Source organism: Hemiscyllium ocellatum, chromosome 16, assembly GCF_020745735.1.
Source record: "Hemiscyllium ocellatum isolate sHemOce1 chromosome 16, sHemOce1.pat.X.cur, whole genome shotgun sequence".
Classification (NCBI taxonomy): Eukaryota; Metazoa; Chordata; class Chondrichthyes; order Orectolobiformes; family Hemiscylliidae; genus Hemiscyllium; species Hemiscyllium ocellatum.
In genome coordinates this window covers 78,625,453-78,752,541 of record NC_083416.1, presented here as the reverse complement: position 1 = coordinate 78,752,541, position 127,089 = coordinate 78,625,453, and the positions used below count along the sequence as shown (strand labels likewise).

Genomic DNA, 127,089 nt, shown 5'->3' with positions numbered 1-127,089 from the left:
TGGGTGGATAAGGTAAAGGCGAACCCGCCATGGTCCCACTCTTTGGTTCTGGATCAGTGGTGCTGGAAGAGCACAGCAGTTCAGGCAGCATCCAAGGAGCAGCAAAGTCGACGTTTCGGGCAAAAGCCCTTCATCAGGAATAAAGAGGAACGGTTGATGATTTAAGCTGAGGGTCAGTCAGTGTGGGAATTGAACCCATGTTGTTAGTGTCACTAACTTGCAAACCCGCCAACGGGGAGCTAACCCATCCTCTATTCTGACCTATCACCACCCCCTCCATTTATCTCTTAGCCCCCTATCCCCACCCCAGTCCTGATGAAGGGCTTATGCCCAAAACGTGGACTGTCCTGCTCCTGGGATGCTTCCTGACCCGCTGTGCTTTTCCAGCGCCACACTTTTGACTCTGATCTCCAGAATCTGCACTCCTCACTTTCCCCAAACATTCCCGACGATTGTATGGGGGGGGAGACAGGAAGTTGGAGTTGATTTGATTAGATTAGATTACTTACAGTGTGGAAACAGGCCCTTCGGCCCAACAAGTCCACACTGACCCGCCGAAGCGCAACCCACCCATACCCCTACATTTACCCCTTACCTAACACTACAGGCAATTTAGTTGATCAGTGGGACAGACTCAAAGAGACAAAATGATAACCTCTCGTACCTAACTCCTGTGTTCTGTTTTCTAACCTCTGGAATTCCTTCATTAAACTCCTCCCATCTCCTAAACGATTCAGGGTGAGCCTGTAAATTGGATGCTATATTGGTTTTAAGGCAACAGGCCTGGGTTGGTGGTGTACTGGAGGGTTGTTTTTCTGACTGGAGGCCTGTAACCAGTGGTGTTCCACAGGTACTGGGTCTACTTTTGTTTGTCATTTACATAAATGATTTGAATGTGAATATAGGAGACATGGTAAGTAAGTTTGCGGATGACACCAAATTAGGGGGCGAAAGTGAGGACTTCAGATGCTGGAGATTTGAGTCGAGAGTGTGATGCTGGAAAAGCACAGCCAGTCAGGCAGCATCCGAGGAGCAGGAAAATCAACATTTCGGACAAAAGCCCTTCATCAGGAATGAGGCTGGGAGCCTGGGAAGGGATTGTGTCTGAGGAGAAGGTAGCTGAGAGTGCAATAGGTGGATGAAGGTGGGAGTAAAGGTGATAGGTCAGAGAGGAGGGTGGAGCAGATAGGTGGGAAGGACGATTGGCAGGTGCGACAGGTCATGTGGGTGGTTCTGAGCTGGAAGGTTGGAACTGGGGTTAGGTGGAGGGAGGGGAAATGAAGAAACTGGTGAAATCCACATTGATGCCCTGGCTTGAAGTGTTCCAAGGTGGAAGATGAGGTGTTCTTCCTCAGAAGTAGGGCCTCGCGTAGTGTTGTTGAATAGAGAAACCCGGGGTTCAGGTATATAATTCCTTGAAGTTTGCCACACGTGTAGACAGGGTGGTTAAGAAGGCATTCAGAACATGCCTTCATTACTCAGTCGAGAGTGTGGTGCTGGAAAAGCACAACAGGTCAGGCAGCATTTGAGGAACAGGAGAATAAGCCCATCTTCAGGAATGAGGCTTTTGGGCTGGGGTGGGTGTGGGGGAAGCTGAGAGATAAATTGGGGAGGGTAATGGGGGGGAAGGTAACTGAGAAAGTGTAGATGGAGGTGGGGGAGAAGGTGATAGGTCGGGGTGTGGAGCAGATAGATGGGAAAGGTGATGGACAGATCAGGAGGGCAGTGCCGAGTGGGAGGCTTGGGACTGGGATAATGTGGGGGGGAGGGGAAATGAGGAAACTGTTGAAATCCATATTCGTCGTGTGTGGTTGCAGGATCCCAAGGTGAAATATGAGGCATTCTTTCTCGAGTGGTAATGTTTGGCAATGGAGGAGGCCCATGACCTGTGTGTCCTTGACGGAGGGGGGAGGGGGGGAGTTGAAGTATTCAGCACAGGCCAGTGGGGTTGACGGATGTGGGTGTCCCAGAGGCGTCATCTGAAAAGATCCGCAAGATGGCATCCTGTCTCCCCGATGTAGAGGAGACCACACTGGGTGCAACAGATACAGTAGATGACATTGGTAGAGGTACGGATAAACTTCTGTCGAATATGGAAGGATCCTTTGGGGCCTTGGATGGAGGTGAGGGGGAAGGTGTGGGTGCAGGTTTTGCAATTCCTGTTGTGGCAGGGAAAGGTGTCCGGAGTGGGGTGTGGGCTGATGGGAGGCGTGGACCTGACGAGGGAGTTGCGGAAGGGATGGTCTCCCTGGAATGCTGAAAGGGATGGGGAGGCAAATATATCTCTGGTGGTGGGGTCTGTTTGGAGGTGGCAGAAGATGATGCGATGTATGCAGACGTTGGTGGGGTGGAAGGTGAGGATTAGCGAAGTTCCATTGGGAGGGGTGGGGTTTGAGGGTGTTGGTGGTGCGGGAAGTGGAGGAGATGCACTGGAGGGCATCGTCAACCATGTGGGAAGTGAAATTTCAAGAAGGAGGCCATCATGGATTTTCTAAGGTGGAATGGGTCATCCTGGGAACAGATGTGACAGAGACGGAGGATTTGGCAATAAGGGCTGGCATTTTTACAAGAGGTGGGTTGGAGGAAGTGTAATCTAGGTAGCTGTGGGGGTCAGTGGGCTTGTAGTATATGTCTGTGGTTAGTCTGTCACTGGAGATGGTGATGGAGAGGTCCAGGAAGGGGAAGGAGGTTGCTGAGATGGTCCAAGTGAATTTGAAGTTGTGGTGGAAGGTGTTGATGAACTGTTCAACCCCCTCGTCGGAGCACAAGGTGGCACTGATACAGTCACCGATGTAGTGGAGGAAAAGGTAGGGGAGGTGCCAGTGTATTGGCAGAAGATGGACTGTTCCACATACCTGACAAACAGGCAGGCTTAGCTGGGTCCCATGCAGGTGCCCATGGCTACATCTTGGGTTTGGAGGAAGTGGGAGAATTGGAAGGAGAAGTTGTTGAGGGTGAACACCAGTTCAGCCAGGCAGATGAGGGTGTCAGTGGAAGGGTACTGGTTGGGACGAGTGCCACCACAGAACACACCAGATGGCCGCCTCCTTTTAAGATCGCAATTTCCCCTCCCACATGGTTGATGATGCCCTCCAGCGCATCTCATCCACTTCCAGCACCTCCGCCCTCGAACCCCATCCCTCCAACCAAAACAAGGACAGAACCCCCCCGGTCCTCCCCTTTACCCCCACCTCTATCCACCTACTGCACTCTCAGCTACCGTCCCCCCAGCTCCATCCCCCTTCCATTTGTCACTCCACCCACTAGGCTACCAGCCTCATTATTGGTGAAGGACTTTTGCCCGACACTTTGATTTTCCTGCTCCTCGGATGCTGCCTGACCTGCTGTGCTTTTCCAGCACCACACTTGTCACTTGAAAAATTTCAGGCCATCATTTAAGACAGAGGTGAGGAGAAATAATTTTCTCACAGCCGGTTATAAGCATTTGGAACTCTCTCCCTCATATGGTGGCACAGTGGTTAGCACTACTGCCTCACAGTGCCAGAGACCCGGGTTCAATTCCCGCCTCAGGCGACTGACTGTGTGGAGTTTGCACATTCTCCCCGTGTCTGCATGGGTTTCCTCCGGGTGCTCCGGTTTCCTCCCACAGTCCAAAGATGTGTGGGTCAGGTGAATTGGCCATGCTAAATTGCCCGTAGTGTTAGGGGCAGGGTAAATGTAGGGGAAAGGGTCTGGGTGGGTTGTGCTTCGGCGGGTTGGTGAGGACTTGTTGGGCCGATGGGCCTGTTTCCACACTGTGAGTAATCTAATCTAATCTAAGATGGTGGAAACAGATTGTATATTTTTCAGGAGGCAGGAGATTGATTCTTTACAGGCAAAGGAGTGTGCAAAACTGTTGGGAATGGTGGGGGATGTGGAAAAATCGGATCATTACTGAACTGAATGGTGGGCCGAAACTGCTGCTCCAAATCATATATTGGTATTTGATGAAAGCACTTATTAAGATGGCTCCAAAACAAAAACATGCATTTATAACACACGGTTGTTGCATTAAGCTCTGCCAAGGCATTTCACAGGAACGTATTCAGATAGAAATTGACTTTGAGCCAAAAGAAAATAAATTAATACAAAACCTTGGTCAAAGAGCTATGTTTTAAAGTATTTCCAGACAAACTAGGAGAGGGTGGAGGCTCCTCAGCTCTTCAAGTGGCTGCTCCCCCTTTTAATAAATGTCACGGCTGTCTTCAAAGAAACAGAAATATTTCAGCTGTATTTTATAAGCATTTATTATTTGGAGGCAGCACAGTGGTTAGCACTGCTGCCTCACAGCGCCAGGGTCCTGGGTTCGATTCCTTCCTCGGGCAACTGTCTGTGTGGAGTTTCCTTCCACAATCCAAAGGCGTACAGGTCTGGTGAATTAGGTAAAAACAATGACTGCAGATGTTGGATCAGTGGTGCTGGAAGAGCACAGCAGTTCAGGCAGCATCCAAAGTGCAGCGAAATCGATGTTTCAGGCAAAAGCCCTGATTCCAGATGAAGGGCTTTTGCCCGAAACGTCGATTTCGCTGCACTTTGGATGCTGCCTGAACTGCTGTGCTCTTCCAGCACCGCTGAGGTCAGGTGAATTGGCCATGCTAAATTGCCCATAGTGATAGGTGCTTTAGTCAGGCCTAAATATAGGCTAGGGGAATGGGTTTGGGTGGGTTACTCCTCAGAGTGTTGGTGTAGACTTTATGGGCTGAAGGGCCTGTTTCCATACTGTAGGGAATCTAATCTTAAAATGTGGAGAGGGGATGACCCAGAGTTTGGGGCCCTGGCAATTGAGGCTACAGCAAGGCAAAGACAGAGGAGAAAGTGGACAGAGATCTCAGAAGGTGGAGCAGGATTGGGGAGGTTACCAAGGGAAGGGTAGGATTTAACGATTGCACATTTTCAAACAATGCTTTTGAGCTGTGAGAGTCATTGTGCAACAACGTAAACAGGAACAAAACCAGACATTGCTGGAAAATCTCAGCAAGTCTGGCAGTACCTGTGGAGAGAAAGCAGAGTTAATATTTTAGGTCTCGTGCCCCTTCTTCAGAGCACGGATTTCCAGCATCCACCGTTTTTTGTGTGTGTGGATAAACAGGAGTTAGTGTCAATGAGGATGTCAGCCACAGTACTTTCGATTATCTGAGATTCACACAAAATGACAGAGCCAGAGAAGGTTGAGAACCATCAAACTTGGAGATAACGAAGACGCGGATGAGCATTTTAACAAGATCCCAAAGAGCTGACATAGCACTTTTGAAGTGTGTTATGATTCCAGCTGAAACGAGCACAGAGAACAGTGGAGAAACTCGGCAGGTCTAGCAGCATCTGTGGAGAGAGAAGCAGAGTTAATGTTCTAAGAGCGGTATGACTCTTCTTCAGAATTGAAAGGTGTTGGAAAATAAATTTTGACGGAGGCAGAGGCCCATTTCGAAAGACAAAGGCATTGTTAATGGTGGTGAAAGAGAAAAAGAGATGTAAAGAAGGTTAAATTAAGCTATGAAAGGAAGAGAATTTTACATAGAATCCTTACAGTGTGGAAATAGGCCTTTTGGCCCAACAAGTCCACACCGACCCTCCGAAGAGTATCCCAACCCTATTCCCTTTATCCTATTACTCCACATTTCCCCTGACTAATGCACCTAGCCTACACATCTCTGAACAGTATGGGCAGTTTAGTATGGCCAGTTCACCTTACCTACATATCTTTGGATCGTGGGAGGAAACCACAGCAACCGGAGGAAAGCCACGCAGACATGTGGAGAATGTGCAAACTCCACACAGTTGCCAAAGGCTGGAATCAAACCCAGGTCCCTGGCGCTGTGAGGCAATAGTGCTAACCACTGAACCACCATGCTGCCCATTTTTGGTCCACCCTCCTAATTGCAAAGTAAACAAGACAAGGCGGCAGGGGAGATATCGTAAGATAAGTGGAGAACTGACATAATGCAGTCAGTTTCTGACATTATTCAATGTTTGAGAGCTCAAGGCTTTAAACTGCCAAAGTGGAAAATGAAGTATTGTTCCTTGAGCTCGTGTTGTGCTTCATTGAAACATGAAATGTGAGAATGAGAGCGAGATGGTTTGGTGGAATGGCAATCACCTGGAAAGTCGGGGGTCAATCCTGCAGTCAGAGTGGACATGTTCCACAAAACAGCCACCCAGCTTGCGCTCAGTCTCACCAGTGTAAAGGAGACCACATTGTGAGCAGCAAATATGGTAGACCGGATTGAAAAAAGTATAGGAGTTGGGGTATCATGTTGTGGCTATACAGGACATTGGTTAGGCCACTTTTTGAATATTGTATGGATTTCTGGTCTCCTTCATATCGGAAGGATGTTGTGAAATTTGAAAGGGTTCAAAAAAGTTTACAAGGATGTTGCCAGGTTGGAGGATTTGAGGTTTTGGGAGAGGCTGAATAGGCTGGGGCAACTTTCCATGGAATGTCAGAGGCTGAGGGGCAACTTTATACAGGTTTATAAAATCATGAGGGGAATGGATTGGGTGAATAGTCAAGGTCTTTTCCCTGGGATGGGGGAGTCCTGAACTAGAGGGCATATGTGTAAGGTGAGGGGAAAGATATAAAATGGACTTAAGGGGCAACTTTTTCACTACAAAGGGTGATGTGTGTTTGGAGTAAGCAGCCAGAGGAAGTGGTGGAGGCTGGTACAATTAGAGCATGTAAAAGGCATTTGGATGGGTATATGAATAGGAAAGGTTTAGAGAGATATCCGCCAAGAGCTGGCAAATGAGACTAGATTAGGTTAGGATATCTGGTTAGCATAGATGAGTTGGACCAAAAGGTCTGTTTCCATGCTGTACATCTCTATGACTCTGTGATTCTAAGTACAGGGAAATGCCTCTTCCTCTGGACACTGTGTCTTGGCCTTGCACAATGAGCAGGGAGAAGGAGAATGGACAAGTGCTACACCTTCTGTGATTACAGAAGGTGCTGAGGGGGAAGTGAGGAAACATTAGGAATGATGGAGGAGTGAACCAGGATGTCACAGAGGAATTTAGATTAGATTACTTACAGTGTGGAAACAGACCCTTTGGCCCAACAAGTCCACACCGACAAGCAACCCACCCACACCCATTCCTCTACATTTACCCCTTCACCTAATCCTATGGGCAATTTAGCATGGCCAATTCATCTAACCTGCACATTTTTGGACTGTGGGAGGAAACCCACGCAGACATGGGGAGAATGTGCAAACTCCACACAGACAGTCGCCTGAGGCAGGAATTGAACCTGGATCTCTGGCATTGTGAGGCAATAGTGCTAACCACTGAACCACCATGCTGCCCATTTTTGGTCCACCCTCCTAATTGCAAAGTAAACAAGACAAGGCGGCGGGGGAGATTTCGTAAGATAAGTGGAGAACTGACATAATGCAGTCAGTTTCTGAAGTTATTCAATGTTTGAGAGCTCAAGGCTTTGAGCTGCCAAAGTGGAAAATGAAGCATTGTTCCTTGAGCTCGTGTTGTGCTTCATTGAAACATGAAATGTGAGTATGAGAGCGAGATGGTTTAGTGGAATGGCAATCACCTGGAAGGTCAGGGGTCAATCCTGCAGTCAGAGTGGACATGTTCCACAAAACAGCCACCCAGCTTGCGCTCAGTCTCACCAGTGTAAAGGAGACCACATTGTGAGCAGCAAATATGGTAGACCAGATTGAAAGAAGTATAGGAGTTGATTGTAGGATTGAGTATAGGAGTTGGGATATCATGTTGTGGCTGTACAGGACATTGGTTAGGCCACTTTTCGAATATTGTATGGATGTTACTGCTGGACAATTTAGTTTCGGAACTAAATCTGGTTTGATAGATTAGAAATGTATTTTTATTTAAGGCCTCTTCTGCAATACTGCATCCAGTTCAGGTCACCCTGTTATAGGAAGGATATTAACAAGCTGGAGAGAGTTCAGAAAAGATTTACTGGGATGTTACTGGGTATGGAAGGTTTGCGTTATAAAGAAAGGCTAGGTAAGTTGGGATTTCTTTCACTGGAGAGAAGGAGGTTGAGAGTAGACGTTAGAGAAGTTTATAAAATAATGAGAGTAATAGATAGAGTTAGTGGTAGTTGTACTTTCCCTCGGAAAGTAGATTTCAAGATGAGGGGGCACATTTATAAGGTAAAAGCAGAGAGATTTTTAAAAATATGAGGGGCAAATGTTTTGCACAGAGGATGGTGGGAATGTGGATTGAACTTCCTGAGGAAGTGATGGATGTGGGTATATTTACAATGTTTAAAAGACTGAAAATGTGTTGCTGGTTAAAGCACAGCAGGTTAGGCAGCATCTCAGGAATAGGACATTTGGATAAGTATATGAATAAGAAAGTTTTGGAGGGATGCGGGCCAGGAGCAGGCAGGTGGGATGAGTTTAGTTTGGGATAATGCTGACCATATGCTGCCTTTGTCCTAGGAGGTGAAAGTGGTCGTGGGTCTGGAAGGTGCTGCCTCAGGATCGTCGGTGAATTTCTGTCATCGGACATACTGCTGTTCCTGAGGGTCAGTGGTGGCGGGAGTGGAATCTTATGAAAGTGATAACCAAATTTCTTTTTAGGATTTTACTTGAGGTGTAAATATTTACAAGGACATCAAAGTGAAATGCCCTGCTCTTCCTCAGATGAATAGTAGGGGATCCTTTCCAATTACCTGAGAAAGCAGAGCCTCAGTCTAACGTCCCATCTGAAAGGCAGTGCAGCACTCCCTCCATGCTGTGTCGGGATGTCAGCCCAGATGTTGTGCATGAGTCTCTGGGGTGGAACTTGAATGTATTATTGATTCTGAGCTGTGGTGAGAATGCAAGAAGGAATGAAATGAAAGGAGAAATGAAACTCAGAAGGAGGGGTATTCAGTCATGCTGGAATCAGACTGATAGTGGAATTCTATTAGAAAACATATATTTGTACAAGTGCAGCCTGCTCACTTGTCCTCTAGTGACGCTGTCATGTTTGGTCTCTAGTATCCGGTTATTTTGAAGCCTGCTAGGGTTCAACAGCCAAGACTAACAGAGGGAACTTTGGGGAATGGAATCCAAGAACAAACAGCTTCATTCAATCCCTTTCCAGCACCATGAGTGCGCTGTCTGTGTGTCGACATTGACAAAATAATGGTTTTCTCAAGGAAATTAGTTTCAGACTGATGCAGAGTTTCTGTGTAAATCAGTGACAGTAGATCAGCAGCAGGTAAATCTGCTATAATTAGAATGCAGTACAACGGCTTTACATGTTGTAATAAATCATCCCGAGATGAGTTGGTGAGCTCAATTGGCTCGACAGCTGGTTTGCGATGCAGAGCGATGCCAGCAGTGTGGGTTCGATTCCTGATACCACCACCTCAACCTTGTCCCTCACCTGAGTTGGGTGACCTTCAGGTTAAAGCCACCACTAGTCTGAATAGCCAAGGTCTTTCTCCAAACATAGGGGAGTCCAAAGCCAGACGGCATAGGTTTAAAATTAAATTGGAAAGACTTAGAAAGGACCAGAGGAGTAACATTTTCACGTAACGAGCTACCAGAGGAAGTGGTGGAGGCTGGTACAATTACAGCATTTAAAAGGGTGGGTATATGAATAGGAAGGGTTTAGAGGGATACGGGCAGTGTGCTGGCAAATGGGACTCAGTCAGGTTGGGATGTCTGGTCAGCACAGATGACTTGGACCAAATGGTCTGTTTCCATATGACGTAAGAGTGTGCAACAGTGGTATCTTTACCTTTAAAGCAGGATTATGGAACAAATTTGACATGGAAACATGGGGGAGAATTCTTGCTCAAAAAGCTAAGTTTAATGCAGTGTCTTAAAGGGGAGGTAGAGACAGGTGGACAATTCCTGGGACTTGGTCCCTGGCAGTGAATGGCAGAAAGTTGAGGGTGTGGATAAGACCATAATTTGAGGAGCTCTGATATTTCAGTAGGGCTGGAGGATCTTGGAAGAATAAGGAGCGACCAAGCCATTGGTGGGTAATTGAAAGCAGTAAGGAAAATTATAGCTTGGTTACACTTGGGTAAAGCAATAGTCTCCATCAGCCAACACCCAGCACAACCTGGTGCTACCTCCCTGGCATGAGAGTCTGAAACAGACCCAGAATTTGTCTATTTACCCTATCTATGCCCCTCATAATTTTGTAAATCTCTATAAGGTCACCTCTCAGCCTCCGACGCTCCAGGGAAAACAACCCCAACCTATTCAGCCTCTCCCTGTAGCTCAAATCCTCCAACCCTGGCAACATCCTTGTAAATCTTTTCTGAATCCTTACATCTTTCCGATAGGAAGGAGGCCAGAATTGCACACATTATTCCAACAGTGGTCTCACCAATGTCCTGTATAGCCGCAACATGACCTCCCAACTCCTGTACTCAATACTCTGACCAATAAAGGATATTTGATTCAAAAGGAACATTATTTATTCGAGGCGGGTAAAAGCTAGACCCAGCCCTGGACAGACAATTCTGCAGACTGCTATTTTAAAGATTTAACCTATTTTTCTAAAGAACCTGTTCAGAGATGTTATTACACACCTCTGGAGCAGCTGGGACATGGACCCAGGCCTATCAGTGCAGGGGTAGAGACACTATCATTGTGACATAAGAGGGCACTTCTAGTTCTGCTTTCGAAAGGGCTCAGGTGATGAGTTCCCACTGCCTGTTAACAAGGATAATCACACTCAACGAGATCCATGCAGAAATTGATTAGTGATTCCCCATGGGCCTTGTAGGGGCTATCATGGATTATAATAGTGGATAATAATAGAAAAATATTACATACAATTCATTCAGCTAGAACTGTGTTGAAAATATACCTTGTTAAGCAGAGAAAACTGCAGCAATAATTATACTGTCACAATATGTTTGCTATAAATAAAACTACAATATTTTCTGATAATCTAGGAAGTAGTTATTATTTGAAGCATTAATCCTTTCAAAGGCTAAATTTTATAACATTTTATAAGAATCACATCTTAGTAAATTTAGAGCAAAACAAATGGATTTGATAGACTTACCCCAACCAGTTGGAAAGGAAACTAACTCATGGCTTCTTGTCAAAGTTCATGTTAATTTGCAAACTGCAAACCCTCTCTCTTCTGACCACTGGGTGTGTAGTAAATCATTCCCAGATGTTGCTTTATCACACTGAATCATAGACCAGCTCTTGGGCTTGTTACCCAGACAACCAGAGCCAATGGCAGGTCCCAGAGGACCCATGGACTTAACTGGGAGATACTAACTTCCAGACAGAAAAGGGTGAAGAATGTGCAGTCACAACTTTATAAAAAAAACCCTCATTTAGAATCAATATTTTGTTAACTATTTTACAGAAATTACACCTGAAACCCATAAATGAACTAGGTTGTAATTTTATTACTGAAATCTCCAATTATTTTATGTACCGTACTTTTACAGATTTCAACATGTTGATTTACAGGTCTATAAAATCTGTGACAATTTTTTGCAGGGTGTCAAATCTGCAAATTATAAATAAAATTCTGTTTTTCAACATACCGGGGTGAAATTTGGATTCATAATCAATCCGAGAAAGAACTTGCATTTCTGTAGCACCTTTTATAACGCCCCACAGCACTGCACAGCCAATGAAGTGGAGGAGTCACCATGCATCCAGTGGCTGTGCTGTTATTAGCGACAGAGAGAGGACAGGTACCGGTTTAAGCTGAGGGTCATCACACCTCAGGCGAGGAGTGGGTCTGAAAGAGGTTGATCCTTCATGGTAACGTTAGCTAAGTCAGGAATTGAAGCCATGCTATTGGCATCATCCCATGTTACAAATCAACATCCAGCCAACTGAGCGAATCAAACCACAAACATGCTGTAATCCCAGCTGACAGTAAGACTGGCGAAATCTTGTATGACTCGCCTTCAGATTTTCTGATGAAGAGACACACTAGACTTGAAATGTTTCTTGTCCACAGATACTGCCACATCTGCTGAGTTTCTTCAGCATTCTGTGTGGCAAAATCATTAAAACTTTCAAACCCAGCGAAATCCCAGGAAAGCCAGCTGTACCAAGGCCAAGGTTCATATTTCGTTCCTGAGTTGCAGTTGTCAAAAGTGAACTCAGTTTCTCCACCTGGGATCTGACCCAGTCACTGAATAGAGAAGCATCAATTCCGCATCCATGAATTTTTGATCTCTTTGAGATAAAGACTGACATGTGTCTCGAGGGGCTGAATAGCCTCAGCCTAATTTTATCTGGTCATATGTACCAGGAACATTTTGGATAATGTTTTGTACCAGTACACTGTCTTCAATTGGCTTAAATTCATAACCATGCAAACAAATCCCTTTCCTGAACAACTCCTAGTTCCTTGCCTTTAATGATCTCTGTTTTTGGCTTGAATGTTTGATCAACTCTCTCCTGTTTGTAGATTGTGCTTCAATGATGATACTATGTGTAAATAGTGTGACAGGACAGAAACATTAGGTCATGCCTAGATTCCATAGAAACTCAAAAAGAACACTCTAACATGAAGGGGAGAGAGAGGGAGGGAGAGAGAGAGAGAGAGAGAGACAGACAGACAGACAGAGACAGAGAAAGCATTTATATAGTGACTTTCACAACCTCTTTGGTCCCAAATAAATACATTGAAATGAGAAGAAATTTCTTTAGCCAGAGAGTGGAACTTGTTACCATTGAAAGTAGTCAAGGCCAAAACATTGTATGATTTCTAGAAGGAGTTAGATATAGCACTTGGGGCTAAAGGGGGATCAAAAGATCTGGGGGAATGGACTATTGATTGGATGATCAGCCACAATCAAAATGAATGTCAGAACAGGCTGGAAGGGCCAAATGGCCTACTCCTGCTCCTATTCTTTAGGTTATGAAGTGATTCAATGCCAAAATTGCAGTAGCCAAATTGTGCACAGCCAGCTCACACAAGCAGCGTTGTGGTAATGGTCAAATCATTTGTTTTGATGATGTTGTTGAAGGATTAAAAATGGCCAAAATTCAGAGAATAACCCCACATGATATTTCTCTGAATCGGGCCATGGCATCGTTTGCAAAGGATTACAGTTTAACATCTCACCTGAAAGAAAGTATCTCTGAGAAAATAGCACTCTCTTAGCGCTGCCTAAGGCATAGAGATGTACAACACGGAAACAGACCCTTTGATCCAATTCGTCTGCACCGATCAGATATCCCAATCTGATCGAGATCCAGTTACCAGTATTTGGCCCACATCCCTCTAAACCATTCCTGTTCATGTACCCATCCAGAGACCTTTTAAATGTTGTCATTGTACCAGCCTCCACCACTTCCTCTGGCAGCTCGTTCCATACACGCACCACCCTCTGCATGAAAATATTGCCCCACAGGTCTCTTTAAATCTTTCCCCTCTCATCTTAAACCTATGCCTTCTAGTTTTGGACTCCGCTACCCTGGGAAAAAGATTTTGTCTATTCACCCTATCCATGCCCCTTCATGATTTTATAAACCTCTATAAAGTCACCCCTCAGCCTACAACGCTTCAGGGAAAACAGCCCCAGCCTATTCAGCCTCTCCCTGAAGCTCAAACCCTCCAACCCTGGCAACATCCTTGTAATTTTTTTCTGAATCCTTTCAGGTTTCACAACATTCTTCCAATTAGCAGTAAGACCAGAATTGAACGTAGTGTTCTAGAAGTGGCCTCACCAGCGTCCTGCACAGCTGCAATATAACATCCCAATTCCTACACCCAAGGCACTGACCAATAAAGGCAAGCATGCCAAATGCTTCTTCACCACCCGGTCTACCTGTGATTCCACTTCAAGGAAATTGGCATCCTGCACTGTTGGGTCTCTTTGTTCGCCAACTGTATAAGTTCTGCCCTGGTTTGCCTTTACAAAATGCAACACTTCACACTTATCTAAATTAAACTTCATGATTAGATTCCCTACAGTGTGGAAACAGGAAGCCCAAACCGACCCTCCGAAGAGTAACCCACCCAGTCCCCTCTGACTAATGTACCTAACACTATGGGCAATTTAGCATGTCCAATTCACCTGGCCTGCACATCTTTGTGACTGTGGGAAGAAACCAGAACACTCAGAAGAAACCCCACACAGACAGCTGCCCAAGGCTGGAATCGAACCTGGGGCCCTGGTGCTGTGAGGCAGCCGTGCTAACCACTGTGCCGCTCATCTGCCATCCTCAGCCCACTGGTCCATCTGATCCATAATCTGAGATAATCTTCTTCACTGTCTGCTACACCACCAATTTTGGTGTCATTTACAAATCTACTATTCACACCTAAATATAAATGACAAAAAGCAATGGACCCAGCATCAATCCTTGCGGCACACTGCTGGTAACAGGCCTCCAGTGTGGAAAACAACCGTCCACCACCATCCTGTGTCTCTGGCCCTCGAGCCAATTTTGTATCCAATTGGCTAGCTCCCCCTGGATTCCTCGTGATCTAATCTTGCTAACTAGCCTGTCATGCGGAATCTGATCGAACACCTTGCTGAAGTCCATATAGGCTTCCTATATATGCCTTCATCAATCTTCTTTGTCATATCTTCAAAAAACTCAATCAAGTTAGTGAGATGCCATTTCCCATACACAAAGTCACATTGACTCTCCAAATTAGTCGTTGCCTTTCCAAATACATGTAAATCCTATCCCTCCAACAGTGGACCCACACTGATGTCAGGCTCACTGATCTATAGTTCCCTGGCATTTCCTTATCACCTTTCTTAAATAGTGGCAACCTTCAGCCTTCCAGTACTTGACCTATGGCTGTCAATGATTCAAATATCAGCAAGGGTCCCAGCAATCTCTTCCCTCCTTCCCACAGAGTTCTGGGATACACCTAATCAGGTTCCAGGTATTTATTTACCTTTATGTGTTTTAAGATGTCCAACCCCTCCCCTTCTGTAACATACACACTTTTCTAGACATCACTATTTATTCCACCAAATACCTTAGCTTCCATGTCCTTCTCCACAATAAATACTGATGTGAAATATTGGTTTCCCCCATCACCTATAGTTCCACACGTAAACAGCCATTTTTGTTTTTTCTTAATATATTTGTTGAACCTGTTTGGATTCTCCTTAACTCTGTTTGCCAAAGCTATGTCATATCCTCTTTCTGCTCTCCTGATTTCCCTCTTAAATATATTCCTGTTGCCCTTATACTCCTCTAGGGGTTCACTCAATCCCAGCTGTCTATACCTGACATATGCCTCCTTCCTTTTCTTGATCAGAGCCTCAATCTTTCTAGTCATCCAGCATTCCCTACACCTCCCAGGAACATATTGTCTCTGAACTCCAGGTATCTCAATTTTGAAAGCTTCTCTTTTCCAACTGCCCCTTTGGCTGTGGATACCCTCTCCCAGTCAACTTTTAAAAGTTCATGCCTCACATAATCAAAGTTTTGAATGCAATTTAGATGTTGACTTTTGGATCAGGTCTATCCTTTTCCATAACTATTTTAAAACTAATAGGATTTTGATTGCTGGCCCCAGAGTGCTCGCCCACCACCACCTCATTCACTTGCCCTGCCTTATTTCCCAAGAGAAGGTCAAGTTTTGCTGTTTCTCTAGTTGGTATATCCACATATTGAATAAGAAACTTTTTTTGAACATGCTTAACAAATTCTTCTCCTGGTTTGTGCGAAGATTTGTAGCTCGGGTGCTCGTTGTTGTGGTTCTGTTCGCTGAGCTGGAAGTTTTTGTTGCAAACAGAAAACAGGAGGCGGAACCTATCAACAAAGACGGCATACTTAAACTACTGGACTTGTGCCTCACTACACACTTTACATTCAACAACCAGATATACGAACAAATCAACGGAACACCCATGGGATCACCAATCTCGGGACTCATAGCAGAGGCAGTTATGCAAAGGTTAGAACAAACAGCCCTACCACAAATTCAACCCAAACTCTGGGTCAGATATGTCGATGACACGTTTGTAATCATCAAAAACACAGAAATAGAAAAAACACACCGGATCATCAACGCCACACTCACAGGAATCCGATTCACGAGAGAAGAAGAAAAGGATAGCCAACTCCCATTCCTAGACGTGATAGTACAGAGAACACCGAACGGAGAATTCACCACAAGGGTACACAGGAAAACAACACACATAGACCAAGTCCTAAACTATGAAAGTAACCACCCCAACACACACAAACGAAGCTGCATCAGGACACTATTCAAAAGGACCACAACACACTGCAGTACACCAGAACTGCAAAAAGAGGAAGAGGAACACCTATACAAGGTATTCGCCAAAAACGGATACCCGCGCAACTTTATCAACAGATGCCTAAGAGACAGACCACGGAACGAGGACATGCCACAACCAAAAGGACTAGCCACACTACCATACATCAGGACCGTTTCAGAACTGACAGCCAGACTACTGCGACCCTTAGGACTCATAATGGCACACAAACCAACAGCCACGCTCAGACAACAACTCACTAGAACAAAGGACCCGATATCCAACATGAGCAAAACTAATGTAGTTTACAAAATACCATGCAAGGACTGCACAAAACACTATATAGGACAAACAGGAAGACAGCTAACAATCCGCATACATGAACATCAACTAGCCACGAAACGACACGACCAGCTATCCCTAGTAGCCACACACGCAGACAACAAGCAACATGAATTCGACTGGGAAAACACTACTATCATAGGGCAAGCCAGACAGAGAACAGCCAGGGAATTCCTAGAGGCATGGCATTCATCCACAAACTCCATCAACAAACACATTGACCTGGACCCAATATACCAACCACTACAGCGGACAGCTGAAACTGACACCCGGAAGCGGCAAGGACAGACCACTATAAATACCGGAAGAAACGTCAAAGAAGCGCTTCGCAGGAGGCTCCAAAGCACTGATGATGTCGCCTAGCCAGGGGATGAAACGTTTGCAACAAAAACTTCCAGCTCGGCGAACAGAACCACAACAAATTCTTCTCCTTTTAAGTCCTTTACACTATGGCAGTCCCTGTCTGTGTGGAAAGTTAAAATCCCCTACCATTACAGTTCTATTATACTTACAGATAATTGAGATCTCCTTACACATTTGTATCTCAATTTCCCGCTGATATTGGGGAGCCTTTTGTACAATCCAATAGTTTGGGCACACAAGGCTACATAGTTTCTTTAATAATAAATTAGAAGTTTGTTACACAATGGACGCAAACAAAACAGACCAAGCTATCCAGATACAGAACACTATTGTAAAAACTGTAAAACATTCAGCCGAAGGAAAGTTCCAAAGTATTCTCCAACACTAGCATTTTACAGAGATTCAAATCCAGATAAATTGCACCTCTACTTAAATTTTTGAGTTCAGTTTAATTAATTCTTCCCACTTTCTGTCCTGTGAACTGTACTCACACAACCAAGAGCTTAGACTTTCTCAGTTTTTAAGAGCCTGCAGATTTTCAACAAAATACTCCTTATTTGGAAATTTCCCAAACTCAACTTTTCCATTGAAATGGTACATTAGCCACTCTCCAGTCTTCCACACCTCACCCATGGGTGTTGATGATACAAATATCTCTGCCAGGGGTCCCACACTTGCTTCTCATAATGTTCTGGAATATATTTGATCAGGTCCCAGGGATTTATCTACCTTTGTGCATTTTAAGACCTCCAGAACCTCTTCTCCTGTAATGTGGATTCTTTTTATGACATCATTATTGATTTAGTCAATTTCCCTAGCTCCCATGTCTTTCTCCAGTAAATACTGACATAAAATATTTGTTTAGGATCTCACCAATCTCCTGTGATTCTATAGATGGCCTTGTTGATCTTTAAGGGGCCCTATTCTCTCCCTAGTTGCTCCTTTGCCCTTAATATACTTGTAGCATCTCTTTGGATTCCCCTTAACCTTAGCTGTCAAAGCTATCTTATGTCCCCTTTTTGCCTTCCTGATTTCCCTCTTAAGTGTATTCCTACACCTCCTGTACTCCTCAAGCTGTCTGTATCTGATATATGCCTCCTTTTTCTTAACCAGACCTCAATATCTCTAGTCATTCAGTGTTCCCTACTTCTGCCAGCCTTGCCCTTCACACTAACAGGAACATGCTGTCCCTGAACTCTTGTGACCTCACTTTTGAAAGCCTTCCACTTGTCAGATGTCCCTATACTTGGGGACTACCTCTCCTAAATCAACTTTTGATAGTTCCTGTCTAATACCATCAACATTGGCTATGCCCCAATTTAGAACTTTCATTTGTGGATCAAGCCTATCTTTTTCCATAACTATTTAAAAATACACAGAAGCTCGGTCACTGGTCTCAAAGTGGGCAGCACGGTGGCACAGTGGTTAGCACTGCTACCTCACAGTGCCAGAGACCCGGGTTCAATTCCCACCTCAGGCGACTGTGTGGAGTTTGCACATTCTCCCCGTGTCTGCATGGGTTTCCTCCAGGTGCTCTGGTTTCCTCCCACAGTTCCAAAAATATGCAGGTTAGGTGAATTGGCCATGCTAAATTGCCCGTAGTGTTAGGTGAAGTGGTAAATGTGGGGGAATGGGTCTGGGTGGTTTGTGCTTCGGAGGGTCGATGTGGACTTGTTGGGCTGAAGGGCCTGTTTCCACACTGTAACTAATCTAATCTAAAGTGCTCTCCCACTAACACCTCAGTTATTTGCCTTGTCTTATTTGATCCAATCTTGGAAAGGAATAAACCAGAGAGGAAGTGGTCCATGTGATGTTGCTGCCCTGAGGGAGTTGTGAGTATGTGCATTAATTTACTGTCCCCAGTAGTACCCACCTAAAGCTCCCTTCATCTCCTCCTCATCAACATCACCCTCCCCTTCTTGGGGGTATCATCCTCAGACGTGGACACAGCAATCACATGAATGATGGTGACACCCAGCTCTCGATCTCTCTGGATTCTTGGCATTATCAGAATGAATAACCGATATCTACGCTCTGCTGAGATATAATTTCCTCCAGTTAAACATTGTAAAGACTGTAACTTTAGGAGCTTATTTTGTCCTTTGTTTTGAAGAGAGGTTTTTAGGCAGAGGCGCTGAGCATTCTATCAGCCACTTGAGTAAACAACTGGAAGGGCTTTAGGGTTTTTTAAAATTTGTAACAAGGGTGTGGAGACACACAAACCTAGGTTTTTACAGGTTTTGCTTTAGTTAGGTAGGAGATGTGAACTGAAGATTGTGGAAGGAAATACCCTCTCTCTCTCTCACTCTCTGGCTATCTCCTTGCTAATAGAATTGCAATCTGTTCTTTTGAATTTGCCTTTGCCAAGGGAGTGTTTATGGGATATTACTATATTCAAACAGTTAATTAGTAATAGTTACTATATCTATTATTTTGCTAAGCATTCCAATACAGTTGCAGCTAAGCCAATTCTTTTCTTTTATTCTTTCTTTTGTTGCACTTTAACTGTTATATATGGATAAATTCTTTTGTTTAATATTGAGTAGTTTGACCAGTTGCATTGCATCTTGAACCCAGCATCTTACATTTATTTTTAAAATAAGAGAATGTTAGGGTCTAGGCTACCTCCTGAATTATTTTGAGGGGGTCTAGTCTGGTCCATAACAAGACTAACGCAATTGTCTGGACCCCCCTCTACAGCCCACTCTGAATTCTTGCCACTGAAGACATTTCTGCTCCCTGCTCACTGTCTCAGCTGGACTCAGACTGTGTACAATCGCACAGTGATAATCAGTGCTGAGCTGAGTTTCTGACCTAACATCCCCTTGACCACAAAGAGCACCAATGTCTATCTCCACAATATTGCCCATCTCCATATCCAGGCCAGTTGAGATGTCACTCTCCTGTTTGTGGTGATGCCAATGTGGAACTTCACCCGACAAAGGGGCAGCGCTCTGAAAGCTTGTGATTTCAAATAAACCTGTTGGACTATAACCTGGTGTCGTGTGACTTCTGACACTCTCCTGTTTGACCACATTCTATAAGGTCAGGTCACCCAAATTCCGACTGCTTACTTGTGACAGTGTCTCGGAGATCAATCTTTTATTGCTGGACATTCTATTCCAAGTCCTTTTTAACGGAAAGGGCCATGTCAAAATAAGTTGGTTCAAGTTGTCATCTTGAAAATTCTCAGACCAAGGCTTATTTTATGCTTGAGTGTTTTTTCCAAATTGATACGATGTTCATGTCGTGCTGATGGAATATTTTTGATCAATCTGCTTCTCACCTCAATTGCAGTCTTCTACAAGGTGATTTTGTGTCCTGTGGTTCATACTAGATTAGATGTGGGCAGCACGGTGGTTAGCACTGCTGCCTCACAGCGCCTGAGACCTGGGTTCAATTCCCGACTCAGGCGACTGACTGTGTGGAGTTTGCATGTTCTCCCCGTGTCTGCGTGGGTTTCCTCCGAGTGCTCCGGTTTCCTCCCACAGTCTAAAGATGTGCGGGTCAGGTGAATTGGCCATGCTAAATTGCCCGTAGTGTTAGGTAAGGGGTAAATGTAGGGGTATGGGTGGGTTGCGCTTCGGCGGGTCGGTGTGGACTTGTTGGGCCGAAGGGCCTGTTTCCACACTGTAAGTAATCTAATCTAATACTAGGGACAGGCAATAAACTGGGATATATTTCCCTCCCCACCCCTATCCACTTTCTGCAAAAACCGTTCCCTCCGTGACTACCTGGTCAGGTCCATGCCCCCCAACAACCCACCCTCCCATCCTGGCACCTTCCTCTGCCACTGCAGGAATTGAAAACCTGTGCCCACACCTCCATCCAAGGCCCCAAAATAGCCTTCCACATCCACCAAAGTTTCACCTGCACTTCCAGACGTGCCATTTATTGTGTCCGTTGCTCCCAACACGGTCTCCTTTACATTGGGGAGACTGGATGCCTTCTCGCACAGTGCTTTAGGGAATATCTCCGGGCCACCCGCACCAATCAACCCCACCACCCAGTGGCAGAACATTTCAACTCCCCATCCCATTCTGCCGATGACATGCAGGTCCTGGGCCTCCTCCACTGACACTCCCTCACTGCCCGACACCTGGAGGAAGAATGCCTCATCTTCCACTCGGAACATTTCAACCCCAGGGCATCAATGTGGATTTCATCAGTTTCCTCATTTACCCTCCCCCCCCCCCCACCTTACCCCAGTTCCAACCTGCCAGCTCAGTACCATCCTCATGACCTGTCCCACCTGCCAATCTTTCTTCCCACCTATCCACTCCACCCTATCACTTTTATCCCCACCTCCATCCACCTATTGCATTCTCAGCTACATTCTCCCCAACCCCAGCCCCCCTCCCATTTATCTCTCCACCCCAGAGGCTCCCAGCCTCCCTGATGAAGGGGTCCTACTGGAAACATCGCTCCTCGGATGCTGCCTGACCTGCTGTGCTTTTCCAGCACCACGCTAATCTCGACTCTGATCTCCAGCACCTGCAGTCCTCACTTTCACCTAATAAATGCTGGCCAGCTAGTGATGTCCACATTCCACAAGAGAATGAGAAAAAGCTTATTTTTATATCTTGTAGAACTGAAAACATTTCACAGAATCACAGAATTGTTAGAAGAAGGCTTTTCAGCTCATTGTGCCTGCATTAACTCTTCAAATAAGCATCAATCTCTTCCATTTCCCCCCCATACCCTTGCACATTATTTCTATCCAAATAATCATCCAACATCCTCTTGAATACCTCAAATGACCCTGTCTCCACTATATTCACAGACAGTGCATTCCAGACCATATTTGCTGAGTGAAAACATTTTTCCTCCTTCCACTCTTGCTTCGTTTGTGGATCATTTTAAATCTTTGCCTTCTGTCTTGTTCCTTTGTGCCAAAGATGCAGGCCACTTAACCTTTCAGGCCCGTGCCATCCCTCTGTAAGGATAATCTAACTCAGGCTTCATTGCTTGATCCTTTCCCCAAATGCTTCAATAATTTTATTTCTCATGTATCCATTTCCCTTTCTCAAAGTCATTATGGGTTTACCCCTTTGTTTCTGGTTCGGGCTCCCAAATTTAAGTTAAAGGAATATTCTTCTAAACTGCTCTCAGTCTTTTGGTAATGATATTTCATTCATGTACCTGGCTGCTGTGCCTAATGGCAGAGTGGTAGGCATGATTTGTATGGACTTCAGCAAGGCATTCAACAAGGTTCCCCGTGGGAAACTGGTTAGCAAGGTTAGATCTCACGGAATACAGGGAGAACTAGCCATTTGGATACAGAACTGGCTCGAAGGTAGAAGACAGAGGGTGGTGGTGGAGGGTTGTTTTTCAGTCTGGAGGCCTGTGACCAGTGGAGTGCCACAAGGATCAGTGCTGGGTCTACTGCTTTTCATCATTTATAGAAATGATTTGGATGTGAGCATAAGAGATATAGTTAGTAAGTTTGCAGATGACACCAAAATTGGAGGTGTAGTGGACAGCGAAGAAGGTTACTTCAGATTACAACAGGATCTTGATCAGATGGGCCAATGGACTGAGAAGTGGCAGATGGAGTTTAATTCTGATAAATGTGAGGTGCTGCATTTTGGGAAAGCAAATCTTAGCAGGACTTATACTCTTAATGGTAAGGTCCTAGGGAGTGCTGCTGAACAAAGAGACGTTGGAGTGCAGGTTCATAGGTCCTTGAAAGTGGAGTCGCAGGTAGATAGGATAGTGAAGAAGGCGTTAGGTGTACTTTCCTTTATTGGTCAAAGTATCGAGTACAGGAGTTGGGAGGTCATGTTGTGGCTGGACAGGGCATTGGCTAGGCCACTGTTGGAATGTTGCGTGCAATTCTGGTCTCCTTCTTATGAGAAAGATGTGTGAAACTTGAAAGAGTTTGGAAAAGATTTACAAGGACATTGCTGTGGTTGGAGGATTTGAGCTATAGGGAGAGGTCGAATAGGCTGGGGCTGTTTTCTCTGGAGCATCAGAGGCTGAGGGGTGACTTTAAAGAGGTTTATAAAATTATGAGGGGCTTGATAGGATAAATAGACAGAGTCTTTTCCCTGTGCTGGGGGAGTCCAGAACTAGAGGGCATAGGTTTAGGGTGAGAGGGGAAAGATATAAAAGGGACCCAAGGGGCAACTTTTTCACAGAGTGTGGTACATGTATGGAATGAGCTGCCAGAGGAAGTGGTGGAGGCTAGTACAATTGCAGAATTTAAAAGGCATCTGGACAGGTATATGAATAGAAATGTTTTGGAGGGATATGGGCTGGGTGCTGGCTGGTGGGACTAGATTGGGTTGGGATATCTGGTCGGTATGAACGAGTTGGACTGAAAGGTCTGTTTCCATGCTGTACATCTCTATGTCTCTAATTGACATGTAAATTTGTCTCCCAAACAATACTTGCAGGACCACTTTGAAGTGTTGAGACTGTGTGAGAATGGTAAAGTGTGACAACTGTTGTGTGACCACAATTTTCCATAAAAAGATCAGTAGCCCTTACCAGAGGATCCTTAAGCATCCATTCGAACCAGACAAGGAGAATTCTTTTATTTGAAAGGTAGCATCTCCTGCTACATCATTCCATATTGGACCAGCTGCTGCCGAATGAGCTGCACTGTGGTTCAGTGGTTAGCACTGCTGCCTCACTAAACTAGTCCCACCTGCCTGCTCCTAGCCCAGATCTCTCCAACCTTTCCTATTCATAAACTTATCCAAATGTCTTTCAAACATTGTAGCTGTACCAATATCCATCACTTCCTCTGGAAGTTCATTCCACATATGAACCACCCTCTGTAAAAAAAAAAATTTTGTCCCTTTCTATCATTTTTATACTTTCTCTAAACTCATCTTAAGAAAGTGCCACTTAGCTTTGAAATCCCCCAGCCTAAGGAAAAGACAATTACCATTAACCCTTTCTATACAGCTCATTAGTTTATGAATTTCTATAATGTTGCCTCTAAGCTTCCTACGCTACAGTGAATAAATTCCCAGCCTACATTTCAAACTCAAAACCTCCCATACCCGGCATCATCCTGGTAAATTTCTTCTGAAACCCCCTCCAGTTTAATAACGTGCTTCCTATAACCTGGTGACCATTACACTCAACACAAGCTTTGGGGAAAAACCTGGGAGTGTGGGACTCTGTGCAGAGCTCATACAAAAAGCTGGCAAAAGCAAGTTGAGCTTCCTGCACTGTATGAAGCTACATTTCCAGGGTGAGGTGGAGGTTTTGGCAAACTGAAAATGGAAATCCGCCATTACAAACAAAAACCCATAGCATTCACCTCAGTGGAAAGGGGGCAGAGAGACTTTTGTGAAAATTGTTTATCAGAAACACTCTCGTAACTGACTGGTCAATGACTGTTCTCTCAGGTGCTGATGGTCTGTTGTCTGCAGTATTTCTGATCTACTCTGCATTCCTTCGGAGATCTACAGCAATGATTTCAAGGTTATCAGAGTCGAGGAAGCTGCGCTGCAGATCTGTGCAATAAATGTTGTGTGAATTTAACCTCCAGGTGAGAAAGGTGCAGATCAAGGATCCTTGGACCATTGGCCACAAACAGTCCATGACTCACATGCCAATAATTAAACAGAGAAATTTAATCTGTTAAGCTTTTCTATGCACAAAGAACAGATGCAAATGTAAGGAGGTCAAATTCTACACAGAGAATACACATGGATTGTTATCACAAGCATCTTTAAACAAATCCCTCTCCCAAAACGACTCATCTCAAGCGTCAGAAAAATTTGCAGCGGTTTCAAAATGAAAATTCTTGCAAATCACTCCCAGATGCAGATTTAAGAGGCAGGAGCTGATCAGGCTCTGTGAACACTTTTTAATCGTTTAAAATTGGGATAACGTCATCTGCTGCTATTTCACTGATGTGGATGCAGAAGGCATTAAAAAAAAAATCTTTCGACAGTCGCTCAGAAACTGCTGTCAACAAGTGACCAAACTCATGGAATGTACGGACGGCAACACCACTCCAGCCTCAGTACTTCGGTCTCTTCACCTCGACACTGTCAAACAGAACAGAGTCGGATTAATCTTCCATCTCTCAGCAACTGAAACAACGCAAGCTCTTGAACTCCAAAAACATAAGATCTTTTGGGAGCACAAGGGACCTCAAACAACAAGGAGCAGGAATTAAAGAAAAAAAAACACCAGAGAGGAATTGAGGATCAGTGGAACCATAAAAATAGACAATTAAGTTATTAAATCAGTCAGGCTTTATAAAATCAGAACATATGATAGCTGAGAGAAACACCATGAGATAAAACCGTACCAGTGAGTATTGATTATTCAACGGTTGGGAGTAGACTAGGCAGCTCAACTGCATGAACACCCAGGCACATCAGCCCCAGAACAACTGTAAAAGCTTCTAAATATTTAACTTGCATTTAAGAGGAAGCTAGATAAACACAATGGAGAAAGGAATCAAAGATATTGTAGATGGGGTGAAGAGGGTTGGTTTGGGGTATGCATGGAGCAGAAGTACTGGCTGAGTTGGGCTAATTGACCCATTCGTGTACTGTACATTCTCTCCAAGCCTGAGACTATCATCTTGTTACTTTTACAGAACATCTTTTCATATCAAATTAAAAATATTCAACAATTATGACTCGTGTAGCATTTTTGTGCCAAAAATCATTAGCAAACAGAAATGCAACAATAACATTGATTTAAAAATGTTGTTTAGAAGACGAATGTCAGCCAAGACATGATGAGAATTCCTTCTCCAAATAATGTTGAGAGATTTTCAACTACAACCTCAAACAGCACGTGGAATTACACTTAAAATTCATTGGTAAATCCAATTGCATAACAATCCCTCTAAAACGCAACAAAATATCAGTGTACATTACATCCTCCATTCCTGGGATGGTGTTCAAACGCATGCGTTTCTGGGAGTCAGGGTGAAATTAAAAACAATTACACCTGTCTTTCGCTTTTTCAATTTGGTTTCAGCTTTGACACTGACCATGTAGCAACATTGTCTGGGAATCAGAAAGTCTAGGGTTCAAATCCCACTCCAGAAACTTGAGTGTGATAATCTAGGTTGACATTTCAGACAGACTAACTTTCAGATGAAACGTTAAACAAAGTCTGTTCTCTCAAACTGATGAGAAAGGATTTCATCGTTTTCCTGAAACAAAAGGAGGGGACAGTGTAGAATGCCCTGATTATTATCGATTCTTCAACCAACATGACTGAACCAGATCACCATGCTCGTATGCCATGAAAACGCTGCCTTCTTTGTTTCCTGCGTTATAATAGTGAATGCACTTCAGAAGTATTTAATTGATTGTAAAGTGTTGAGTATCTTGGAACTGTGAAAGATAATAACCTGGTTAGTTCTGTCTACCCTTATCAATGAACTCATTAGTTTACCAGGAATAAAGCTGCAACAGTTGTACCAGACCATAGTGCTGCAATTTCATTAGACAGAGATGACTGTTGCTGGTTTAACCTAAGATTCACCAGCCTTCAGGCAAAGGGCAAGGTTAAGGAGGAGATATCTTTCATGGTAACTCATCACTCAGAACTTTTAAATTAAGTGTCTTGACAACCAATTGAAGCCTGTTTTAGTCATGTTTGCACAATTATTTAAAATAACTTTGCAACCTACATTAGGCAAAAGGAACAAACTAGCGTATTTTGTAAGTTGACCTGAGTTTTGATGTAGTTTTCTCAACTTTGCCATTTTTACAGTCTTTTGATATCACACATATATCACCGACCTCATTAAACCAAGCAGTCATTTTGCCCTGCCATTCAATGTAGCCAGAACTGAAAATGTGTTGCTGGAAAAGCACAGCAGGTCGTTTTGTTTCCTGAAGAAGGGCTCATGCCCGAAACGTCGACTCTCCTGTTCCTTGGATGTTGCCTGACCTGCTGCGCTTTTCCAGCAACACATTTTCAGCTCTGATCTCCAGCATCTGAAGTCCTCACTTTTTTCTCAATGTAGCCAGAACTCCATTTCAGAACACCAGTAACCATAAAGTAGCCACCAGCCAGCAACAGATGCTCAATTAAAGTAGTACCTCAGTTATGCTGTAACTGAAAGAAATTATTAGTTGGTTAATAAAGGATGGAATTTTATTAATTCCAACTAAATAATTTCATGTAAAATACTGTTCGTGCAGATTGGAAAAAACATGACACCTCAAAAGTCTTCCGATGGTTGACACACTGATGAATAGAGCTGCGTTAGGATAACATTCTAAAACATTCCATTGTCTTCAGGTTTAAGGCAATGTGAGACATGGACAGATTAAACAGAGATATTTTACAACCTAGGGTCTGGTTGTAGGACTATGTTATCCCAGCTTTTGGGGGTAGTTTTGTTCACAGGTTCCCAGCAAGCGTGACTGATTTTATCTCGGGACTGATACCTCTGCCCATGAGTTGGGTTCCTGTTAGTAAGAAAACTAGATATATTTCCTGTCAACTTGCTTGGTTCTGGATTGGCTATCCAGTTAAAAGTTTGTTCTGAGCTTCTTTGGATCTTTTGTTAGTCAGTTAAATTGTCATTAGTTGTTAGATAAGTGTGCAATGTTTTATTTTGTCTATACTTGATAATCCTGGGTATTATCCATTAACTGGGAATCCCAGCCTCACCAGAAGGTACACCCCTGTTGAATTTGAAGCATCTGAAGTAAACAATTAAAAGGGTTAATTTGAGAGTCTGAATGAGGCACATATAACCAATCTAAATGATCCAAACATCCTTTCACACCTAAAAGGATAGTCACATTTCACTAAACATTTGTTAATGGGAATGCATTGCACATGGAGTCACAGAGAGCACAAACATCTGAGGGCAAATATTCAGATTCTGCAGAGATTGCCAGAGGAGCATTAAGGCTCAGTAACCTCTTATCACGATCCAGCCACTGTTGTTGGGCATGATTCCACTCATTGTTTGGGATATACCAAGAACACCAGTGGGGACAGCATGGGGTGCAGTGGAATTAATGATCAATTGCACTGCCAAAGAGGCAGCACAGATGCGGGGAGGGAGGGAGGGAGGGGAGGGGGGTGAGTGGTGAAGAGGGTGGCAGTGGGGGAGCAGCCTCGGACTCCAACCTGAAATCTGTATGGCTTTAGCTGATGGCCAACTGCTGTTTAATGGACTGCAACAGGAAATCAGGCTTGGCTGTAATGTGGCTTAAGGGGCTAACAACATTCACACACACAAGACCAACCGGGCAAAGTACAAAAGGCACACCAATGTCAGAGAAGTCAGAAACCAGCAAGAGTTAGCTGCTTAAAGGGATCAAATGACAAAAAATGGAACATCTTATGACTGAAATTACCACTTACCCATCCGCCTCCAACTTTTTTCTTTTTTCAATGATCTAAAGGTGAAGCAATGAGACATTTATAGCCGTTAATTTATATTTGTAAAGTTCTTTAATGATATTGTGTACTGTCAATCAATGGGAGACAAAACAATAGTGAACTGATCTGATGCCTATGGATCCTGTGTGACTTCACCTTTTGGATCAGCCTGACTGTAAACCTGTGCCCACATCTCCTCCCTCACCTCCATCCAAGGCCCTAAAGGAGCCTTCCACATCCATCAAAGTTTTACCTGCACATCCACTAACATCATTTATTGTATCTGTTGCTCCCAATGCGGTCTCTTCTAGACTAGGCGCCTCCTAGCAGAACATCTCCGGGACACCCGCACCAATCAACCACACCACCCCGTGGCCCAACATTTCAACTCCCCCTCCCACTCTGCCGAGGACATGGAGGTCCTGGGCCTCCTTCACCGCTGCTCCCTCATCACCAGATGCCCAGAGGAAGAACGCGGCACGGTGGGCGGCACGGTGGCACAGTGGTTAGCACTGCTGCCTCACAACGCCTGAGACCCGTGTTCAATTCCCGACTCAGGCGACTGACTGTGTGGAGTTTGCACGTTCTCCCCGTGTCTGCGTGGGTTTCCTCCGGGTGCTCCGGTTTCCTCCCACAGTCCAAAGATATGCGAGTCAGGTGAATTGGCCTTGCTAAATTGCCCATAGTGTTAGTAAGGGGTAAATCTAGAGGTATGGGTGGGTTGCGCTTCAGCGGGTCGGTGTGGACTTGTTGGGCCGAAGGGCCTGTTTCCACACTGTAAGTCTAATCTAATCAAAAACGCCTCATCTTCCACCTCGGAACACTTCAACCCCAGGGCATCAATGTGGACTTCAACAGTTTCCTCATTTCCCCTTCCCCCACCTCACCCTAGTTCCAAACTTCCAGCTCAGCACTATCCCCATGACTTGTCTGGACTTGTCCTACCTGCCTGTCTTCTTTTCCACCTATCCACTTCTCCCTGACCTATCACCTTCATCCCCTCCCCCACTCACCCATTGTACTCTATGCTACTTTCTCCCCCCCCCCCCAGCTTATCTCTCCACGCTTCAGGCTCACTGCCTTTATTCCTGATGAAGGGCTTTTGCCTGAAACGTCAATTTCGCTACACTTTGGATGCTGCCTGAACTGCTGTGCTCTTCCAGCACCACAAATCCAGAATCTGGTTTCCAGCATCTGCAGTCATTATTTTTATCTTGTCAAAGGCCTTGTTAAAGTCCATGTAGGTAACATCCACAAGCCTGCTCTCATCAATCGTCTTCATCATTTCTCAAAATACATGATCAAATTTATGAGACATGACCTTCCTCGCACAAAGTCATGCTGCCTATTGCTAAGAAATCCATGTCTTTCCAAATGTGAGAAAGTGAGGAATGCAGATGCTGGAGATCAGAGCTGAATAATGCATTGCTGGAAAAGCACAGCAGGTCAGGCAGCATCCAAGGAGCAGGAGAATCGACGTTTCGGGCATAAGCCCTTCTTCAGGAATCCTGAAGAAGGGCTTACGCTCGAAACGTCGATTCTCCTGTGTCTTTCCAAATGTGAACAACTCCAATCCCTAAGAATCTTCTTCAACGATTTCCCCACCACTGACATAAGGCTCACTAGCCTGTAATTTCCAGGATTACACCTGTTGCCTTCTTAAACAAAGGAACAATGTTAGCTACTCTCCAGTTCTTTGGTACATCTACAGTAACTAAGCAGGACACAAAGATTTTGTACAAGACCCCAATAATTTCCTCACCTTCCTCCCACAGCATTCTGGGATAGATCCCACCAGGTCCTGGGGATTTGTTCACCTGAACGCTTTTCCAAACACCCAATACCACCTGATGAAGGGCTCTGGCCCGAAACGTCGAATTTCCTGTTCCTTGGATGCTGCCTAACCTGCTGTGCTTTAACCAGCAACACATTTTCAACCCAATACCACCACCTGTTTTTATACTGACTTGCCCTAGATTATCAACATAACCCCTCCCCCCCCCCCCACCCCGAGACTCACCATCCACCACATATTTCTTCTTAGTGAGTCCTAATGCAACGAATTCATTAAGGACCTTAGCCACTTCACCCAGCTCCATGCATTAGTTCCCCCTTTTGTCCTTGAATAAACCTGCTCTTTCCCTAGCTACCCTTTTGCTCCTTATATATGTATAAAATGCCTTCTGATTTTTCTTAATCCTGTTTGCCAAAGGCACTTCATGGCTCCCACTAGCTCTCCTAATTCCTGTTTGAATTCTTTCCTGCTCCCTTTATATCATACAAATAGGAAGGGAATGGAGGGATAATAACTGCATAGAGGCAAACATGTTTAGTTTAGAAAGGCATCATGTGTGGTGCAGGCTTGGTGGGTCAAAGGGCCTGTCCCTGTGCTGTAATTATAATTATAGTTATAATTAACTATAATTAACTGCTGTAACTATATAATTATCATTTTAATAACACAAACAAAAGAAACCTGATAATGATTAGTGGACTTGTAAGGAAGTCAGACTCTTAACTTACAAGGGCATAATATCATATAAAATATGGTTCTTTGTTTTACAAATAATTTTAGCAGAAACACAGAAGTTGGTGGAAAAGCTCAGCAGATGCAGCAATTCCTGTGGAGGGAAATCAGAGTTAATGTTTCAGGTTCAGTGATCCTTCCTCAGAATAGTTACTCGACCCAAAATGTTCAGTCTGATTTCTCTCCACAGATGCTGCTAAAACTGCTTTTGTTTTTGACTTACAGCATCTGCAGTTCTTTCGGTCTTCTGTTATGAAATCTATTTAACAAAATACGGGCCTATAAAAATGGAATGAGTATACAGTAACTTTATCAACCCACGACTGCACCTTTCAACATGATTAACTTTGTTACACCAACCAGTGTACTCCAGTGGATTAACTGGGAGACAGCTGCCAACCCAATAACCACCAAATCTTCCAGAAACCAGATTCATACCTGTAACAAGGGTCCATTAACCCATTGCACCATCTAAGCCTTCCTACGTACCAAATTACTGATCTTTTGCAATTTTACTAACATATTTTAGACAGTTTTCACTCCAGAGCCAACAATAAAGCAACTGTGAACAGATAAACAGCATCTCTGCCTGTGTTTGGCTGACCATGGAGTTTTCATTTGAGATTGAAGAGAATACGTACCGCACTGATCTTCTTCCACTGACGGTCCAGTTCTGCTTTCTCATTTGTTTCCTTGAAGCGTCGGGTTTTGCGCCCCTCAGACATTTTGATACCGTACTGGAAGGCAGCTCTGCAAAGGGCGAGATAGTGAGAGTGAGAGGAATTAGCATGTCTCCTTACTGATAGTACCAACTTGAATTGACAGGGGAGGCTTCAACTGTGGCTCAGTTGGTAGCTCTTTCTTTAGTTACACCATTGTGGGTTTAATTCCCCCTACTCCAGACATCAGGTCACAAAGTCCAGCCAGACACTCTACTGCAGGACTCAGAGTGCTGCTCTGTCAGATGTGGCAGTTTCCGGATGGGAAACTAATTAATGTCCTGCATGGCATCTCATGTTAAAAAAAGAAAGTGCTGGGCACTCCAGGAAGAATAGCAGGTGAATGTTCAGATCCTGCTTTTTGGTGCAAGATTGCTGAGTGCAGAAATTGGAGGTGGTGTTTGCTACCGTACAATAGTGACTACATTTCAAAAGTATTTTGTTGATTGTAAAACATAAAGGGGCATGGTGAAGTGGTGATAGATGCGAAGGAATCAAATAATTACATCATGGCCATTCTGTCCCTCCAAGACAACAATTAGGCTTATCCTTTTCCTTTTATCCATGGGAATTCCCTCTTTTCAGGGGGTTTGCCCCAGATCCATATTCAAAACCAGTTGTAAGAGTCCATCCAGACTCAGGCACTGCATTCCTGATCTTCACCACCTGCTGCAGGGTTCTCTACACGTAGTCCTTGCCTTTTCTCGCCATTCATCCTAAATCAGTGCCTTCAGTTTCTCATCCCCTCTGCCAACGGAAACAATTTCTTCCTGTCTTCTCTACTCCGATCTTGAGCACCTCTTATCAATTCCCCCTCAAGCCTCTCTTTCAGATGTTGACGATGCAGGATTCAGTGCTGCCCACTGGACATTATGAGAAAGTAACTGGACCCTTAAGTGGTTGGAGATGGTCAATGCCTGGCATTAGGGTGGCAACAATGCTACTGGCTACTTATCAGTCCATGTCTGAATGCTGTCCAGATTTTAGAAGAATGTAATAAATAGTATGAAACACAATCTCAAAAGGAAATGAATTTTCGCAGGTCTGTCATTGACACATAGTCTGATGCTTTGACTGTCTTCAACTGTGTTCTGCTCAATAATTCAGGGGGGTTTCATAACAGATGACTGCCTGCCTTTAGCAATTGGTAAGATGAACCCTCTGCACTTACTTGGGCAATGCTTCTTTGTTGTTCATGTATTCACTGTACTCCTCCTGTGTATCGAAATCCCAGCGCCCAAGTGGCCCTTTCTTATTACCCTACAGAAGAAAGCAAATAGAAATTAAGAGCTGTCCTTGGTATTTCCAGAGAATTTATTCTGTAAGCACACTAGCCAGTAGAGAAGGCAGGTAGAACGGGGAATGGTGTGCATTGCTTCTTGATTTGCACCAAGAAGTCAACCTCAGTTCGGAGCTGGGCAGGGGTATATTCAGGCAACAATGTTGAGGAATGAGGGCAGGATGGAGAATGGCAATGGGCAGGGGCCTAAACAACCAATTGAATCCTGCAGGAAACACACTCAAAGAAAACCTACCACTAAATTGATTCATTTTTGATCTATTCATTCATGGAGTGTGGGCGTCACTGCCTCGGCCAGCATTTAATGCCCGGAGGCTATGGATCTGGAGTCACATGGTAAGGATGGCAGCTTTCCTCCTGTAAAGGCTTTTCTGACAATCAACAATGATTTACGGTCAACAAAGATTTAAAATGTCACCATCTGCCATGGTAGGATTTGAACTTGGGTCGCCAGATCATTATCTGGGTGTCTGGATTAGTCGGCTATTGATCATTCCACTAGGCCACTGCATCCCCATTAATGTCTTTTGGAAAAGAGCAAATGAGTTTTAATCAGACGAGAAGTTGAACTTACATAGTGCCTTGAACACAACGTGCCCGAGTCACTGAGGCATTTTACAATCTTAAAGGCACTATACGTACACACAAGTAGTTATTGCTGTATTGATGCTCTCACAATGGCACCATCTTCTAAAAAAAACAACTGTTCATGCGATATGGGCATCATTACCCATTGCAGAGTTAAGAGTCAACAACACTACCGTGACTTTGGAATTAAATGAAGGCCACACCTCGCGAGACCAGGTCAGGATAGCAGATTTTCTTTCCTAAAGGACATTGACATGGAAGTCCTACTATGCAGCACTATTGCAGAAAGTGGTGAATAACTGGATACACACCATTCACACAGCTATTCTAGTGCAGAACTTTTGCTTCTCACTTCTTACCTGATCCATTTTACTGTAATCAACCTCTTCATCACTGTCGACAGCCATATCATCCAGCCTGTAACAGGACAGAAATGTGAAAAAATACTAAACCAACGTGCAACTGGTACAACAACCTCAAGTGAGTGGGAATTCTGTCACTTTGTGAGGAAGCGCTTAATACTACACAAGTGGCACAGTGTGCATTACTTTATTGTTTGATAAATTTATCCGACTCTAGTACCTCTTAAATCCAATGATTGAAGTTCCCAATTCAGAAAGAGGCTTTGCCTTTGTCAGCTCTTTGAAACAGCTATCCAAATTGCCCTACAAACCCTGACACTCCACCCTGCCGTGACCCACAGCCCTGTAAATTTGTCCCCTTTCAAGTGTTTGACCAACTCTCCTTTGAAAGTTATTACTGAATCTGCTTCTACTATCTTTCACAACTTGAGTACTTTCAACGGCAACAAGTTGTGGTATTAATTTTTTTCCCCTCGTCTCCAATCTTTAGTTTTGTCAACTCTTACCTGTGTTGTTTGGATTACCAACCCACCCTCTAGCAGAATGTTTCATATTCCTTCTACCAAAACTGCTAATACATCATTATTTGGCACTGCACATGTTGTGGTTTCCTTCAGAATTCTGAAGAACATTGGTCTACACGTTTATGTCAGGAATGTCTAACACTTACGTGGCTGGGTAACACTCTGCATAGCTGTCAGACGTTCCAAAGAAATCTCCAAGGCGCTTCTTCTCATCTTGTCTCTTTGTCTTGATACTCAATTAAGGAAACACTGATCCTTGTAGCTTTGTCTGAACGCAGCTGTGGGCAGGGGTTGTCCTAGAGTATTATCACGAGACTGTTAATCCAGAGACCCAGGTAATGCTCCGGGGACCCAATTGTCAGGAAAACCCTATCGAGTTCATAACGTCCTTTAGGGAAGGAAACTGCCGTCCTTACCAGGTCTAGGCTACGTGTGACTCCAGACCCACAGCAATGTGGTTGATTCTCAACTGCCCTCTGAACAATTAGGGATGGGGAATAAATGCTGACCGAGCCAGCGATGCCCACAAACCATGAACGAATAAATAAAAGCTAGATCCTTACAGTAAAATTCTACAGGGAAATAACTCTATACTTTAAGCTCAATATAATTTCTTTCAATATAAAGATTTAAAGAAAAAGCATTTTCACATTTAATATTCCTACCAATCTAATTTTTAAAACAGATTGGAAATCACTACTGCCCCATAGTCCAATCAAGATGTAAACGAGAAATGCTATTCACCCACTGCAGCTTTTGAGGTGGTCAGAGGGTAGACAGAATATACAATTTTAAAATCAGGCAAAAAACCTGTAAGAAGCAACAAAATTGTTAACTAGCCTTCTGCAAAGTTCGGGGTTCAGGTGTCAGTATTGGAAATGCAGATCTCTAAGAGGAAATTCGAACACTTCCAGAGTCGATTCTCTTTGCGTTTCGAGACTATGTGTTTAAGAGCTAGCTTAGGTTCTAGGGGACATTGACACACAGTGCGGGAGCATTAAGGGACGGTGGGGGGAGGTCTTGGCTTGTTAATTGGTTGGCTGGCTTCTGGACAGGAAAATTTCCAGAGAGGAAAAGTTGAAACTGGTGTTTGTGCTACATCACAGATTTATGATAAAAACCTGGTACAGTATATCTCTTTTGCTGCTTAATTCCACATGTGGATAGTGATCTAATAAATGGAGATATTGCCAGCAAGGCAAACATATTTTGCCCATCCCTATACAAGCGAGTGGTTAGGTTACTTAACAAGACAGTTAAGAGTCAAGTGTACTGCACAGATTTTGGAGTCACATACAGATCAGAGTGGTAAGTACAGTATTCTTCCTTCCTAGAGAGCTGGATGGGTATTGGCAGTTTCATGATCACCATGATTGATCCTAGCCTTTCACTCAAGACGTATTTAATTAATTTCCCAGTTGGCATGCTGGGACCTGAACCTATATTCCCAGATTATGAGGATCACACCTTTGGACTGTCAGTGCAGTGATTGGCAGTTACAAAGTGGGTATAAAGTGAACAGTGATTTTGCAAACTTAAATCCAGCAACCAGAGAAGATTACAATCATTTAAAGCATTTTGCTGAAAGTCATCCATCATTTTGTGCTAACCTAACAATGAAATTCCAAATGAACATGTTAAGTGTTCATATCCTCATGTCTGAAATCTCACTCCAGGTTGACACACCCAAAAGAGGAATACAGTGACAATGCTCCTCTGTTGGAGCTGCCACCTTTCCAATGAGGTGCTAAAACCCAGCCCTTTCTCCAACAGATGTTAAAGGCCTCATGGTACAAGCTTCTCATTGAGAAGAGCTCTCCCCAGCATCCTGGTAAAAACCTCTCCCTCAAATATATCTCCTTTTTCTTTATTTAACTTCAAGATCTGTATAAACATAGGTCTCTCTGCACAGAAAGGATATGATTCTGCTCCCTGCCATCCTCCAGCTCCTGCAAATTTCTCATTGATGGATTTAATCAGATCCTTTGCTGACCCAGGGCCTGGATGAAACAAAATAAAAGGCATCAATTATGTCATGATACATTTTTCAAGACTGTTTTCTTCCAGTATAATATTTTTAATATGGTGTACGCAGCAACAGTTACCCTGACAACACAAGATATGACAAAGATAGATCTCATTCCCTCTTAAGGTGATTCATTTGTTTGCTTAAGTTAAAACCCTGCAAAATTGTACAAGGGTAAAATAATTAGTGCTGAAAATAGAACATTTAATTTTCAGGCAGTGTTATGGACTAGGCCAGATCACTCAAAACATTCTTAACCAGGCAGCCCTAGACCTAACTTCGCAATTTGTTTTAGTAAGTGTACAGTGAAAGTTACCTGGAGTAAGATAGCTAGGTTGATTACTAGATTTTAAAACAGACAAAAAAATGTATTTACAAAATTACACAATGTAACACAAAAAAACAGAATAAGGAACTTCTACAGAACTCAACCTATCCAGCTAGACCTAATTATGCTGTTCCGAATACACACAACAGTACCAATAAGCAAACTCCGTTTAAAACTCAGTATAAATGGAACACAGGTTTACAGGCTGAAGTTGAAGGGCAGAAAGAGAGAGAGTTTACACAGCTCCCTGTTGAACTTCCAGTCCAGGAGTGAACTAAAACTGCTCAGCTCAGCTAAAGAGCTGACCACTCCCCTCTCTTCATACAGGTCATTTCTAAAGCATGACCACTTTGGCCTGAAGTCTCATCAGTTTACATATAAACAGAAGGCCTATCACAATCCTGCCTCAGGTGACTGTGGAGAGGTTGCATGTTCTCCCAGTGTCTGATTGGGTTTCCTCTGGGTGCTCCAGTTTCCTCCCAAAGACCAAAGATATACAGATTAGGTGGATTGGTCATGCTAAATTGCCCGTAATCAGGGGTAAATATAGGGTAGAGGAAGAGGTCTGGGTGGGTTACTCTTTGGAGAGTTGGTGTGGACTTGCTGGGCTGAATGGCCCATTTCCATACTGTAGGGAATCTAATCTAACACAGAACAAGTAAGAGCACAGGAACAGGAAGAGGCCCTTCAGCTCACCAAGACTGTGCTGTTACGTAACACTTTTCTAAACTGAAAGCCTTTTAGACTTAATGCCTTTTAAATGCTGTAATTGTACCAGCCTCCACCACGACCTCTGGCAGCTCATTCCTTACTCGCACCACCCTCTGCGTCAAAACGTTGCCCCTTAGTTCCCCTATCCGCTAAGTCTGACCGCAAATTCAACCCAAACTCAGGGTCAGATATGTGGATGACATCTTTGTAATCATTAAAACACAGAAATAGAGAACGCACACCGGATCATCAACGCCACACTCACAGGAATCCGATTCTCGAGAGAGGAAGAAAAGGACAACCAACTCCCATCCCTAGACGTGATGGTACAGAGAACACCTAATGGAGAATTCACCACAAAGGTATACAGGAAAGCCACACACACAGACCAAATCCTAAACTATGAAAGCAACCACTCCAACACACAAAAGAAGTTGCATCAAGACACTGTTCAAAAGGGCCACAACACACTGCAGTACACCAGAACAGCAAAAAGAGGAAGAAGAACACCTATACAATGTATTCGCCAAAAATGGATACCTGCGCAATTTCACCAACAGATGCCTAAGGGAAAGACAACGGAACGAGGACATGCCGCAACCCAAAGGACTAGCCACACTACCATACATCAGGAGCATTTCCGAACTGACAGCCAGACTGCTGCGACCACTAGGACTTATAACAGCACACAAACCAACAGCCATTCTCAGACAACAACTCACCAGAATGAAGGACCTGATACCCAGCATGAGCAAAACCAACGTGTACAAAATCCCATGCAAGGACTGCACAAAACACTACATAGGACAAACAGGAAGACAGCTAACGATCCGCATTCATGAACACCAACTAGCCACGAAACGACACGACCAGCTATCCTTAGTAGTCACACACACAGATGACAAACAACATGAATTCGACTGGGACAACACTGCTATTATAGGACAAGCCAAACAGAGAACAGCCAGAAAATTCCTAGAGGCATGGCACTCATCCACAGATTCAATCAATAAGCACATTGACCTGGACCCAATATACCAACCACTGCAGCGGACAGCTGGAATTGACAACCGAAGCGGCATAGACAAACCACTATAAATGCCGGAGGAAAGATCACAGAAGCGCTTCACAGGAGGCTCCCAAGCACTGAGGATGTCACCTAGACAGGGGATGAAACATCTGCAACACAAATTCCCAGCTTGGCGAACAGAACCACAACAACGAGCACCCGAGCTACAAATATTCTCCCAAACTTTGAACATATGAAAGAACTGATACCAACATGCTCATTCTAAAAAATGAGAGACTTAATAAACAATCCAGGTCTTTTTGAATGTATAATTTCAGTTACATCACAGTGGAAACTTTTGCTATAAATTCTGTGTCTTACAATCTTATTCTCTACAATCACCTGATGAAGGAACAGTGCTCCGAAAGCTAGTGTTTCCAAATAAATCTGTTGGACTAAAACCCTGGTGTTCTGTGACTTTTATTCACACATATGTCAAGATGCCACTTAAAATGTTGCTATTGTAACTGCTTCTACCAACTCTTCTGGCAGCACACTTGGGCTGAAGGGCCTATTCCTGTGCTGAGCTGTTATTTTGTGACAATGAGGAATGGGTAATGCATGGAAATCTCACCACTGTGCCTACGTCCCGAGAACAAAATATGTCAGCTGCTCAGAGCTGAGAGGTGAAGGTGCATCTCCCCGAATAGCTGGGAATGCTAGTGGGAGGGGAACAAACACTCGGTGTCAAAAACGTGCCTCTCGCATCTCCTTTAAACATTTCGCCTTTTACATTAAATCTATGTCTCCGAGACACTTCTACCCTGGGAGACAGAATGTATCGTCAGGATCTATCCATGCCTCTCATAATTCAGCAAACCTCTATCAGGTTGCCCCATTGCCTCCAATATGCAAATGAAAACAAACCAAGTTTGTCCAATCTCTTCTCATAGTTAATACCCTCCTGTAACCCCAGAATAGGGAAGGACCACAGCTCTCATTCCCTAACAAAACAGTCTTTTAATCTGATAACCTGTCAGCTTCTTGGCCATTTTTACTGAGAGCAGGAATTTTATTTTCAGATCTGAAAATAAAAAATTTAAACTCTCAATTCTTCAGTGTGGGGGAGTGTCTTTTTACTCCATGCTTCTCTCTAGCCACACTGCTGTTCCCTCTGACCAACTTTCTGTGCTTGCATGGCCACAGGAATCTTTATCAAACTTGTTAAAATCCACGTTGCAAAGAACATCAGTCAGGAACAGAGGGGCCATTCATTTGACGTTCAGACGCTGCTAGGTTTGAACCCAAAGACTGCCTGGTCTTAGATGAAAGGAATCCTGTGCAATATCAAATGCCAAGAAAAATGTTGCTGGGGCCATTTCATGAAATGAAATATGAATTAGGTAATTATGTTATTAATTTATATTGCAAAAAGACACACCCACGGTTAAGTGCATACAAATTTATAACAAAACAAAAATGTTAATAGCTTCTAACCAGCAAAACATGTCATAAGGGCTGGCATAGTTTCAATGTCAGAAGTCACATGACACCAGGTTACAATTCAACAGTTTTATTTGAAATCAGAAGCTCCCAGAGCACTGCTCCTTCATCAGACGATGTTGTGTGACTTCTGTCTTTGGTCCACCCAATCCAATACTGGCACCTCCACATTGTAGTTTCAACGGGGTTGGATAACCTCTTTTTGTGTTATACTATGATTCTAAACTGTGATTCAATGATGGAAAAGGTGCAACAGCATGAAATAATAAGGGGAAAAGGGGAAGAGAAAAACAATTGAGACATTCATAAAGTAACCTAAATGTCAAGGCAAAAATGGAGCTGTAGCTCCATGAACTAATCCCAACAGGCCTAATGTGATAAATCATCCTCTCAAAAACAATACTCACCGGTCTCCATGTCTGCCGGCTGTTAAAAAACAAAACGGAAACAAATTAGGATTATGAGTCAGAATTACTGATAGTACACACACACACACACTATCGAACTAACAACAACTGCAGAGTCAAAATCACAAAATCCCTGTTAAGCATGAGAAAAATATTATATTTTAAAAAAGCCCCTGCCCCCATTCTGCCTAAGTGTTTGCCACTTGAAAATTATTCTACATATTCCTAAACCACTGCAAGGATTCAACTGAGGCAACAGTACAATAGTTTGGAAGGGTCACAAGACTGAAAAATTAAGTCAGCTTTCTCTCCACAGATGCTGCCGAGTTTTTCCAGCAATTTGATTTCCGTTTGTGTTTGTTATTTTATTCAGAAACTTTCAACACAACATCCAGTGAGCCACCTGTATATTACATTACATCAGCTTTACCCGTTTATATTTCTCTTATGCAACTTTTGTTTTCAATGAAATATTTCCAGACAGACATAAAAATTTTAAAACTGGTCAATTTTCTCAATTCCTGCAGTCAACTGAGGATTTGCTGTGCCTGGTCAGAAACTGATGCAAGATTCACAATGCAACTGAGACCTGAATGACAATGGCATCAAATTAGGTCCTGCACTGACTCATCTTAATGAATTGCAAACATTAAATAAGGAATCTACACTTGGACATTATTATACACAGAAATACATTGCAAATATGATCCACACACTTACAGGACAATATTTAGTCTTAATTTTAAACCTCCAAATTAAAGCAAGGTATGTACACTGCATGGGTTATTTTCCGAATGGCTGCACTCTCGACAGCAATAGCACAAACACTTATTTATTGGGTCAGCTTAGATTGCCAATTGCTTTCATTTGATTTCCCTCCATATGCTTTCATTCTTGTATAACCCAGCAAGTATTGCTAGATCATTATCATGGGAAAATCAATTTCAGATAAGCATCAAATCTAGATTAACACACCAAAATGGAGAGCCCTGTCATTCAAATGAGAAGCTAAACTAAGACCATGTCATCCTGATCTTAATGGAATGATAAAGAAACCCATTTTACAAAAGGGCAGTGGAGTTCACCCTAGTACCTTGGCCAATATTCATTGTACATTTACCAGTATTAGAAAGAGATTATCTAGTCAAAGACATTGCTGTCTGGGAGAGGTAGCAGTGTGTAAACTGGTTTCTATGTTTCATGCATTACGATAGTGAGTACAATTCAAAAACAACTATTTGCTGTAAAGGGCTTTGAGATGCCCTGTGTTTATAAATGTCGCGTCTAACTCCGCCCCCACTTCGATCTCTGTCCCCGCCCCTAACCCCGCCCCCAGCCCCAGCTCCAGCTCCAGTCCCACACCAGGTCCTAGCTCCCAGCCTTGCCGGATTTTCACCATCCCTCCAGATCTCCCCCTCTCTGAGGATGAAAGATCAGTCCTCAGCAGGGGCCTCACCTTCATTCCCCTATGCCCTCGGATTAATGAGTTCAACACGCGGCGAGATATTGAACAATTCTTCCGCCGCCTTCGCCTCCGTGCCTACTTCCACAACCAAGACTCCCGCCCACCCTCTGACGACCCCTTCTCCCGCCTCCAACACACCCCATCCACCTGGACACCCCGTGCTGGCCTCCTACCCGCCCTCGACCTCTTTATAGCCAACTGCCGCCGTGACATTAACCGACTCAACCTGTCCACCCCTCTCACCCACTCCAACCTCTCACCCTCAGAACGTGCAGCCCTCCACTCCCTCCGCTCCAATCCCAACCTCACCATCAAACCCGCAGACAAGGGAGGCGCGGTGGTAGTTTGGCGCACTGACCTGTATACCGCTGAGGCCAAACGCCAACTCGCGGCGCCTCCTCTTATCGCCCCCTTGACCACGACCCCACCTCCCACCACCAAACCATCATCTCCCAGACCATCCAGGACCTCATCACCTCAGGGGATCTCCCATCCACCGCCTCCAACCTCATAGTCCCACAACCCCGCACCGCCCGTTTCTACCTCCTGCCCAAAATCCACAAACCTGCCTGCCCCGGCCGACCCATTGTCTCAGCCTGCTCCTGCCCCACCGAACTCATCTCCCAATACCTCGACACGGTCCTGTCCCCTTTAGTCCAAGAACTCCCCACCTACGTTCGGGACACCACCCACGCCCTCCACCTCCTCCAGGATTTTCGCTTCCCCGGTCCCCAACGCCTTATTTTCACTATGGACATCCAGTCCCTGTACACCTCCATCCCCCATCACGAAGGACTCAAAGCCCTCCGCTTCTTCCTTTCCCGCCGCACCAACCAGTACCCTTCCACTGACACCCTCCTCCGACTGACTGAACTGGTCCTCACCCTGAATAACTTCTCTTTTCAATCCTCCCACTTCCTCCAAACTAAAGGAGTTGCCATGGGCACCCGCATGGGCCCCAGCTATGCCTGCCTCTTCGTAGGATATGTGGAACAGTCCATCTTCCGCAACTACACTGGCACCACCCCCCACCTTTTCCTCCGCTACATCGATGACTGTATCGGCGCTGCCTCGTGCTCCCACGAGGAGGTTGAACAGTTCATCAACTTTACTAACACCTTCCATCCCGACCTGAAATTCACCTGGACTGTCTCAGACTCCTCCCTCCCCTTCCTAGACCTTTCCATTTCTATCTCGGGCGACCGACTCAACACAGACATCTATTATAAACCGACTGACTCCCACAGCTACCTGGACTACACCTCCTCCCACCCTGCCCCCTGTAAAAACGCCATCCCATATTCCCAATTCCTTCGTCTCCGCCGCATCTGCTCCCAGGAGGACCAATTCCAACACCGCACAGCCCAGATGGCCTCCTTCTTCAAGGACCGCAGATTCCCCCCCAGACGTGATCGACGATGCCCTCCACCGCATCTCCTCCACTTGCCGCTCCTCCGCCCTTGAGCCCCGCTCCTCCAACCGCCACCAAGACAGAACCCCACTGGTTCTCACCTACCACCCCACCAACCTCCGCATACAACGTATCATCCGCCGCCATTTCCGCCACCTCCAAACAGACCCCACCACCAAGGATATATTTCCCTCCCCTCCCCTATCAGCGTTCCGCAAGGACCACTCCCTTCGTGACTCCCTCATCAGATCCACCAACCCAACCTCCACCCACCAACCCAGGCACCTTCCCCTGCAACCGCAGGAAATGTAAAACTTGCGCCCACACCTCCACACTCACTTCCCTCCAAGGCCCCAAGGGATCCTTCCATATCCGCCACAAGTTCACCTGTACCTCCACACACATCATCTATTGCATCCGCTGCACCCGATGTGGCCTCCTCTATATTGGTGAGACAGGCCGCTTACTTGCGGAACGCTTCAGAGAACACCTCCGGGCCGCCCGAACCAACCAACCCAATCACCCCGTGGCTCAACACTTTAACTCTCCCTCCCACTCCACCGAGGACATGCAGGTCCTTGGACTCCTCCACCGGCAGAACACAACTACACGACGGCTGGAGGAGGAGCGCCTCATCTTCCGCCTGGGAACCCTCCAACCACAAGGTATGAATTCAGATTTCTCCAGTTTCCTCATCTCCCCTCCCCCCACCTTGTCTCAGTCGGTTCCCTCAACTCAGCACCGCCCTCCTAACCTGCAATCCTCTTCCTGACCTCTCCGCCCCCACCCCACTCCGGCCTATCACCCTCACCTTGACCTCCTTCCACCTATCCCACCTCCATCGCCCCTCCCCCTAGTCCCTCCTCCCTACCTTTTATCTTAGCCTGCTTGGCTCTCTCTCTCTTATTCCTGATGAAGGGCTTATGCTCGAAACGTCGAATTCTCTATTCCTGAGATGCTGCCTGGCCTGCTGTGCTTTGACCAGCAACACATTTGCAGCTGTGATCTCCAGCATCTGCAGACCTCATTTTTTACTTGAATAAAGTTAAGACATACATGAGGTTCCTTCTTTCAAATTCTACTTAAGTTGCATATCCTTCCACAGGCTTATTCCAGTCTATCACTACCAGCTGAAGTCTCTGCTTATGGTCACTGCTCTTCGGATTCCAATGTCAGATGGACTCGAATGGATCCCCAGCTTCCACCACCACTCGTACTCTATGTGGGACAGCCTCTACCTATCTCACCTCTCTACTGCCAAAAATAATTCTACCTCTTCAATTCAATACCCAAGAAGGGACAACAGTAAAGCAAATCTTTTCCTCTATTCTATCTAAGGTGCTTACTTGCAAGGTTAACTCAGCTTCTCTCTGCAAAGAGGTTAATATTGCAGGCTGTTGCTGTCTCACAGGGCAAACGTGAGGACTGCAGATGCTGGAAAGCAGAGTTTAGATCACAGTGTTGATGGAAAAGCACAGCAGGTCAGGCAGCATCTGAGGAGCAGGACAAGCGACGTTCTGGGCAAAAGCCCGTCATCAAGAATAGGGGCAAGACGCCTCCAGGGGGTGGGTGGGGGTGTGTGTGTGTGTGTGTGTGTGTGTGTGTGTGTGTGTGTGTGTGTGTGTGTGTGTGTGTGTACGCGCATGCGTGTGTGTTGCTGTCTCACTACTTCTGACAACACATCAATGAAATGCTGTTTCTTTCCCCACATTTCGTTGCAATGTTTTGCTGGTGCTGAACTTGCCAGTAATTCTATAGCACAGGCTCAATACTTGACCAGAAGATGTCAATGAGTGAATACTTATATGAAAATGGATAAATGTTCTGGGATTTTGTATCAGCTGGGGGGAATCAGTATATACACAGAGTATTTCCTTAGGAGGCAAAGTAGCAGGGTACAGTCTACGACAGGAGAGAGTGTACAACGGCTGAAGGAGATTATAGACTGTTGCAGACTCCATAGAGGCTTTTCCTCTTTCCAAGTTTTATATTTTTATGGTTCTCTTCCATTCACAATTATGCCATTCCTTTCTTGCGAGTTCACATGGTGACTCATTGCCATTTACAGCTTAGAAGGAGACCATTCGGTCAATTGTGTCAATGCTGGTCAACAAAGACGTGACCAAATTAATCTAATTTTCCAACTCTTGGTCCATAGCCAAACACTGCTTGAATTTAAATATGGCTTAAATGTTTCAAGTGTTTCTGACTCAACAAGTGACCTTTATTATACTTTGTTTACTAAAAAAGGCAAATCAAACCAATCAACAGCTCTGTTTCTTTACATAGCTGAGACTGAAGGTGATTAATTTTGACCTCAAACTTTACTACACAGATGCTGCTGTTAGGAAAACACAGATAATCTGCTTTACAGAATTTGCTAAATGTTTCTGGTTTGACAGATACAGAAAAGCCCATTAACTTTCATCACAGCTCTGTAACAAAAATGACTTTTTCCTCAATAAGCTTCTGTCAAGGGCTCAAATGACGGACTGAATGGTTCCTTCACTTCGGAGCACTATCGTGAAGTTGTGCAGTGACGTGGGCATTGATCTTTGCATGGGGAAGCAGGACCAGGGCAAGAAATTAGAGACCCTGGTATTTCTCCGGTTTCTGACTCCTTCATCCCCCTGCGTCAACCATTACCATTAATCCTCCCACTTTACATCAAACAACAGTGGGAATAGGAGTCAAAATATTGTTGTGGTTCTGTTCGCCGAGCTGGAAGTTTTTGTTGCAACAAAAACTTCCAGCTCGGCGAACAGAACCACAACAACGAGCACCCAAGCTACAAATCTTCACACAAACCTTGAGTCAAAATATTTCCCAGCCCTTTTCCTGAAGGCTGCTTAAGATTTTCTCAGGGACTGATCTTTGATGTTTGGGAGCAAAGTTTTCATCCTCACTAATTCAGCGATGCAGTGACACATCACCTTGTGCGATGATACGATGCATTTGGATTCTCAGATGCAGATTCAATATTCTCAATAATTAGTAAGCCTCCAATAAACAAAGTTGCAACACACAAAGAAAGTGTTAATTTCTTAAGACACCATAATATTTAAATTAACACAAGTCAACAGGCATAAGTTAGCAAAGGTATTTTTAAAGCAAAATCCACGACAGTTTAACAGGAAAAAGCTATCACCATAACATATCTTCCACAGACTGGCAATGTCACACCCAACATGTAATGACACAATTGGGAGATTCTGAACAGGCAGTTATGTCGACTTTTGCACTACATCTCAGATCGCAATCTCAAGATTTAAACTAATCAGCTGGCAATTTCTTTTTACAATAACATCTGCTATGTTTTCTCCCCTAAATATTTATCAGCCTAAGCTAGAGATTCCACATTAATTTGCAAGGCATTCATTTCACCAGTAATTTTCAGATTTCCTGACTCCCAGTTAGTTGAGTATTCTTGTGTTGACAGGTTTTGCATTCATCTCCTCACCTCTATTTTGCAGTCTCTTGACCTCTTCCATCTCCTCTTGGAAATTTCTTAGCTTCTTGAGCTTTCTCCCCTCCCCCACTCCGTTGCAGCCTCATTCTTTCTTCAACTCTGCCTTTCAACCTCTATTTCTGCCCCCTTGCAGCCAATCTTTTTTTTCTGTCCTTGCAGCCTCTCTCCTTCCCCACACTCAGAGCACCCCCCCCCTCCCGAATCCCCAACCTTTGCAGCGCAGTCCTCTATTCCTTGACTTTGCAGGGCGTGCCTCCATCTACCTTTTGCTCCCCACCTCAGTTGCTTCCTCTACCAATCTTTCACTCCCCGATGACAGGAGACTCAACCTCTGTCTTTCTCTCTCTCATTTCTTCCCCTGCAGCCAGCCCTTGTAACCTCCCATTGTTTCTCTGGGCATAGTAACTCAAGACTCTTGCCCCGAACCCCGTCTCCTTCCTGCTGCTCCTCCAATCACAGGCTTTTTCGGAACAGTGTTTTCATATGTTCAGTAGCAAGAGGGTGGGTTACAGTGGTGAACAGATAGCCCCAGAGCATTCTCTTCCCTTGCTGTTATTCTAAAACGGGAGAAGTACAGAGATTCTGGAAAGATCAAACCCCATCACCTAAAAGATACCAAACGAAGGTCCAGAGATATGTGGAGGATCAACACTTTGGCTGCTGGTCTTGAGCAAAGAGATAGTGATGATGAGTGGCCACTCGACTGTATTACAACCTTCCAACTCAGCATCTTCCACCTCGGGATCCTCCAACCCCATAGCTGCAATGTGGATTTCACCAGTTTCCTCATTTCTCCGGCCCCCACCTTATCCCAGATCCAACCTTCCAACTCAGCACCGCCCTCATGACCTGTCCATCTTCCTTCCCACCTATCTGCTCCACCCTCCTCTCCGACCTACCATTACCCCCACCTCGCGCACTCAGCTACCTTCCCCCCAGCCCCACCCCCCTCTCATTTATCTCATCACCCCCTCGGGTCACAGCCTCATTCCCGATGAAGGTCTTTTACCCAAAACATCGACTCTCCTGCTCCTCAGATGCTGCCTGACCTGCTGAGCTTTTCCAGCACCACACTCTTCACTCTATTCTCCAGCATCTGCAGTCCTCACATTCATCTGTATTACAACCTCTACTGCTTCTGAAAATGGTTTTTGTGATGGAGTTAACACTGAGTTATCTGAGCTCACCTCATCGTCCACTCTTGGCTTCTCAAAGTAGTTGTGTCTGGACTTTTTCTCTTCGTCTCTTTCTCTTTCCCTTTCACGCTCCCGTTCTCTCTCCCTTTCTCTTTCTCGCTCCCGTTCTCGCTCCCGTTCTCTCTCCTTTTCACGGTACTTTTCACGTTCCTTTTCTCGCACAACCTTTGCAGTTGTTGGCACGTAGTCACCAATGTCATCGAAGATGCTGAAAGCAAATACAAAAAAGGTTCACATGGGAATTCACAATGTTTTGCAAAAAGTCAAGTCTCTCTTTATCAAGAACAATTTTTATATTACTATGCAAAACACAGTGCTCTCAGAGATTTGGGACAAAGTGGGTTGAGTGTCAGAGAACAAGACAGCGAGAGAGAAAGCTTTGATTTAGGATACCATCTGAAGAATCTCATCAAGGTAGTGCTCCCTCAATACTGCAACGGGAACGTCAGCTTAGACATTGCGTTCAAGCATCTGGAGTGAAACTTGAATCCATGACCTTGACTCAGAGGCGAGATTATGACCAACAATTTGGCAGCATTAACTGACGGATTGGTTGTTCAGTATAGAGACTGTAGTTAGTTCTAGACAGAATTAAGATTGTGTGTTCTGGTCTGTCAAGCAATCACTTCAAATTACATTTAACCTGACAACATTCTTGGATTTAGAAAATATGGTGTATATCAGTGATTTTCCATCCTTCAATTTCAGACATTTAGAGCTGTAAGTAATGCATGCTCTTCATGTACAGTCACTTATTTCATTTGTGAGCTGTTGTTGCAACACGGAGTGAAATCTCGCTCTGTTTTGATTTCTCGCTGGACTTCTCTCTCTCTCTTTTGTCCTGGTTTGCATCCGTCATCTAAATTTGTCTGACATGAAAATCATTCTTTAACAACTGACTTGATTATTTGAAGAACGAACAAGTGCTTGTCACTAAAACAAACACCCACGTATGAAGACTGCCCCAAGTCAACGGTCAGCTACACAGCATTGGGTTAGGTCAACCTTGACTGTGTTCCCAAACTAAACTAGTCTCACTGCCTGCCTTTGGCCAATATCCCTCCAAACCTTTCCTATTCACATACTTATCCAAGTATCTTTTCAACGTTGTAACTGTTCCTGCATCCACTATTTCCTCTGGCATTTCATTCCACACACTAACCACTCCGTAAAAAAAAAAAATTCCCCTCATGTCCTTTTTAAATCTTTTCCTCTCACCTTAAAAATCTGCCCCCTAGTTTTGAACTCCACCACTTTAGGGGAAAAGACCTTCGCTATTTATCTTATCGATGTCCCTCAATTTTATATATTGCTATAAGGTCACTTACGCTCCAATTAAAAAATTTCCAGCTTATTTTTATAACTCGAACACTCTATTCAAGGCAACATCTCGATAAATTGTTTCTAAACCCTGTCCAATTTAATAATATCCTTCCAATAACTGGGTGACCAGAATTGCACACAATACTCTAGAAGAGGTCTCACCGGCATCCTGAACAATCTCAACATGACACTCCAACCCCTATACTCAAAGGTCTGAGCAATGAAGGCAAACGTGCTAAACGCCCTCTTAACCACTCTGGCTACTTGTGACACAAATTTCAAATTGAAGAGGAGTAGGGAATTTGTCCTTATTATTTTGGTCAATGTCCTTCCTTTAGCCATCACCAAAACAAAAACACATTATATGGTCACTCACTGAATCGTTGTTTTTGATTGCTGAAGTTAGGAAGAAGCACTGAAAGGTTATAGCACAGAAAGGGGCCATTCAACCCATCATGTCAGCAATGGCTGAATAAACTAGTCTTATTTAGTTCCAGCATTACACCCCTGCTTCTGTATTCAAAATTTTGCCAGTGGTGGAAAGTATCCTTAATGCCTCCTTTACTATGTTATATTTCTGCCACCTTCAGGGACCTGTGCACATATGCTCCAAGGTCCATCCATTTCTCTACCTCTCTCAATATCCTACCATTTATTACCTCCTTGTTGCTTGCATAACAAGAGTGACTGCACTTCCAGAGCAAGATGTTGTATCAGCTTTGAGTTGGTGAGGAGCACTCTCACCTCAGAATCAGAATATGGTGGGTTTTAGTCCCAACCCAGAAATACTCGAATACTGGGAGCTAAGCAGATGCTTATCTTTAGTAGAGGGCATATTGCACTCTGAGCTGTATCTTTCAAATGAGTCAAAAGAGGCTCAGACCTTCTGCTCAGGTGGACTGCAAAAAAATCTATTCAGAAGAAAAACATGGGAGTTCTTCTTGGTGCCCAATATTTATCCCTTAATTCTTACAAAATAAATTAGCGGGTCATCATCACACAACTCTTTGTGAGAGTTGCTGCTATGCGCAAATAGCTGTGCTTCCTAAACCATGACGACACTTCGAAGATACTGCACTGACTATAAAACGTATTGGAGAAAGTAAGGACTGCACTTGTTGGAGAGTCAGAGTCAAAACATATGGCACTGGAAAAGCACACCACATTCCTGATGAAGGGCTTAAACCTGAAATGTCGACTCTCCTGCTCCTCAGATACTGTCTGATCTGCTGTGCTTTTCCAGTGCCACACTTCTCGACTACAAAACATATTGGACATTCTGATCCATTGCTGTTTGTAATCAGTTGTTTGGAACTTTAAAATATCTGTCCTACAGCTGCAAAAGATCTCTCTCTCTCTCTCTCATGCTGTGCCTCCTGCCTCCTAAATAAAAGCTATCCACATAAAAAAGTACCCAAGTTACCTTATATCAGCCTCAGGTGGTCTCTTGTCATCGCCTCCTAATTTACCTGAGAAAAGAAAGAAGGGATTAAAAAAGCAATTTATTACAAAGTCAATTAATCACGGAGACAGCTAATGGAATAGAAATACTTTTGTTTCATATCTACAAAATTTAGGACCACTGTACTGCAGAGGTAGCACATATCTAGGATAAAGTTTGAACCTAAGCTACCAGGTTAGAATAGTTCCTCAATTTTTGCACTGTTGAAACTGATTGTCACCAGTTATGAATGCAAATTAAAGCTTTCCTGCTGCCACTCAATATTCAATTATTCAGTGTTGTTGAAGGGTGTCCATTAATGGGCATAATTTATCAAGTGTGAAAATATTTTGGCCTAACGCTCTTGTACTGTGCATAACAACTAATGACAGGCTTTTGTTTTTTTGTTTAAAAAGACATGACTTCTGCCTCAAGCGCACATTTTATACCAAGAACACTACGGCGAAGCACTGAGGAAACTCAGGTGAAGGATCAAGGCTAACAAATCAAGACAGATTAACAGGACCACACAGTGTGACAAGTGAATTAAAAAAGTATTTTTTAATAAAATGAACAGTATTTAAAGTACTTTATAATGTTTAAAAGCAGCATGAAAAATAATATCTATGCATTTACTTTAACCTCAAAGTCTTTTCAAGAGAGCTAAACATATCTGAATCTATTGAGAGATGATGATGTTGTGTTAATCTTGCTGGAGAAGTAATTCAGAGGCTCAGGCTAATGCTTTGAGGGACACAGGCAGCACAACATAACTAAATACAATTAATAATTCTGAAATTTAAAACCAGTGCCAGTAATGACAAACATGAAGCTATCAACAATTGTTGTAGAAACCTTTCAGATTCGATAATTTTTTTTTTAGAAAAGGAAACCTGCCATCCTCACCTGGTCAGATCCCCAGACCGCCAACAAAATGGCTGAGCAAACCACACAGTTCAAGGGGCAAATATGGAGGGGCAGCCAATGCTCACATTTCTCAAATTAAAAAATGTGCTTAGATTTCTGATGACACCTATATTTAAGTTATGTAGCTAATGTCACTAAAACAAACACCCACGTAAATAGCAGAAGCAGTGATTGGAATCACAGAAATAAATAATGTAAGAGCACATTCAGTTTGTTGCTCTTTGAAAGAGCACTCATATCGAGTCACCCCCTCATAGATTTTGTCCTTAGCCCTGTGAGGTTGACAACTAACTGCTCAATGCCTTTTTAGGAATTAATTATTGCATCTACCGGCTTTTCAGGTAAAACATTCCTGATCCTGACAAATCTCGGGCATCTTTTTATTTTTGTGCTTTTTAAAATTGTGGACTGAAAGGAGAGAGAACTATTATAAATCCAAAGTTTTAAAGGGTGGCTGCATGTTTTGAAAAGCAAGTAACTTGACACTTACAGCACGTACGGGAGCCTGGGTGGCTCAGTTGGTAGGGCAAGAGACAATTAACAAGAGGAACCAGGTTCAGGCTCCTATTCAGATGATTTTTTTTTATTGTCTTCAAGCAGGGGAAAAGACAAAGTTGACAAAGGTAACCTATTTCAACTTGTTGGAGATTCTACAACTATGGGCGTTCTCCAGGAATTAGGTTACCTTTTGCTTGTAGAAGTGCTTCCTACCATCATTCCTCAATAGGGTGGGAGATGTTTGGAACTCTCTTCCATAACCAGTGGTTGATACTACATCAGTTGATAATTTAAAATATGAGATAGATAAATCCTTTGCTCAACAAAACTTTAAGGGATATGGGACAATGGCAGGCATATAGAGTTAGGCCACAGATCAGCCATGATCTCACTGAATGGTGGAACAGGCTCAAGGGGCTGAATCACTTACGCCTGCTCCAGTGTTGCGAAGCATCAATCACACAGCTTTTTGAACGAGCAATAATTGAAATTTAGGTTGGAGACACTTAAAAAGCTTTAACTTTTGTGACAACTCCAGGAATAATGAGGCTTAGCTTCCAGAGCACTACCAGAGTGTCGTGTAAAAAGATTCCTGCTCACGTCTCTTCGCCAATGATTTTAAATCTAGGACCTCTAGTCATTAACCCACCAGCCAAAGGGAACAATATTTCTTTACTTATCAAAATCCTTTCCTCCATCCTGAAAACCAGTTCTGCCATCTTCACTGTTCCAAGGAGAACAGGTCTAGCTTTTCCAAGTTCTCCTTGTAAGTGAAGACTCTCATCCCTGGTAATATCCTGGGAAACCTCTTCTGTACACCAAGGCCTTTAGATCTTTCCCGAAATGCTGTGCTCAGTAAAACGCAGGCTTCGAAAGCCTGCAGCAGGAACTTGCATTTTGTGAGATTGTTACCTTTATCTTTCTTCTTCAGCTTCTTGTTACGAGTACCCTGACGCAGGTAGGACAGGATCTGAGTCAGCTTATTGATCACAATGTCATTTGTGGTCAAGGTTGTCTGTGCCTGAACAGAAAGAACAGACGGATCACAACAAGGTGAATAAGTTACATCAAAAATACAAAGTAAGCAAAAATCAACACAGGACACAACTCCCATGAGGGACAAATTTCCCAGCATCAGCACAACTGGCAGCTAGCAAGATATTTCTCTGCACCTTACAGACTGAATAGAATTTTACTACAACTTCTCGTTGGGTTTGCAGAAATTTTGTAGAAATACAAGCTGCTAATGCTAGCAAGATATTTCTCTGCACCTTACAGACTGAATAGAATTTTACTACAACTTCTCGTTGGGTTTGCAGAAATTTTGTAGAAATACAAGCTGCTAATGACATTTAAAGCATCTGAAATTTTTGTGAAGTAGTGGTTTTAAACTTAAACTCAATTACTAGGGTATGAAGATGAAGCTGGATAAAATGAACTGGGAAAATAAGGGATAAGTCAGAAGAAATGCAGTGGTAGACATTCTGCACATATTTAATAACACTTAGCAAAGATACACTCCAGTGGGAATGGAAGGCTCTAGGAGCAGGATACACAATCCATGGCTGAGGAAATTAATCTGAAAGTAAAAATGTACAATTCTGTGATGATTCATGGTAGGTCAGAAGATTGGACAGAATTTAAAAACTTGCAAAGGATGATGAAAAATGTAACAAGGAAGGAGAAATTAGACCACATTAGAAAATTAGCTAGAAATGTAAAAATAGTTGGTAAGAATTTCTATAAGTAGTTAAAAATGAAGAGTTATGAGAGAAAATACTGATTCTGCAGAGAGTGAAGCTGGGAAATTAATAACAGAAATAAGGAGGTGGTTAATATGTTGAACATATGTTTTGTTTCTTTCTTCACTGTAGAAGACAGAAATGGTGGTGAAATATGTCTAAATCAAGAGAAGAAAGGGAGGAAGGAACCTAAATCAACCACAATCACCAGTAAAAGGGGCATTGAGAAAACATTAAAACTAAGGGCCGACAAGTCATTAGGACCCAATGGATGTCTTTCTGGGGTGTTAAAACAACTGGCTGCTGAGGCAGCAGATCCTTTGGTTTTAATTTTCCAAAATTCTCTTGAACCAGAAAATGTTCTGAAAGATTGGAACATAGTAAATTTAACTCCTTTATTCAAGGAAGGAGATAGAAAAATCGTAAACTACGGGACAGATCAGTTAGTTTAACATAAATAAAATGAAAAATACCAAATTCTCCTGAAGCAATTATAGCAGGGCACTTAGAAAATTCTAATACAAAGTACCAAATACATCTCCATTAATTCTACTCTGTTACCACGACTTAGTTTCACAATCCTGGTACTGCATTTCATGTCAGTTAATAGGGGGTACCGGGTGGCCCTTAAACATGAATGTGTGATTGAGACAGAAGTTTTGTATCATTCTCCCAAAGTCCGCCACTAATGTAAACCTGTGCAAGGCCTCAATGCTCCTTTAAGATCTGGTAAGACAAGTTATAAAGATCTGCTATTGTATGGCTGATCTTCACCTCCATTGTAGGACAGTCAGCTTTGCTCCTGATTAATGTTGTAGGTACATCTGTGTCTGCATACTCGTCATCCAGATCCACAACATATGCCATGCGCCCTGGCAAAAACAGCTCATTTCGTTCTTGGGGCTTCATTTTAAACAGGATACGGTATGCGTTACGCCCTGGAAAGGAACAACAGACTGAGTTGATAACTTTAAATGCTGCTTTTGGAACTGAATCAAACATTGCTGGTAAAAATGTTCAATACTGGTGTTGGTATGCAATGAACAGACTGTGATACTATGGGGACTATGCTCAATTAGTACTGCAAATGGCCAGCATAAAGAATATACTGATTCTGATGCAGATTGAGGTGCTGTGCCTATTGCAGAAATATCACAGTCACCCAGAGACTCGGGTTCGATTCCATCCTCGGCAATTGTGTGGAGTTTACATGTTCTCGCTGTGTCTGTGTGGGTTTCCTCCCACAGTTCAAAGATGTGCAGGTTATGTAGATTGGTCATGCTAAATTTCCCATTGTGTCCAGGGATGTGCAGGCTCGGTAGATTAGTCGTGGGAAATGCAGGGTTACAGGGATAGGGTAGGGGAGTGGGTCTGGGTAGGATGTACTTTGAAGGGTCGGTGTGGACTTGATGGGCTGAATGGCCTGCTTCCACACTGTAGGGATTCTATGACTCTTATGGATTCTAAGAATGCCAGAGAAAAGATCACAGAAGCGCTTCATAGGAGGCTCCCAAGCACTGAGGATGTCACCTAGACAGGGGACGAAATGTCTGCAACACAACTTCCCAGCTCGGTGAACAGAACCACAACGAGCACCTGAGCTACAAATCTTCGCACAAACTTTGAACACCTACGGGCGAGAGATGCTAAGACAAGCCAGGAAATGGGAATCCTGTGCCAACCGCCTATGAAATGCCAGAGAAAAGATCACAGAAGCACTTCACAGGAGGCTCCCAAGCACTGAGGATGTCACCTAGACAGGGGACGAAACGTCTGCAACACAAATTCTTAGCTTGGCGAACAGAACCACAACATTCTAAGAAAACCTCAAAGGGAAGTTTTTTAAGTATCAGCCTAATTTCTTCATTACATCACTCATGGCGTTCTATTAATAATGAATGATTGCTGTTATGAAGGGGATATGGTCAATTCCGATATTCAGTCAGATTGAGGCCAAACTGTATCTTACCCAGAGAACCCTTCAATACCTGCGTCTAACAAAAATCTATCGAACTGAGTTTTGAATTTTTTTCTCAACTCCCCAACCTCATCAACTTTTTTTTGAGGAAGAGGGGACTAGATCATAGTGCAGTGGGTGACATAATGGCAAGGATAGGTGATTGGCTTGCTAACAGGAAGCAGAGAGTAGGAATAATTGGATCCTTTACAGGCTGGCAGGTGTCAAGTATGATGTGCCACAAGGGTCAGTGCAGGGACCTTAGCTCTTTACAAATTTTATAAAGGATTTTGATGAAGGAATTGAAGGTATGTTAGCTACATTTGCTGACGACACAAAGATAGGTAGAAATGTAAATTGTGGAGATGATATAACAAGCTTACAGAATTTTGGGGATAGGTTAAATGAATAGGCAAAGAACTGTCAAATAAAGTACAATGTGGAAAACTATGAAGTTGTCCATTTTGGCAGAAATATAACAGAAGCATATTATCCAAATGATGAGGGGCTACAGAGCTCGGAGGTAGAGACTGATCTGTATGTACTAATGCATCACAGCAAATAATCAGGAAAGTCAATAGAATCTTACGTCTTATTGCAAGGGGAATTGAATACAAGAATTGGGAGGTTACACTTTAGTCATACAGAACACTGGTGAGACTGCATCTTGATTCTTGTGTATAGTACCAGTCATTATGGAAGGATGTTCATGTTGTGGGAGCAGTTCATAGAAGGTATACACGACCTATATCTGGAACAGGTAGATTGCACTATGAGGAAAGGCCTGATCACTATCTTTTGGAATTTAGAAGGATCAGAGGTGACTTGTTTGAAACATAAACGATTGTGAGGGGATTTGACTGAGTGCATGCTGAAAGGATGTTTCCTCTTGTGGAAGGATCCAGAACTAGAGGTCATATAGGTTGGACAGGCTGAGCTTGTTTCACGTGGAGTTCACAGGACTGAGGAGTGACTTGTTTGAAGTGTTTAAGATCCTGAATGATCTTGACAAGACAGGATGTAGATAAGATGTTTCGTCTTATAAGTGGGTCCAGAACTCGGGTGGGAGTGGATTCTAAAATTAGGTATCGCCATTTAAGAACAGAGATAATGAGAAATATTTTACATGAGAGTTGAAGAGACTTTGGAACTCTTGAGTTCTCCAAATACAAATAACCTCCCTTCCAATGCCCCGCTTTCCCCTCCCCACCCTCTTTCCAGTCCCTCTCCCTCCCAACCAGATTCATTCCTCCCATTAACCAACCAGGCTGTAGCCTCTACCTGTGTTCACCTACCCCTACCTCACCACTCCGTCCCTCTCTTGAACCCAAAACCCTTCCCCTCCCTCCATTTGTCCCCTTACACAAACCACCGTCCTGAAGAAGGGTTATCTCCAAAATGTTGACTTCTCCACCTCCTGATGCTGCCTGGTTTGTTGTGTTCTTCCAGCCTCCTGCTTGCCTACTTTGGATTCAAGCATCTGCAGGGTTTTTTTGTCTCTCATTAGGCAGTGGAGGCAAGGTCAGGACATTTTTTTAAACTCAGTGGTGATAGTTTCTTGTTAGACAAGGGGAATGAAGAGTCATTGGGGGCAGACACAAACAGATCAGCCATGGTCTTATTGAATGGCACTGCGGGCTCAAGGGGTGAAATGGTCTATTTCTGCTCCCACATCAGGAGCACTGATAACACATATGTGCTATGGTGTCCAAAGCTATTGCTACTTACCTAAACGAGTCTTAAATTCAATTTTGTTTTCTGGATCTTCATCTTTTCTAAAAGAATTAGAAATGCATATTAATTAGCATCCATATTGAAAATGACCTGGGCAATTTCCAGAGAGGATTATTTCACTTTAACATTCAAACATCTTCCCAGTTCCCAGATAGGCATTATTGAAAACATTCAAAGTCTCTCTCTCTTTGGTCTGGTCATGTATATAACTGATTATCAACTAAAAGTTATAGATAGCACCAAATAAACCGCGTAGGCAATTCCTGGTACATAGAGTCAGAGGAACCGAAGGAGACCATTAATCTCAAATGTTAATTCTAATCTCTCTCCCTCTCTGCACCTTCTCTGCAGCTGTAACCCTGTATTCTGCACTTAGTTCTGCATCAAGATAGCATTTTGTATGGTATGATCTGCCTGTCTAACACCCAAAACAACATTTTTCACCGTACCTCAGTACATGTGATAAAAATAAAATCAATCAATAAATCAAATCTGTTCCAAAATTCAATCAGGGTTTGTGAAACCTGCATATTAATCTACACTTGTTGGTTCTCAAAATTCTATCACTGTTAATGAGGGCAGGCAATGGTGCAGTGGTATTATGTGGTTGACTCTTAACTGCTCTCTGAGCAATTAGGGATGGGCAATAAACGCTGGTTTGGCCAGCGACGCCCTCATTCAGGGAATGAATTTAAAAAAAAAGCTGAAATTTTCTATTGGCCCTATGCCTTAAAATCTTTTGAAGAGGAGAGAGTTCCAGATTTCCTATACCCTTTCTATGAAGGTGTGCTGTCTGACATCAATCCCCAATAAAAACAGGAAGTGCTGGAGAAACTCAACAGGTTTGACAGAACTTGAAGTGAACCTGTGTATCAAAGATGAGACATTGGACTCAAAATATTGTCTGTTTCTCTCTCCACTGCTGCGGCTAGACCTGAAGAGTTTCTTCAGCACTTTATTATTTTTATTTCAGATTTCCAGCACGCTGCGTATTTTACTATCAGTCCTGAATTTCTTGACTCTAATATTATCCTAGATTTGCGCAAAGGAACACTTTATTTCCTTACTCTTCTTAGACCCAATAGACTCAAGTCCAGTCTGTTCAACCTTTCCTCAAAAGGCAATCTGCCCATTCCATTAGTCTGGTAAAACTTCTCTGAACCATACTATACAAGAATGGTAACTACCAACAAGAAAATAAACTTGCAGAGCTATAGGGAGAGCGGGAAATGGAATTGGCTGGATTGGTCTCCCAAGAGTCAGCATACTCTACATTTGCAATCACTGACCTCAGCCAATCTTACCTTGTTCAGTATCTTCTTGCTGTATAACCTAAGTTTGCACAATCAAAATGCTGGTCCTCACGCTAAATCCTATTAAACTTTTCCCTTCACTACTGCTGTGACGTTATTTCAAATCACTTACTTCACTTCCTTCTGTACTTTCTCAATCATGTCTTCCTCTTCCCTCTCTTTGCTGGTGATTTCAGCACGGACCTAATAAAAACATCAAACATAATTAGTTCGCTTGACCTGCAATTTTGCTGAATTCAATCTGCTAACTAAAATCAAACAATAGCCAGATACAGACATATTGGTGAATGACTGCAGTAATCCCTACTCTTCTGACAGCTGAAGATACCTGGCACTACCAAACCAGAGATTCCCTCACCTAATTAAAAACTAGTGAGATGGCAGAAGTTCATTACAGTAACAAAGTTAAATAAAAACCAAAAGAACTGTACTTGCCATAAATCAGAGGCAAAAACTGCTGGAAAAGCTCAGCATGTCTTGCAGCATTTGTGGAGAGAAATCAGAGTTAACGTTTCCAGTCGAGTGACCCTTTCTCAGAACTTCTGAAGGAGGTCACTTGGACCTGAAACGTTAACTCTGAATTCTCTCCACAGATGCTGCTAGACCTGCTGAGCTTTTCCAGCAGTTTCTATTTTTGAAATAGAGTTAAATGGTTCTTAAGATAGCTTTTCAAGCCTTAAATCCTAATTTCTTCTTTGTTCCCCATTCCTTTCACTTCGTATTTTCCAATTTTTGTTTTTCTTTTAGTTGTTGCATCCCACTATCAACCCTGAATAAGGGGTCCACCTGGGTATAAGGTAGCCTTGACTCAGCCAATAAGTGATTTGTCAGGACTGAGGTCAGTGATGGCATAAGGTTTGACACATGCCCTTAGGGCATTGCTGCCAGTTCATGCTGCTGCTCCAATGGGCAGCCAAACTCACAGAAACATGGCACTGAACAAAAAAAAGTTAAAATAATCAAAACCACAGATGAAAGTTTGCAAATGTCTGATGCTGCAAGAGTCTTCTTGCAATGAGATGATCAATAAGAGCAAAGATTTACATATGATGGAGAGGGGACAAAAACCAAGACTGTGAACTCTTCCCCAATTAACATTCTACATCATTTACTTTGCCAGGAGGCATCATCCTAGCCAGAAGTGCACCACTAAATCTTGTGGCAGCTCACAGAAACAGGAATAAAATACAACCATCTAGCACCTTTTGACAACTTGGCTGTCTCAAAGCATCTTACAGCTAATTAATTACTTTTTAATAGTTGTCACTACTGTTGAAGTGAAAGGCAGAAGTCAATTTCCAGATAGCAAGCTTCCTCGGGGTTTATGACCAGATAATCTATTATTTTTAGGTAATGATGGATAGATAATGGAGAGGACTGCCCTATTGCTTTTCAGTTTATGGGATCTACTATGTTCACTTGAGAGCGTAAAAGATGCCTAGGTTTAAATCATTTTCAGCTGAAAAATGGACTCTCTGAGAGTGCAGCATTTCTTCAGCACTGCACTGAAGACTCAGTCAAGGTTATATGAAGTCTCTGCAGTGGAACTTGAACATTCAGTCTTCCGTTGAGGCACGGCAGACACTTAAGGAAAAATGACTCAAATCATATGCATTTTCAGAGAAACTGATGGTAGAACTGCAAATCAATGTCAGTTGTATCCAAGTAACCTGGAAGGTGGCTCAATCCTGGCTTCACCTCTGACTTTAGCCAGCATTTTTCACTTTAAGAGAAAAGGTGCTGACCTTCTGCAGTAGGGCAAAGTCCAACCCTTTCACCAAGTGAGTGTGCTCCATGTCACCACCCAAGAACTTGGATTCCTGAATCAGTTGGCGTCGCTTCTCTGCAGCAGACTTATCCCTGTAAGAGAAAGAAACAAAGAAATGAACCACAGGAAACTCTTGATGATTTTCAGAACAAATGAGGATGCATGTTTGTTGAAAGCACTTTTAAACCAAGAAAATAATCTTATAAATAGCTGTGGCTTTCCAAAAGTAAATGACAATTTTATAACATCACCACTGTGATGTCCAAACTTTGGCCCCAGAAAGACTCAGAGTCAACAGAAGAAATTACGTTTTGAATTGTTCTGAGTGGCACTAAGTTTCACCAGCTTTTTCCACACACCGAGGAAGTTGCCATCCCAATGGGATGCTCTCAGGCATTAGCAGCCTCTTCTCAGGGAGAGAAAAATGAGAAATCGTCGCAGCACTTGAAATGGGTTCACAGCAACATGGTTTTCCGATTACGGTCATTATATATCAGTACATTCCTCTGTCTAGTCAGCATTTACTGAGCAGTTTCCAGCCCTCCTCGGACCTGCAGCTCGATTTAAATTAGTCAGTGCTGAGTACTAACTGTCTACCTTTCCCACTTATGATGGGACATAGAAGGGCTGAAGTACAAAAGAAACAAGTGAATATTAACAAGGCATTAGCTACACAGAATGATTCTTGTATTTAGTACATCGTAACAGGATGGGGAAACATGTCGTCGAAGGACAATTAGTTCTGAAATGTCAAACAACTGTGAGCCATCATCTTAATGAAAGGTGGAGCAGGTTTGAGGGATGAAGTGGCCTAGTTCTGTTTCTAATTCATAGGTTTGTAAATGTCAACTTTTGAAATTTTTGTTATTTCAAACATATAACTATTGTGGCTTACTGGCTGATGTAAAAACTTGCTTTTAAAATCGCATAGGTCAATATGCTCCGTAAAGTTTTGCTACTGTACATGGTTGGTTTTATTCAATGCATAATATTGCTGCTGGAAAGTGGGACTAATGTAAGTCGGAGTATATTTTGATAGTACAGAATTGACGTGCTGAGTGTCTGACTCTAGGATACACTTACGCCTCTGCAGTTGGTCCAACTGCCCTATAGTTTGCTGTTGTGCTGATAAGCTCTGTTTCTTCATAATCTTTGTTCACACCATCTCGCCTCTCTCTTGCTCGATCACGGTACTTTTCTGCTAGCTCACGCTCTCTCTCCAACTCTTGCTGTCGCAGCTTTGCGTAATAACTGAAAGTGAATCAGAGGAAAGTTCAGCTGAGTGACAGAACACAGAGACTTCTAGCTCTTTCACACCGGTCCAAATCAGGTTCAGCACATTTGGGGGTGAGAAGCGCCTTCCCCCTCTGTCCGTTCCTTACCTACCATGGTTCCAAACTAAGTGTGTTCTGACTGCCTCCCATCTCATTCCATGTCGAGGAGGAGTCACATTATAAAACAGCCCTTAATTGGAAATGAACACTTGGACACTCGCTCAGTTGAAGCTTGCAGAACACACTGGAGGCACATCAGAAATAGATTTAGACTTCATCTGTGTCTTATGGAAATTAAATTCTGATCTGAACTGCAGTTGCCTGAAACAGCAGTTGTAGCAGCTTTCAATTGTGGTTTTGAATTTGGAAAAGAACTGATACTTGGAAGAAATAAAAAAAACTTACCATCTGTTCACCACCCACCCAGTTAATTCTCTCGGCGGTGTTTACTTATCAAATAAGGTTTACCAGCTTTATCTCCAATACAGCTTTTTGTTTCAAAACACTTCCATTCATGTGTTAACATAAAATGCCATGGTACAGAGAAAATCCAAGAAAAAGCTGTTCTATTTGATGACTCTATCCTCTGAAAACTCACTTACCATTTCCTGGCTCCTCTGCATTTTCCTATCTCCAAAAAGACCACCTTGCATGCAGTCTGCCTCCTCTACATGTAACCTTAATACACCCAAATTAAAATTTATTGCCTATTGTTTTGGTTCCCTTATTCGAGGAGGAACGTAGTTGTATTGGAGGCTCTAGATTCAGAGGAGGTGCACTACATTGACTCCAGACATGATGGGTTTGTCTTATGAAGACAGATTGATGTGGAAGTGTTGGACTAGGGTGGACAAAGTTTTAAAAAAAAAATCACACAACACCTGGTGATAGTCCAACATGTTGATTTGAAAGTACAAGATTTTGAAACGCTGCTCCTTTGTCAGGTAGTTAGGGGGGGCAGGATAGAGAATTTATTGTAAAAGATCAAAGTGTCATACAACTAATGCAATGTATTGCACTAGTCTGCTGTTAAGTCTTTAAACATTCAGAATGGGGATGCAGGTTTCGATTGATTAATATGTAAAACCCAGAATTTCTTTCAAGTCACAGCACTGAGATAACTAAAAGTTTTATCAGTATATAAAAAAAAGGTGACATCTCAGCTCAGACAATGCATTAAAGGTATGAGGTAAGAGTCCGTCTGTATCCCAATCTAGAGTCAGACTGGTTCTAGTTCCAAAGAGACTGAGCAGTTTAAGCCTATACTCTTTGGGGTTTAAATAAATGAGGAGAGATCTAACTGAGGTATACAAGATGCTAAAGGGGATTGACAAAGTAAACATGGAAAGGATGTTTCCTCAAGTGGGCAATATAGAATAAGAGGTCATTGTTTTAGGCTAAGTGGGAGCAGATTTAAAACAGAGATGAAGAGAAATTACTTCTCTCAAGGGACAATTCACTATTCCAGAGTGTGTGGATGCTGGGACAAATTTGAGGCGATAGACAGACTTTTAATTAGTAATAGGTCAAAGGGTCATGGATAGGTGAGCAGGAAAGTGGAGTTGAGAGTGAAATGAGATCAGCCATTAAATGACAGAGCAGGCTCATGGGGCTCAACTGCACATTCCTCTCTGATGTTCTTAGCATCTAAGTTGTAGGTCTGAGTACTATATTCTTTCATGTGATGTGGGTGTAACTGCCAAAACCTGTTGCCCTGTATTTGTTACTTATCTCTAATTATCCTTGAGAAGGTGTTGGTGAGTTGCCTTCTTAAGTTTTGCAGTCCCTGGGGTGACATGTACATGCTATGAGGAAGGGAGTTCATGGATTTTAACCCAGCGACAGTTAAGGATGGTGATAAAGCTCCAAATCAGAATGTTGAGTAACCCGGCAGGAATTTTGCTGGTGCTGGTGTTTATATTCATCTTCTGCCCTTATCGTTCTAGATGTTGGAGGGTGCTCTCAAAGAAGCCTTGATGAGTTAGTGCTGTACATCCTGTTGATGGGGGGATTTGCATCGGTGGCAAAGGGATATGAATGCTTAGGACTCAAGAATATGGTGTGCCACTGCCTTCTGCCAGGTAATTATAGGCAATAAATCCCGGACAGCCAGCAACGCCCACATCTTGTGAAAGAATACATTTTTACAAACGCTATAATCTTCCCTACTCTTGATTTCCTGTATACTGGCCTTTCATCCTTCATCTATGTTGCTCAATTACATGTAGATGGTGGGAAATCACAATCAGTATATGGAGATGAGAATCTTTCCAAATAACTTCAACCACTGAAAAGGGAAGATGAGAGGGAGGGTGGCTGAGAGAGCAGGGAGGGACAGATAATGACCATGTTGTTACTTGAAGGCAGTCTTATCCAGCGTACCTTTTCTTTTTCCTCCTGCGAGCAGCTGGATCATCCTCCTCATTGTATTCCCTTGGCATCCTGTGACAAAACATGACCAAACATTAAATTACAAACAGAATGCCCAGACTATTCATCAGAGATTCATTAAAGACCAGAGTGAAAGAGTCAGAAAGAGATCATGCATAATTTTACAGTGAATTCACATTAGCCTGTTCTGGTGTGTATTCTCCATATGAAGGCTCTCTCATTTCTCTCTACCACAGCCCTACAACATATTCTTCTGCCCTTTCCTGCCTTGTTGGATTCCTCTTGAATGCATCTAACGCTATTCACCAAAACCAGTTGTTAAGGCAGTGAGTTTCATTTTAATCATTACTCACAAAAAGAGGTTTCTCCCAAATTCATTAATAATGAAATGGCTGCATTTCTACCTGCTTTTACTTGGAGCACTTATACTCTGAATCTGCTTAAGGTTCAGGTTCATGAAGCTTTTCTTCATGAAATAAAGACTAAAGCTGTGGTTATAATTTAGTTGAGGTCCACTACATTGTCTTCTACATTTGCCAGTGATTACTCCTTGGGATCCTCACAATGCTTGCCTTGACCATTTAACATTAGCTGCTGCTAGGTTTGTACTAACATTTAGGTGCTTCCAGAGCAAACTGGATTGGATTGACAAGTTACGAAAAAAAAAATCAGCAGAAAAGCAAATTTCTAAGACATCCGTCCCAAGATTGGATCTCTTTTCACGAAACGGAGGCAAGAGAGCCTCGTATATTGCACATGCGTTTTGCATAGCAGACAACCCAAATATTCTGCATGAATACTAAAGCCGAAAAGATGAATGGTTCCTACACTTGTGAGGTCCAAATATGAGGGATTTGTACTGGATGCCCTGTTTCTCCTTTCTCCCCACAAGATGCTAGAAATCCCTTACAGCAGGTATCCCATCAGCAACAGCCTGTCACAGCTTGGGAACCTTTAACTTGAGGAGATAAACATGGGAGTTAGTTGGGTTAAATATTCAGCCCCTTCAGTCTACTCTCCAATAAGATGTAGAGGTGCCAGTGATAGACTGGGGTGGACAAAGTCAGAAGTCACACAACACCTGACAAAGGAACAGCACTCTGAAAGCTTGGTGATTTCAAATAAACCTCTTGGACTATAACCTGGTGTCATGTAACTTCTGACTTAATTCATTTAGATCACAGATGATTTGATTGTGGTTCCATCTCCACTTTCCTGCCTGCCCCCATAACCCTCGACTCCCTAGCCTCTAGCTCTCAGTCAAAACGCTGACTAACTCATTTGTGAACATATTCAATAACACCAATACTTCCTGAGGAAGAGAAATTCACAAACTAAATATCCTCATTCTATTTTAAAAGGAAATGATGATTAAAATTATCAAAAGGATTGTAAAAGATGATTGCATTAATCACCTTGTATGGAGAAGATAAGCTGCGGTTTTGTTTTAACCCAATCCTGTGGCTCGCCAAGGCTGCCTTACTCCCCAGCCAGAGTCTCGGCCTCATATACTTAACAAGTCTTCCACCCACCAATCTATCCGTCCCCACCTGGCACTGTCACACAAGGAGGGTAAAAACTGACAGGACAAACAGTTACTGACCTTATTTGAAGTTACTTATAAATGTATTTTAATTATAAAATCAAAAGCAAACAAAAGTTTCGTCAAATCGTTGACTCTGCCATTGGACTTACTCATGTTGGCGGGTTTTCGAAGGTGGAGCTGAGGATGGTGTTGACCGTGGAGTCATCAATAACTTTCGGAAGTCTTCATTGGTCAGCTTGGATCTAGTGAAAGTAACATTATCATTTTAACAACAGTGTGACAATATCCCTTGGTGTGGTCACATCAGCAAGTATATCACTGGACCTTATCCTAACTAGAAAACCCAATATACAAACACATGTATATCAAAATTCAAGAACTGAAGAGAGGGGGTGTAATGATCTTAATATTTAAGTCTTCATTCAAGTGCACAACCCAATATTATCTGGATTAATCTTGGAAGACTAGTTATCAGTTAATACAACCACGACACCACATCTAATATTTCTTTAGTTGTGGTTCTGTTTAGTTCATTTCAAATCATTGCTCTCATATCCTGATAACAAATGAGCAGAGTGAGTAGAATAATGGGGTTGCAAAAGTAAAGTCTAGTCCAAAGGACAAAGTTAATCAAACGAAGAGGCACTCAGTTGAGTGTACAGAGGAACCTTGATTATTCAGCATTTGATTAACCGAATTTCGGATTATCTGAACAAGATCGCAAGGTCCCAACGCATGACTAACTATGTTACCCGGCATTCGATTAACCAAACGAAATACTCCCTGCCCATGTCCTTTGGATAATGGAGGTTCCTCTGTATTTCTCTACCATGCTGAGTTATTGCAATGGTGCAGCTCTTCCTTGAGGCATTTTTCCCCACCTGATTGATAGTCTGGAAGCAGAAAGCTGAAAGAACTTCAACCTCAGTATGGAGGCATCAGACCAAAGAACATCCAACAAACTGCTATGAAACTTCTGCTCACATTCTGACAAATTCTACCACAGTGACTTAGACGATCCACAGACGTCTAAATAAAGCAACCACAAGCTTCTAAAAAAAAGTCAAATTGCCATACATCTAACGCGAATGTATTCTTTAAAAAAATTCAAGGTTAAACATCTTCAATGAAAACAAGTAATTTTCTTCTATGGACCACACACTTATCAACGAAACATTTTATTTGAAATTGCCATTTGGTTCTGATACATAGTTTTGGAAGACAAACAGACTAATAGGGCAAGTATGTTACCAGCGTCTGCCTTCAGTGACAGCATTAATAACTGGCTAAGAACTGGGTCAAGAAGGGTTTTTCAAATTTTATTCCCAACTACAGGTGATAGATCACTATGGTTAAAAATGGTCACTATGATCCATGAAGTAGATGCATGTAATTGCTGCTACACAGGAATCTGCAGTGAGCATTCAAAGGTTTGAAAATTTCATTCATTTCGGGGGGATAAATTGGATCAGGAAGCCAAATTCTCAAAGATTTGTTTTTCAAAAGAGGGTTGGGCTTGCTTTATTTTTTGTATAAACCTAAATTTTCTAATCAACTTGTTCAGAAACGTTATAATACACACCTGGATCAACTTGGACTTGAATCCAGGCCTCGCTGGTCTGGGACAAGGACACTACCTCCGCACCACAAGGACTCAGGCATCACAAAGACTATTATTGTGAGTGGGTAAATTATCGCACACGATATTTATTGCGCTAGTTCAGGGCTCAAAAAGAAAAGCCACAACTCGTTCGTTTCCATTCCTTCTTGCACAACATGGAGCAACGTAAATCAGCAATGCTTCCACTGTCAGAGCACGCTCAAGGCATTCATTGCTCCAGCTAACAGAATTACAGCCTTTTTCAAACATGGTGAAAGTTTGATGATTTGGAATGCATTGCCTTCTAAGCAGATCCAAAATCAGAAGAGAATGGCATAATTATTTGAAGGGAAAATACTGAAAGGGCATGGGATAAATTGGACAGCTCTTTCAAAGAACTGATCGAGGTAAGTGGATGAAATGACTGAGACCTCCTTTTGGTGATACTCACTGATTCAGCGACCGAGTATCTTCCATCTCGTGCGAATCTGGCGCCAAAGGATTTGAAAACGGTTCATCTGTGAAAAAGAAAGGCAGATAGGTTTTGAAAAACAATCCTGACTGATGCTGCTTAAAGAGAAGCTAAATCCAAACCTATGCTGGAAAAAAAGTTAAAGACTCCCAATAAGCTAGACTGATTGCAGATACCTTCTGTACAAACTTGAGACGGGCTAAGACTGCGAAAAACACCCTCTTCTTCACGTGAGGCGGCCTATCATGTCTGGCAGAAAAAGATCGACGCAACCTTATCCGACCTTCCAACTCCTTTATCTCCTTCGGCACTGACCCTCCGACAGTGCGGCGCTCCCTCGGCACTGACCCTCCGACAGTGCGGCGCTCCCTCAGTACTGACCCTCCGACAGTGCGGCACTCCCTCAGTACTGACCCTCCGACAGTGCGGCACTCCCTCGGCACTGACCCTCCGACAGTGCGGCGCTCCCTCAGTACTGACCCTCTGACATTGTCCACTCCCTCAGTACTGACCCTCTGACAGTGTCCACTCCCTCGGCACTGACCCTCCGACAGTGCGGCGCTTCCTCAGTACTGACCCTCCGACAGTGCGGCACTCCCTCAGTACTGACCCTCTGACAGTGTCCACTCCCTCAGTACTGACCCTCCGACAGTGCGGCACTCCCTCAGTACTGACCCTCTGACAGTGTCCACTCCCTCGGCACTGACCCTCCGACAGTGCGGCGCTCCCTCAGTACTGACCCTCTGACAGTGTCCACTCCCTCAGTACTGACCCGCTGACAGTGTCCACTCCCTCGGCACTGACCCTCCGACAGTGCGGCGCTCCCTCAGCACTGACCCTCCGACAGTGCGGCGCTCCCTCAGTGCTGTATTGTAAGTGTCATCTTGGATTTTGCCTCCAAGTCTCTGGAGTGGGATTTGAATCCGCGAGCCGCTTACTCAGAGGGCTCGGGTTAGCGAGGAACCGAGGGTGAGGCGTACACCCCGGCACCAGGCCTCAGCGGGCCGCCCCGGTCTGAGCTCTAACTCCAGCCCAAGGCCTCGGGCCTTATCAACCCTCACCATCCCCCAAAGGGAAGCCGAGCAGCGCCGGTCACTTACTGTCTCTCTCCGGCATCTTGGATCCGTCCCCAAACCTCTCGATCACAACTTTCAGAAATCGAGCCCACCAGAGAATCACCAAACACTCGGAGTCCTCCCAACTCCAGAGACCTATCCCACAACCCCCCAGCCAAGGTTGGCTCTGCCTCCCACCTGCCGTGATTGGTCAGGTTGAGCATCAATCCCCCACATCTGATTGGTAAATCCGACATCAGTCATCCCGTGACTGACCTTCCTTTCCTGTAGCTTCTATTGGTTACGGCGCAGGGCAGTTCTCCATTACTATTGGCTATTATCCACGTCAATCTATACGTCATGCCCGCCTTCTTTTATGGATTGGTCGCCGTCGCGGATTCCCGATGCTGATTGGTGAGATCCTTCAGTCAATCAAGTCGGTGGTCGTTTTGGATTGGTGGTTAGTACCGCGGGGCGGGAGAGGTGGTGAGGTTTATCCAAGATGGCGGCGGCGACGGCGGTTGTGCGGGGCATTGGTTCAAAACTGAGCCAGAACCTGAGGGAGCTCCGCATCCATTTGTGTCAGAGCTCGGCTGCCAGCAAGGGGACCAGGTTAGTGCCGGGAGATGAGAGGGAGAAGGGCGTTATCCGGGCGCATGAGTCTTTCAATTTAAAATTGAAAGGTCAATCCGTTTAAATCAATTGTTTTCCTTCGGGCGGGCGGGGTCACGTGTCTGTGGGACACTGTCCTTGAATTTTTCTTTGCCTTGATGTGGAATCAACTTTTAAAATGGGTTTCGGTTCGGTAAAATGTAAATCCCAGAACATCATCTTTAAATCACATTCTCGAAATAGCGTAGGGTTTTGTTTTTAATAAAGTGTCATCTCAGCTCAAGACAGTGCATAGAGGGTTTGAGGTTAGAGTCTGTCTGTATCCCAGTCTTGAGTCAGACTGGTTCTTTTTTCCAAAGTAGGGATTTATAAAATGTTATATGGGTTGGCTGCCTGAAGGCTGTGTACTTTTTGAGCAACAGTAGAAGATTAGTGGGTGGCACGGTGGTTAGCACTGCTGCCTCACAGCGCCAGAGACCCGGGTTCAATTCCCGCCTCAGGCGACTGACTGTGTGGAGTTTGCACGTTCTCCCCGTGTCTGTGTGGGTTTCCCCCGGGTGCTCCGGTTTCCTCCCACAGTCCAAAGATGTGCGGGTCAGGTGAATTGGCCATGCCACATTGCACGTAGTGTTAGGTAAGGGGTAAATGTAGGGGAATGGGTCTGGGTGGGTTGCGCTTCGGTGGGTCGGTGTGGACTTGTTGGGCTGAAGGGCCTGTTTCCACACTGTAAGTAATCTAATCTAATCTAATATCTGTAAATACAACACTGCAAATGCAAATTCACCCCATAGACTTGGATGGATGCGTCTCTGCGTGTAGGAGGGAGTGTGTTTTGTGATTTTTTTTTAAGGTCATGTATATATCTTAGGAACAGAAATAGATCATTCAACTCCTTGAATCTGATCCAACATTCCTCACATCAGTTGATTTTCCAACCTGTCAGGAATGTACTTATAGGAGAAAGTGAGGACTGCAGATGCTGGAGACCAGAGTTGAAAAATGTGCTGGAAAAACACACCAGGCCAGGCAGCATCCGAGGAGCAGGAGAATCGACGTTTTGGGCATAAGCCCTTCTTCAAGAATGTACTTGGGTCAACCTTAAATGTACACAGGGACTCGACTCCAAAGCTCTCTGTGACAAGGAAGTTCCAGCCTCGGAGAGAAATCCCTCCTTATCTTTGTCTTAAATTGGGGGCCCTCTCCTCTGAGACTGTGCCCTGTGGTCCTAGACATTCCCATTAGGGCAAACATCCTCAGCATTTACTCTCTCAAGCCTCTTAAGAATCTGATATGAGAGAAAGTGTGGCTATTGAAAGATTGTCATGGATTGCTCGGTGTCTAGAGTACTCAGGTCCCCCATGATCCTGACTAGAGGGGCTGAGTGGCCTATTCTTGATCCTAATGCATATGTGTGTTCATGGGTATGAAGGGCACAGGGACTGTGTAAGTGCACAGCCAAGTGAACTGTGTGCAAATTGGCTGCTGCATTTCCTACATCAGAACAAATACTCCTGTGGCTAAGTGTTTTGTGTTGCTGCTGGTCAAGAAAAGTGCCACAAATGTATACCTCCATTTTTTTTTTGGGGGTGAGGTGCTGGTTATTGGGATAGCAAAAGAGACATGATTTGGGGAGCTTTGTGGGTATGGGAATGAGTTTGGAGATGTGTGAAGAGGCATGGGGTCTGCAGTGTGAGTTTAATGATCCCATCTTAACTGATCTCCCCCAACAACTGGGCAAATGGATAATGTAAAAGGCAACAGCCCATGATATATCAGAAACAAATTGCTGGAAAAGCTCAGCATCTGAGGAGAGAAATCAGTTAAAGTTTTGGGTCCAATGATCCTCAACTGTTGGTTGGTAGGAAAATGTTGGTTTGTATGTAGAAGATTTGGGTTGGGGTAGGGGAATGGTTAGTGGCTAATAATGAATTGTGTGTATAACAGATATTGGTAACAAGGCCTGGTGTTGGGGGATTGGGGTAAGGACATGAGAAAGCTGAAGCCTAAAGTTGCTGTACATGATATTGAGTCCAAAAGGCTGCAGGTCCCCAAGTGCAAAATGAGATGTTGTTCCAGCTTGCACCGAGCTTCACTGGAGCACTGCAGCAAGCCTGACACAAGAGATGTTGGATTCTGGATTAGTGGTGCTGGAAGAGCACATCAGTTCAGGCAGCATCCGAGGAGCAGTAAAATTGACGTTTCTGGTAAAAGTCATTTTACTGCTCGGACGCTGCCTGAACTGCTGTGCTCTTCCAGCACCACTAATCCAGAATTTGGTTTCCAGCATCTGCAGTCATTGTTTTTACCCACAAGAGATGTTTGCTAGGGAGCATGGTAGTGTGTTTAGGGTCTTTTTTTTTAAACTGACGGAATGTTGGTATTCTGCAAAATAATCATACAGTCTACATTTGTTTTCTCTGATGTAGAGGAAACAACATTGTGAGCGGCGAATGCAGTAGACTAGGTTCTGTGAAGTGCAGGTAAATCACTGCTTTACCTGGAAGGTGAGTTTGGGCCTTTGGATACTGAGAAGGGAGGAGGTAAACAGACAGGTATTATACCTTGTGCAGGGAAAGATGCTGTGGGGATGTTGGGAATGAATGAAATGTGGACCAGAGTGGCCCTACAGAAAGCTGACAAAGGAGGGGAGGGGGTGACTTGTAGTGGCAACTCATTGAAGGTGGCAAAAATTGCAGCTAATAATCCTCTGGATGTTATTACTGGTGGGATGGTAAGTAAGGGCAACCCTATCACTGTTGCAGGAGCAAAAAGATGGGTGTGAGTGCTCAAGTGCGGGAGATGGGTCGGATCCAGCTGAGGACTGTGTCGATGGTGCCGGGGAATCCTTTGGTTGAGGAAGAAAGTGGACATTTTGGAGGCTCCCTTGCAAAATTGAAACAGATGTGAAGAAGATGGAGGACCTGGGAGAATGGGACAGTCTTTACAGAATGGAGTAGAAGCAGGGTGTGAGGATATTTAGTCAAGGTAACTGTAGGGTCTGTGGGTTTGTAGTGGATATCGATGACCGTCCTATCCCCAGAAATAGAAACACATGTTGAGGAAGGAAGGAGTTCGAGATGGACCAGGTGAAAGTGAGGGTGGGATGGGGATATAAACTTTTCCAATTCCAGATGAGGGAAGCAATAGCGATGATATTGATTTACTGCAGAAAGAGTTGTGGGTAAGGGCTGGAATAGGAACAAGTAATGTTCCACATACATCACTCAAAGTGGCGGAGGCGGTGGTGGGTGGGGGCGGTTCAGGCCTCTTCTCCATGAAGAAGCAGCAAGCCGTAAGATCATCCCTGGTGGGGGGTGGATATGCAAAGGCATTGCATGTCTATGATAAAGAGGTGGTGGCTGGAGTCCGCAAACTGGAAATTCTGAAACTGGCATAAAGCGTTTGAGGAATCGCAGATGAAAATGGCAGGGACTGGATCAGAGGATAAAAGACTAAGTCAAGGTCAGAAGAGAGGAATTTTGTGTGGCAGAAACGATGGGTCTGCTGGGATAGTTCTGTTTGTGGGTTTTGGGAGGGAGGTAGAAGTGAGCTGTGCTAGTTTGGGAAACTCAGCTTAGAGGCAGTGGTGAGGGGCGCAGGAGTAGGTGGGTGCTCACCAGATGAAATGAGGTTGGTGACTGTAGTTGACACAGTGGCTGATTATAACCCGACAGTGAGGAGAAAGTGAGGTCTGCAGATGCTGGAGATCAGAGCTGAAAATGTGTTGCTGGAAAAGCACAGCAGGTCAGGCAGCATCCAAGGAACAGGAAATTCGACGTTTCGGGCACAAGCCCTTCATCAGCCCTTTTCAGCAACACATTTTCAGCTATAACCCTACAGTGGTAGGGTTATGGTCCACGGGGAGAATGGAGGTATCTGAGAGCTGGCACTCAGCCTCTGCAATGTAAAGGTCAGCCTGGCAGACAACAGCTGGGCTACCCTTTATCAGCAGGCTTAATCACAAAGTCAGGGTTGGACCTGAGGCCACAGAGTGCAGTTAGTTCCCAGGAGGATATATCTCCTTGTTGACCTTCCACTCTGATAACACTTAAAACAGATTTCCTGCTTATCTATCTTCTGTTCTGTTTGTGGGATCTTGTTATTTTTAAATAAGCTACTGCAATTATACAACTGTTATGATCTGGAATATACTGAAAGGACAGTGGCAAGCAATCCTTTTCAAAAGAGAGGATAAAATTTGGCAGGGCCATGGGGTAAGAGCTAGGAAGTGACACTCTAGCTCATTTTAAAGAGTAGGCACAGACACAATCAAGTGTGTTGTGCTACACAATTCTACAGCAGTCTCAGCACTTGAAGTGACTGGCTCCCTGTGATGCATTTGTATTTTCTTTTGAAGTATGGTTTGATTTTATCTGTTATGATCCCAACTAATTTAATATTGGACAAGTCAGGGTGAGACTTGGCTTGACAGTTCATAAACCTTTTTTGTTAATTAGAGGTCAGTCACTGAAAATATTCATGAGGCTGCCAGTGTACTTTTAACAAAAGAACATAAACTTTTATTATAAAGGGCAAACATAAATTGTACTACATTAAGCAAAAACAACTGGAACAGTTTATAAGCAAACATCACAAAGATTCAACTTTTTCCCTTAATGCCACTCTCCATGAAGCTTAAAACAAACTGCTAACTCAGCTCTCTGAGTTAACATGAGTTCTCTAAACTCATGTCTTCAGTAGCCTTGTAAGGTGTCTTTCTTTGTGACATTCCCTGTAGCGCTCTGCTTCTGGAACTTTTTTTTCGTCCCTCTGTTCTTGACTCCGAAGCACCTCGGGGCTTTATCCCCTCAGCAGTGACTGCTTAGAAACCGCTAACAACATCTTTGCTGTTATGGTTCTCTGCCCCCTCCATGAACCTGTTTCTGCCTCCCCTCTCCCGTTGTAGCAAATCTCAAGCCAACAATTGCTGAAGCTGTGGTTTGCTGAATGAATGTAATTTATTGGAGATCTTGTGACTCATGAATACTGCTTTGAACATTCACAGGTCAAAACGTAATTCTCAACATTGTTTTAGAAAAGTCAGATTTAATAACTGAAAAAGTGAAGCATGTTTTCCTCTATTTTAGAATCCAAGTTCTCAAATGATATTATGTTCATTTGTGTATCTGGAACTCTCAGATTAGCATGTTTAATTCTTTTGTACAATAGTAGCCTGCTTTTGAAAGGAGATCCTTAATACATTTGGCGTAATTCTCAAAGTCAATAAGTGTGGTGCTAGAAAAGCACAGTCCTCACTTTCTTATAATTCTCAGTGCTTTATTTGTTTGGTTTTCCATTGTATTGTGTCGATAAGGTTGGCAGCCATTCCACTTCAGTAATGACAGGCCAACAACGAAGAGATCATCTCTTTTCTTGCGATATTAGCTAAGGAAGGACTCTTGCCCAGGCACTGCAGAATTGCCAGCTTTTCTAATTGGTGCTGTTTTACCAGAACTGACAGATGGAGCCTCCAGTTAATATAGGAATGTTGAATGCAGCAGCTTTTACAATGCAGACCTTGAGTTTCAGCCAAGATTATTAGCTCAGTTTTGGTGTGATGGGCTTAATCCAAAGGTTTGCAGACAAGCTGGTGCACTATTTGGAGTCATGAATTTACGTAACTCATTTCTGATTGTAACTAACCTTTCACCAGTTGCCTTCTCGTGAAGTGAGTGCTAGTAATTTTTGAACCTATCTCCTTGTGGTTTTCAATGCATGGGGGGAAAACGCTGTGTGCTCTTGAGCACAATGTTGGTGTTATGGTATTTTAAACCCCCTCAAAACAAAGTTTCAAGGTAGATATAAAATTGACAAAGCTGCCAGAGGTGATGGGGGTGGGGGAGTGGCAAATTTTCTTTAAAATACTACCTCCAATGGCAAGAGAATGAAGGAGTTGATCCGATAGTAATGTTCAAAAGAAAATGAAGGAAACAGCAGGGGCCAAGATTAGTTGGATAATTCTAATTTCATAGCATGAGTATTGTGGATCCAATGTGTTCTGTGTTATATAACCATGATTCCATAAAACTCTTAAGTTACTGATGGTGTTTTGGTTCATGCAGGGATTTCATCGAACAGCACTACGTGACATTGAAGAAAGCAAATCCAGAATTCCCTATTCTAATCCGTGAATGTTCTGGTGTACAGTCTAAAGCGTGGGCTCGATATGGTAAGGAACCATACAGAATGGGGGAATGTGAAAAGATGTGGCTTTAGAGTACTTTTCTGTATCTGACTTTAATGAAACTAATCAAATAGGTCCTTCACAGAGCCAGTATAGATACGATGGGCCAAAAGGTCACCACTATAAGCTTCTGTAAATAATTCCTCCAGGCTGACCAGTCCGACATGTAATGGGTTTGGATAAATTAGTCCAGCCTGAAGTAGAACCTAACCCAGAGTGGTCCTGTATTGACCAAGTGTCTACCTTGGAGACCTTGCTGTGGAAGAAAAATATACTCTATATGATGAGTAGTTTTGGGGGTGGGGATAATTTATTGAAATTAATATGAAGATTGCAGTATTTACTGAACCTAATTGTTCTATCCTTTATATGTAGTGAATATATTAAAACTTGCAGTTGTCAAAGTGTTCTATTCTCTGGCAGTAATAACCCTCAACCTTCAATATTTTTGCCTGCATATTGTAGTTAACACCATCACTATCTCCTTACCTTCCAACAACATTCCAAAATTGCTAAATAATTGGGACAAAGTGAAGAAAGGAAATAACTGCAGAAAAGGTGCTCTTCAGGATGATGGCCTGTAATTATTGCAGTGCCACAGAGATGATTGCTGGAGCCACAATGATTTACACTATATACTCATGAAATGGATGATGATAATGAATGTACTAAAGCCACATCTGTGAATGGCACAAAATTATCTGAGAAGGCAAGTGGTGAGTCTATCGATCTGCAGAGTGATTATAGATAGGTTAAATTAGTGGATTTAAAAACTTGACAAATGAAGTAAAATGTGGAGTTATGGTCTTTGGCAGGAAGAATCGGAGAGTGGAACATTTTCTAAGTGGAGAAAGATTGCAGAAAGCTCCAGCAGAGGGGGATTTGGGAATCCTTGTGTATAGATCACAAAAAGTGAGCAGGTAGGTTCAATGGGTTATAGGAAAGGCAAATGGAATGTTGTCTTATTTTACAAGGGAATAGATTATAAAAGCAGAAAGGATTGAAATTATACAAGGCAGTAGGTAAACAGCTGGAATACTGAACAATTTTGGGTCCACTTTCTAAGGAAAGGTACTGGCATTGGAGGCAGTTCTAAGTATGGCGACATTGAGTAGGATGGGCCTCATGTTGGAATTTAGAACATGAGGTGACCTTATTGAAGCATAGGAGATTCTTAGGGGTGTGACCAAGTAGACAGAGGTTGGTTCTCCTTCTAGTAGAGTCTAGGACCAGCGGGCATACTCTGAGAATAAGGGATCACCCATTTAAAATCGAGGTGGGAGGAATGTCTTCTGAGGGTACTGAATCTGATGAAATCTTTACCACAGACTGCTGTTGAGGCTGGGTCACTTAATATACAAAATGTATTTAATCTGCAAAGGTTTTAGGGAAGAGGCAGCTAGGTGGATTGAGGCTTATCAAATAAGCCATAATTACATTGAATGGGGGAAGCAGGCCTGAAGGGCTGAATGACCTACTCCTGGTCTTATTCCAGTCCATGTTGCTACAGTATTACTCTGGGGTTATAGATTATTATCCAGTAACATTACTGCAATCATCTTCTCCTGCCCCAACTAACATCACTAACAAAAAATGTCTCAAGTATCTCATTACATTTTTGTAATATTGTGCACTAATTGTTTGCTGTATTTTCTATGTTTGAAACAAAGATGCTGTTTAAAAGTAGGCTGGTTGTAAAGCAGATTGTTACATTGAGATCATAAAAAGTGCTTTAAAAATAAGTTGTTATCCCCTGTTGTCCCTTTTTTTTCTGCTGTTTCGAATCTCTAAACACAGGAAGACATCCTGCAGGTACAAGGTGAATCAAAAGCTGTAGTGTTATTGCTATTTCCCCCAAGTACAATGCTTTACTGAAACTGCTTGACTGAACACAAATTCTACAGTAAATGAGATAATTGCATTGAGATGCTTATGATGCCTGTTTCCTTTTATTTCTCTCCCATTAGAGTTTGGAAGAGAGAGAAATGTACCATTGGATAATTTAAACTCTGAGCAGGTGGCAGAGGCACTGGAGTCTCTGATTACCAAGCCATGAACTGTGGAGCAATCAGACTGTGAAGGAAAAACTTAATAAAAAGTAGTGGCATGGGAATATTTCTATTCCACTGTTTTGCCTGGTTTCCCTGTGGAATGATATGAAAACTGTAAAATTAATCTAAATTAAAATGCATTTGAGTCCTGTGTTCTTTAATTGTATTCCAACAGCCACCGGCTGTAACATGTTCATAAGTGGGCAGAAGCTAGATAAAATATTAAACTTGTCCCCACTGGCGTGGCAATATACACCACACATGCTTTCATGGTTATGGTTTCACATTATTGGAGCCAGCTACAAACAAATGTGAGTTACACTGGGATTTCTCAATCTCATTTCACTTGATTACCTAATGGGTTAGTTGCCTACAGTGATTTGAAACTTAACTTATTTCACTTCTTAAAAACCTAAATATTACATATTCCAAAGTGTGAAAGTATAGAGCAACTCAAAACTATTCCTGCCTTAGAAGTTAATGTTGCAGCTCACTTATCTTGCCTGGAGAAAATGGAAGAACAGCAACCACTACCTATCCAGCAGAGATGGGTTGAATGCTAATATGCTAGAACCATTGTTGTAAAAATCCACACCTTTTCCAGTGACAGCTTAATTATTCTTAAATCCACACAATCTCAATTGCTAGATCCAGTTATTGTCCTGGTTTTCAAATTCCATCATAGCCTCATCCTCCCTAGAACTCTGATTCCTGCATTCCTCCACCTTTGGCCTTTTGTCTATTCCTGATTTTCTCTTCCCTATTTACAGTTATACCTTCAGTTGCACATAATTAGGATGGACATTCCAGTGCACTGCTGTTCCATTTCCCCCAAAGAAAAACAGAACTTTCCTCTGGTAACCTGGGGCAGTATTTACCCTTCAAGCAAACTATTATGCTAAAATTAATTCTATGTTGATTGCTGTTTTCCTAATTTACCAACAGTTGACTACACTTAAAGTAATGCATTAGGACATACAAATAGACAATCTTTTGATTTTTGTTTTGTCTTTCACTATATCTGCATTGAAGGGCCCAGGGACATTTTGTTCTGTGAAAAATTATTACATTAAATTTGCATTCCTGTTAGAGCTGAACAATGAAAATATTTGAACAAGAGGAGGCCTAATTTCTAACACTTGCCAAAAGGGGGGGAAAAAAAAACCCTAATAAATTCAAGAACTTTCTCACATCAAAGATCGTGATAGCTGGAGTTAAAACACTTGGAAACAAATACTTACTTTATTAACATTAAAAAAACCTGTCATTATTTTACAGCAATGTTCTAAAAATACACAAATGGCCTCCTGTTTTTTTTGAAAGAGTATTTTATCTCTTCAGTTTGGAGGCGAGGTTAAAAAAATCTTAGATTTAGTTCAAGAGCTATAGAAACATTGCTAAAATAGTCAAGAAACCAAAATCTTTCATCTTGTGCTCAGCAGGACTGGGAAACAGGAAGCAAAACTTGAAAAAAGCTGCAGCAGAACGTGTTAGCTGTCAATCCTTAGCTGAAAAACACAGACAAGGCAGATCAACTCTGATTAGACATGGCAGGTTAAACAGGCATTAGGAGTCTCTATGACCCTTTCCTCAAAGAAGATGGTGCAATGTACACACAAACTACTTTTGCCTATTAAGATTGGCAGTTATGAAGTCATGGTGGACTCAAATCATAAATACTTTTCTCTGTGATCAGCCATGATGTCAATGAATGACAGAATAGGCTCAAAGGACTTACAGATTTTGCCAGACCTATTGAGCTTTTCTAGAACTTTTAGCAATTAGTTAGAGCTATATAAATGCAGCTTTTGTCGTCAGTATTATTGTTAAAAAATGACAACCATAAGTAGTACACTACCCACAGCAGCCTCAATTGTAGGAGGATGCTCGTAGAGAAATGGTACAATGTCTCTGTGTTGCAGTCAAGGGTAGAGGTCAGAGAGGAGGTTACTTTGCATCATATAGTGCTGTACCAGATGTGGATGTGCTTGGGAGTTTAACACCAGGTTACTGAAATGAAAGCATTCCATTCTCTGACAAAAATGTACAATAGAAAAGTGCAGATGTCTGCTAAAGGCTCAAGGCAGGCCTGGCACAGGCATCAACAAGCCTACATGTATCAATGTCAGTTTGAGTAACAGTGCTTGGCCATGGTAAAGATTAGCCAGTGACCCAAACCCTGCATATACTGAATGTCTTCAGGTCATCGGAGGAGGCAGAGAACAAGGAGAGTGACCTCTGCCAGCAAGACAGGTAAAGCATTTCTGCACTCTTCCAGCAAATGGGCTTCATTACTATTCTGACCAACAAGCAGCTTGGGATGACATTAAACATCCTGGAGAGAGAAAGGAAATAATTAGTCACAGGCAACAGAACACAATGTTTATTGAGACTGAAGTTTATGCACCTTCTATGAGATTGCGATTGCATAACTAGCTTCCATGGATATACCTGTAAGGTTTTTAAAATTGCTGGCATTTGATAAACCCCTTCAACCTCTCACTTAGAAGAACACTTTCGTGTTGTCTCTGAGGAACTGAATGAAGAATGTTCAGTATCAGTTCAGTAGAATGGTACCAGGGGTCAGTCCAGCAATGAAATGCAGCCTCAAACAGATGGGATGAAAGGCTTCTTCAGCAGCTGCTGGGGTGACAAGTCGTTTATCACCATCTGGCAGTTTTGACTGCAAGCAAATCAGCCACCCATTCCCACTGCCCTGCCAGCACTTCCCTCAAAACTGCAGCCTTTCTTTTTACAGATACGAATAGAGATTTTGCTGAAAGTTCCTAATGTTGTCTCACAATGGTTTATAACTCTTCAAACACTTTTCCTTGATCTGCTGCAATGAAACACTGAACAAAATGGAATTGCTCAGTTGTGTCAGTGGTGTTTACAGCCTTTAAATTGTAAAGTAATTTGAGACATCCCAAGATGTACTTTCAAACTGCAGTCACCACTGTGGCAGAGGAGAGGTGGCATTAAATTTGTCCACAGTGAGCAAGTCTCAACTTGAGAGAAGCTATTTTTCCCAATATCAGTCTATAACTGGGGGAGGGAGTGGAAAGGAGGGAGGTGTAAGTGTGTGCATTTTAAAGGGAGAGGATTACAGTTGGAGGAAGAATCACTGCAGGCAGGAATGGGTTTCAAGAGTTGAAGAGATCAAGCATCTACAAACATCAGTATGGTACTGAGCAGATCATCTTTTCTGTGTTATTGATGTCAGCTAAAAGATAAATACTGGGGCACAACTCTGGGGAGAACACCAAAACTCTCCTTCAATATGGTACCATACAATTCTTTATCAATGGAACATAATGTGGGTAAGTAGGAGGTAGGAAGAAGAGCAGTGTCAACTTTTCTAAATGAAGGAAGGCTTTGGAAATCTGAAGCACAATTGGACTTAGTTATCTTAATTCAGGACTCTCTTAAAGTTAACATGCCGGTTCAGTTGGCAGTTAGGAAGGCAAGTGTGATGTTCACATTCATTTCAAGAGCACTAGAATACAAGAGCAGGGGTGTACTGCTGATACTGTATAAAGCTCTAGTCAGATTGTATTTGGAATATGAGAGCAGTTTTGGGCCCTATGTTTAAGGAAAGATGTGCTTGTGCTGGGGGAGGTGCAGAGGAGATTTACGAGAATGATCCTGAAAAATCAAACACTTGGGGTAAGAGGAGCAGTTGTGGACACTGATGGGGGGGGGAAGAAGGGATCTGATCAAAACTTACTGTATACTGACATAGATACAATGGACATGGAGAAGATATTTCAATCAACAGGAAAGACTAGGTCCCGTTGGCAGAGCTTCAGAGTGAAGGGATGCCCTTTAGAACTGAGGAGGAGGAAGAATGTCTTCAGCCAGAGGAATTCCTGGCCACAGGTTGTACAGACCAGGTCACTGAGTAAATTTAAGACAGAGATAGATAATTGATTGGTGATAGATGGAGATCAAAGGTTACAGGTAGAAGGCAGGAAAATGGGGTTCAGAAATACATGAGCGATGATTGAATGGTAGAGCAGTGCCAATGGGCTGAATGGCCTAATTCTACGCCTATACCATTTGGTCTTTTAAATTAACCCAGGAAGGACATATGGGACCTCAGTTCAACATCTCATCCATAACATTACACCTCAGGCACTGCAGCATTCCCTGTGAGGCACTGGAACTATCAGCCAAGGTTAGGTGTTCAAGGGTCTAAAATGGGGATTTGAACTATCAACCTTCTGAACCACCACAAATGGACTTGTTATAACTTTCATTGGTTTAATATCTCCACACTGGAATGTATGGTAGTGATGGAATTTTAAAGAACAAGACAGTGTGAGAATGTGAATGAAACCATGGAAGCAAATGAGAGAGCGCCAGAATGAGAGTGAGGTAAGTGATACTGAACATTTCCGGTCACTAACTTTCCACTTGAGGAAAGTGAGATGCATTGCTTAGATTCCAGTTTATTGTTTTAGATTTCAATATTAGCGGTTATTTTGCTTTCAACTAAGTTCACCAGATTTAGGAATGACCCTACCCCACCCCCATTTAAAATGTTAACAAGTTGACCTTCCATAAGCTAATCGTTGCAAACACTGCTCAAAACTGCAATGCTCCTCTTGCTCCATTGGAGACTGGGTGATTTAAAATTTTTAAAAACAGATGGAGTGAAACTATTTCTGCTGCTTGAGGAGTCAAGGATCAGGGATATAACTGAAACATTAGAGGTAGATCTTTAAGTAGTGAAATTAGGAAATACTTTCACCTGTGAAGGGTTGTGGAAATTGTGAACACACTTCCAGAACAATAGTTAATGCTGGCCATCTGTTAAATCTAAGGGGAGAGAGAGAGAAGCTTGTTGAAGCCATTTGTATCGCACTCATCACATCAGATGTAAAAAAGGGCAAATTCAAAAGATGCTAAATCAACCCTAACTGATCAAGGGGTTGTTGTACAGGGAACTATTCTATTCCTTGTTTGCCAACAAGAAAGGTATGTAGCTTCTAGCAAGCTTCGGTGAGCCATATTGCAAGAACTATTGATAACTTTAAATCGGTTGTTAGTGTAATTCTCAGTACATCTAGGATTATTTGCCAAGTTCTGTTTAATCATGAAATCACATTATACTTTAGAAATTAAATTTCAGGATTGAAAATAAGCACAGGCTATGGTACATGGCTATTTATGGATTATGAACAGCCAGAGGAATATACTGACTAATAAGACCAGTTGTTGGGATGCATTTTAAGGGATAAGGGACAAAGGCAGGTTTTGTTTTTGCAGGATGAGGGCATTGCTGATGAGACCACCATTTATTGCCCATCCCTAATCACCCAGAGGGCAGTTAAGAGTAACCATGCTGCTGTGGCCTGGAGTCACATGCAGGGCAAACCAGGTATGGATGGCTGTTTCCCTTCTCGAAAGGAGATTCGTGACATGCCTGAACGTTGGCAATGGATTCGTGGTCAGCATTACACTGGTTTGCAGATTTTTACTGAATTCAAATTTCACTATCTGCTGTGGCAGAATTTGAACCTGGGTCCCCAGAACATTACCTGGATCTCGGGATTAACAGTAAAGAAAGAATACCCATGGTCATCGCTTCCCCTGAGGAGTTACTGGTTGGTGGAAATATGTGGAATTAGTGCAGAGAATATTACATAGCCGTCTCCTGTTGCTATGTCTGCACTGGATCCTTACCTTGTCTGCAAAGTATCTGTCCATTAGAAAGTTGGCTCGCACTCTGACTTCATCATTGCTGTGATACTGAACCATCTCAAGAGCCAAGATTCCATTTTGATTTGCAAATCTTGCACAGGCCTGTCAGAAATAGATATTTGAAAATTACACATTAAAACAAGCACTTCGTTTGAAAAAGGTGAGGAGAATGCATTACTTAATTCACAAACTAAATTTCTGTGTTATGGTACATTGTCAAAGGACTGAGGATGTGAGTTGAAAGCAGTCTGCAATTCTAGATGAACATTTCAGAATTATTCTCTTGCCATTTGTCCAGTAAAGCTGATCCTTTAAGACATTATTCTTGGGATGTGTACATTACTGGCACAGTAATGCATCATCTCAATGGCTCAAGATGGTGAGCTGCCTTCTTGAACTGCTACAGTCTCTGTACTATAGGTACACTCATGTGCTGTTAGGAAGAGTGTTTCAGGTTTTTGACCTCAGCAACAATGAAGTAGTGTTGACACATTTCCAAGTCTGAGTGAATACCTCCAGGTAATTGCAGGCAGTGGTTTTTCATTCATTTGTTGCCATATGTGGTTGACATCATCTCTGTAGCCACTCACTCCCCCCAAAGAATGTCCTGAAAGATACACCGGAAAGCCAGCTGGGTTATACTACAGCAGCAGCTATGGATAGGCTCAGATTTATGAACACTTCTGCTTGGGAATGGTGAAAGCACAGATGAGGGGTTTCAGTAGCAGTTGAGTTGAGACAGGGGCAAGAGTTGGATGATGTTATCAGACGAAAACATGCTTCATGTTGTGCTGCAACATTTGGAAGGAAGGTAAACTGCTGGTTAAGAATCTGCCAGTAATGCAGTGTTCACTACAATAGAGTATTGTGACATGGCTGCTTCCCCTCAAGTAGGAATGCCTTGTCATGGCAATGTCTTTCCAAGTTGAAATGCCAGACTGCAGCGTCATGTCCCAGCAGCAAAGAGGGGCATCTTGACAGACTGATGTTTTTGTGCATTTTGTAGCATTTGAATCAAAGTCTGACTGGGGACACAATTTAATGATCAGTTTTTACCATCTGTTCAAGTGGTACTTGAAAGAGATTCATAAATTTTAAATGGAATCTTGCAGTGAGCAGGAAATTGAACATTTGTGTCTGTCCCTGAATACTTTACATATACAATGAAACTTGTACCGACCGGGCAGAGTTCCCATCAAAGCAAAACTGGATGAAAATACAAATAGGGGCTAAATCCTGCTCAATCTCTGCATTTCACAGCTTGCCTAGTTAGACTATTTACTGCGCATTTCACTCCAACATATTTTAGTGCCATACAGAACATGCCAAAGCTGACTAATAGCATCTAGGACCATGTATCTATTCCCTTGACCAGCGAGCTTTACCAATTAAGGAAGGAAGGAAGTAACTCTAAGTGGGAGGAATGGACAAATTAGAGTCAAATCTGGTACAGAATGAGAGAGAGAGAGGCACACACACACAAAGAAAAGAGGAATCGAGAGAGTGGTGCTGGAAAAGCACAGCAGGCCAGGCAGCATCTGAGGAGCAGGAGAATCAACATTTCAGGCATAAGCCCTTCAGGAAGAGCACAAAACATTGATTTTCCTGTTCCTTGGATACTGCCTGACCTGCTGAGCTTTTCCAGCACCACACTCTCGACTTTGATTCCAGCATCTGCAATCCTCACTTTCTCCTAAAGAAAGAAGGATTAGATTAAGAAAGACAGTAAGGAATGATAAAAAAACAAAAACTTAACCCGTAACATTTTAATGAAATTCTGACAACAATTTACCACCTGAAGAAATTGAAGTCCAGTTTAAATTGTTCAATTACTAGGGCAGAGACATTCAATTACATTGAATGAATAACCATGTCACTGTTAAAGATTCAAGCGTGTTCTGCAGCGTGCCTAATGGCAAATAATAGGCAAATCCTTAGAAATGATAGGAAGGTGGAGAGGTGCTGCTTGTATGAAGTAAATGGTGGAGCAACAAAAATCAATAGGCCCATGACGTGGAAACAGAAAGATGCAGCACCCGAGAAGTTGGCATTAGATCAGGCTTCACCTGAGACAGCTCTGCCATATTGCCAGCCACATACTGTATGGGTCTTTATTTTCACATTTCCTACAGTCACTCCTCAACTAATGCCCCCCCACTTTCCTCACCTGCCAGGATTTAACATTTGAATATCACACTGATCATCTAGCCCCTCCCCTCTCAGTGTCAATCAATTTTTTTGTGGATTAGTTGACATGTCAACAGCAAATGCTCTGCTTTTGTCAATTTAGAAAACAACAAATTAGAAATTTGATCAATGAGACTTTTGTTAAGTTGTAAGTACAATGTCCCTCTATGATTGGGAGTGAGGACAACATTTCTGATGTCTTGGGCGGGCTTTTGAAAGCTGGTGTGTTCCCCAAATATCCCTAAACAAAATTATAGCTACTCAGCTAACTGAGCAGTACCTATGTTGGTTTTCCCTTCGAAGAATGATTTGCAAGAATACTACTGAGTGGAAGACAAAAAGTTTTGACAAATGTGTTTTTGTTCAGTGATATTAAAGTTCTGTTCTCCCAAACGACTACTTGCATCTTCCAGATTTTATGTGCAACCGCTTACTGCCCATTTCATGAACATGAATCTTAAATGGTTCACTAGTTACTATTCAAGTGTGTGTGTGATGTATCCTGGAGCTCTAAATCATGTGTGGATCTTGTTCAGAAAATCTGATGGTACAATGTGTTGGTGCCTTGGCAGACCAATCTATGGGATGGACTATGTTGTCACACTTGCTATATCCTCCACCTATGTCGTGAACCTATCCACAGCTCATACCAGTGGGAATTTCTATTGTGAAAGTGAGAGAATGTCGGAATCAGCAAAATGACCAGCAAAACTTTTTGAGAGGTTTCATAACATTAAAGGTGTTGTACAAATGTAACTTGTTACTCAGTTACTCTCAGTAGGATTTTAACCACATGAGGTCTCATATTTAGGTTCAAAGAAATAAACTCTCCAGCAGCAGGTCTTTTGATTGCAACCAGTGGGTGGAATTCAGCTGTACTTTTTTTTGCCTTGGTAGCCTGCTCCTGCATTTGCTGTGATTGCAGTGGCTCAACCTATAGCTCTCTTAGCAAACAATCAGACCTGGGAGACTCAATCCCGTATAACTCAAAACCGCACAAGCTTGCCACCATCCAGATGACACAGCCTCCCACCCACCACCTTCATCTTTCTCAGCTGGAGCACCATTGCATCACATTACTGTCTACATGATGCATCACAGCAAGTCAGAAAGACTATTTTCTCAGCACCTTCCTACCTAGAAGGACACTGGCAGATGACATGAACTCCACGAGTTGCAAGTTGCCCTCTAAGTGACACACCATCAATATCAGCCATACCCTCACTGTTACTGGGTCAAAGTCCTAGGATCAACAGTTCCTAACAGCTCTGTTTGGTCTCAACACCACTTGGACTGTAGCAGTTCAAAAAGGTGACTCACCATCACTTTTCTCAAGGGCAATTAGGGATGGGGAATAAATGCTGGCCATGCTCATATCACTCAAATTAATTAAAACCCAGAAATACCTTTATTAACTAAGAAATCACTGGAAAATAAATTTACATAACACGAAGATGATATTTAATATTATAAGTGTTAAGACACTTTATACTGAATGCTGCTTGGTGGATGTAAGTTTTGAAGGATTGCGGAAGAAAGGGATCTATTTAAAATATTGTGGATAAACTGGATGTCGGTTTGCTGTTGAGCTGAAAGGTTCATTTTCAGACATTTCGTCACCGTACTAGGTAACATCATCAGTGAGCCTCCAGATGAAGCACTAGTGGCATGGCCCACTTTCTATGTGTGCGCTTAGGTCTCCTTGGGTTGGGGGTTTCATTTCCTGTGGTGACATCATTTCTTGTTGTGATGTAATTTCCTGTTCTTTTTCTCAGGGGTGGTAAATGGGATCCAAGTCACTGTGTTTGTTGATAGAATTCTGGTTGGAATGTCATGCTTCTAGGAATTATTGTGCGTGTCTCTGTTTGGCTTGTCCTAGGATGGATGTGTTGTCCCAGTCCTCATTTGTACGCAAGGATACTAGTAAGAGTGGGTTATGTCTTTTTGTGATTAGTTAACGTTCATGTATCCTGGTGGCTAGTTTGTGGATATACCTGAAGAATTTTTTTTAAAAAGAGGTAATTGAAAATTCATTGTTGAAATAGAGACTTTTTAAAAGAAAAGGCTTCCTAGAAATCACAGGAATCATCGACACTGCCTGCTTTTCTTTCTATCCAGTGGGGTTTGTTTGTGAACAGGGACTGGCATGGACAGGTTTTTGTTTTATCGAGTTCAGGTGGAAAACAGCCTGCCGACAACCAGCCGAGTTGGAGGGAGGCTCACTATGAACATCTTGCCCAGCTGATCTCTTTCTGAAATGAAAACCCACACAACAAGTTCAAGGTGAAACCGCACTGCTCCTTTGGAAGAGTTTACAATAACATCTCAAAATTACATTTCATGATCCTGTAAGACTTCAGGGACAATTGTACACGATTAATTACTTGATCACAACTGCCAGAACATCACAGCAACTGACTCAGAAACAATCTATATTCTATTCTCTTGCTTTTATGAATAACTCCTTGGTTGAAGGTTCTTTATCCCCTCAGAAAACTTCTCTTTGCAGAGAAATGTTCTTTTTTCTGTTTTCCTGAAAAATGGGTGTATGGGATTTGGGAGGACTTAATATCCCTATTAGACACATTAATTTGTACATTACTGTGTACATTAACCAATTATTGCATCATTAAGTTTTATTTTGATAATGAAGACATGTGTTAATTAAGAAACCTGGTTATTAGATATTTTTCTTTAAAACCTGACAAAAACGAAGCACTTAATTGGTCAACTTAGTAACCGGAACTAGTATTTTTATTCTATGATATGACCAATGGAATAGTGGAGTACTCCTCTAGTCTTGTTTGGAACACAGCAATAGCCCTTTATTCCTCTTACAAAGATGACTGTGTCTGGTGCAAATGCCACCTCCAGGAGGTGCAAAGAACATGCAGGTCCTCTGTGAAGTCTGAAGTCACAGAGGTAACACAAGGAAATTGCACTTCCACAAGTTTTTAATCATGGAATTCAAGATTTAGATCAGTGTCTGGGCTGACAGAGTCAGCAAAAGGCATTAGAAACAAGACATTGCTAATCCTGATAGGACCCTAACTCAGAAATTGTAACCTCATGAATGAAATACAAACCAACTGTCTGAAGGATAAACAGGATGGTCCTACTGAGCGATCAACCACAAGCTGACTTAGAGTCATAGAGATGTACAGCATGGAAACAAACCCTTCGGTCCAACCCGTCCATGCCGACCACATATCCCAACCCAATCTAGTCCCACCTGCCAGCACCCGGTTCATATCCCTCCAAACACTTCCTATTCATATACCCATCCAAAAGCCTCTTAAATGTTGCAATTGTACCAGCCTCCACCACATCCTCTGGCAGTTCATTCCATACATGTACCACCATCTGCGTGAAAAAGTTGCCCCTTAGGTGTCTTTTATATCTTTCCCCTCTCACCCTAAACCTATGCCCTCTAGTTCTGGACTCCCCAACCCCAGGGAAAAGACTTTGTCTATTTATCCTATCCGTGCCCCTCATAATTTTGTAAACCTCTATAAGGTCACCCCTCAGCCTCTGACGCTCCAGGGAAAACAGCCTGTTCAGCCTCTCCCTGTAGCTCAGATCCTCCAACCCTGGCAACATCCTTGTAAATCTTTTCTGAACCCTTTCAAGTTTCACAACATCTTTCCGATAGGAAGGAGACCAGAACAGCATGCAATATTCCAAAAGTGGCCTAACCAATGTCCTGTACAGCCGCAACATGACCTCCCAACTCCTGTACTCAATACATGGACTTCTGACAGAATAGGAAGGATTACCTCGAATATTGCACCTTGCCATGTGAATGAACAATTAGTGTCCTGGAAATAAGGTCTACAAAAAAGGTTCTCGAGAAGGAAAAATCACTGGGTGGAAGGTGGCTTCACAAGGTGGACCAATGCTGGCTCTGTCCTCAATATGTTGGTGAGCACAAGACGTTGGGGGGAGGAGTATGTAAAAAGTGAACAACGTTTGCTTCGGCCTGTTCAATAAGACTGAACAAAATACAAGCAGCTGCTGCTTCCAAATGGGGAGATCAGTTTCATTCAGAGAGCAGTAAATCCTTCTGGAGAGACTGCCATGATCAGCTGTGGAGATGGTCTCCCCCTGCTTAACCCTATCTGCTTGACCGATACAGGACCAGGAAGCCATGCTCACCTGTAATGAACGGTGTGACTTTTTTGCCTATTTAGATGATATCTAAACCTCAGCTTATGAATATGCTTAATAATCTATGTATGAGCTTTCAATCGCCGACTTTGGATAATCTGCAACTCCTGAACCATAAATCCTACATAACAGACATAAATGAGCAATGGGGAAATCAGTGATCAGCACCAAAAGGAACACGAGAGGTAAGAAGGGACCTGAAAAGGAAAATGACAATGCAAACGCTTTGGGATCTTTTGAAGCGGCCTGTTTCTGGTAAGAAGGGGAAACACGTTTAAGATTTCAAATACAGCATGCAAAATCCTGTAAATGTATACAGCAACAATTAACCCACAGTATCTTGTGGAAAAGTTAGACAAGATGTGTGCCAGAAGATAGCAGGTTTTACACATTTAAAACAAGAAATGGCCACCTCACCTGCTGACAATATGAAAATATCAGATTCAGCACTTCCAGCGTCATACGTGCTACCTCTGGGTCAGCCGTGCTGAGGGTGGTGCAGAGAGCAGGAAATAAGCCTTTTTGCTGTTGTAGATTTTCGCAGTACTCAAGCCCCAGCTCTGCAACATTACCCAACAGCATCAAAACCTGCATTTAACACACAAAAGCACACACACAAATAGGAAGTAACAGTAAGACTGCAGTGAATTAACAGTCTGACTGACTTATGCCAGTATTTATATTCGTGAAGCTCCTCCCATCCAGACTTGATCTCTTCCTCATCAGAATATCCTATTATTTTCTCATTCAAATTCAGTGGTGTAATGGCAATGTCATGGGTAGGAATCCAGAGGCCCAGACTACTGCTCAGAGGACATAGGATCACATCAGGCCAGCTGGTGAAATTTAAACTCAAATCAATAAAATCTGGAATAATAAAGTCTGTCTCAGCAATGGCGCTACAATTATTGTAAAACCCCATCTGGTTCACTCAGGTTATTTAGGGGAGGATGCGTACCACGTCTGGCCTATGTGTGACTCTAGACCTGCAGCAACATGACTGACTGTCTTCAGAAGTGTCCGAATACAGCCTTCAGTTTGAAAGCAGTTAGTGACGGGCAAGAGAAATAGCTTTGCTGGGGACACTCGCACCCCATGAAGGAATAAAGAATAAAAGATAAAGCTGTCTTTTAAACACGTCAACGCCATTTATCCCAACATGTCCACAGATAATAAGTTCCACGTTCTCATCCCTCTCTGGGTAAAGAGGTTTCTCCTGAATTTACAGCAAATAGTTTGGGATCTGTAGCTCGTGGAGGTTCAACATTCAATTTGATAGGTTGGGGGTAATGAGTGGATTGCAAATTCATATATCAAAACAGTAAAAATATTAAAATGGCAATTGGCTAAGAGACTGGGAGAGTTAGAATAATACAGGAATGAATGCAGATGGGCTCAATGTTGGATTTTCCTTCTTTTCTAATAACAGCAAGATGCTGTTATTTACATTACACATAGCATAGTCATCAAGATAGAATAAAGATCAAAGACCAATACAGCACAGGAACAGGCCCTTCGGCCACCAAGGCTGTGCCAATACATGACACCTTTCTCAACTAAAAACCGTTCGGCTCTACGTGGTCCATATCCCTCTATTCCCTGTCTATTTGTAGATCTGTCAAGGTACCTCTTAAACATTACTGTTGAATCTGCTTCTGCCACTTCCCCAAGCAGTGCATTCCAGACACTTACCAACCTCTGTGTCAAAAACTTGCCTCTCACATCTACTTTAAGCTTGACCTATTTTACCTTAATCATACGCCCCCTAGTAACTGAATGTTTTCAGAAGTGCCCGAATGCAGCATTCAGTTCAAAGACAGTTAGTGACGGGCAAGAGAAATGGCTTTGCTGGGGTCACTCTCAGCCCATGAAGGAATAAGGAATAAAAGATAAAGCTCTCTGTACTCTGGGAAAAAGACTCAGATTATCCATTCTATTCATGCCTCCCTTAATTTTGTAAACTTCTATCAGGTTGCCCCCTCCATCTCCAACGTTCAAGTGAAAACAAACCAACTTTGTCCAATCTCTCCTCGTAGCTAATACACTCTAAACCAAATACGATTAAAAAAAAACAATGAATCATGTAAGGAGATGCTTTATTTTATTAGCCAAAGGCTGATCAGAGGAATGTTAAGGAGACTCTTAAAGGAGAGAGGAGGTAAGCATCATAAGCGGGTGAAGGCCCACGCACAACTGGCTATGAAATGAGACTTGGGCATTTGCAAATGGTCAGAATTTGAAGACACCAAATATTTTGGAGGATTCTAAAAAGATAGGGAGGAGTGAGGTCGTGGAATAATCGGAACACAAGGATATATATAATTCGCAATCTTGTCTCAAATTCGTATAAGTACAGAAAAGTGCAAACTTACCAGTGTATTTATCCCACCAGAGAAAGGGATTAGCTGAAGGAACACCGGCACCAGGTTATGATATAAGATAGCAGAGCAGAACTGTCTATCACCAGCTGCAGTGAGCAATTAATAGGCAATCAATGCAGCAACATAGTGATTAAAAATACACACACACACACACACACACACACACAATTCCATAGACTTTTCCCCTTAGATCAACAACAGAATTTATAAAAAACCAGAGCCGAGGGGGTGACACTTTCCTGGAAAGGAGGCATTTTCTTCGGACAGAGATGATGAAAGGGTGGCCTGATGAAAATCTGCCACATTATTGTGAGTCCAAAAGGATTGATACAGATAAGACTTGTGGGGGTAAGGCCTGGGTTCAAGTTCCAGAGGTGTGTAATAACACCTCTAAATATGGTGACTCAAAATACCTACTCCCTATTAATGGGCTCTTGTAGCACAATGGTAGTGATCATTCCTTTGAGCTAGGAGGCCTGGGTTTAAGTCCCACCTGGTCCAGAGGTGTGCAGTAACTTCTCTGAACAAGTTCATTAAAAAGTATCTATCCCCTGTTAATCATTTCAAAATGGGCTAGTCTCACCTGAGAGGTTGTTGAGAAGCCAGAGGCATTCCCGGGTTACAAAAGGCCATGACTGCAGACACCCACGCAGGAACACGCTCAGTGCCTGCAGCAAGTCACCGTCATGAAACTGGCTTCTGCACCACTGTCGTTCATCACTGGCGATGAGATTTCCCAAGCACCGAGCCACAGGGTAGATCAGCTGAAGGCAAATGTGGAATTTAAAATTGGAAAAGAATGAATACCTCACAATCACGGGAATGGTTAAAAGAATTCAATACAAATGAACAGTTAGAATCCACTGTATCTAAATATTTTTCTCTGCACATAGTGTGGTCAGGAGCAGAAATGGCTACAAGACTGGTTAAGAGCTACAATCAAGCATGCTGGGAATTTTGGTCAAGATAGTCTGAATTCTGACCTCAGTTAAAACTGCAGCTAGAGCCTGCTTTTACTTGTGGTGCCCTGTGGTGACCAAATAAGGCAAGAGTCATTGGTGGTCTCTCGACATGCTAGCACCACACTACCTTATAAAATATCACTGTTTACGACTTGGGAGTTGTTTATCAGTAAACTCCATTGGCTCCAGTCAAACAATGTGATCAAACTTTGCTCAATTCATTGGCTGAGTGCCAGAGATCTTTCTAGAATGGAGCACATTTCAGATAATTTAACAGAACAAAGAGATTTTTCTCAGAGGAGAAGAATAAATGATTTGGATGTGAACAGAGCAGGTATGGTTAATAAGTCTGCAGACAACACCAAAATTAGAGGTTTAGTCGACAGCAAAGTTACCCCAGAACACAAGGGGGTCTTGATCCGATGGGCCATGAGGCCAAGGAGTGGCAGATGAAGTTTAATTTAGATAAATATGAGGTGCTGAGTATTGAAAAGGCAAATCAGGGCAGGACCTATACATTGGTGAGGTCCTTGGGAGTGTTGCTGAACAAAGAGACCTTGGAGTGCAGGATCGTAATTCCTTGAAAGTGGAGTCACATGTAGACAGGATAGTGAAGGCGGCATTTGGTATGCCCGCCTTTATTGGTCAAAGCACTGAGTACAGGAGTTGGGAGGTCATGTTGCAGCTGTACAGGACAATGGTTAGGCCAGGAATACTGCATGCATTCTGCTCACCATTCTATAGGTAAAAACAATGATTGTAGATGCTGGAAACCAGATTCTGGATTAGTGGTGCTGGAAGAGCACAGCAGTTCAGGCAGCATCCGAGGAGCAGTAAAATCGATGTTTCGGGCAAAAGCCCTTCATCAGGAATACAGGCAAAGAGCCTGAAGCGTGGAGACATAAGTGAGAGGAGGGTGGGGGTGGGGAGAAATCCATGTTCTGAAGTTACTTTCAGAGGGAAGATAAAGAACCATGAAGTGAAGCATTCACAGAGAGTGACGTTGGCCACTTCACTCAAATTGGGGTAGTATTTGATTCAAGCCAGGCGTACTGGGTTAAATGTGGATTAAGAAAAGTGAAGTGAAATTAAATGAAGTGATTTAAAGTTGAAGTTACATGAAGTGAGAAGTAAATGTTGCAATGAATGTATGTTTTTATATTAAGTATTGGATGAGTTAAAATAAAGAAGGGTTTTTAAAAATTAAGTTCTGAATCAGTTCCCGTCTTTTGTCTGACACACAAGGGAAGAACTTCTCGTGAAAAGGTGTCAGCATTTCTTTTGGGGCCACAATCAAGATCATGCTTCCATGACAGATGACATGGGAACGTTTGGGTCTTGGTATAGATAGAAGATTGGCTAGCTCACAGCAAACAGACAGGAGGCATGAATGGGTCATTTCCTGGCTTGGCAAGACATGACAAATTTTATTTTATTATTCTCTTGTTGGACATGGGTGTCATCGGCTCAGCTAGCATTTATTGCACGTCCCTAATTGCCCTTAAGATGATAGTGAGCTGCCTTCTTGAACCGCGGCAGTCCGTGTGCTGTAGGTAGACTCACAATGAAGTTAGGGAGGGATTTCAGGATTTCGACTCAACGACAGTGAAGGAAAGGAATGGTGATATACTTGCTAGTCAGGATGGTGAGTGACACAGAGGGGAGCTTGCGGGTGGTGGCGCTCCCATGTATCTGCTGCCCTTGTCTTTCTAAATGGAAGAGATCAAGGGTTTGGAAGATATTGTCTGAGGATATTTGGTGAATTCCTGCTGTGCATCTTGCAGATAGTACACACTGAGATAAGGAGATATATTTTCCTCACAGAAGGTCATGAACCTTTGGAACTGTCTTCTTCAAAACACAGTGGAAGCAAAGTACCGGAGTATCTTAAGGAAGAAGTCAACAAATTTTTGATAAGTAAGGGTGTGAAAGATGATTGAGAGTAGGCTGGAACATGGAATAATCTGATCAGCCACCATCTTACTGAACAGCTGAGCAGGCTGGAGGAGCCAAGTGGTTTACTCCTAACCCATATGTGTGCTCCCCTGTTCCACTCCAGAAAGCTTCACACAAAAGCTCGGTTGACATTCCTTACACTGAGGGAGTGTTGCAGGTGCCAACTTTGAGACAAAAGCCTGTCTGCCCTCTCAGGCAGATGTGAAAAGGTGGGTATTATGTAAAATGACAAGACAGCTGTCCTCTCTGTGTTACAAGCATTTAGCATTCAAACAAACTTAAATGGCCGTTATCACACTGTTGATGGTGGAAGTTTGCTGTGAGCAAGTGTGCTGCTGTGATTCTCCAAATTACAACACTGAAAGGCAGATGTGCACTTTATCTTACATTTACATAGCTTTCCATGACTGTCGGAGAGCTGGGAAATGTTTTGAGACAGACACCATTAAAATGAAGTCACTGCTGCAATGTAGGAAACACAGCAGTCCAGAGGGTTAAAAGAATGTTAGAACTTCTTCAACTCCGGGATCATTTCTGACCAACTCAGGAGGCATATGGGACATCGATTCAACATCTTATCGGAAGGACAGCACCTCTCACTCCTTCCGTGCCTAACTGGAACCTCAGCTGAGATTTTTGGTTTCAAGTCTTTTTGCATTCCAAGTCATGGTGTGGGAATTGAACTCGCAACCTCCCAACTCACAACTGAGATTGCTCCCAACTGAGCCACAATTAACACTTGAGAGAAAAAAAAGCATGCAACTGACTATTTTGGAGACTGGGCAATGCACAATATGATACAGTTGTTGTTTTTTTTCCCCTATCATAAGCAGAACTTCCCGCACACAGAGCAGCCACTGACAATGGGCACAAGGGGATAAACTTAATGATCTCCCAGCTCTACTTACCAATTCCACACCATCTGTTGTGCCTGAATCAACAGTTCTTCCCAGTGCAATCAGCAGTTTTACAGCTTGGCTTATGAGACCCTGGGAGATCATGCACTCACTGTTTATACCACTGCAAGAGAGACAACAGACTGTTTCCATTAACTGATCCTCCTGGGTTCTCCTTAAAGATAGGGCACAGCAAAACCTATAGTTAAATAGTGTAGAGTATGAGCAGGTACGACAAGGGGCTGCTCAGTGACACACAGAAATACACGTTAACATCTCTCTTGCGGCTTTTCAATAGAACTATTCTGCAGAGCTGGAGGATCCCCTGCAACTGTGCATCCAAAATATAATCTCAGCATGCATGCTGCATGGGCTGACTTCATATATTTTTGCAAGGTTTGTAGCTCAGGTTGAGGTTTAGGGTGTAGGTTTGCTCGCTGAGCTATAGGTTTGATATCCAGACGTTTCATTACCTGGCTAGGTAACATCATCAAACATGGTCAAAAGACACGACCCTCTCTCCCTCATAGCCCTACACAGGGATGAAAAAAAACACCATTTCGACCATGACAACACATCTATCCTGGGACAGGCTCAGCAAAGACATGCCAGAGAATTCCTAGAGGCCTGGCACTCCAACCACAACGCCATAAACAAACACATAGATCTAGATGCCATCTATCAACCCCTTAGAAAACGAACAGGAAATGATATCACCACAAACCCCAGGAACCACATCCAGGAGAAAGATATAAATAGAAAGCAGGAGACAACAGCTTCGCTTCACTTGGAGGTCGCCACTGATGATGTTACCTAGCCAGGGAATGAAACGTCTGGATATCAAACCTACAGCTCAGCGAGCAAACCTACACCCTGACTTCATGTAGTAGTTAGAATGTAAATTCAGTGTAAATCCAGATTCAGGCCCAAACTGTAACCAAAGGGAGAGGAAGCAACTCTTCTAATTTCTGCAAGACTGAGATTAACAAATTTACAGCTAATGACACCAAGGAATAGGGGGATAACACAGGAATGTTGCATTGAGGCAAATGAACAGCCAGGATCTAGAACGACATTGCCGTTCAAGAGGCTGAATGGGCTATCTCTCTCCCATGTCTGGTGAGGAGCCTTGCTGTTTCACTTTGGAGCCACTCTATGTCATCACACCCAAAGTTCAGTGATGTGACCGTTACAGACTTGCAGGGTGCATGCAATCTCACAGATTTGCTTATAGCAGGGGCGGCTAGTGGGGGCTAAAGGTCAATCCTGCAAAGCAAGGGCATATGCATATGACCAATTCGTAAAAGGTTATCATTTACAAATAAGGTCCAGTGCAATGCAGGAAACCGCTCCGCTCATCACTTCAGATCTGGAATGGTACTCATCCTTTCAAATGAGCAACAATGCAGTCTGACATAGCTGCACACAAGATGGTAGGTACAGAGATCTTCACTAGAAAGAGCTCAAGCATAAAAATTAAACATTGAAGCAGGTTTTACATGAGACAGAAACAATGCATTTTATAATATTTTGATAAGCCACAATTATACAGCGGGAGAAAGTGAGGACTGCAGATGCTGGAGATAAGGGCTGAAAATGTGTTGCTGGAAAAGCACAGCAAGTCAGGCAGAATCCAAGGAGCAGGAGAATCGACGTTTCGGGCATGAGCCCTTCTTCAGGAATGAGGAAAGTGTGTCCAGCAGGCTAAGATAAAAGGTAGGGAGGAGGGTCTTGGGGGAGGGTCGTTGGAAATACGATAAATGGAAGGAGGTCAAGGTGAGGGTGATAGGCCGGAGTGGGGTGGGGGCGGAGAGGTCAGGAAGAGGATTGCAGGTTAGGAGGGCGGTGCTGAGTTCGAGGGATTTGACTGAGACAAGGTGGGGGGAGGGGAAATGAGGAAACTGGAGAAATCTGAGTTCATTCCTTGTGGTTGGAGGGTTCCTAGGCAGAAGAGCGCCTCACCCAACACCGCCTTCCTAACCTGCAATCTTCTTCCTGACCTCTCCGCCCCCACCCCACTCCGGCCTATCACCCTCACCTTGACCTCCTTCCACCTATTGCATTCCCAACGCCCCTCCCCCAAGTCCCTCCTCCCTACCTTTTATCTTAGCCTGCTTGGTACACTCTCCTCATTCCTGCAGAAGGGTTCATGCCCAAAACGTCGATTCTCCTGCTCCTTGGATGCTGCCTGACCTGCTGCACTTTTCCAGCAACACATTTTCAACAATTATACAGCAGGTGATCACTGAATAATAGATAGGTTATTGGGAATGTTACAATATAAACCAATTAAGATGGAGAAACATGGTTATGGTTAAACAATTACAGTATGTTGGCTCTATTCTGCTGACAGTGGTTAGCTGGGAGCAAATTGATAACACTTTCAAAATGCTGATAAACCGTTTAGTCTATTGTGGCCCTATAATACCAATTCTCAAAAAAATCTAAAGGAAATCTAGAGTATTATGAAAAGGGCTCAATTAAAAAAAAGTAAAGATTATCTTCACTGACCAGTGAAAAGAGTAGTGATAATCAGCTCCCTTTCAGAATGGCAGGCGGTGACCAGTGGGGTATCGCAGGGATAAGTGCTGGGACCGCAGCTTTTTACAATATATATTAATGGTATAGAAGATGGTATTAATAGTAACATTAGCAAATTTGCTGATGATACAAAGCTGGGTGGCAGGGTGAAATGTGAGGAGGATGTTCTGAGATTACAGGTTGACCTGGACAGGTTAGGTGAGTTGGCAGATGCAGTTAAATTTGGATAAATGTATGGTTATCCACTTTGGTGGCAAGAACAGGAAGACAGATTACTACCTAAATGGATTCTGGATCAGTGGTGCTGGAAGAGCACAGCAGTTCAGGCAGCATCCAACGAGCAGCGAAATCGACGTTTCGGGCAAAAGCCCTTCATCAGGAATAAAGGCAGTGAGCCTGAAGCGTGGAGAGATAAGCTAGGGGAGGGTGGGGGTGGGGAGAGAGTAGCATAGAGTACAATGGGTGAGTGGGGGAGGGGATGAAGGTGATAGGTCAGGGAGGAGAGGGTGGAGTGTACCTAAATGGAGTCAAGTTAGGTAAAGGGGCAGTACAAAGTGATCTGGGTGTTCTTGTACACCAGTCAATGAATAAAAAGTGAGGTCTGCAGTTGCTGGAGATCAGAGCTGAAAATGTGTTGCTGGTTAAAGCACAGCAGGTTAGGCAGCATCCAAGGAACAGCTTTTCACCAGTCAATGAAGGCAAGCATGCAGGTACAGCAGGTAGTGAAGAAAGCTAATAGCATGCTGGTCTTCATAACAAGAAGGATTGAGTATAGAAGCAAAGAGGTTCTTCTGCAGCTGTACAGGGCCCTGGTGAGACCGCACCTGGAATAGTGTGTGCAGTTCTGGTCTCCAAATTTGAGGAAAGACATCCTGGCTATTGAGGGAGTGCAGCGTAGGTTCACGAGGTCAATTCCTGGAATGGCGGGACGATCTTATGTTGAAAGATTGGAGCGACTGGGCTTGTATACCCTTGAGTTTAGAAGACTGAGAGGGGATCTGATTGAGACGTATAAGATTATTAAAGGATTGGACACTCTAGAGGCAGGAAACATGTTTCCGCTGATGGGTGAGTCCCGAACCAGAGGACACAGCTTAAAAATAAGGCCATATAAGACACAGATGAGGAGAAACTTCTTCACCCAGAGAGTGGTGGGTGTGTGGAATGCTCTGCCTCAGAAGGCAGTGGAGGCCCAGTCTCTGGATTTGTTTAAGAAAGAGTTGGATAGAGCTCTCAAGGATAGTGGAATCAAGGGTTATGGAAATAAGGCAGGAACAGGATACTGATTGAGGATGATCAGCCATGATCATATTGAATGGTGGTGCAGACTCAAAGGGCAGAATGGCCTACTCCTGCACCTATTGTCTATTGAATGAGCAGCAAGATATTGCCCAGGACAACAAGAACAATCCAAGAAGTTAATCACACTTAGGAAAACGTTACTGCTGTACTTAAGATATTTTTGAGGGATCGTCCAGTGAAACTATAAGGATGGAATTCAGAAATAGGAAGAGGATGATCATCTTGTTGGATTGTATATAGGCCCCTCCACCAACAGTGGAAAACTGAGGAGCAAATATGGAGAATCTCAGATATATAGGGGTGCAATGGTAGGAAATTTTAACTTTCTATATTTAGACTGGGACTGCCATCGTGTTAAGGGTTGGGACGGTGAGGTATTTATTCATGAAAATTTGCTTTATCAATATGTAGATATACCTACTAGATAAGGAGCAAACTTGGCCCACATTTGGGAAATAAGGCAGGACAAGTGACTGAAGTGTTGGAGGAGTAACACTTTGGCAGCAGTGATCATAATTCTATTAACTTTAAAATAGTTCCAGAAAAGGACAGGCCTCGTAAAGAAGTTGACGTTCTTAATTGGAGTATGGCAACGCCTGACAGTATGAGACAGGAACTTTCAGGAGTTGGTAGGGTGGTAGTCTGTTCACAGGTAAAGGGACAGCTGGCAAGTAGGAGGCCTTCAAATGTGCGATAACGAGAGTTCAGATGCATTTGTTCCTGTTAGAGTGAAGGATAAGGCTGGTAAGGGGAGGGAATAATGGATAAATAAAGATATTGAGGCTCCAGACAAATAGAAGGGGGAGACATATATTAGATATAGACATCTGGGATCAAGTGAATCTCTTGAATGTAAAGGGTACAGAGGCATTCTTAACAGGGAAATCAGGAGGGCTATGAGGAGATATGAGATAGTCTTGGTAGATAAGGTTAAGGATAATCCAAAAAGATTCTACAAGTACATTAAGAGCAAAACAGCAGCTATGGACAGAATAGGGGCCCTTAAGGTTCAACAATGTCATTTATATATGGAACCCCAGGAGTTGGGAGATACTACATGAATATTCCTCAACAGCTTTTACAGTGGAGGAACTCAGAGACATAAATATTGATGTCTTGTAAACAGTCCACATAACAGAAAAGACTATGCTGGAGGTCTTAAAAAACATAAAGCTGGATAGATCTCTGGGATCTGATCAAATGTATCCCAGGTCATTGTGGTAAGTTAGGGAAGAGATATTTGTAAGATCAACAGCCATGGGTGAGGTGCCAGAGAAACAGAGGGGTCTAATGATGTGCCTTTATTTAAGAAAGCTGTAAGGAGCAGCCTGGGAAATATAGACCAGTCAGCTTTTCATTAGTAGTGCGTAAGTTGTTGGAAGGGATTCTGATGAGGTGAACAGCAAAGGTCTTTTTCCAAGGATAGGGGAGTTCAAAACTAAGGGGCATATTTTTTAAGGTGAGAGGAGACAGATTTAAAAGGAACCCGAGGGGTAATCTTTCCTCACAAAGGGTGGTCTGTATGTGGAATGAACTGCCAGAGGTAAAGTTACAACATTTAAATGACATTTGGGCAGGTACACGAATAGGAAAGGTTTAGAGGGATATGGGCCAAGTGCAGGCAAATGGGACTTGTTTAGTTTGGGACTTGGTTGGCATGGACGAGTTGGATCGAAGGGTCTGTTACCATGCTGAATGACTCGCTGCCACAAAATAATTCATGGAACAACACAAGCATCTGTTGGATTTGTTTCAAAGACATTGGCTATGGCACTATTGTGCAGGTCTTATTTTGAACAAAAATCCAGAATATCCATCCTGAGAATTCAAATCCCACCAAGAGAATTTTAACTTACTTTGGGTTAAGTCTGAAAATAAATAAGCTACTGTCAGTACCAGTGACCACGCTAAAGGTAAAGTCGCCAAGTGTCTCACCAGAGCAGACTGCTGCTCTGTCATTCGAGAGAGCTGGCTGGTGGCCGTTTAACCTGAGGGTCACTATAGCTCAGGCGAGGAGAAAAGTTAGGAAGGTGAGTCCTTCATGATAAACTCGGCTAGCGCAGGAACCGAACCACGCTGTTAGTGTCACTCTGCATTGCAAACCAGCCAATTGAGCTAACCAACCCCCAAAGTGCTGCTCTCAATACAAACCCCATCTCATTCAGTAATGTCCCCTTGGGACAGGGGATCTTCCATCCTTACCCAGTCTGGATCTAGACATAACTCCAGCCTCACAACGTGATTGCCATCTGAAGTGGCCCAAAAGGTCACTGTGACGTACAAAGTAACAAAGTCTGGGCAACAATAGTGAGCCTTGTTGGTGAGACCCACAATGCAAGAATGATTTACTTACAAATTACATCGCAGTAAATATTTGAAAATCTGGGCGGACTGGGTTAGCACTGGGTGAGGTGATATTTGGATGTTAAAGATGTTATCGGCGCAGCCATATTGAGAATCTAAATCAGCAAAAATACCAAGACAAAAGCAAACTGTTGGAGGAATTCAGTAGGACAGGCAGCATTTGTGGAGAGAAACAGGTTTAACACTGATGTCCAGTATAGCTAATGCTGCGACCTACAGTACATAAAGTAAGGACTCTGTGATAGGGGTGAGGAACCCAGTTTACATTATGATTGATTTTTTACCTACTCACGATGTAATGCAGGCACCAGGCACATTCCACGGTGGTCTGCATCCCAAACTCCGAATCTAGATCCAACAAACGAATCAAGCGTGCAGTCAGATTGGCTTCCAGGACTGCTCTGATGAGAAAACAAATATATAAGCAAACAACAGCAGGCAAGCTGACTGAGAGTGACAAAACGACAAATTTCTAGAAACCCACAGCTCCTAGGAGATCATCTGAGAGCACACGTGTATTAGAACAATTCCTTTCACCATCTCGGAAAGTCACAACATGATTTATAGTCTGTGAAGTACTGCTAAAGGGAAATGCACATGCCAATTTGCACAGCTAACTCCCAGAGAGAGTAATCTAATAACTGCAGATAATCCATTTCAATGATGTGCATTGAGGGATAAATATTGGGGAAGGACACTGGGGAGAAACACCCAGATTTTCTTTGCAACAGTGGCTTTGGGACTGAGGTAATCACTCTGTGTTGACCCTTCGACAGTGCGGTGCTCCCAAAGTACTGAGCCTACAACAGTGTGCACCTTCTGACAATGCCGCATCCCCATAGCACTAACCCTCCAACAGTACAGCACTCCCTCAGTACTGAGCCTCTGATAACACAGCTTTCTCAATACTGATCCTCCTGAGAGTGCAGTTTCCCTCAGTACTGACCTTCCAATAGTAAATAACTTCAATAGTGTGGCACTCCCTCAGCACTGGTTTGACATTACAGCCTAGGTATTGTGCTCAACTGGGAACTGAAAGCTTTAATATTGGTGGAGAGGTAGTGAACAAGACATTTGTTGTGACAGACTTTTACTGCAATAATAGGTCTGAGCCAAAATGTTAATCAGCATTTTTATGATTCCAGTTAAGTTCAACCTAAAACACTACTGAATTAAAAAGAGCTTTTCGTTGTATCAGCACTTTACAATTCTCCAGGCCTTTGGTGTCATTCAGACGGTGCACTACCGCCCTCTAGTGATATGAAATCATCCCAGCAACTGAATGACAAGAACTACTGACTTAAAACAACCGGAAACGCTCAAAAACTACAGGTCAATCAGCACTTATCAGGGGAAAAGGCTTGTTAAAATTCCTATATACTCTTCAACGGAACTTAAGACTAACAGATAATAATTAAACAAATTTGCATTTATGCAACATCTTTCATGACACAAGGACGTTCCAGCAATAGTAGTAATTGTTTTTGAGGTACAGTAGTCAAAGTCATAGAGATGGAGCACGGAAAGAGACCCTTCGGTCCAACTCGTCCATGCCGACCAGATATTCCAACACAATCTAGTCCCACCTGCCAGCATCCACCCCATATCTCTCCAAACCCTTTCTATCACATACCCATTCAGATGCCTTTTAAATGTTGTAATTGTACTAACCTCCACCACTTCCTCTAACAGCTCATTCCACACACACACCATCCTGCGCATGAAAAAGTTGCCCCCTTAAGTCTCTCTTCTATCTTTCCCCTCACTGTAAACCTATGCCCTCTAGTTCTGGACTCCCCAGCCCAGGGAGAAGACTTCGTCTGTTCACCCTATCCATGCCCCTCATGATTTTGTAAACCTCTAAGGTCACCCCTCATCCTCCAACGCTCCAGAGTAAACAGCCCCAGCCTGTTCAGTCTCTCCCTGTAGCTCAAACCCTCCAACCCCGGCAACATCCTTGTAAATCTTTTCTGAACCGTTTCAAGTTTCACAACATCGTTCTGATATGAAGGAGACCAGAATTGCACGCAATATTCCAAAAGCGGCCTAACTAACATCCTGTACAGACGCAACATGACCTCCCAACTCCTGTACTCAATACTCTGACCAATAAAGGAAAGCATATCAAACGCCTTCTTCACTATCCTATCTACCTGGGGCTCCAATCTCAAGGAGCTATGAACCTGCACTCCAAGGTCTCTTTGTTCAGCAACACTCCCCAGGACCTTACCATTAAGTGTATAAGTCCTGCTAAGATTTGTTTTCCCAAAATGCGGCACCTCAGTTATCTAAATTAAACACCATCTGCCACTCCTCAGCCCATTGGCTCATCTGATCAAGATCCCATTGTAATGAGGTAACATTCTTCGTTGTCCACTATACCTCCAATTTTGGTGTCATTTGCAAACTATACCTCCTATGTTCATATCCAGATCATTTATACAAATGACGAAAGTAGTGGACCCGGCACCGATCCTTGTGGCACTCCACTGGTCACAGGCCTCCAGTCTGAAAAACAACCTTCCATCACCACCCTCTGTCTTCTACCTTTGAGCCAGTTCTGTATCCAAATGGCTAGTTCTCCCTGTATTCCACGAGATCTAACCTTGCTAATCAGTCTCCCATGGGGAACCTTGTCGAACACCTTACTGAAGTCCATATAGATCACGTCTACTGCTCTGCCCTCATCAATCCTCTTTGTTACTTCTTCCAAAAATGCAATCAAGGTTGTGAGACATGATTTCCCATGCACAAAGCCATGTTGACTATCCCTAATCAATCCTTGCCTTTCCAAATACGTGTGCTGTACATCCTGGCCCTCAGGATTCCCTCCAATAACTTGCCCACCACCGACGTCAGGCTCACTGGTCTATAGTTCCCTGGCTTGTCCTTACCACCTTTCTTAAACAGTGCCATCACGTTTGCCAACCTCCAATCTTCCAGCACCTCACCTATGACTATCGATGATACAAGTACCTCAGCAAGAGGCTCAGCAAGAGGCCCAGCAATCACTTCTCTAGCTTCCCAGAGTTCTCGGGTACACTTGATCAGGTCATGGGGACTTATCCACCTCATGCATTTCAAAACATCCAGCATTCCTCCTTTGTAATATGGACATTTTTCAACATGTCACCATCCATTCTCTTACATTGTAGATCTTCCATGTCCTTGTCCACAGGAAACACTGATGCAAAATACTCATTTAGTAACTGCCCCATCTCCTGCAGCTCCACTTAAAGGCCACCTTGCTAATCTTTGAGGGGCCCTATTTTCTCCCTAGTTACCCTTTTGTCCTTAATGTATTTGTAGACAACCTTTTGATTCTCCTTAACTCTATTTGCCAAAGCTATCTCATGTCTCCTTTTTGCCCTCCTGATTTCCCTCAAGTGTACTCCTACTGCCTTTATACTGTAAGGATTCACTCGATCTATCCTGTCTATACCTGACATATGCATCCCTCTTTTTCTCAACCAAACCCTCAACTTCTTTAGTCATCCAGCATTCCCTATACGTACCAGCCTTTCCTTTCACCCTAACAGGAATACACTGTCTTTGGACTCTCGTTATCTCATTTCTGAAGGCTTCCCATTTTCCAGCCGTCCCTTTACCTGCTAACATCTGCCCCCAGTCAGTCTTTGAAACTTCTTGCCTGATACCGTCAAAATTGGCCTCTCCCCAACTTTTAGATCTGGTCTATCTTATAGTCATCATTGTAACATGAGAAGAATGAGAACAGCAAGATCTCACAGAGATTGAGCGCAGATTCAACTGACTTAACACCTTTTGAAGGGATAAATAATGACCCTTTTACAAAATAATGGTTTGGAATCTTACATTCTCTGTTAAAAAATTGTCTTCCATCTTTACACGTACACAAAGCTTTTGCTGTCCAGCAACGCCCCTGGTGATCTTTGCATACCCAAATGTCTCGTGTGAGCAGAACTCACAGGTGACACTGGACGTGAAGGGTGTGAACAAACCGGTCTGGTTTCTTCTTCCAAGCCAATTTCCATTTCCGTGATTCCCTGGTGCTAATTTTATTTTTTCATTCACTTGTGGGATGTGAGCGTTGCTGGCTGGTCAGCCTTTACTGCCTGTCCTTTGTTTCCCCTTAGATAACTGGTGGTGAGCTGCCTTCTTCAACCACTGCTCATCCACGTGTTGTGGTGACTAAAAATGTCCTTCAGGAGGGAATTCTAGGATTTTAACCCAGCGACAGGGAAACAACGGTGATTAGTAGAATCCCTTCAGTGTGGAAGCAGGCCTTTTGACCCTCCAAAGAGTAACCCTCCTAGACCCATTCCCTTTCCCTATTACTCTACATTTACCCCTGACTAATGCACTTTACCTACACATCCCTGAACACTATGGGCAATTTAGCATGGTCAATTCACCTCATCTGCACATCTTTGGATTCTGCAAGGCAGCCCACACAGACATGGGGAGAATGTGCAAATTCCACACAGACAGTTGCCCAAGGCTAGAATCGAACCTGGATACCCAGCGCTGTGAGGCAGCAGTGCAAACCACTGAGCCACCATGATATATTTTCAAATCAGGATGTTGAGTGATCTGCAGAGGAATTTACAAGTGGTTGCGTTCCCAGGTGTCTGCTGCACCTGTCCTTCTAGATGGAAGTGGTCATGAGTTTGAAAATGCAGTCTTAGGAGCCTTGGTGAAATTCTGCAGTGTATTGTGTAGATAATACACACGGCTGCAACTGAGTGTTGATGCTGGAGGGAGTGGATGCTAAATATGTGGTGGCAATTAAGTGGTCTGCTTTGTCCTGGATGCAGTCAATCTTCTTGAGGATTGTTGGGGCTGCACTCATCCAGACAAGTGGATGTCGTCACACTCCTGACAGGCTTTGGGGAGTCAGGGGATGAGTTACTTAGCACAGTATTCCTAGCCTCTGACCTGTTCTTGTAGTCACTGAATTTATATGATGAGTCCAGTTGTGTTTCTGGTCAACAGTATCCCCAAGCGTATTGATAAATGGGGATTTAGTGATGGCAATACTTTTAAATGTCAAAGGGTCGGTGGTTAGGTTGTCTCTTATTGGGGATGGTCATTGTCTGAAATTCGTGTGCTGCAAATGTTACTTGTCACTTGTCAACCCAAACATAGATATTGTCCAGCTCGTTTGAACATGAACTACATCAGTATCTGAGGAATTGCGAACGGTGCTGAGATTGTGCAAGCATTGGCAAATATTCTTCCTTCTGACCTCATGATGGAGGGAGAGTCATTGATGAAGCAGCTGAAGTGGATTGGGCCAAGGACACTACCCTGAGGAACTCCTGCAGAGATGTCCCAGAGCTGAGGTGACTGACCTCCAACAATCAAAGCCATCTTCCTACATGCCAGGTATGACTCCAGCCAGCAGAGACTTTGCCGATATTCATTGATTCCAGTTTTGCTAGAGCTCCTTGATGCCAAACTCAGTCGCATGCAGCCTTGATGTCAAGGGCTGGCACTCTCACCTCCCCTCTGGAATTCAGCTCTTTTGGCCATGTTTTGTCCAAGGCTGTAATGAGGTCTAGAGCTGAGAGGCCCTGACAGAACCCAAAGTAGGAGTTATTGAGCAGATAAGCCACAAGTAACTAGATTCATACACGGTGCGTTTTATCACATACCATGGCTGATTCCAATTTGTGACCTCTGTCTTTTGCTTAATAGCACTGAAACCATAAAGTCTAATCTCATGCTTGAAGCCAAGAGGATGAGATGAGTCGAAAAGTTGTTTAGGTGCAGAGAATGAGATAGATAAGGAAAACAAAATTAGGAACAGTAGGCCATTTGACCCCTCCAGCCTACTCCAACATTCGATAAGATCATGACTGTTCCAACTGTAGTCATGATGTGGAGGTGCCGGTGTTGGATTAGAGTGGACAGAATCTGAAGTTATATGACACCAGGTTATAGTCCAACAGGTTTATTTGAAATCACAAGCTGTCAGAGCACAGCCCCTTCGTCAGGAACAGTGAAAGCTTGTGAGATTTCAAATAACCCTGCTGAATGATAACCTGGTGTCATGTGACTTCTGACTTTGTTCCAGTTGTAGGTTCAGCTCTACTTTCCTGTCTGGCCCCATGACTCTCGAACTCAAAATCTTAAAAATATTCAATCATCATCTCCACTGCTCCCTACTGAAAAGAACTCCACAGATTAATGACCCTCCGAGATTTTACTTCTGATCTCAGTCTTAAATGGGTTTAAGAGTTTGAGGCTAGAGCTTGAAATGGGATTGACAAGAAGAAGAATGACCAAGGCCCATCTAGTTTTGCTTCTACCCTCCTGATATCTGCATAATACAATAATGGAACTGAATATCGGAGCATCCAATTTCTCTCAATTAGACCCACAAGAGGGCAGGTTAAACCCCAGTGACGGAAAGCATTAGGGGGACCATTCTAAACTCATCACCAGTCAAATTAGACATTAGCTCACATCAGTGCACAAACAGCTGATTTTGGACAAGCAGCAATAGGCAATAGGTGCAGGAGTAGGCCTTTCTGCCCTTCGAGCCTGCACCACCATTCAATAGGATCATGGCTGATCATCCTCAATCAGTATCCTGTTCCTGCCTTATCTCCATAACCCTTGATTCCACTGTCCTTGAGAGCTCTATCCAACTCTTTCTTAAACAAATCCAGAGACTGGGCCTCCACTGCCCTCTGGGGTAGAGCATTCCACACACCCACCACTCTCTGGATGAAAAAGTTTCTCCTCACCTCTGTCCTAAATGGTCTACCCCGTATTTTTAAGCTGTGTCCTCTGGTTCGGCACTCACCTATCAGCGGAAACATGTTTCCTACCTCCAGAGTGTCCAATCCTTTAATATTCTTATACGTCTCAATCAGATCCCCTCTCAGTCTTCTAAACTCAAGGGTACACAAGCCCAGTCGCTCCAGTCTTTCAGTGTAAGGTAGTCCCGCCATTCCAGAAATTGACCTCGTGAACCTACGCTGCACTCCCTCAATAGCCAGAATATGTCTTTCCTCAAATCTGGAGACCAGAACTGCACACAATATTCCAGGTGTGGTCTCACCAGGGCCCTGTACTGCTGCAGAAGAACATCTTTGTTTCTATACTCAATCCCTCTTGTTATGAAGGCCAGCATACTATTAGCCTTCTTCACTACCTGCTGTACCTGCATGCTTACCTTCATTGACTGGTGTACAAGAACACCTAGATCTCTTTGTACTGCCCCTTTACCTAAAGTGATTCCATTTAGGTAGTAATTTGCCTTCCTGTTCTTGCCACCAAAGTGGATAACCATACATTTATCCACATTAAACTGCATCTGCCCACTCACCTAACCTGTCCAGGTCACCCTGTAATCTCTTAACATCCTCCTCACATTTCACTCTGCCACCCAGTTTAGTATCATCAGCAAATTTGCTAATGTTATTACTAATACCATCTTCTGTATCATTAACATATATATAGTAAAACGCTGCGGTCCCAGCACTGATCCCTGCGGTATCCCACTGGTCACTGCCTGCCATTCGGAAATGGAGCTGTTTATCACTACTCTTTCTTTCCTGTCAGCCAACCAACTTTCAATCCAAGTTAGTACTTTGTCCCCAATACCATGCACCCTAATTTTGCTCACTAACCTATGTGGGACTTTATCAAAAGCTGTCTGAAAATCCAGGTACATTATATCCACTGGATCTCCCTTGTCCATCTTCAGAGTTACATCCTCAAAAAATTCCAGAAGATTAGTCAAGCATGGTTTCCTCTTCATAAATCCATGTTGACTCTGACCTATCCTGTTACTACTATCCGGATGTGTCGTAATTTCATCCTTTATAATCGACTCCAACATCTTTCCCACCACTGAGGTCAGACTAACTGGTCTAGAATTTCCTGCTTTCTCTCTCCCACCTTTCTTAAAAAGTGGTACAACATTAGCCACCCTCCAATCTGCAGGAACCGATCCCGAATCTATCGAACTTTGGAAAATAATCACCAACACATCCACGATTTCTCGAGCCACCTCCTTCAGTACTTTGGGATGTAGACCATCAGGCCCTGGGGACTTATCAACCTTCAGACCTAACAGTCTCTCCAACACCAATTCCTGGCAAATGTAAATTCAAGTCCTTCAGCCACTGTTACCTCAAGGAGATTGCTTGTGTCTTCCCCAGTGAACACAGATCTGAAGTACCAATTCAATTCTTCTGCCATTTCTTTGTTCCCCGTAATATATTCCCCTGTTTCTGTCTTCAAGGGCCCAAGTTTAGTCTTAACCATTTTTTTGCCTTTCACACTGATGAGCATCACCTTTATTTCAGTATGAATCTGCAGCACAGTATTCCTTAGGGACCACAGATATTTATTTTTACATGGAATGTCAAACACAGAATCAGGTCATTCAGCTCAACTGGCCAATGTTGATGTGAAAGCTCTGTACGAGTCTTCTTCCACCTTGTCTGCTCCTCAGTTTATGAATACATCCATCTATTTCTTTCTGCTCTGCGCCCTTGCCTAACTTCTCCTTGATTTTATATTCTATGTGGTTGATAACATAGAAACAAACAGACGATACCACAGATTGTTGAACATAAACATCTCCAGTCAGGGCCCTGAGTTGGGATTACCACATGAAGATCTTGGGACAGCCCACAGGCAATTAAAGCCTGTACCCCCAGCTTAAAATGCTTTATCCCACGATGATTCATCCTCTTCTGCTTTCTTCTAATAAATTCAAGTTCCATTGTATTCTTCTCTTATACAGGAATATTGTGCTGCCCGAGTGTTATAATTCCAAAATGCATTTGATTATCATATTGTCCAAATTGTTCAGATGGGAAGAACAATGTTATTGGGACCAGACTGGAAATCAATTCAGCCATACAAAAGACTTAGAAAAGGGAGTGAGTGTTGACAAGTCCAAACTATAATCAAGACACTGTTGCTACGAGGGATGACAGTGTGATGAAACTGGTTACAGAATTGGCAGATATTTTGAAACAGAGACTTTGCATAGATTTTATTGGATGCTGCCTGAACTGCTGTGCTCTTCCAGCACCACTAATCCAGAAATAGATTTTATCAACCTAATTGCGAACATGTTTTCAAGAAAAATGGAATTATTCCAAAAGCTCTGTATTAAACCGCACCCAGTAATAGCAGCAGGAGATAGGTTGACTTGTGGTAGAGTATGCATTTAAAGGGAAAAAGGCCAGTGGGAGGAGAAAGAATTATGTTGATAAGGGTAAATCGTATAAGGTGGGAGAAGCCGGTGTTGAAAATAATCCAGCAAAGACCAGTGGGGCTGAATGGCCTGGTACTGTGCTGTAAATGTTAATCCTACTAGAGTTTTAGAGTGAAGCAGACCACATTCATCCTGGATCCAGATACATACAGAGCCCAGCTGGGTGCTAACTTACAGGATGATCTTCTCTCCTGCTTCCTTCGCCTGCAGCATTTGTGACAGCAAATAAGCCGTAGCCTCCACCACAGCTCCATGAGGTGACTGAAAGAGACAGATAAGGCTCTGGAAGCACTTTACATTTACATACCGGCTCTTAGAGGGAAAAAAACAGCCCAAGGCGCCTGGCACTCAGGCAGAGAGAAAGGGACAGACATTAATTTTAAACAATATTTGAAGAATGAGTAAAACGCCAAGAGGATTAACATAGGAGAATGCAGTTCTGTTTTTCTAGGGTATTACAAACTTCACAAAGACATATAACAGCTTAAAGAGAAACCCAACCTTTAGGTTATCAGCAGAAAGGACAACATGGCGAGATTTTACAATTGAAAACTTTCACTGTATCCACGACTAAAAACAGAGAATACTTAATTAAACATGTAACATTCTGTAGATAATTTATCTTTAAACAAATGAATAGACAAAGTCTTTTCCCTGTGTGGGGTAGTCCAGAACTAGAGGGCATAGGTTGATGGTGAGAGGGGAAAGATATATTAAAGACCTAAGGGGCAACTTTTTCACACAGAGGGTGGTACATGTACGGAATGAGCTGCCAGAGGCTGTGGTGGAGGCTGGTACAATTGCAACATTTAAAAGGCATCCGAATGGGTATATGAATAGGAAGGGTTTGGAGGGATATGGACCAAGTGCTGGCAGGTTGGATGAGATTGGTTTTGGATATCTGGTCGGCGTGGGTAAGTTGGACCGAAGGGTCTGTTTCCATGCTGTACATCTCTATGACTCATGGGCAAATTCTTTTCATATTCTACTCGAATGACCATTCCAATTCTGATACATGAATCAGCCTCTTAAGTAGACATTCACAGTTTTGAATCTATCCAAAATGTCCCAATGATTTACTTCTGTTCTTTTCCTTTCCCAATACCGTTTTCTACCTCGAGTGTGCTCCTGGAGAAGTCTGCTCTACCTTCAGCTAGCTGAACGCTCCAGCCTCACCTTTACACCCTCACAAACTAGGTTTTCAAAGTGACTGCAAATTCCCACCCCCATTCTGTGTTTTGAAAAACAAATCCAGCATCTTCTCTGCTTAACCTTGCCAAAATACAACTGCTTGCTCTCCCTTTCTTAGTCAAGGTCAGAAGTCACACAACACCAGACAATAATCTAATAGGTTTATTTGAAATCACAAGTTTTTTGAGCACTGCTCCTGCAGCAGCACACCAAAAACTTGTGATTTCAAATAAATCTGTTGGACTATAACCTGGTGTTGTGTGACTTCTGACCTTGACTTCCTGATGAAGGGCTTTTGCCTGAAATGTCGATTTTTCCTGCTCCTCGGATGTTGCCTGACCTGCTGTGCTTTTCCAGCACCACTCTAATCTTGACTCTGATCTCCAGCATTTGCAGTACCCACTTCTGCCTAGCGGGAGTTCCGATCTTGTCCAGCCCAGTCCAACACTGCACCTCCCCCTCAGGCCTTCATAGTCATTTATTGATCTTGAAGAACAGAACAGGCAGTCTGTGATATCTCTGGGTTGAGAGGGAATCTATAATCTGATCTGAAATAGATCTGTTTGATCTGCAACACCGGCTGAGCACTTCCTACACATGGTAAAGGCAATTCAGTCACAGAAAGAGGAATATACTTTTACATGTAGCTGAGACAGGCACCATAAATCAGGTTTGGAGTTGCAAATGGAAACCTGATTTCAGAAGTACACAATAAAAGAGTGTTCAGATTGACTATTTCCAGAAATATTCTGTTCATTTGTCAGCCATTATTAAAAATTCTCAGAAGTACACTGGGGTATTGTTTTTATGTCTTTTTGGAAATGCTAAAGAAAAGACTTTGAGGATCACAAAAAGCTAGCATCCAAGTTGAGTGAACAACAGGGAATGCAAATGGAATAGTGGTCTTTATTTCAAAGGGAATGAAATATAAAGCTAGGGAGATTTTGCTAAAGCTGTACACGGCACTAGTCAGATCCCAACTGGAATAATGTGAACAGTTCTGGGCCCCTTGTCTATGCAAAGATATAGTGGCATTGGAGACAGTCCAGAGAAGATATGATACCAGATATGGAGGGACTGTCCTGTGGTGAGGGGTTTTGTAGCCTGAACCTGTACTCACTGGAACAAAGAAGAATGAGAGGCGACCTTATTGAAACAAACATGGTTTTTAGGGGTCTTGACTGGCTAAATGCGGAAAGGTTCTTCCCCCCATAGGAAAATCTAGAAACAGAGGGTATAGCTTCAGAATAAGAGCAGACTCAATGGGCTGAATGGTCTGCTTCTACTCCTGTGTCTTATGATTTTCATTGATCCTGACACTTTTCCAGTCAGCAGCAGGAGTTAGTGCTCCCAAAACAGCTTTCTCCCCCCTCCATAGCAACAAGAAAAACACTGGTCCTGTATTCAATTAGAAATGCTAATCTGCAGCCTCTAACTATTATTGCTTTTAACCTTCCAAACAAAGGGACAGGCTCCAGCCTGACTATTTACAACCTGATACTGATACTGATAGCATCTTTCTGGGTTTTAGGAGACGTGGCAACATCCATCCAATGACACAAGGTAAATCTTCTTTCTATGACAAGCTCCAGCCTGTGCCAATGTACATTTCACTTAAACTACATTTGAAGAGACAGTCCAAATCATAATCATCTTATAAAGCAAAAGATTAGTTTTAACATACAATAATAGAACTGCATACTTGCAACAAGAGTATTCATGACTGTAGATGCCCTATAGTGTAGTACAGACAGTGAAGTACTTCTGAACTCTTCTCACCAAAAGACATGAGGTGGTGACTTCACTTTAGACAAGTACAATGGAAGAGGAGACCAAAAAACTGGAACATCATGGAAAGCGAAAATGACAAAAGGGATGATGGAGCAAGGTGAAATGAGATTTGAATGGGAAAGTAAACAGAAAAAAGACAGGTTGAGCTATAAATCAGAAAATTCAATTCATTACCAATGACTTCTGTCCAAAAAACAAGACCAGCGGTTATGCTCCGAAACTGCTGCACCAAATTCACATAACGGATATCGCTTTCATCTATTCCCCTCTGCACCAGTTTCCCTCCATATATGTTTACTGTTACATGTCTAACTTCTCCCTATTCTAAAGGAAGTCCACTAACCTGAAACATTAACTGTTTCTCTTTCCACAGATGGCACCTGACCTGCCAAGTCTTTCCAGCAAATCCTGATCATATTTCTGACACTGCTCTTTGAATTGCCATCACTGTCACCCATCCCCAAGCCATGTAAAAACATACTGAAGCAAAGTATTTTATGGATGTCGGTTTAGTTTGATCAGGATATTTGGAAAGCTCTCCGACTCTCAGTGGCTCAGTAAGAAAGAATTTGAGTATTTCTGAGAATAGAGACCAGCTTTTGAAGCCTCTCATCAGGACACGTTGTTGACTGATTGGCAACTCTGATTAACCAATAAGTTACCAGGGAATTACAATGGTGAACTGCTCTTACTCAAACTGTGACATGGGTCTTTTTAACATACAGAAGGGGTTTCAGTTTAATATTTAGCAGGCCTCTGATCTCCTCTAACACCCATTCAACCAGAAAAGACACCACTTCTGACAGTGCAGCATTCTATCAGTATCAATATGGCCTCCAATTTTTTTGCAGTAACTTATTAATCAAAAGGCTCTTACAATTGTATGCACAGTAACTTAAAGGAGTTGATTTGGACACAAGTGAGCAGCGTAATCTTTGGTTGCTGCTCAGTATTTTAGAGGTGAAAGTTGATCAGTACTGGATGGAGTGTGTCAACTTAAATCAGACTTTCGAGGCCATTGCATGAACCTACAGTCTGCCAGCTCACAGGCAAGACTGCTATGTAGTGTGTGTAATAATCCAATACAATCTGCAGGCATTGATCTCGTAGTTGTTCATTTAACCAGAAAAAACAATTCAACTGGATGTCTAAGCTGCAGCTTAGTTGACAACTTTCCTCAGTTGTGGGTTCAATCCCAAATACCGGAGTACAGTATGTAGGCTGGCATTTCCAATGCAAATCCCAAGAAGCCCTGCATCATGGAAATGCCATTGTTTTGCACGAGACTTTAGATTGAATCCCTGACCCACTGTGATCACCAGCATGTTTTGTTTCCAGTTCAAAAATTATTGAGTTGGCAGTAAAACATTTTGGGGCATCTGAGGTCACGAAAAGCAGTATAAAAATAAATTCTTCTTTTTGACAGTACGACTGCAGTGATAACATAAAACGTCTTCCAAATGTGTGTGAGGGAAACCATCCACGAAAACTAACACATGCCCAGGGCTCCCTGTTCAAGTTAATAAAAGTGCTCAGTTACCCATGAAGGAAGGTGACGCAGTAAGGACAGGATTCTTTTACCATAACACAAAAGAATAACAGTGCCGGAAAGTTAACAAAGGTAAGAGAAGAACGCGGAGTTCTTCAGTTGCAAGACATGCAAAAGCTGAGCCCCACACAGACTGAAAACGGATGCTCTTTTACAAACATAGACTTCAGTCTAAATACATAGCTAGTTATTTCAGTAATGAATGCAGTGCTGAATAAAATAACAAGTTTCTTACTCAGTTATGCAAATAAGGAAGGTTTGGCGATTATACCTCACCTGCAGACAGACTGACAAAGCTTGGATCACACCTTGCAGCAGAAGCTGACTCCGAACTGCTTCATTCTCAGCTGCCAGGTTGCCCAGTATGTACAGGCACAGCTCCTGCAACAAAGCCACCAAAACAATCTGCATATTTATACAGCTTTAAGCAGCCAAAATAACTTGGAAAGATCAGCTCAGAAATGGATGATGAAGTTTGTGTTAAGCTCTCTGACGACCAGTTACCAAACTCAATTCCCAGTGTGAGACTGAAGCATCCATTAGGGTGCTCAGTATAAGCACTGGTCACGTACCAGACAATTAAATATCGGCAGCAAAGCACCCGAGTTAGCCTGTGCGAGGGCCTGAGAGGTTTGACTGCCGCATGGACATTAGTCATTGCAGCACCTAGAAAAGAGTGGGTCATGGTTCACTGGATTGTGTGCTCTGGGACTTAAACTGCAACATTCTGATTGTGCAATAGTCCTCCTGACTCCCAGAGTGATGCCTAAAAAATATGGTACTACTCACCGTGAACGTAGCACTTTGGCCGGAGAGGTACGTCAGGAGGTAGGGTGTTGCTGGCAAACAGACAAGCGAGACGCTGGGATCATCGGAGTGAGAGAGTTCGAGCAAACACTGGGCAGCCTCAAGTTGAACCGATGCCAGGTTGCTGGTGAAGAGACCGTTAAGGACACGGATACTGTTTTCGAACCTACACGAGGTGCAAAAAATATCATGGAGTTTGTGTTTCAGACAGCCCTGGGTTTTAGCAGGTTCTACAGATGTTATGATTTTCAAAATGTTTTATGGCCGAAAGGGTGCCAAGCATTCACAACAAAATGGATGGATTATTCATGCAAATGGTTGCATGACACAGTTATGATTACAGAGGCATGGTTGCAGGGAACTGAATATTTAGGCATGTTCAGTTTTTAGGGAAGGATAGTCAAAATGGAAGATGTGGTGGGGTAGCATTGCTGGTTAAAGAGCAATGGTGAGGAAGAACATTTGCTTTGGGAAGTGGAATCTGTATGGATAGAATTGTGTGGAAATATCATGGGACAGAAAACAAGAGTTAGGGTTGTGTTTGAACTCTAAACTGTATAAGCAACATTGGGCAAGGTATTGAACAGGAATTTAGAGATGCAAGCAACAAATATACGTGTAGTGTCTTTAATCTGAATACAGCCCGAATAAGTCAAATCAGTAGCAATACTGTAATAGAGGAATTTCTGTACAGGATGGCTTTTATTAATACAATAAGGAACTAACTACAGAATATCCTAGACTGGGTACCATGTAATCAGAGAGGAATACTTTGCAATCTGTTTGTGTGAGGAAGTGCAACAACTGTTCATTCCTGTCTGGTACAAAATGAAAATGGGAAAAGGGCCTGACCATGGTTAACAAGAGAAATTAAGGCCAGTATAAGATCCAAGCGAGAGTCACTCAAATAGCCAAAAAAAGGCAACAGACCTGAGGACTTAGAGCAGTTTGGATTTCAGTAAGTTCATGAAGTATCAACAGGTATGTGAAGAGAAAAGGATTAGTGAGGATAAATATCGGTCCCTGAGTCAGAAACAGGGGAAGTTGTAAGGGGGAAACAAAGAGTTGGCAGACCAATTAAATACACGCTACAGTTCTGTCTTCACACGGGCAGACAAAAATAATGTTCCAAAAACATTGGGGACCACGGAGTCGAGTGAGGGCGGAGGAACTGAAGGGAATCAGTAGGAGTAGGGAAATGTTAGTGTGGAAATTAATGGGTTTAAAGGCTGATAAAACCCCAGGATCTGACAATTTGCAGTTCACCGCCCTTAACGAAGTGGCTGCACAAATATTGACTGCATTGGTGACCATCTTTCAAAGATTATGTAGACTCCAGAACAGTTCCTATGAACTGAAGGGTAGCTATGTACCCCACTATTTAAAAAAGGTGGAAAGAAAACAGCATTATGGATCAGTTAATGGGGTACATTGTATTGTAGGTGGGGAAAATGCTAGAGTGCATTATAAAAGATTTAATAGTAGAATACTTCAAAAACAGTGACAGAATTGGCCAGTGTCAACTTGGATTTACAAAAGGAAGATCATGCTGGACAAATCTGCCAGTTTATGGGAATGTAACTGGGAGAGTTTATAACGGGGAGCTAGTGGATGTCCTTTACTTGTACCTTTAGAGAGGTTTCGTTAGGTCCCACATAAGAGATCAGCATATAAATATAAAATGCATGGGGTTAGGTCGTGTACCGACATGGATAAAGAACTGGTTAGCAGATAGGAAACAGAGTGTGAATACACAGGGCTTTTTCTGAGTGGCAGTCAGTACTCATGGGGTACTGCAGAGACCAGTACGTGGACCTCAGAAATTCACTGTATATATAAATAAATTATTTAGATGGGAGAACTAAATGGAATATCCCCAAGTCTGCAGATGACACAAAGCTGGCTGAGAGAGTGAGCTGTGAGGAGGATGCAGAGATACTTCATTGTGATTTGGACAAGTTGAGTGAGTGGATAAATGCATGATTGATGTAATATAAGTGAATAAATGTGAGGTATCCAGTTTGGTAGTAAAATAGGGAGACAGATTATTATCTAAATGGTGACAGATTGGGAAAGGGGGAAGTGCAACAGAATTAGGATGTTCATGTACACCAGTCACCGGAATCAAGCATACAGGTGGATCTGGTGGTGAGGGCATCCAATGGCATTGCCACATCATAGCAAGAGGATTCGAGTACACAAGCAGAGATGTCTTGCTGCAATTATGCAGGACCTTGGTGAGACCATAGCTGGAGTGCTTATGTTCTGACAGGACTTACAAGGATATGTCATTGAGGACTGAAATGAGGAGAAATGTCTTCACAGAGAGAGGGTGGGGGACGCAGGGGTGGGCAAGGCCCAAGGTGCAACAGTGTGTGTGTGTGTGTGTGTGTAGGCAGGGGAGAGGGAGATAGAGATATATGAAGAGATATATATATATATATATTATATATATATATATATATAGAAAGAGAGCGAGAGAGAGAGAGGAAATCTATATCCTAATATGAGATAGCATAGAAGGCAGCTTAATGATTTGCCATGCTTTCACTAGCTCTGAGTGGAAACCAACGAAGAGATTTCCATTCACTAAGAATTAAACTGAAATTACCCAAACACAATACAGATGGATACTGCAAGAGTCAGGGCTGGATGCCAATCGGAGATTCACGAATTGAAAGCTCAGTTAAACATACGGAATCATTCCGTCTTCCATCACTGCGGTTACCTGGTAGGCAGCTGTCATATTTCACTTGACAGTTCAGCAAACCAAAACGAAAAGCTTAATTGATAAACTTGCTAAAGTCCAATGTGACAGACAGTTAAAAACTGACAAACTAAAATCAATAAAGCTCTTCATATGTGGGCTGGCACTGGGCAAGGGAAAATGCTCACAAATAGATTGTTCATAATCTATTTGTGAACAATGTCCTGCAGGGAAGGGAATTTGAATTGAGTTTGTTCTTCTTCATGACTTTAGTTCCACACTGCATAGACTCAAGATTATTTAAATTTGCCCAGTAAGAATATGCAGCTTTATGAAGAAGACTGCTGAACAGTCCATTTTAGTGCCACATGAGAGTTTGACAATATCAGCAGAAAATAAACAACATGAAGAGGATTTATGTGAAAAAATTGCAGTTAGCTGACATTGCAAGTGAGTGGAATGTCAATTAAAAAAAGTCATTAAACTGCCAGTACCTGACAAAAATCTGCTGTGCCTCCTTCAGGTGCAGCACTCGACGTAGAGAGCGTAAAGCAGTAAGACGATCATCTGATCCATGCTGAATCCTCTGATACAGCTGCAAAACCTACAACAGGCCAGGGGTTGACTATGTTCAACAGCCAATTACACTTTCAAATTAAAAATGCTCTCTTAAAATGTCTGCCAGGAACCAGGTCAGACCTTGGTGTGGCCAGACTGCATCTCACCTCCTCCCGAGTAACTGAAGTCTCTCTGATCTCCAGGTCCTCTCCATCGTCCTGCAGACCCCTCGGCAATCTTTTGCTAACCAACTGTTTTTCCTTGCGTGCTTTCCTCAGAGCTGCACAAAGAAAGGAAGCTTGAGGTAACTTTAAAATAATGTTTCACAAAAAGAGTAAAGCGGTAAAATAGGATCAGTTCAAAGGTCTGCAGAGCAACTATGCAAGTCATTAAACTTACTGGCACCAATACAACATAAGGTGTTTACATCATGCTAACAAACATTACGTGCTGCACTTTAGTAGACAAAAGGGAAATAGATTAAAATTTAAAAGAACAGTAAAAGTGTAGGAGCAAACAATGCAAACAGAAATAAGTGAAAAGTCAATCAATTTTGGGTGGCACGGTGGCTCAGTAGTTAGCACTATTGCCTCACAGCACCAGGGTCTCAGGTTGGATTCCAGCCTCGGGCGACTGTCTGTGTGGAGTTTGCACATTCTCCCCATGTCTGCGTGGGTTTCCTCCAGGTGCCCCGGTTTCCTTCCACAGTCCAAAAATGTGCAGGTCAGGTGAATTGACCATGCTAAATTGCCGCACTGTTGCGTGCATTAGTCAGAGGGAAATGGGTCTGGGTGGGTTATTCTTTGGAGAGTTGGTGTGGACTGGTTGGGCCGAAGGGCCTGTTTCTACACTGTAGGGAATCTAACCTAATCCAATCTACACAAAGTTCACAGCTCAGAAACAACAGGCTATTTGATCCAACATTCATCCTCATGGTCCACATGAAGATCCTCTTATTTCATTGCATCTTTTAACCCTCATCCTTGATAAATTTCTAGGGTCAGTTAGGCTATGGACCAAATGGAGGTAAATGGGATTAGTGTAGTTTAGTGTTGTGCTGTTTGGCATAGACATGCTCTATGAGTCAAAGAGCAGGTCAGAGTCAAGGAATAAGCAGCAAGTAACTCATCTTGACTCCCCAAATCCTGTCCACTGTCAGGAGGATGATTGAATATTCCCAACTCGCTTGGATGAGTGCAGCTCCAATAACAGTCAAGAAGCTTCACAGCATACAGGACGAAAGTGAGGACTGCAGATGCTGGGGATTAGAGTCGAGAGTGTGGTGCTGGAATAACACAGTAGGTCAGGCAGCATCCAAGGAGCAGGAGAATCAACATTTTGGGCAAAAGCCCTTCATCAGGCCCTTTCCCGATGAAACATAGATTTTCCTGCTCCTCAGATGCTGCCTGACCTGCTGTGCTTTTCCAGCACCACATTTTCGACAACAAGACAAATCAGCCCGGCACAAAGATCCACTCCCTCCGCCACAGAGATGCTCAATAGCAGCAGTGTGTACTATCTAAAAGGTGCACTGCAGTAACTCATCAAAGATCCTCAGACAACAACACCCAAACACACAATCACTTCCATCCAGAAAGATGCATGGGATCAACGCCACTTGCAAGTTCACCTCCAAGCCACTCACCATCTTGACTTGGAAATATATCACCATTCTTTCACAGTAACTGCATCAAAGTCCAGGAATTACCTCCCAACCACATTATGGGTCCTCCTTCAACACACAGACTGCAGTGAGTCAAGAAGGCAGCTCAGCACCCACTTCCCCGGGTCAATTAGGGATTGGCAATGAATGTTGGCCAGTCAGCAACACCCGCATCCCGCGAATGATTAGAAAGCATGTAACTAGGGATGGGTACTTGTCCCATTCTCAAATGCTTGCTTCTTCTTTCCCCCAGCCCCAGTGAGGCATGTATGTAATTCCATCCCAGCTAACGTGGAGAGGGAGGGAGTCAAACTTACCTTCCCGAATCAATCATGCATTAGGAAATGATGACATTGATTTGAAAGGCTGGTCTTGGCATTAGTCAACTCCAGCCTACTCTTGACCCATTCCAATTTGCCTAATGGGCCAACACATCCACGTCAGATGCCATATCACTTGCCCTTCACTCCCCCCGCTAAAACATCTTGACAGCAAGTACAGCTACGTAAGAATCCTACTCATTGACCACAGTTCAGTCTTCAACACTACTATCCCCTCAAGACTGATTACTAAACTTAGTGATCTCGAACTAAGCCCCTCTCTCTGCAACTGGATCCTCAATTTCCTGACCCACAGGCCACAATCAATGAAGACTGGGGACAATATTTCGTCACTAACACATAACACTGGAGCTCCCAGGGGTATGTACTCCAGCCCCCTACTATACTCACTGCATACCCATGACAGCATCACCAAATATCAGACTAATGCCACTTATAAGTTCGCTAATGACACCACCATAATCAGTCAAATCTTAGATGACGAAGAAACAGACTACAGACGGGAAGTGGAAGATCTGGAAAAATGGTGCACTGAGAACAACCTAGCTCTCAATACCAGCAAAATCAAGGAACGCATCTTTGACTTTCAGCGGGATGTTACTCATGCCCCTCTACACATTAGCAGCAGAGAGGTGGAATGAGTGGAGAGTGTCAAGCTCCTGGGAGTGGTCATCCACAACAAGCTTTCTTGGACTCTTCATGTGGATGCACTGGTTACAAAGGCCCAACAATGTGCCTTCTTCCTCAGGCAGCTGAGGAAATCTGGCATTATGGTGAATACCCTTGCCAACTTTTATAGGTGCGCCATCGAGAGCATTCTGTCTGGATGTATCACTACCTGGTATGGCAACTATACCATTCAAGATCAGAGACGGTTACAGAGAGTGGTGAACTTGGCCCAGACAATCACAAAGGCCAACCTCCCATCTATAGAATCCATCTAGCAGGCTCGCTGTCAAGGAAAGGCCGCCAGCATTCTCAAAGATGTTGTGGTTCTGCTCGCCGAGCTGGAAGTTTTTGCTGCAAACGTTTCGTTCCCTGGCTAGGGAACATCATCAGTGCTGTTGGAGCCTCGTGTGAAGCGCTGCTTTGATGTTTCTTCCGGTATTTATATTGGTTTGTTCTTGCCGCTTCCGGGTGTCAGTTTCAGCTGCAGTGATTTGTATGTGGGGTCCAGGTCGATGTGTCTGTTGATGGATGTTCTTGCCGTTTCCGGGTGTCAGTTTCAGCTGTAGTGGTTTGTGTATGGTGTCCAGGTCAATGTGTCTGTTGATGGAGTTTGGGGATGAATGCCATGCTTCTAGGAATTCTCTGGCTGTTCTCTGTCTGGCTTGTCCTATGATGGTAGTGTTTTCCCAGTCAAATTCATGTTGCTGGTTGTCTGAGTGTATGGCTACTAGAGATAGCTGGTCGTGTCGTTTTGTGGCTAGCTGATGTTCATGGATGCGGATTGTTACCTGGACCCCACATACAAATCACTGCAGCTGAAACTGACACCCGGAAGCGGCAAGAACAAACCAATATAAATACCGGAAGAAACATCAAAGCAGCGCTTCACAGGAGGCTCCAACAGCACTGATGATGTTCCCTAGCCAGGGAACGAAACGTTTGCAGCAAAAACTTCCAGCTCGGCGAGCAGAACCACAACAACGGATACCCGAGCTACAAATCTTCAATCAGATTTTAAATTCTCAAAGATCCATCCCAGGCAATGTTATTCTACAACTTCTAACACTGGGCAGAAGGTATAGAAGCCTGAACACACATGCACCAGCCGGTTTCAAAACAGTTTCTACCCTATTGTTGTTAGAATACTGAATGGATTCACAAACTCCTAACATTCGCCTGTACCTGTGTTTTTGCTGCTGTTTACCTATTATTTACTATCTATACTGCTTAACTCTGTGGTCTGCCTCTACTGCTTGCAAGACAAAGCTTTTCAGTGTGCCTCAGTACACATGACAATAAATTCAATTCAATTCCCTCCCTCCTCTCCTCCTCCCCCCCCCACTGTCCTCCCTCTCCTGCTTCCCCTGTTCTCCATCCCCACCATCTCACCATCCCTACCCCCTCACCTCTCCCATCATCCCCACCCCCTCTCCATCCCCTCCCCCTCATCTCCTCTCCCCTCCCCTTCCCCACCCCTCCCTTCCTCTCCGTACCCCACTCGTGCTGCCGCCTCTTGGCTTTAATCTCCTCCACGCCGCAAACTCGGTTCCGGTTGCGGATCATGTTCCCGCGGCCTGTGTGTGTGGGCCGCGGGGGCTGACCCTCTCACACGGACCGGGGTACAACCAGGGCCCCGCTGCCCCGCTCTCCCGCTCTCACCGTCGCACGCTGATGACGCAAGTCGTCGCTGAACTCCGAATACAGCGCCACCCGCTGTCCTGGAGGCTGCATTGCGGCCCAGTTCCTCCCACAGGCTCCCCTTGCCCTTCTTCTGAAGACCAGCATCCACTCTGATAGCCCCCTAAACATGACAGCTCACCTCCTAACAGTCTTACTGCCCACCATCTGCAAAGCACAAATGAGGAGTATGGTGGAATACTCCCCAATTGTGTGGATGGGTGCAGCTCCAACAACTCTGAAGAACCTTGACACCATCCAAACCAAGGCTGAAAATGTGTTGCTGGTTAAAGCACAGCAGGTTAGGCAGCATCCAAGGAACAGGAAATTCGACGTTTCGGGCCAGAGCCCTTCATCATCTACCATCCAAACCAAAGCGCTGCTTGATTAGCATCACATCCACAAGCATCCACTCCCTCCAACACCAACGCTCTGTAGCAGCAATGTGTAATATCGACAAGATGCACTGCATAAATTCACCAAAGATCCTGAGAAAGCACCTTTTAAACCCTCAATCACTTTCATCGAGAAGGACAAGGGCAGCAGATACATGAAAACACCTCCCCCTGCATGTTCCCCTCCAAGCCACTCACCATCCTGATGTAGAAATATATTGTTGTTCCTTCACTGTCGCTGGGTCAAAATTCTAGAATTCTCTCCTAAAGACCATTGTGGGGTAGGAGTACCTATGGACTGCAGTGGTTCAAGAAGGCAGATCATCAAACAGAACTAGGGATGGACAAGAGAAATTGGACAGAAGGATAGTGGGAATTGTGCTCTTATTGTATGAAGTTACACACTAGGGTAAAGCATCTCAATTGCAGGCGAATGCATGCATTAGATGTTTGTGGGTTTAAGTCCCATTCCAGAGGCTTGAGAGCATAATCCACATAGATGTTGCTGTAGAGGATTTATAACCAGTATTGCCAATAGCCTCATAGATCAGGACACAGACTCACAAGAGGTTCTGCAATAGGTTTACATCCATTATTGTTAATATAGTATGATTCAGTCAAGATTTCAGTGATGAATCAGTTCAGGTTATTGTGTACAATTTGCTTTCCTCATTAAAGGAAGGATATACCCTGTGCTTGCCACGAAGTGTTTTTTTAAATGGAGAAATGTGAATGGCACAGCAAGCTCAATGATCCTACTCCTGCTCCTACCTCTTACACTCCTACTGAAATATGCTCGTTTTGATAATATTTCCTACAGTCTTTGTCAAAGATAAATAATTTGTTTACTTTCAACTTATTTGCTCAGTAATAACAACCCAAAGACCTCATAAATCAGAATATTCTCTTAAAAATAGTGATTTATTATATAAATCAAAAGTTGCGTTTTTAAACATAAACCAATATAGATTAACAGTTGATTTATATATCTCATTAGTAGCCTGTTTAATCTCTAACAGATGGTATAAAACTACATTAGTCCTTCCATTTACCTTTTATTATAAAAGAAGATTCAATTTCAGAGTAGCAAATGTGTTGCTGGTCAAAGCACAGCAGGCCAGGCAGCATCTCAGGAATAGAGAATTCGACGTTTCGAGCATAAGCCCTTCATTACTCAATTTCAGAGTAGCTCAGTGGTTAGCACTGCAGCCTAACAGCATCAGGGCTTTGGGTTTGATTCTAGCCATGGGTGACTGTCTGTGTGGAGTTTGCACATTCTCCCTGTGTCTGTGTGGGTTTCCTCCAGGTGCTCAGGTTTCCTCACACAGTCCAAAGATGTGCAGGTTATGATGGATTGGCCATGCTAAATTGTCTATAGTGTCCAGGCATGTACAGGCGAGGTGGATTAGCCATGGAAAATGCAGGGTTAGGGGATAGGGTGGGCCTGGGTAGGATGCTCTCTGAAAGGTTGGGTGCAGACTTGATGGGCCAAATGGCCTCTTTCTGCACTGCAGGGATTTTAACTGTGATTCTCAAGGTTCTGGATCACTACCTTTTCCTCTCCCTATTTAATTTACTCCGAGCTTCCAATCCCAACTGACTGATCAATATTTCTATCAGAGATAAATGACATTCCATTTACTCAAATTGGTAGTCTCCTGTTGTACAGTTTTGCTGAAAAATAGACATGTGTTGTCAAAGATTTAGTTGTGCACTCATCAGGACAATATTGCAAGGGAATGACCATTTACACTGCCTGAGAACTCATACTGAACAATTGGCAAGTCAACTCTGAATGGTAGACATGCACTATGGAAAATGTACGAGACAGTTAATTATGAGGTTTTCTTTAAAATCAGACTTTGCCAGTTGATTAGTTAATGTATCATTCTGGTGATCGGTGAATGAACTTGCATAGTCTGAATTTACCTGAGTCTGAATACAAAATACCTTGCAAAAACTGTAACAAACACTACATTGGACAAACAGGCAGAAAACCAGCCTCAAAAAGACATGACCCACTCTCACTAATATCCTTACGTACAGCTGAGGAAGGACACCACTTTGACTGGGACAACACATCCAACCAAGGGTAAGCCAAACAAAGACACGCAGAAGAATTCCTAGAAGCATGACATTTCAACCAGAACTCTATCAACAAACACATAGACTTGGATCCCATTTACCATCCCTGGAGAAAAAGAACAGGAAATGACATCACTATGTGAAATGACATCACCAACCCAAGGAAACCCAAACACTTATATAGAAAGCAGGCTATGCCAACAGTATTTTACGTGGAGGCTCACTGATGATATTACCTAGTATGGTAACAAAGCATCTGAAAAATGAACCTTCCAGCTCAGCGAGCAACCCTACGCCCAGAACCTCAACCTGAGCTACAAATCTTCTCAAA

At 43.2% G+C, this 127,089-nt stretch overlaps 3 protein-coding genes across 5 annotated transcripts; 1 reads left to right on the top strand and 2 right to left on the bottom strand.

Moving 5' to 3' along the window:
- Positions 1 to 24,439: 24,439 nt before the first annotated feature.
- ik (IK cytokine) lies at positions 24,440 to 68,957 on the bottom strand. Its single transcript, XM_060836954.1, has 20 exons — positions 68,836 to 68,957; positions 67,715 to 67,781; positions 65,813 to 65,905; positions 64,109 to 64,168; positions 61,536 to 61,703; positions 60,430 to 60,544; positions 58,797 to 58,867; positions 57,366 to 57,412; positions 54,455 to 54,618; positions 52,851 to 52,959; positions 50,496 to 50,541; positions 47,741 to 47,957; positions 40,209 to 40,227; positions 36,146 to 36,224; positions 34,371 to 34,451; positions 33,698 to 33,755; positions 32,622 to 32,710; positions 31,373 to 31,481; positions 28,187 to 28,221; positions 24,440 to 24,879 (listed from the first exon to the last, which is right to left on the bottom strand). Exons 1-20 carry the CDS (start codon positions 68,849 to 68,851, stop codon positions 24,852 to 24,854), a joined length of 1,671 nt encoding a protein of 556 aa, XP_060692937.1. The 5' UTR covers positions 68,852 to 68,957; the 3' UTR covers positions 24,440 to 24,851.
- A 322-nt stretch (positions 68,958 to 69,279) lies between these two features.
- Positions 69,280 to 77,788, top strand: ndufa2 (NADH:ubiquinone oxidoreductase subunit A2). Its single transcript, XM_060837433.1, has 3 exons — positions 69,280 to 69,402; positions 75,465 to 75,571; positions 77,554 to 77,788. Exons 1-3 carry the CDS (start codon positions 69,293 to 69,295, stop codon positions 77,640 to 77,642), a joined length of 306 nt encoding a protein of 101 aa, XP_060693416.1. The 5' UTR covers positions 69,280 to 69,292; the 3' UTR covers positions 77,643 to 77,788.
- A 1,202-nt stretch (positions 77,789 to 78,990) lies between these two features.
- Positions 78,991 to 124,252, bottom strand: tmco6 (transmembrane and coiled-coil domains 6). 3 transcript variants are annotated; one of them, XR_009645557.1, is made up of 14 exons: positions 124,095 to 124,252; positions 120,096 to 120,208; positions 119,865 to 119,974; positions 116,646 to 116,829; positions 116,133 to 116,237; positions 111,501 to 111,586; positions 102,384 to 102,500; positions 95,905 to 96,016; positions 92,662 to 92,842; positions 92,070 to 92,164; positions 90,115 to 90,285; positions 83,326 to 83,445; positions 82,391 to 82,458; positions 78,991 to 79,972 (listed from the first exon to the last, which is right to left on the bottom strand). XR_009645557.1 is itself a non-coding variant. In XM_060837431.1 (13 exons), exons 1-13 carry the CDS (start codon positions 124,162 to 124,164, stop codon positions 79,964 to 79,966), a joined length of 1,473 nt encoding a protein of 490 aa, XP_060693414.1. In that variant the 5' UTR covers positions 124,165 to 124,252; the 3' UTR covers positions 78,991 to 79,963. The 3 variants fall into 3 exon arrangements, 2 of the variants coding, with proteins under 2 accessions (XP_060693414.1, XP_060693415.1); XM_060837431.1 differs by lacking the exon at positions 82,391 to 82,458; XM_060837432.1 differs by lacking the exons at positions 82,391 to 82,458; positions 102,384 to 102,500.
- Between the last annotated feature and the right edge of the window lie 2,837 nt (positions 124,253 to 127,089).

What these genes read in the sequence shown, in the direction of transcription:
- ndufa2 (XM_060837433.1), top strand. Translation starts at nt 69,293, where the DNA reads ATGGCGGCGGCGACGGCGGTTGTGCGGGGCATTGGTTCAAAACTGAGC. An exon ending in GCTGCCAGCAAGGGGACCAG is followed by an intron (nt 69,403 to 75,464) that starts GTTAGTGCCGGG and finishes TGGTTCATGCAG; the next exon opens with GGATTTCATCGAACAGCACT. An exon ending in TAAAGCGTGGGCTCGATATG is followed by an intron (nt 75,572 to 77,553) that starts GTAAGGAACCAT and finishes CTCTCCCATTAG; the next exon opens with AGTTTGGAAGAGAGAGAAAT.
- ik (XM_060836954.1), bottom strand. An exon ending in CTGACTGTCCTACAATGGAG is followed by an intron (nt 52,960 to 54,454) that starts GTGAAGATCAGC and finishes CTTTCTGTTCAG; the next exon opens with GCACAGACAACCTTGACCAC. An exon ending in AACAAAGAAGCATTGCCCAA is followed by an intron (nt 31,482 to 32,621) that starts GTAAGTGCAGAG and finishes CGCCCTTTGCAG; the next exon opens with AGCTGCCTTCCAGTACGGTA.
- tmco6 (XM_060837431.1), bottom strand. Translation starts at nt 124,164, where the DNA reads ATGATCCGCAACCGGAACCGAGTTTGCGGCGTGGAGGAGATTAAAGCC. An exon ending in GCACAGCAGATTTTTGTCAG is followed by an intron (nt 116,830 to 119,864) that starts GTACTGGCAGTT and finishes CACCTCGTGTAG; the next exon opens with GTTCGAAAACAGTATCCGTG. An exon ending in CTGGTGGGATAAATACACTG is followed by an intron (nt 90,286 to 92,069) that starts GTAAGTTTGCAC and finishes TGTTAAATGCAG; the next exon opens with GTTTTGATGCTGTTGGGTAA.